Source organism: Citrus sinensis, chromosome 6, assembly GCF_022201045.2.
Source record: "Citrus sinensis cultivar Valencia sweet orange chromosome 6, DVS_A1.0, whole genome shotgun sequence".
NCBI lineage: Eukaryota > Viridiplantae > Streptophyta > Magnoliopsida > Sapindales > Rutaceae > Citrus > Citrus sinensis.
The window spans coordinates 14,775,355-14,918,040 of NC_068561.1; the positions used below are offsets into that span (position 1 = coordinate 14,775,355).

Consider the following 142,686-nt stretch of genomic DNA (forward strand, 5'->3'; position numbering starts at 1 on the left):
CCACGACTGGTACAACAGACAACCAAACAATACCTGACATGTTCTTTGGTTGACATGTTGACGCCTTGCCGACACTTTTCTGAATAAAGTTGTAACGCATTTTGAAAGGTGGCTGTGTTTGTGTGGGTTGCATTCTACTTTTTAACTCATATCTGATGCTGTTGTCTCAGAAATTTGAAAATTGGCAAAGGTGAAGATGGGAGAAGCAGAGATCAATAACGAAGGAAATAGATGGTCTCTCAATGGAATGACTGCCTTAGCGACTGGTGGAACTCGAGGCATAGGGTTGGTAACCTCCAAATTTTCTCAAGTTCTCATCTCCTTTTATCTAATTCCATCTTTTCGCAGAATAAGTTTACACTGGTTGTTGATCTACTTGTCTAAATCCTAGTTTTTGTGTTTGGGTGTTAGGCAAGCAATAGTAGAAGAACCGGCGGGACTTGGTGTTACACCCCAAATTCACTCATGAAAACATAAGAGAAATTTGTAATAAATCTCACATCATCATACTTATCACTACACATTCTTTAAATAATAAGCATAACAATTAGCCCTCTAAAAAAAATCTTTAAATAAAAAATGAACTAGATTAATCCCCAAGGTTCTAAACAAAACTTCTATCTTCTAAGACCAAAAGCTACATCCCTAATCAGTTTGCAAAATATTAGAGATGAGGGGTGAACTGTTAACTCGGTAAGTAATATATTCACAATATTAAAAACTATTAATCATAAACAATTAAACATTATAATAATCATTTTATCATTTGGCATAACTGACAGATTCATTATAAGCATTTAAATAATCAAATCTTTCTAAAAACATGTAAACATAAAACATAGTTAACTCATGTCGTGAAGTTCTTGTCATCATTTAGGGTACCGCACCCCACATTGTTCACAACATAACATCATATGTGCACAACTTTATCATCATCCAGCTAGCTGGCCATAATATAACACAACGTCATATACGTTTCTACGGACAATGAGCCAAAATATTTAAATCCATCTCACATATTTTTTTATAAATAACATTTGAAAGTCTTTAAATAATTTTTAATCTTTCTTTAATACTTTAAATCTTTTGATAGAATCCTTTAGAAAACATTTTTTTAAAAAAGAAATTTCTTAGCAATATTCATTAAAAGCACATGTAAAACATAGTTTTGATTTAAGTGAATATTTTATATTAAATATTTCCAAAAGGTGATTTTACATTCCAATTACATAATCCTTACATCCTAAACATCTTTTATTACATAGTATGTAATATGCCAATTCTCTTAAGGGTATTTAAGTTTTTAAAAAAATTTAGTGATCTTTTTACCCTAGTATAAAAAGAATAAGATGTCTTTCCCATTATGAGAGAGAGAGAGAGAAAGAGAGATCGGCTAAGATGAAAAAAAACCGACAGAGAGGAAAAAAAAAGAGATAGAGAGAAAAGAGAGAAAAAAAAAAGAAGAAAAAAAGGGAAGAAGAAAAATAAAGTCTTCTTCTTGGTTCTACCATGAGCAACACATGAGATCAAGTTGCGTCGTTTGAATTGGATATTGTTGAGACAAGATTGGAGGTAAGTTTTAATTCTTGGTTTTCATTAATTTGTTATGGAGAAGAATGATTATATGTTTGCACAGAAGTAGAAACCTAAGATTTTTCCGAAAATATGCTGACAGTGTGTTATTTCAAAAATCATAGTAATTTGTAAAAATTGATTTTGATTCTTGATTTTGGACATGTTAAACTAGACATCTTCTAGAATGTTTTGAAAGTTTTTCCAAGCTAATCGGATAAGATTTCAATTAATTACGATTTTTTTGAAGTCAAGTCTGAAAACCTGAAAATTTCTGATTTTAGTGAAGAACCTTGATTATAAAATTATTTTTACCATACCTAGACTTATGATTTTATGGTAAAACAATAATTTGTTTTGTATTTTTAAAGTAAGCATGTCCAGAACAAAAAACTATTTAACAGAATCAATTATGTCTGAAATGTAAATTATTTTCAATAGTTTTTAAGGGAATTAAGCTATGAAATTTTTACCGATGAATTCCCAATATGTTAGCATATTGTTGCGGACTGCCAAAGTCACTAGTCCAATTGCCCACAATTTCGGGCTAGGGAGCCCAAGACAAGGCCAAGAATGCTAGCTTGGCCCGATTCCGGAAACTTCTAGGCAACTCTAGCACATTTGAGGTTGTAAATAATCTAGAATACTCCACACATTTCTAGCTCATGTAAATATCTAGAATTCTAGGCATGTGGTAGAATTCTCTAGATCTCTAGAGCTTGGCAAGCCTCCCCTATAAATAGGGTATGGCATTTAGCATTTGAGCAACAAGCTTAGAGCAAGCAACTCAAACACTTGTAAGCTCTCTTGCAATCTTTCATTCGAGTAATACAATTCTCTTCATTCGGCTCCATTGCTCTCTTCTCTCTAGCTCTTTGAAAACCGCTAGGCTTAGCTAGGCGAAAGCTCAAGGCTTACTTAGCAACATTCAGCAAAGGTTGTCTAAGTGCCGCGCGGGTTTGCTGCGCAAAACACTCATCCCGTGATAAGTGGTATTAGAGCTAAGGTTTGCACCCATGCAAGTTAGCCCACGAGCAATGGCCAACCCTCTAAATCCAGTGCAAGAGGGCGTTGTTGGTGTGGATGTTCCGCCGGAACCAAGCCACGGCCGTGAGGGAGAGCACGCCCAAGGCAAGACTCGCGGCAAGTCCAAGGCCCCATCCGTCGATGCGTTGGAGCCTCGTGTAACCACTCTCGAAATCGTATTGTCTCAAGATAGCCTCGAGGGATTGGAGGAAATAGTCGACGGTTTCGAGGGAGAATACGCCGAGTTCACGGTGGCAACAAAAGCCCTCATCCAAGAGCAACCGAATACTTTTCGAGGTGAGTTTCAATTTTTCCATGATGAGTTGCTAAAACTTCATAGCTTTGTTCAGGATGAACTACTCGCTGTCCGTGCGAAAGTGGACAAAGTCTGCTCGGATTGGGCATGGCACAAGCGCACACTCTTCGCTAGTCCAGTTTCCACAAGCACGAGTGATGCGCGACGCATTGACGTACCAAAGCCCGACACCTACGATGGCACACGCAACGCCACAATCGTGGACAACTTCCTATTTGGGCTTGATCAATACTTCGATGCCATGGGTGTTTGAGACGAGGCATCGAAGGTGGGCACATCACCCACCTATCTTCGAGGTGCTGTACAACTATGGTGGCGTCGCAAGCATGGCGAGATGGGCAAAGGCATTTGTACCACCGACACTTAGGCTAACTTCAAGCAAGAACTCTGAAAACAGTTCACCCCAAGCAACGCGGAGAAGGAAGCGCGAGTGCGCCTATGTCGCCTTAAGCAATCATGTAGTATTCGGGACTACATCAACGAATTCATCACTCTCATGTTGGAGATAAGCTACATGTTCGATAAGGACTCACTCTTCTACTTCCAAGATGGCCTTAAGGATTAGGCCAAGACCGAGCTTAATAGGCGGGGTGTTCAAACACTTGACGATGCCATCGCCATTGCGGAGTCACTCACCGAATACTCTACCCAATCCAAAGAAAAAAAGGCCAACTAAGGTAAAGGTGGGGGAGAGAGTCGCAAGGACAAGGGCAATAACCGCAAAGATTAGGGGTAGAAAAAGCCACTTAGGAACAAGAGCAGGCAAGGAAAATCGGAGGGCAAAAGGAGGCACCGAAGCCACGAAGCCCATTGCACTAAAGCAACGGGCCTCATTGGGTACGCGATTGTCCGGAGAGGAAGTCACTCAACGCTCTTGCTACCCAACTCAAGAGCAACCCCATAATGTCCACGGAGGAACCCCAGCTCAGCATAAGTTCTCTCCAACGCCTCGGTGCACTCAATCGCCAACAGCCCATACTCACCAAGAAAGGGATCATGTATGTGGGCGCGAAGATAAATGGACAGTATGTTCGCGCGCTACTAGACACGGGAGCGACACACAACTTCGTGTTTGTAGATGAGGCCAAGCGCTTAGGCCTAAAGGCCACCAAGGAAGGAGGCACGATAAAGGCAGTAAACTCACATGCCAAGCCAATTGCGGGAACTGCATAAGGCGTACAAATAACACTCGGTACGTGGAGCAGAAAGCTTGACTTCTCCATCGTGCCCATGGACGACTTCAAGATGGTCCTCGGCATGAAATTCTTCAATCAAGTCCATACCTTCCCACTGCCCGCTACCAACTCCCTAAGCATCCTCGATGAGAGCAAAGCATGCATGGTTCCCACAGAACGAGGCAAGTCTGAGGAGAAGACGCTCTTGGCCATGCAATTCACAAGAGCTTTCAAGAAGGACCCAAGTTTCTTGGTCTCCATTCGAGAACTTAACAAGGAAGGAGATTGCAAAAAATCACCAAGCCAAGTCCCTCCGCGAATACAAGCTGTCCTTAATGAGTTCAAGGACGTGACACCCCCGAACTTCCGAAGAAGCTCCCACCTCGACGAGAGGTAGATCCTGCGATCAAGCTGGAACAAGGCGCGAAACCAACATCTTTGGCGCCCTACCGCATGGCGCCACCCGAACTTGAAGAGTTACGGAGACAACTCAAAGACTTGCTGGATGCAAGCTATATTCGCCCCTCAAAGGCCTCATTCGGTGCACCGGTCCTCTTGCAAAAGAAAAATGATGGATCGCTGTAGATGTGCATCGATTATAGAGCGCTCAACAAGATCACCCTCAAGAACAAGTATCTGATTCCCCTAATCGCGGATTTGTTAGACCAGCTTGGCAAAGCGCGGTACTTCACTAAACTCGACTTGTGCTCTAGATACTATCAAGTGCGCATCGCCAAGGGGAGACGAACCGAAGACAGCGTGCATGACAAGGTACTGGTCTTTCGAATTCCTTGTCATGTCATTTGGCCTCACTAATGCACCCGCCACATTTTGCACACTCATGAACAATGTTCCAACCATTCCTCGACTGCTTTGTGGTTGTGTACTTGAACGACATCGTGGTGTATAGCACAATGCTTGAGGAACATGCCCAATATTTCCAACAAGTCCTCCAAGTACTTCGAGACAACGACCTCTTCCTCAAAATGGAGAAGTGCTCGTTCGCTCAACAAGAAGTGGAGTTCCTTAGCCACAAGATTGCGGGCGTACAACTTATGATGGAAAATGCCAAGGTGAAGACCATCCTCGAATGAGAGCCTCCCATGAAAGTGCTCAAGCTTCGCTCATTCCTTGGATTGGTGAATTACTACCATCGCTTCATCAAGGGCTACTCAGTCAAGGCTGCACCCTTGACGGATTTGCTTAAGAAAAACAGAGCGTGGCATTGGTCCGAAGAGTGTCAACATGCATTCGAAGAGCTAAAGAAGGTGATTTCGGAGGAACCAGTCCTCACACTTTCGGACCACACAAAACCCTTCGAAGTTCAAACAAATGCCTCTAATTTCGCCATAGGTAGAGTCCTCATGCAAGAAGGCCACCCTATAACATTTGAGAGTCGAAAGCTAAATGATACAGAATGCCGCTATACGGTGCAAGAGAAGGAAATGACCGCAATCGTACATTGCTTGCGAGTGTGGTGACATTACTTGCTTAGTTCACACTTCACAATCATAACGGATAACGTAGCGACGAGCTACTTTCAAACACAAAAGAAGTTGAGCCCGAAGCAAGCAAGGTGACAAGATTTTCTTGCGGAATTCGACTATCGGCTCAAGTACAAACCGGACAAAGCCAATGTCGTTACGGACGCTCTAAGCCGCAAGGCCGAATTGGCGACACTTACCATGAGCCAACCGAAGTCCGACCTTGTCTCACGCATCAAGGAAGGCCTTCAACAAGATCTGGTATCAAAAGACTTGCTGAAGAAGGTGCTCGAAGGAAAGACAATGCGATTTTGGCAATAGGAAGACATCCTCCTCACCAAGGGAGATCGGCTGTTCGTGCCAAGGTGGGGAAATTTGTGGAAAGAAGTCATCAAGGAATGCCACGACTCCAAGTAGGCTGGTCACCCAGGAATTGAGCGCACCACCGCACTAGTTCAAGCCTCGTATTTTTTGCCGCACATGATGGATGACAATGACATCGAGGCATATGTGCGCACTTGTCTTGTGTGCGAACAAGACAAGGTGGATCATCAACTTCCAGTGGGATTATTGGAGCCGTTACCACTCGTAACAAGGCCATGGGAAAGTGTCTCCATGGACTTCATCACATCGCTGCCCAAATCCGAAGAGTGCGGCAGCATCATAGTCGTTGTCGACCGTTACAGTAAGTACGCCACATTCATTACCGCACTAGCCGATTGCAAAGTGGACGAGGTAGCCCGCCTATTCGTCAAGCACATTGTGAAGCTTTGGGGAGTTCCGAAGAGCATTGTGAGCGACCAAGACCCTTGGTTCACTAGATGTTTTTGGACGAAGCTTTTTAATATGTTAGGGACCAATCTTAAGTTCTCAATAAGCTTCCACCCATAAACGGATGGGCAGACCGAGCGCATCAATGGCCTCTTCGAGATGTACTTGAGGCACTATGTGAGAGCTCATCAGCGAGATTGGGTAAAGCTACTCGACATCGCCCAATTTTCTTATAACTTGCAGTGAAGTGAGGCTACAGGCAAGAGTCCGTTCGAAATCGTCATGGGGTTCCAGCCCATGACCCCTAACGCCATAGCCTCAACTTACGGAGAAAAAAGCCCTACGGTACACAAGCTCGCCTGCGAATGGCGCGAGGAAGCGGACATCACGCGAGCCTACCTCGACAAAGCCGCGAGGAAGATGAAAAAGTAGGCGGATACAAGGAGACGGTATGTCGAGTACAAGGAAGGCGATCAAGTCATGATCAAGCTCTTACCCCAACAATTCAAGACGTTGCAGAAAGTCCACAAGGGGTTAGTGAGATGCTACCAGGGACCCTTCCGAGTTGTACGACGTGTGGGCAACGTCTCGTATTAACTTTAACTTTCGCCAAGACTCAAGATCCATCCGGTCTTCCATGTGAGCCTTCTCAAGCGATATCACGAAGACGTGGGAGACCCAAGTCACGAAGAATCGAGGTGTGCGCCAACCGCCGTTGTCACCGCATTCGACAAAGATGTGGACTACATCATTGCGGACCGCGTGGTTCGGAGAAGAGGCGTACCACCATACAATGAGTACTTGGTGAAGTGGAAAAACCACCCTGAGAGCGAAGCCACTTGGGAATATGAAGATGATTTGTGGCAATTCGTTGAGCACATCTAAAGCTTCAAGCACAAAAGCGTGACGAGGACGCTAAGAGCTTAGGTGGGTGAGGATGTTACGGACCGCCAAAGTCACTAGCCCAATTGCCCACAATTTCGGGCTAGGGAGCCCAAGACAAGGCCAAGAGTGCTAGCTTGGCCCCGATTCTAGAAACTTCTTGGCAACTCTAGCACATTTGAACTTGTAAATAATCTAGAATACTCCACACATTTCTAACTCATGTAAATATCTAGAATTCTAGGCATGTGGTAGAATTCTCTAGAGTCTCTAGAGCTTGGCAAGCCTCCCCTATAAATAAGGCATGACATTTAACATTTGAGCAACAAGCTTAGAGTAAGCAACTCAAACACTTGTAAGCTCTCTTGTAATCTTTCATTCGAGTAATACAATTCTCTTCATTCGGCTCCATTGCTCTCTTCTCTCTAGCTTTTTGAAAACCGCTAGGCTTAGCTAGGCGAGAAGCTCAAGACTTACTTAGCAACATTCGGCAAAGGTTGTCTAAGTGCCGCACGGGTTTGTTGTGCAAAACACTCATCCCGTGATAATATGCTCTGTAAAATTTGAGATTTTTCTAATAAGGTAATAATTTATTAAAAATCCGAGAACATGGACTGTTTTGTTTTGAAGACCGAATACTGAAGGCATTTGAGGTTGAGTTTATGAGCTGTTTAAAATGAGATATTTGAGGACATTAGAGTTTATGATTGAGACTTGATTATATCTTATGAGAATTTTGTTATGATTTTTAGGTCAATGATATCAGTACGCATTTGTTACATGAGGGTGCCAAGAGGTAAGTAAACTAGATTTCTAAATGAATCACAATAAACAATATGTATATGTTTGACATGTTTGAAAAGTCTATTTTGATATATATACGGATTTGGATTTATATGTTCTGCCCATGTGTTTGTATGATGTGTTGATATAATGTGTTGTTATGTGTTGTGCGTTTATGGACATGGACATATGTATGTGTAAAATTTCATTGGCATAAACATGAAAATGCATTAAGGTTTCTACGAATGAGAAAGTGGAATTTAACAAATGAAATGTTTGCTTTATGAGATTTTGTATTGGGGGCTGTTGTAGGTGTTCTATTGTTATTGGTGTCAATGTGCAAGTATACACAATAAGTAATATAATGATAAGTATTCAAGATCGTCTCCCCAGGAATTGTTGTTATAAGAATTGCTACAATAATTTTATCAGTGTAATTTTTATTCTAAATTAGAATTAAAATAAATTATTAAACTAATGAACTAATTAAGATAAAAAAAATGTAATAAAGTAAATTATCGCAACAAATATAAGGATGTAACCAAGAGGAATAGAATAGTTGAGTGATTAAACTCACTTAATGGTTTCGACTTTTTTTTTAATATTTGGCTCGGTTACTACAGCACTGGGTAGAATCCTTATGTATCCTCAGTTGTCGCCTGTTGGATGTCTTATACCTAAATACAACTTAACAATGACTAATTGTTATGCTAATATCATATATAGCATTACACGTTTTGAAATATAAGTGTATAACCCAAAAGGGGGGTGAATTGGAAATTTAAAAATTATCCTAACAAATCCACACAACAAGCAATTTAATGTCTTAATAAAAATTGAAAGCAATAAGTTCAATAAAAGCACAATAACAAATTAGTAAGGGAGAAGAGAAACAAACACACAAATTTTTACGTGGTTCGGCAATCTCCGCCTACGTCCACGCCTCCAAGCGATCCAAGCTTGAAGATTTCATTATCCGAGCCTTTCCAATGCTTCAACTATTTACAATTGATTTCAAGGTGTCAATGAACCTTTACAACAAAGAGATTATCTCTCAATCTCTTCACTCAAGTGTCTCACACACTCAAACTCTTACAATTAAGATGAAGAAATGAATGTTACAATAAAACTCACTCAAAGTGTAGATATTCAAAAATGAAGAACAAGAAATGATTCAATGTTTTGTGATTTGTTGAAAGCTCAAGATATTTTGTGTGCTTTTTGTTTATGCTTGGTGCAGAGCTTGAAAATGAGTTGGATTTGAGTTTATATAGTTTAAGCTAAAAAACTAGCCGTTATGCACATTTTGGTCGTAACCGGTTTGCCGTTTAGGAATCCGGTAAGCCGTTTTTATGTTACCGTTAAGGCAAAAATTTGAATTTCAGAATATCCGGCTAGCCGCTTTTCATATCTGGTAAGCCGCTTTTGAAATATGGATTGCGGCTTGCAAAATTCGGTAAGCCGTTTATGCTCCAGAAGCTTATTGCCCAAAATCCGGCTTGTCGTTTACCATATCCGGTAAGCCTCTTGCTACAGTGACTGCTACAGTGAAATATTTTTTAAATTTATAGTTTGACCTCAAAACTTTATAAAATTGTAGTATGATCCAAAATGTTATGAAAACTTTCAAATGGTCCAATTTCAAAATTTCTAAATAATGCTTTGTCAATCCCAAAACTTTCTGAAATTATGATTTCACCTAAATTATGTGAAATTATAGAATGACCCAAAATATTTAAATAGTTTCAAATAGGTCCAAATCCGTAATTTTAAAACAATATCAAAGGTTTTAAAATACTTTCATGTTAGTCCAAAATACTTTAATTCCATAACATCATTTTCTTAAAAAGCACAATTCATAAATCTTTGTTTAATCAATATCTATAGCCATATAGGCTAACATGCACTACTAGAAAAATGGGCTACCATGACAGAGAATATATGTCATCCGACCCCCCTTATGACAGAGTTTTCATCTGTCATTGTAGCCCCTCTCACAAATCTGTGACAACGTTTTATCTATCATGTTCCTATGACAGTGTTTATCCATCACACATATGTCATGAACCAAGTGATGTTCGATTTGCAAAGCTTTCAGGAATTAATTGAAAATTTTAGCGGGTAATTTAAATTATTTTGAATTTGGCGGGTTTCTTCAAAACTGCATATATTAATGATTCACATTCTCTGTCAAGAGATTTAAGGTTTAAAAAAATAAAATTATTATTTTCAATTTTGAAATTATATTAATACTAATTAGCATTATTTAAATTACAGAATTTTGAAATAGAAATAGAAAAAGTCACATTTTAAAACTTGAATGAACAAAAATAAAATTACATTCAAATTCATAAAACTATCTAATATCAAATAGCACTATACACTAAAAATTCCAATCACTTGAAACTTCCAATAAATAGCATCATCAAAATACATCGTCTATCATATCTCATAAATCCTTTACAATATCCAATCATCAACCTATCACTAGAAAAACAATTAATCCATAAAAAAAACATTGATATTAAATTCCGGAAAGCCACCAACATCACCTGAAAAATAGATTAACCAAAAAAATACAGATTAACATGTTAACCACATACAATTAATCAAATTCACAATAAAGTTCACCAGTGTGTAATTGATTTAATCAGCTTTGATACCAAAGGGAAAATGAGGATAAATAGCCCCAGAGGAAAAAAAAATCACATTTGACAATGGACATAATGAAGCAGTAAACCTCATGAGTTGTAAAAGAGAAATAGGAAAGGGAAAATAAGGGACATCTTCAATGCATGTAGTTTATATTAACTTTTTTTTTTGTTCCTAAAGATATATTTAGTCTAGCCTTCTATAGATTTCAATTCTGAATTTCTTTATGCACCAAACTGAGTATATTTCAAAGACTACAAATTAATTAATGCAAAACATCTAAAAACATAACAACTTTCCATACATAATTAAACAAAATTCACCAAAATCAAGCTAATAAAAAGAAAGGTAAAAGTTCTAAAAATCCAAAAGAGGATATCAGAAAATTCTGGAATCACCAGAATCTCCCCATTCTATCAACCTTAATGCCATGCTTGTAGGCTTGTAAACACTGACCCTATCCAACTCAAAGAAAGAAAACGCGGGCTAGTATTCTCATCTGGATTACATCACATTAGCATTTGAGATATTTTTACTTTAATGTTTCAAAGAGAAGAATTTTTGTTAAAGCAAGATTTTGAACAAATATGTTTAAAGGAATGCTCATTGTCCAAGGATTTAAAAGGATACCGAGTATAAGTTTGTTTACAATATATTTTTTATTTTTCTTTTTTCTTGTTAAACTACGATAAACTGAAAAATACAAGTATATCTTGATTTTAAAAATCAACCAAGACAAGAAAATAGAATGAACAACTATTCTTATAGGAAACCAATGGAAAACCTCTAAATGTAGTCATTGGTTTATTAAGGATAGTTGGAACCATAAACAGTGGATAAGTTTCTAATGAAAATAATAAAATCCATCATCTATATAAATTGAGAAAAAATAAATTTCATGTCAAAGATCTAAAAAATTTGAAGGAAACCTAATAGTAAGCAAATATTCAATTCATAATAGTATGAATAATAAAAACATTATTGTCAACTTGAAACGTAAAGTTGCTTTGTGTTTTTGTCAGCCAGTCCTATTGTTTTTAGCAAAACAACAAACCTTAGCATTTTAATTGGTAACAAATCAGAACCAACATAAAAATAAAATTAGAAAAGATATAGAGATGTATTCTACCATTGTGCAATGCTGGTATCGTCACCGTCTATTCAATAAAGATCAATGGCCCCCTTAGACAGGACATAACTCGAGTGATAGGAAAAAGAAAATTAAATAGTTGTCATGAGCTATCTTAAACTTATGCAATTAAATATTTCAAAGATGATGCTAAAACAAACCAATGTAAAAACATTATTACCTTGAACCATTATCACCAAAGTAGTGAAGTCAAACCACAGTGGCTTGCTGTCTACCTTTGCCTGACTACATAGGTCCTTCCGAACTGATCTAGTGTTTTTCTAACAGTTTTAACCCCTGAAAAAAAGTCATCACAAAATTCAATAATCAAGATTAATGATGAAGAATTTTACATACGTAACAAAAACCCATAATTACTAACAAAAGAATTTCATAATGAAAGTTTTTTTAATAAACCTCAACAAAGCTTTGTCAAGAGAAAACATAAATTACAAAAATGATAGAGTATAAAATAAATAGGGGAGAATAGAACAGCTAAGCCCCTTTACAGCAAGTATTGAAATGAACTAAATAACAATGGCACATGTTAGCTAAAACGGTAATAGAGGTTCTTTAATTTTTTTTTTTTTGAAGAAAGCCATGAGTCTCTAGAGGGTTAGTAGTTCTTAGAGAAGAGCCCAAGTTTTCCAAAGTTACTGTACTAAATACACAACAGGCTGAATCAAATTTTATTGGAAGAATTATTGTACAAAACCATTGCAATTAACCCCAAATTACAACCAACCAAGCCCTAGTAATTTAATTGAGAGATAATATATGAAAAATGCAAAATTCAACACTATCACCTCGGCCAATACCTAACCTGCAGGGAGGGAAATAGAAGACCATTTATACCAAAAAGATCGCTTCGCTTTGAACAGTGACAATGAGGTTGGGGAATCAAATTCAAGGTCACGTGGCTGTAGCCCTCCTGACTTGCTGCAAAATGTGCAATTTGAGTTTCGACTCTAGTCCCGACCCCATTGCAATGTCCGCTAACTCAACCTTTCCTCTGAAATGTTTATTTTTAGGGTATTATTACTCAATATATGAAAAATCCAATTGAGGAACAAAAGAATAGAGAAGAACGAAATTTATTTACCTTCATCAACCGTAGCGATAGTAAGGGTTTCTTAAAAATGATCGGTGAGTTTGAAGGATTACTCAATAGCAAAGGATTTAGGGTTTGGAGGAGAACAACAACTTCTACATGGCAAATAACAACAATTTCGAAGGATTAAGGGTGTATTTTCGTCTTCTTTATTAGTGAGGGAAGAGCCTCAAATTTTGACTTAGGGTTTTAATTTTGGATTTCTCACTTGCAGCGAGGAATCTGATCTCTTAAAGTTGTACAACACTTGGAAATTATTTTAGTTAAGTGTCTAGCTCATAAACGACGTAGTTTCCTCTTTGTAAATTCTATTTTGATTTTAGTTTAATTAAAAGCTTTCAATTGTTGCAATAAATTAATGAATTGACGTCATTCTTTTTTTTTGAAACGACGTCACTTTTGTGAACTACTTAATAATAAATTAAAAATAAATCGAAAATGAATAAAATATATTATTTTTTTATTATAGCTTGTGATAGAAATTTAGTTTGTCACATAAGTATCATGTAGTTGTGATACATAAAAACTTTGTCAAATGTCTATCATACATTCTTGATAAATAACTAATTTTCTATTATCTATCACAAAAAATCTGTCATAGTAAGTCATTTTTCTAGTAGTGACGTTTTAGATTCTAATTACTCTACAAGGTGAATCCCTATATCTAGTTTATTACTAATTTTATATTAAACATGACTCTTTTCAAATCAAGTTAAACACAACTCAGGAAATCCAATCTAAAACCAAGTACTGTTCTGATATGTTCCACTAAGACATGCATTTTTTAGGCTCTTTCTTACCTAATTTCACTAAATAAGTGGTCAGTCGAAATAGTGAATCGAAATAAGTATTATCCAAACGACATGCTATAGTTTGTCAATTAACCATCAAGTTGTTCATCACTCAATCGCGAGTAAATTTAGTTCATAATCTGCCATAAAACAAGAATCAAAATAGTTTTAGCTATTAAACAATCCATCATAATGAGATAAAAACAAGAGAACAAGAAATAAGAGTTAATATCCGCTTGATGTTCTTCTAGAATCTTTTGTTGCCATCCTCAATTCTCTCTCTTGATCTTTGTTTTCTCTTGTTTTGTTTCTCTATTCTTTTTCTCTAATGACGGCCTCTTTTTTTTTTTTTGCCTGTATGCTCCTTTTATAACTTAGAATTGGGACAACCAAAAGCCTAAGTCGCACATCTTCTAATTTAGGAAACTCCAAATCACAATCTTTTAAGTATCTCGTGTGAAATCTTCTCTGTCGTTGCTCCAAGATTATTACAACAACAGTGCTACAACATTGGCTTCAACATCTGCACTGTTTCAAACTTGTTTCAATTCTTCTATAATCATGTTCTTTCCTTATCCTTACAAGCCTACTGCAGCAACATTCCTTAAATCTTGAGCTTTCGGTCACCTTCAATTATGCATATGAACTAAGCACACAAATTATTCAAAATCAAACGAAATTTATTGAGAGTAAATTGAAATGGATGCTCATGAAATATATAACTATAAAGTTGCTAATAACGATAAGCAAACTAGAAGCAAGTTGCTCAATTCGGTAAGCAAACTCACGCATAAAGTTGCTAATAACGATAAAATACATAATCATTATGAATTACCATAAATTAGAAACAAGTAATCATTTCATAATCTAATATATATTAATGGTAAAACTCATAATCTGGTCACTTATAACGTAATAATCATTTTTAATAAATAGTTGTTTAAGAAATCATTTATCAATAACGCCTTTCTTTCGCTCAATTTGCTCATGCCACATAGTGTCACCTATAATCTTGGTGACTCGGCCAGTAGTTTAGTATGTCACTTGCAATTTGGGTGACCTATCTAGTAGTTCAATCAGGGCACTTTATCCTGCAATAATCGTTGATAGGTGCGCACAATATAGCTAGTTGTTCAGTTATATTAATATCAATAGTTATGGACAATGAGCCAAAACCATAAATACAATTTTAAATCTTTCAATATCAATCATTCGATACTCTATCAATAAAACGCTCTTGTCAGACAATTAAATTGGGAAAGCTTCAAAAATATTTTTTAAGGAAAACAATTTATGGAAAGACAAGTATTTTAAAGTGATTTTGAAAACAAATTTTAAGAAAACATTTTAAACAAGTTTTTAACCAAAATAGAACTTATTATCATAAACTATAATGGTAAAATTACTTCAAAAGCATAAAATGCCAATCTATATCAAATCGTTTCACATATCTTTACATATATACATGTAGTAAACATTATGCATGAATTCACCTACTTTTATCCAAATCAATCAACAATAACCCCAATCATTCGAGCACACTCTTGGCCTACAATTATTAAGACATATTTTTATCAATATCTTATTCAATTTTGACCTTGAAAAGAAACCTAGAAATCTTAAACTATTAGCTCTTACTTAAGTACATCAATTCACTAAATTACACTCGACCATCTTACAGGATTTGATTTCTAACAAGCTATAAATATGTCAAAAAAAAAATAAAAAATATCACAAAAAACTAACGTGAACATGTTAGCAGTCAATATAAAAATTTAAAAAATTAATTAATTAGAGTTCTCTGAACATCTCCAAAAATTGATTTTCCATAAAAATATCAAAATTGTCCAGTAACGATATAAACAGAGGACTGCTAATTTAAAAATTCATAAATTTAGTTATATATGCTCAAAAATAGTGATTCAAGCTTTGTCAAATAGAAGAGACAATAAGGAATCAGAATTAAAATTTATAAGGCATTTTACTAATGAAAAAGTAACCCAAGTTGACTTCCATTTCAACCCTCGCAATTCTAGAAATAGTTTCTAGGACGACTGTGCCGAATCTATGATTTTTAATGATTTTTATATAAAATTAAAAATTAATAATTTTAATATACAGAAACTAGACACTATGTGTACAATAATGAAAATTCTCAGAATTTTCAGAAGTCGTTTGGGCTATGAAATAAATTATAGAAATGAGAATTACTGCTGAAAATCAAAATTTTCTTGCACTAGTGTTCCAAATTCGAAAAATCATTACAATTAATATACAATGAGTTTTTGAACGATAAACATATGAATAGAAAGCTAAAGATGTCTAGTTTAAAAATCTACAAAGTTTCTATGTATGAGACTTAAGGAAAATAGCAGTTGTATGACATTCACTCTATATTGTTCATAGTTTTTTGATAACACAATAACATCATTTCCAATCAATTACAAAATAAACCAATACATGATCATGCTTTCACAAATTTTATCAATATAAAACACATAAAGTCATTTAATCAATCACATAAAATCACAAATAAAACTAGAATTTTAAAGGATTATAAATTCGTACCCACTTTAAAAAAAAATTAAAACTCAAGAACTTCTTTAATGGAAAACAGAAACACAATCAAAATCTTCCCCTCTTCTTATTCAAAAACGTGATTTTACTCTTATGTTTGCTATTTTATTCCTTTCTTTATTAGCCTCTAGGGTTGTGAGAAACGAAATAACATAAGAGCAGTCTTTTATAAGTCTTTTAATACCCTTACCCATTAAGGAATTTATTTCCTTTTTTAATATGGTATTTAATAAACATAAAACAACAAAAACAATTAAGTAATTTTAAAATTTAAAACACTCATCATTGACCTAAAATACTATATTCTATAAAATATATATATAACGATAATAATAAAAACAAAAACAACGTGTGTTATAGTTTCTCCCCTTCTAAAGAGAAATTTCGTCCTCAAAATTTAGAACGTCGCCTTATTCCTCAAAAACTGAGGGTACTTCTCCTTATTCTCTGCCTCTCATTCCCAAGATAGAATAATTTGCTAGCGCACTTTCACTAAAGGTACAACTCTTCTCCTTAAAACTTGTTCCTTTGTATCTAAGATGTCTATTGGTTGCTCCTTGTATGATATATCATTTGAGATATTGATAGGTTGGTAATTTAAGGTATGAGAAGAATCAGCCATGTACTTCCTCAATACCGATACATGAAATACATTGTGAAGCCTTGAAAGGCTCAGTGGTGAAGCCACTCGATACGCCGCCATGCCAATTCTCTCTAGAATCTTAAAAGACCTAATAAACCTAGGCCTAAGTTTACCTTTCTTCCTGAAACAGAAAAGTCCTTTTTAAGGTGAGACTTTCAAGAATACATAATCCCCAACTTACTCTAGATTACGTCTATTTCAATCAGCATAATTCTTCTACCTACTTTGAACTGTGGGGAGACGCTCTCTTATCAACTTAATTTTGTCAACAGTAATCTGAACTAATTTTGGCCCTAATAGTTTCCTCTTGTCAACTTCATCCTAACAAATAAGCTACTTGCACTTCCCCCCATATAAAGTTTCAAAAGGCGCCATGCCTATGTTAGAGTGAAAGCTGTTATTATAGGCAAACTCCACTAATGGAAAATATTCTTTCCAATTACCTTCTAAATTCAATTCACAAGCTCGTAACATGTCCTCAAGAGTTTGGATAGTCCTTTCTGATTGTCCATTGGTCTGAAAATGAAAGGCAGTGCTGAACCTCAACTTCATCCTAAATTCTTTTTGTGAACCACACGAAAATTTAGAGGTGAATCGTGGATCTCTATTTGAGACAATGGACTTGACATCTATGCAATCTCACTATCTCATCTATAAAATATTGCTTCAGCTTCCAAAACTTGTCAGTACTCTTTATTGATAAGAAATGTGCTGACTTGGTCAATTCATATATAACACGTGTCCCGTCCTAGCTCGGCCCATCAAAGGAAGGCTCATACGTGCTCGTGCTCGTGCTGTGCTGTGCTGTGCCAAAAGTTTTTTGCTTAGACCCAGCTTGGCACACGTGTCGTGCCTAAGAAAAAAATCTCGATACACCTTTTTTTTTAAAGAGTGCATGCCAAGTTGTTTGCATATTTTTTCAAGCTTTAGTACTTTTTTTGGTCCATGCATTTTTATTCAAATTTGATAAAATCAAAAATTCAAAATTCAAGTCTATATTTAATATTAATAAACTAATCATAGTAAGAGAATGTAATATTAATTATTAAGTTTAACCATATGGTATTGGAATTCGTTTTTAGTACTTAACAACAACAACAATAATAAATTTTTCTCAAGAGTTAACTTAATTGTTAATTCGGACTTACATAGAGTCATAAATTATAGTTCATAATAATATTAATACATATTTATAAATCATAATATTTATAATTTATTTATTAAAATCACGGTATCAATTATTTATTTAATAAATTATAAACATAAATCAATTATAGTATTTTTTTAATTAAAAATTAAACGAATTTAGAAAAATTGCACTAATAAAATATATTAAAACATTCAATTTCAATTTATTTGTAAAATCATAAAATTTTAAGTTTATTTTCATTAAAAAAATGAAACGTGCTTATTGCTGCGGGTTTTTTCCCGTGTCGTGTTTTAGTCCATATCTAATAGTGTCGTGCTTTTAAGACCCGCATGCCTAAAATTCTAAATCCGATCCAATCTACGTGCATGTCGTACCGTGCTGCATTCCCCACCAAAACATACTAATACCGTACTATATGGACACATACCGTACTAATACTAAACCACGTGATGTCCGGCCCATTGGCCATCTCTATTGGCCATCAACCAGTTACGTTTAGGATGCTGGGCACATGCGAAAGAGAATTTGGGAGTTAGGTTTTCAAAATATGGAGTCCAGCGAAATTAGTACGTTAAATGGCCATTTACTGTCACCTGGTTAGTAACAGATATGACAGTGGTCCACTGTCACGTGGTTAGTAACAGATGTGTCATAAATTGTCACAAAAGCCACACTGGCAGTTACGACAAATTTATGGTATATGTACAGCTGCTTTTATTGTTACATTAGGGGTCACGTATACCCTATTTTCTTGTAGTGAGTATCCGTGCAACCTTGATTGTGTGGCTGTTAATAACAGTGAACCAATATCCAAGATTGATCCATTTTGGGTACACTCAAAGAAACCACTACTATAAGTTTTCACACTACTCATCACTATTCTCTTCAAAGAGCACAACACCCACTCTATTTGCAAAAATATTAAGATTCTCCTATTAAATACAACAAATTGCTATTGTTCTCATAAGAGAAGATTAATTGCAGTTTCTGCTACCCGGAAAAACATGTCAGAATCCAGAGAACAAAGGTGGTCTCTAAAGGGTATGACCGCGCTTGTTACAGGTGGAACCAGAGGCATCGGGTTTGTGCTTCCACTACTTTGGCTTTCCTATCTATTGATATTTTTAATGATAATATCTTAGACTTTGCGTTTATAATTGATTTATCAGACATGCAATTGTAGAAGAACTAACGGCATTTGGAGCAATAGTGCATACATGTTCACGTAATGAAACAGAGCTCAATGAAAGAATTCAAGAATGGAAGAGTAAGGGGCTTAAAGTAAGCGGCTCGGCATGTGACCTGAAAATTAGAGCTGAGCGTCAAAAGTTGATGGAGGCTGTATGTTCTGAATTTGATGGCAAGCTCAACATCCTTGTAAGTTCTTCTGCCAAAGTACCATTTAAGCTTCTCATACCTGAGAAGCTCAAAATCCAACCAGAAAATAGTGTCCCTAGATAATAACTGAAGGCTAAATGACAGACTAGGTTGGTGGGGATATATCTGGTAGCAATATATGTGAGCTATGTATTGAGGTAACATGAGGTTCAATTCATTGCTGAAACATATTCATAGACAAAATTATCTGTCAGCGATCATGAATTGTCCAGAGTAATTAGGAGTACAGTAATTTAAATTGAGTACTTAAGCAAAAATGATCATATAATGGGAATATAAGGATATTATTGCAAAATAAAATGGCAGAAAGAAAACAAAAATTAGGATCAAAACCAGTTAGTTAGATAGTTTTGATAGAGAATCAAATAAAGTTGACTTCTGTAGTTGGGCAGGGGACTATCAGATAGTTTTGGAGGTAAAATCATTCTTAAAAACGGCAATGCAACAGATTGCTTCGTTTTCTAATTCTCTTGGCTTCTTTTCACAATAACAATGCAACTTTTTGGTCTCTTTTGCTACTCAAAACTCCAGAACATTTCAATGCATCATTTTATCAGGTAAACAATGCTGGAACCACCATTCCTAAGGAAGCCACAGAATTTACCATGGAGGATTTCTCAACTATAATGACCACCAATTTCGAGTCTGCTTACCATCTGTCCCAACTTGCATACCCCCTACTCAAAGCCTCAGGAAATGGAAACATCATTTTTATCTCCTCTGTCACGGGTGTTATAGCTGTACCTCTAAGTTCCATCTATGCATCGACTAAAGGTCCAGTTCAATATTTTCTTTTATTTTTTTTTCATTTCTGTTGGAAAGCAACAGAACTAAAATCTGGTTGCAAGACAATCTTTTAAAAGCTCAGTAACTTTTTGACTCCAGGAGCAATGAATCAACTGACAAAGAACTTGGCATGTGAGTGGGGAAAGGACAACATTCGCGTGAATGCAGTTGCTCCATGGATCATTAGAACCTCTCTCATTGATTCCATAGAAGTACAACTTATCCCTCCACACTTTTCCGTGAAGTGCTATATTTAGTCTTCCTCGTTCCATCTCAAAGACCTGCCTTGAATGTATTTACTGCAGATAGTCATAAGCCTTTAGCATACAATTAGTATAAGAAAATAGGTCACAAAAATTCCTAATCTTTAGTTCAGACAATAATTATATTGAAAGATAATTGCAGGATTGAAAATCCAAAACAAACCATTATGTCAAAATGGGTTTTGCAGCATTTTTCTCATCTACGTCAGTGCATTGCACTTGCTTACATCTTCTGAGAATTCATGTAAATCTATTTGCTATTGGAAGAAATGGTGCTGATATTAAATGTTAACTTCCTCTTCTTTCAGAAGGATCCAAGGGTCATGGAACACGCTAGTCGTTTGATACCCCGCACTCCTATACCTCGTCCAGGAGAACCTAATGAGGTTTCGTCAGTGGTAGCATTCCTATGTTTGCCAGCCGCTTCATACGTCACCGGACAGGTTTTTTGTATTGATGGAGGATACTCCGTGAATGGATTTTAGCCCTACGGACATGAAATGATCTTTTAAATTTTCGGGCTGTTCCTCCAAAGTCAGTTTAGGTCTTCATGTTATGGATGCCATTCTAATAAGCTCTCTGTTAACGAGAAAAGTTTGTGTGCTATACATTTTATTTGTCTATGTTGTCACCATTGTCCTGAATATTTTATATCTTTTCATCTATGTTGAATGATAAATTTCGAATTTAAAAGACCCCTCTGAGTCCTTTAGTTCAAAAAATGAACTCTAGAGATCAATTACCTATGTGGACTATTAGCTGCTAAATGTGGAATAAACACAAAAACTAAACAGGAAATATGACGTCTGATGCTCAGATAAAAAAAATTATTCTTTTTCCTTTTGCTAAAAAGATAATAATATCTTCGGTTATTTTGGCAAGGTATCCCCTATGCCAGAGAACTTGATAAGTATCCATGTAGCACAAGTTAGAGCAAATAAATAGTCTACAAGGGGGGTAAGATATATTTGATTATAATTCATTGGACAATTTCAAAATTAAATTTCAACATAAGTGAATATATACTTTACTTTTCCTTTATATTCCTTTCATATTAATTATTTGAAATTGATACCTTTTAAAATTTCTTCCCGTCTTCACTTGCTATTTTCTTCCAATTACAGAAAGTAAACATTTTTTTTTATTTCCTCACTCCCCTTGTTTCCTGCAACTGCTCCGTTAAAATGGAAACCACTATCTAAGATAAGCCATGCAATTAAAGCATAATTAATTTTGGCTTTGCTTCTTATCATCAACCATTTTATGGTAATAAAAACTCAAGTACTGAATCCTTCCTAAACTGGCACAACAGACAACCAAACAATACTTAACATGGTCTTAGGTTTGACATGTGGATGCCATGCTAACCCTCTTCCGAAAAAAATTGCAACGTATTTACAAATGTGGCTGTGTTTTTTGGGTTGGATTCTACTTTTTACCTCGTAACTTAGGCCATTTTCTCCGAAATTTGAAAATTGGCAAAGATAAACATGGGAGAAGCAGAGATCAATAGCAAAGGGAAAAGATGGTCTCTCAATGGAATGACTGCTTTAGTGACTGGTGGAACTCGAGGCATAGGGTTGGTAACCTCTAAATTTTCTTCAACTTTCATTTCCTTTTATCTAATTGCATGTTTTGGCTGAATAAGTTTACAACAGTTGTTGATCTACTTGTCTAATTCATAGTTTTTGTATTTGGATGTTAGGCAAGCAATAGTAGAAGAACTAGCGGGACTTGGTGCCGTCGTCCACACATGTTCTCGTGACCAAATAAACCTTGATTCATGTTTAAAGGTCTGGAAAAGCATGGGTTTTAAGGTGACAGGATCAGTATGTGACCTTTTACACCGTGAACAAAGGGAAAATTTGATAGAAACTGTCTCCTCTGTCTTTCATGGGAAGCTCAACATCCTAGTAAGTCTATTGGCCCCAGCACAAATCTGACTCACTACCAGAAACATAAGAATACAACTCTTAATCATATATTCCAAATAAAAAACTTCCTATTGAATTGAAGTACGATCACTCTCACCTAAAAGCTTAAGTTTTCTTTAAATATTCATATTTCGCTATTCTTCCCTCCAAAACAATTGCTTTGTATTCTACGCTTAATTTTCTGGTTTTATTTTCCTTTCAAACATAACAGTGTTCTTATAAACAAATTGATAAAATTTTCTCAGGTCAATAACGCCGGGATGGCTATCCATAAAGAAGCCATTGACTTCACTGCTGATGATATCTCAACTATGTTAGGAAATTGGTGGGTGGAGCAGACACGCAGCTAAAATAAAATTGGAAGAAAAATACAGAACGAGCACAATAGAGGACACCAGAAATTACGTGGTTCGGCTTTTAGCCTACATCCACGGGCGAAGACAGAAGGAAATATTTTACTAGTGAAAGGAGTTACAAGTATTGTAGTATTTTAGCTCACTTCCCAAAATCCCAATACACCCAAACTCTCAAAATACTAAAACAAGAGCTTATAATTTCAAGCTCTCTAAACTCTCTCTAAATACAAGAAAACTCTTCTCAAAATTGGATAAGCAAATGAGGGAATGAGTCCCTCTATTTATAGCCAAAATCTTGGCTACTATTCACGTATTTTTTTAATTATTTATTATTATTCAAAATTTCAAAATTCAAAGTTTGATATTCAAACTTTGAATATCTAGAATTTTGAATTTGATATTCAAAGTTTGAATATCTAGAAGTTTGATTTTGATATTCAAACTTTGAATATCAAGACACCCAATCTTGACATTCTCTCACTTGGAGATTTGATTAAGAACCAATCAATCTCCACACCATCCTTTCTGCTTCGCCATTATCAGGTTGCTTACGTTTCTGCTAGGCCACAAGAGAATCTATTCCAGATAAACTTGTCAGTATTTATCGGCTTGGTCAAAACATCTGCTAGGTTCTCCTTCGTACGGAATTTCTGTAAATCCACACTTCCGTCTTCCATTACTTCTCGAACGAAGTGATACTGAACTCCTATGTGCTTTGTCCTAGAATGAAAGATTGGATTCCTTGCAATGTGCAAGGCACTCTGACTGTCACAAAACACAGGAATTTTCTGTTGTTTGTGCCCGAGCTCCTCCAATAACCTTTGTATCCAAATAGCTTCCTTGCAAGCTTGTGTAGCTGCCATGTATTCTGCTTCTGTTGTAGATAAAGCCACAACAGTCTGTAGTTTCGAAACCCAACTTACAGCTGCTCCCGCAAGTATAAACACATAACCAGTAGTGGATTTCCTTTTATCAAGGTCTCCTGCAAAATCTGAATCCACATAGCCCCTGACAGTAAACTCTGATCGTCCATAACATAATGCAACATTTGAGGTTCCTCTAATGTATCTCAGAATCCTCTTCACAGCTATCCAATGCTCTCCACTAGGATTCGTCATGTATCGACTGACTGCTCCCACTGCTTGTGCAATGTCCGATCTAGTACATATCATAGCGAACATCAAACTTCCCACTGCTGATGCATACGGTACTCGAGACATATCCTTCCTCTCCACTTCATTGCTAGGACACATACTTAAGGATAATTTGAAATTAACAGGAAGTGGGGTAGAAATTGACTTACAATCTTGCATGTTGAAGCACCGCAAGATTTTCTTCAAGTAGTTCTTCTGTGAAAGCCAAATCTTCCTATTATTTCTGTCTCGGTGAATTTGCATCCCTATAATCGTGTCTGCTGGTCCCAAGTCCTTCATTTCAAACTCCCTAGCCAATTGTGCCTTTAATTCTTGGATTCGATCTTTGTTGGGACCTGCTACCAACATGTCATCCACATACAACAACAAAATGATGAAATCATTATCTTCAAACCTCTTGTAGTATGCACAATGGTCTGAACTGAGTCTGTTGTATCCAAGGCTCATGATGAAGGAATCAAATCTCTTATACTAACACCTCGGCGCCTGTTTGAGACCGTATAGAGATTTGTTCAACCTGTAAACCAAGTTCTCTTTTCCTATTTCTGCAAAACCTTCTGGTTGGAGCATATATATTTCTTCTTCAAGTTCTCCATGAAGAAATGCAGTTTTCACATCTAACTGCTCTAGATGTAGGTCAAATATGGCACACATTGCCAAGACTATTCTGACTGTTGTGAGTCAAAACCACCGGTGAAAATATCTCGTTGAAGTCAATACCTTCTTTCTGAGCATATCCTGTCACCACCAATCTTGCACAATACCGCTCCACTTGGTCATTGTCATCACGTTTGATCTTGTAGACCCATTTTTTTCCAATGGCTTTTCTTCTGTGTGGTAGTGGTACAAGTTCCTATGTCTTGTTCTTGTGTAGAACTTCAATTTCTTCCTGCATTACTGTCATCCACAAAGCAACATCTGAGCTGTTTAAAGCTTCATGGAAAGTTGAAAGCTCTTCATCCTATGTTAGAAGACTGTATGCAACGTTGATCTCTGTGCCACGCCGACGGTCGTCTCTCATGAGTTGACCGACGAACTTCTGGAGCCTCAGACTCGACTGGTTCTTGTTCCTCGTGCTCTAGTGTTGTTTCAGAAGAATCTGAATCTTCTAGATTATTTTCGACATATATCGGCACAGTCTCTGACTTTTCTTTTACAGTGCCATCATCTCCATCTTTCATTTACAATTGATCTTCTACAAAGATAACATCTATGCCGATGACGATCTTATGGGCAGTGGGGTCCCACAGACGATACCCCTTTACTCCATCAGCATACCCCAAGAAGATACATCTTCTAGATTTTGGATCCAGCTTTGTTCTTTCTTGGGTATTATACATCACGTATACAGGACATCCAAATGCATATAGGTAGGAATAATCAGCTGACTTTCCAGTCCACATCTCCATCGCTATCTTCAGCCCAATAGCTGCAGATGGTGATCGATTTACTATATAACAGGCAGTTTTGGCTGCTTCTGCCCAGAATGAATTGGGTAGACCTTGTTCTGATACGCAGCTAAAGTAAAATTGGAAGAAAAATAAAGAATGAGCACAATAGAGGACACCAGAAATTACGTGGTTCGGCTTTTAGCCTACATCCACGGGCGAAGACAGAAGGAAATATTTTACTAGTGAAAATGAGTTACAAGTATTGTAGTATTTTAGCTCACTTCCCAAAATCCCAATACACCCAAACTCTCAAAATACTAAAACAAGAGCTTGTAATTTCAAGCTCTCTAAACTCTCTCTAAATATAAGAAAACTCTTCTCAAAATTGGATAAGCAAATGAGGGAATGAGTCACTCTATTTATAGCCAAAATCTTGGCTACTATTCACGTATTTTTTTTAATTATTTATTATTATTCAAAATTTCAAAATTCAAAGTTTGATATTCAAAGTTTGAATATCTAGAAGTTTGATTTTGATATTCAAACTTTGAATATCAAGACACCCAATCTTGACAAACTATAATGGTCACAAATTTTGAGTCTGGCTACAATCTGTGTCAACTTGCATATCCGTTATTGAAAGCCTCAGGAAATGAAAGCATTGTATTTAATTCCTCCATCTTGAGTGTTGTGGCTATCTCTCTTTCTGCTATCTATTCAGCATCTAAAGGTAACTTTCAGTTAATATAGCCGCACGGTTTATGACTACAAGATAGCACGTATCTGCTGAATGTTATTTTGCTTTCAAGAGTGATTAACCAAGTTACAAGGAACATGGCATGTGAGTGGGCGAAGGATAAAATTCAAGTTAATGTTGTTGCACCAGGGCTCATCACAACTAATCATATAAATTCTCTGATGGTATAAACCTTTTCTGGCTTTTTCAATTTCTGCATAGTACTTGAAACTGCTTTACACAATCATTTTCTGTCACTTCTTACTTAAAAGTAAGTCAGTGCCAGTCTACCAGAAGTCTTTTAAATCGTAGTCAATATTAATTTAGTGCTTTCCACGTCATTGTAGACCTCTGTCTAGGGGTGGTAAAACGAATAATAAACAGTACTCGAATTGAATTGTAAATGAGTTGGATCAAAATTTTACTAATTTAGATTCAATTCGTTTATTAAATGAATTGACATCTCAAGATTGAATTCGATTAATTTATTAAATGAATATTCGGTTTGATTTGTCTAATTCGTTTAGTAGAATTAATAAACGAATCGCATAGAATCTGGATTCATTTACTATTCATTTATCCTATAACGAATCCATAATGAATCGAATTGAATATGAATTCATTTACAAAAATTAAGCAAAATAAAATATAAGAAGACCATAAATTTAATATCCTACAAAATACAAACTTATTATAATTTATAATAACTATTTTAGCCTTCAAACATTAAAATTTTATATATATATTTAAGGATAAATAAGTAGTTTAATTAAACGAGTAATAAATGATTATAAACGAATATATCATATTCGATTCGTTTATAACCCATGTATTAAACGAATCATAAACGAATAAACGAATCAATATCCTCAAACCTAGATTCGATTAATTTAATTAGCAAATTGAATCGAATTCACCCATTTATTAAATGAATCAATTTTTTCAAACTCAAACCCATTAAATTTTCATCGAATCGAATTCAATAAATGAATCATAACCCATATTGACACCTCTACTTCTATCTTTCTTTCGTAATTCTTTGTACCATGATGACAAGAATTAAAAAAGCAACCTCTCAGCAATTCTACTTGTCGACAACATGCTAAAATGTCCAAGGTGACGAAAATGAAATCTTAATACTGACCAGAACCATCAGGGATGAAACTCTCATTATTTTTCCTCTTTTGTTTTTTGCCGTAAATTTCAACTAAAGCAACTTCGTAAATATAGCCCCAACATGGGTGAACCACGTAAGTCTAGTAAATTTGAGAATTGGTAATATTTCTTTTTTCTAAAAAACAACAGCCTTCACAGATGAACCATCAGAGTTTACATTACTAATTCGTTAATACTGAAATTCTTCTCTCCACAGCAAGATCCCAAAATCAAGAAACGTTATGATGACTTAATCTCTCAAACTCCAATCTTGCAGCCAGGAGAGACTAATGAAGTGTCATCACTGGTAGCATTTCTTTGTTTTCTTGCTGCTTCATATATAACGGGGCAAGTCATCTTTGTTGATGGAGGATATACCGCATCCGGATTTAGCCGAACTACTAACTAGAAGAGATCAAGTCCTTCAACGAACTTTATGATGCTACAAATCAATCAAGAGCTATGTATAAAGTATTTTATACTTTTTTAATAAGGTTTCAGTTTGTGGTGAGACTAGAGTTTGTGTATTATATTGTTGTGATTTCTTAAAGAACTATGTATGCTGAGTATCATATAAATCATAAAATTTTCATGTCTTATAAAATTCTAGATGAAGTAAAAATAGAACCACAGAAAATCTGATAATCTAGTTGATAGTCTAATTAATCAGTGTGAAAGTTTATAGTAAAGTGTTTGGTTTCCAGGAATCAAAGAGAAAATATTAGACGAGAAAGAAATAAAATTTGTTTCATTTCACTTAACTAAATGAAGTAATACAGAGGCTAGTATTTATATTACATTTACATAACAACTTAACTAATGTATCACCAATAACAATTTGACAGCTGTACAATTTATAACAGTCTAACGCCATGCTGGCTTACACTCACACGTTAGTGTTAACTAACTCTCTTAGCATCAGCTGAGCTTCTCAACAACCTGAGCAGCCTTGAGCTTACTGGAGAAATTTGGAGCTTTCTAGAATATTCCTAACATCCCCCCCCCCACAAGCTCAACATTGGTAAGAATGTTGAGCTTGGAACAAATATAGTGAAAGGACTGTGAAGGAAGAGCTTTAGTAAAGATATCTGCAGTTTGATCATGGCTGGGAACATTTTGAATTTGAAGACTATGATTTGCCACCTTTTCTCTTAAGAAATGAACATATAATTTAATGTGCTTAGTTCGAGAGTGAAACTTAGGATTACTAGCAAGTGCAGTAGCACTTTGGTTATCACACCAAATGATAGGAGTTGGAATAGACACAACATTAATTTCAGCAAGTAACGACCTCATCCACAACACCTCTGATGCAGCCATAGCAAGTGCTCGATATTTGGACTCTGTACTTGACCTGGAAACAACAGCCTGTTTCTTAGAGCACTAGGACACCAAATTTGGACCTAAATAAACACAATAAATTGCAATAGATTTTCTGTCATCTCTATCTGCAGCCCAATCTGCATCAGAAAAGCATTCAAGATGAATAGAACTAGAGGAATAGAATTGAAGACCAAGATTTATAGTGCCTTTTAAGTATCTGAGGACCCTTTTACAGCCCTGCCAAGGAATATCAGTTGGTGCACAAAGAAATTGATTAAGCTTATTGACTGAAAATGCAATTTCTGGCATGGTGAGAGAAATGTATTGGAGAGCACCAACTATGCTTCTGTATAAGGTAACATCTGGAAAAGAAAGACTAGTATCTTTTGTGAGATAAACCCCTGAAGCCATGGGAGTAGAGCAAAGAGTACTATCCTACATATTAACCTTGGCTAGTAGATCAGCAATGTACTTGGACTGTGATAGAAGTAAACCAACTGGATTTTTAGTGACTTGAATACCCGAGAAGTAGTTGAGCCCACCAAGATTTTTTAAAGCAAAAGTGGACTGTAAATCTGAGATAACTTGAGCAACTAATAAAGGATTTGAGCCTGTAATCACAATATCATCAACATATACCATAAGCAAAAGAATCTGACCATCAACCATTTTAAAGAATAGAGAAGTGTCTAATCTTGAGTTGGAAAAACCCCATTGCTGTGTTAAAGCCATTTTTAGTCTATCAAACCAGGCTCTAGGTGTCTGTTTAAGACCATACAATGCTTTATGAAGCTTACAAACATGGTTGGGCTTAGTTGAATCAACAAAGCCTTCAGGTTGCTGCATATAGACTACTTCTGTTCAAGATCTATTTAGAAAATCATTGTTTATATCAATTTGCCTTAAAATCCACTTATTCATCACAACTAAGCTCAATATGACTCTGATAGTGGAAGACTTCTCAACTAGACTAAAGGTTTTAGTATAATCAATACCTTGAACTTGATGAAATCCTTTAGCTACAAGTCTTGCCTTGTACCTATTCACACTGCCATCAGGATTACATTTAGTTTTGAAAACCCACTTGCAACCAATGATCTTGACTGGAAAAGAAAGCTTAAAGAATTCCTAAGTTTGGTTGTGTAACAATACTTGATACCTTCACTCATAGCTTTGTACCATTTTGGATCAGCAAGAGCTGGTGACACAGAAGTAGGTTCTGTATCTAGAGTCTGACATTTAAGAATATAGGCTTTTGGTTTAAAAATTCCATTTTTGGATCTGGTAACCATTGGATGACCAGTATGTAAGAGTGGTGGTGGAGATAAATGATGAAGTTCTGATGTAGGTGAGGATAGATGTTGCTGGTAATCATTTTGGATGTTTGCTGGTATAGGTGATTGGTGAGGAACAGAGGGACCTTGGGACAAAGAGCAGGAGTCATCTGTTGTTGCCAATTGAGATTGCGAGAGTGGAATATCAAGTTGTAAAACAGTCTGAGGAGGTAACTGAGAAGAAAAAGAATTTGAACTAGACATAGTGGGAATACATGTTTGTGAGATTGAAGAAAAATCAACTCCAGATTTAAATGGAAAGGATAACTCATAAAAAATAACATGATTGTTGATGTAAAATCTTCCAGAAGAATGTAGACACTGATAGCCCTTATGCAATGAACTGTATCCCAAAAAATATGCATATGTTGGTTCTATAATAGAGCTTATGATGATTATAAGGTCGCAAACATGGATAACAGGCACAACTAAAGATTCGAAGATGTGAATAATCAGGTTTTCTATCAAACAACAGCTCAAAAGGTGATATGTTATTAAGGGTAGTAGTTGGAAGTCTGTTAATGAGGTATATGGCGGTGTGAAAGGCTTTCCACCAGAATTTTAGAGGTAGATTTGCTTAAGCAAGAAGAGTGAGACCTGTCTCTACAATATGTTTATGTTTTCTTTCAATTTTTCCATTTTGATGGTGGATATATGGGCAAGGGTGTCTAAATTGAATGTCTTGTTCAGCTAACTGGGTAGTAAAGGACCTAAACTCTCCGCCCAATCAGTTTGTAAACACTTTATCTTTTTTTATAGATTGTTTTCAATCATCGTCTTGAATTCTTTGAATGTTTGCTAGGCTTTAGATTTGGCAAAAAGAGGAAAAATCCAAGTAAATCTAGTAAAATCATCTAGAATGGATAGGTAATATTGGTAACCCTGTGAAGACAAAATAGGAGATGGTCCCCAAAGGTCTACATGGATAATTTCTAAAGGTTTTGTTGTGGTTGTGTCTACAAAAGGAAAATACTGCATATGGCTTTTGCTAAATTGACATGCACTACAAAAATCAATACTGACATGTTTATTTAGATTGAATGTTTGATCAAAGATTTTCATTACTTGTGTCAAGGCATGAGTTGTTGGATGCCCCAACCGTTTGTGCATAATATTGCAGTCAAATGATTTTGAAGAATGAGAAAACAATGCCATTTTGGCATATTTATTGATTTGAAATGAGTTTATATCAAAGGAAGGGGTTGAATTTACTGGAATACATTGTGAAAACATATACAAATGATTGAACTTGGAGTTGACTACAGACACAGATTTAGAAGACAACAAAGCATGAGCCTGAATTGAATGACAGACTGTGTTTAGACTTTCAACTTGATAGAGTCCATCTCTAGCAATCCCCTTGAGCAATGTGATCCTTGTATTCTTGTCCTTGACAAAACAAATAGATTTATAAAATTCAATTATTGTATTATTGTCAGCTAATAGTCTAGAAATACTAAGTAAATTTATGGTTATATTAGGCACATGCAAAATATTTGTGAGATAGAGATTTTGAGTTGTAAGAGTATTCAAGATTGCTGAGCCAACATGGTGAATTTGTAAGCCTAAGCCATTTCCCATATGCAACCTCTCAACACCAACATAATTTGAACAAGATAAGAGAATACCTGCATTCCGTGTTACATGATTTAGAGCTCCAAAGTCTATATACCAAGCCTGATCAGCAACAATATTGTAATCAGCAAGAGGAACTCCAGCATTATAACCAGAAGTATTGCATATAGTGCCAGAAGACATATTTCTAGAATTTAAACCATCATTCCCTGCATACATTGCAGCAGGTGTGTATCCATTGTAGAAGCCAAGAGCACCTTGAGGATTCACAAAACTTGGTGTCATTTGTGGCTGATAGCCTTGTGGTGGTGGTTGACATGCAACATATCCTTGGAAATTTCCATTTCTAGGAAAATTTGCAGGAAAGTTTCCAAGAAAATTTATAGGAAATTTTCCACTAAATCCTCTTTTTATTCCTCCTCTACCAAAGTTTCCTCCAAAAAATTGTCCACCCAGGGTCTCAAGCCTCCTGCAGCACCTCTGCCTTGTTTTGGAACAAAAGTATGATTAAACCTATTTCTGCATTTATAAGCCCCATGACTAGGAATGAAGCAGATCTGGCATATGACATTCTTGTCTCCTCCAAAGAATTAGCATATCCTCCATTACCAACCATATTATTTTCAATATTAGCCTTATTATAGTTTTTTTCCTTTCTGAGCAAAGTTTGCACACATATCATGCATTACTTCAAATTGAGGCTTTCCTTTACTCACCTCAAGTCTTATTTCATGACTTAGTAACATGGAGAATAAGTCATTAATAGAGGTCTTTTCTTTCTCTGGTCTAGTTAACAAATTTGTTACTAGTGAATCATAAGAATCATCCAATCCAGCCAGAACATGCATGATAAATTCATTTGATGAGAGTGCATTACCTTCAATTGCTAAGCTGTCAGAGATCTTCTTCATTTTGTTGAAGTAATCACTAATGGATAGTGATCATTTCTTAGTATTTTGTATCTGCATCAATAATAGCATGTAGTGTGCCTTAGGTTGAGATATGAAGATCTTAGCAAGCCTTTCCCACAGTTCCTGTGAGGTCTCACAACTTATCACCATTATTAGTACATTATCCACCATTAAAGAAAACATCTAGCTCTGAAGCATCTTATCAGTCTTCTTCCATGCAACATACTATGGATTTTCAATTTGCCTTGCATGAATGATTTTAGATCTGTTTGATTCTTCATCTGATTCAATCAAAAATTGAGCAGGACAAGGTTTATCTCCATTAATAAAACCTTCAAGACAATTTCCAATTATTGAAGCTTCAACTTGTGTTTTCCACATAAGGTAATTAGCTCGATCTAACTTCACAGGTTGAATGAAGGTAAAGGATGTGAAGATGGCGCTGAAGTATTTGTATTTGCAATGATTGCAAGGCTCTGATACCATGTGAAAGTTTGTAGTAAAGTGTTTGGTTTCCAGGAATCAAAGAGAAAATATTAAACGAGAAAGAAAGAAAATTTGTTTCATTTCACTTAACTAAATGAAGTAATACAGAGGCTAGTATTTATATTACATTTACATAATAAACTCAACTAATGTATCACCAATAACAATTTGACAGTTGTACAATTTATAACAGCCTAACGCCATGCTGGCTTACACACACACGTTAGTGTTAACTAACTCTCTTAGCATCAGCTGAGCTTTTCAACAACCTAAGCAGCCTTGAGCTTGCTGGAGAAATCTGGAGCTTTCTACAATATTCCTAACAATCAATAAAGCATATACGAAAATAGAAATTAAAAAAAAAGTTATTGAACCTTAATTCATACTTATTTATAAAGGAAGGCTAGCTTTTATTGACCTGTCAATACAATTGCTTCTCTGATCATACCTCAATCAAACTAAAGACTTGCATTGATGAAGTTCGGTGATTAAATATCGATCGAAGGTTTTATCATTTAAGTTCCTGAGTGTAGGTTAAAATTCAATCATAATCAAAGTATTGAGAAAACCTAACAAAAAAAATGAAATGATATCAACACATGCTAGAACCCACTTTTAAAAGGATCACAAGGGAAGAGTATCATATATACTTACATTATATATAGCCCATACGTGATTACCACACTTCGCAACCGATGTCCAGGGTGGCTCATCGTAGCTACGTGACTTTGTGGATTCACACTGCAAATGCTATGTGTTGGGTATGAACTCAAACTTAAATGACCAATATATTGTTCTAAGTAGAAATTCTAAAATACATCTGTTGTACCATGTCAGTCATACAAGAAGTAAATAATGTCATGATATGTGTGCATTTATTTTGTAAACTATCATGTAAGTGGTGGTTGTATTAAACTCAATTACATGTGTCATGTATGCATTAATTAGTTGTAATATAACAAATGTATTCTAGAATTTCTCCATTCCGAGGAATCAAGTTTACCACGTCATCAATAAAGCTTTACAAGTTCAACCAACGTATTGAATGAAGTCACGTGTCGATTCACATGAAATCAAAAACAAACTTAGAGCAAAACGACAAGCTTGAAGTTGTTTGAGCAGCTCACTTAAGTGACCACATGAGCAGCACGTTAGAGACAGTTTAGTTTGCTGATTTTGAAGGGAAACCAGCTGGACAAGCAACAAACCCGAAACAGCCTTTCAAAAGGCAACATAGAGACAGAGAGTTCATTGAGGAAAGAGAAAGCAACGTAGAGAGAGGGCGAATTTCTTCTTTGTATTCTCTAGAATCATCTCTTTAGACTTGTAACGATCCGTCTTAATACAGTGAATGCATTGAGCTTTGTTTCTCAGTGGATGTAGGCATTAGGCACCAGAATCAGGTGCTGCACCTCTTAAATCTACTGTGTTTTGAATCGTTTCTTGTTCAATTTATTTTTCAATTCTAGGTTTGATAATTTTGTTTGATTCTTGAAAGATTACTGAAGTATTGTGATGAGTCAAATCTAATTCAATTAAGGGCTTCACTCGCAACATATGCTTATAAGTTACAGAGTAGGAGTTATCATAAATCACGTGTAACTTATCAAATTGATAATCAATAATGCTACACATCTCAAATCGTAATCCCAAAGCACATCCCAAATATCATGGCTGCTTATGGGACGTCCTACTTATAATATTCTTTTAAATTAAAATATATAGACGCTTCTAGAATAATTTATTTTGGATCTTATCCTTTCACTATCAAATGTTCAATTGAGGGTTTTGCAACAAAGAAACGAAAGAGCCATTATCGTGATAATTTTTTACTCATACACTTTGTAGAACTCAAACAAATCCTGAGCCGTACAAAAAACTATGCCAATTTCTTACTCAATAATTTCTTCTACATTTGGTTCATTCCTTGTATCATTCTCATTGTCAACCTGATTCAATTAAGCAAAAAGTCCAACTAGCTAATTAAATTCATCATCAATCAATACAAGCTAAACATCTTAATATAAGTTATATAAAAATATAAATAAAATAAAAATTTATCTCAGCAGTAATGTTTTTGGGAAAATCCTATAATTAATTCTTTGGACCCCAGATTCGCCATCTCAATCACAAGAAAAAAATAATGTGGATGAAATACCTGATATAAAAACTAGTAATTTAAAAATATAATTTTACAACAACTTGCTGCAGGTTTTTGTTTTTCCCTTGAGAAATGCCTATTGTCGATTATTAAGTGACAGTAAAATAGTATGGTAGAAATTACATAGCTGATGTCGTGATTGAGAAGAAAACTTTTTTGATTTAGAAAAAGTTTATAACTAAGATGCCAAATAAGCAACATATCATTTGGGATGAGTTTTGGGACTAAAACTTAGGATGTGCAACATTGTTGATCAACAATTGTTATGTGTTTGGTAATAATTGAATTTTATGTTATTATTGATGAGCTAATTTTGAGACATCAGTTCATTAATGAAATGTTATGTCCAACATCATTTCGAGTACAAATTTTGTATTTATACTTTATAAACATATCATCATTGCTATATGATGTTTTACCTATATATAATTTTCATTTTAATTAAAAAAATAGAACAAGTCCTATCAAACAAATCAAATAAATAATAAATAATTAATGTTTTAAAACACTGTTACCCAACCAACCCAATCAATGCTTGTTTGGTATGACTTCTCAACTAACCAAAAATATTTTTTAATGTCAAAAATTTTTTAGACTCCGTTTAGTATTGAGATCTTGTACTATAGCCATAGCAGCCGTAAAAAAAGGAAAGTTAGGATGTTTGGTAAATCACTAGTTGTAGAAAATTATGACACCGGTATGGCTTCTCAACTAACCAAAAATATTTTTAATGTCAAAAATATTTTAGACTCCATTTAGTATTGAGATCTTGTACTGTAACCACATCAACTATAAAAAAAGATAGTTAGGATGTTTAGTAAATCACTAGTTGTAAAAAATATATGACATTTGTAAACATAATAATTAATAGTCAATATATAGACATTAAAATCAAAACAAAGAGAGAATATGTCCTAGTTAGGCTTTTTTCACTGCAACTAATCCTTATAATGCTTCTATAAAGGCTCAAACATTTACTCTTATACACTGTGAATGTAAGAACTCTCCCACTAGGACAAAGGACATTGGTGTATCCTAGTTGGGCTTAAAAGAGACAAAAAAATATAAAGAGGAAAACAAAAGAGTGATGGTATTAGCACCCTTCTAATATCCTAGTGAAATCCTTTCTTCGGACTTACAATTTTATCCAACATGTAAAATTACATGAAACTCCTAGAACAATTTCATCTTGTCTTGTGTAAACGTACCACAAATTACCGACTTCATATCAACCCCACACAATCCTTTTAATTTCAATAACAACTTTAACTTCTTCTTGAATAAACTCCTTTAATAGTATTCCCTTCTCTTCTCATACTTTCATCCCTTTTTAGATTTTTTTTCCCATCTTCTTCTCTTTCATTCTCTCCATAGATGCTTGCTTAGCCAAATCCCTAATTCCCCAGATAGGTGACAAAACCTACAATGATTTATTAAAATAGAAACAATAGACATCGATGCTTGGATTTTCAAGAAAAAAGAGAAAAAAAACAAAAGTTATACCTTTGAAATCATATATATTAAACTTACTCATTTCATTAATTATTATCAATTTTTAAGAATGTGTGGTGGCGTCATAGTGAGATCTCCAGTGATGGTTGGATTGTAATAATTCTATGAGCAGAGGTTTCATTGCATGAACAAATGCATGATGATTTTCTAAACCAAACATGTTTGCTCATATATGTTTTATTAGGAAATATATCTTATTTTTCAATAAGGATTTCCTAGGATATTTGCTTAGTTGGTAGGATTTCTATTTAAGGAATAAGTAATTTCTCTTTTGAGATTTGACTTATTCAAGGAGGAGTACAACTAGAATTAAAAAAAAAATACTTCTCTTACAAGAAATAATCACTATATATAGGGAGGTAGGGTTCACTTGTTGGTATAACACATCAATAAGTTCTGAGCAAGTAGACGGTTTCTAATGTGAGATAAACAGTAGGTCTATTGAGAGATTGTGTGTTATTGAGGTTTTGCGTGTAAGAAAAAAATACTAGAGTGATTATAATAATTTTTTACATAGTGGATTTTTCTCTTGTCGTCCTTAGTGTCGTAGATTTTCTTCAGTATAGGAGTTTTCCACGTAATTCTTGTGTTGTGTGATTAGTTTTATTCTCTGCCTATTTTTCTATTTACTATTTGTTTGATATTTTTACTTGTAAGATCTTGGGTGGGATTAAAATTTCCTAACAAGTGGTATTAGAGTTAAAGGTTGTTCTGCAAAGAAATTATAGATGCAAACAAATTTTTAAATCTTGTAAGGATTGAGGTTGAAAAGTTTAATGGAAGAATCAATTTTGGCTTGTGGCAAATTCAAGTCAAGGATATATTGATTCAATATGGGCTACACAAGGCTTTGAAGGGCAAATCTTCTCCTGCTTCTAGCAATGACTCTGGGGAATCTATTATGAGCGATGAAGATTGGGAATAATTAGATGAAATAGCTGCAAGTGCTATACAATCATGTCTAGTAAAGAATGTTTTTGCAAATGTAGGAAAAATTCCTTCGACAAAACAACTTTATGAGAGATTACAAAATTTATATCAGACAAAGAGCATCTCTAATCATTTGTACCTTAAGAAGTGATTTCACAAGCTAAGAATGATTGAAGGTACAAATTTTTTTGATCATCTTAGTGTTCTCAAAGGCATCATGATAGAACTAGAAGCAATTTGAGTTAAAATTGAAGACAATGGCAAGATGCTTAGGCTATTATGGTCTCTTCCAACTTCCTACAATCATTTGTTGCCTACTTTAATATATGAAAAGGAGACTATGAATCTTGAAGAAGTTATTAGTACTCTACTTTCAGAAGAAAGAAAGCTAAGTGGTGAAAGTAATGAAACTTCTAATGATTCGACATTGACAATTGGTAATTGGAAGAAACATAACTCCAAGAAGAAAGGAGTCTATTGGGTGTGTGGACAATTATGAGATCTTAAAAAGGATTGTCAAAAAGTAAACGAAGCAAGATACTGATAGTATCACTAACGAAAGTCTCTTATCATTGTGGGAGATGATGGTCCCCTTTAATAGATGATAAAGACATCCTTATGGCAAGTCACTAGTGCCATGAAAAAGGATGTGTTATTGCTAGCGGGCCCACAAGATTTACACACGAGGCATGATTTAACATTTATACAATATGCGTGGTTGAATATTTTTGTTAATGGTTGAGAACTCTCAAGGGAGACAAACATGAGAGTAGGTTTTTCAACAAGATGATAGACGTGTGCTATATATGTGTACTCTGAATAAGGTGGAGTATGATAATTCTTGGAATAGAAAATTACAGATGTTGGATAGAGGACAAGATTTTACCTATAGTGGAGTTGATTCTCATAAACCTTATATGAGTGTGGTTTTAGATAGGTAAAGAAGGTGAAGATGACATGGTTGTGTGGATAAACGATGGATCATGTTTTGTCATCTAATTAAAAAATTTGCAAAGGTAGAGATTATTAGGAAATATGTCTTATTTTTCAATAAGGATTTCCTAAGATATTTTCTCATTTAATAGGATTCCTATTTTAGGAATAAGTAATTTCCCTTTAGGATTTGACTTATTCAAGGAGTACAACTAGTAAAAGAAAAGAATATTTCTCCTACAATAAATAATCACCATATATAGGGAGGTTGGATTCACTTGTTCGTATAACACAACAATTAGTTCTCTGCAAGTAGATAGTTTCTAGTGTGAGAGAAACAGTAGGTTTATTGAGAGATTAGGTATTATTGAGATTTTAGGTGTGAGGAAAAATACTAGAGTGGTTGTAATTTTTCACGTAGTGGATTTTTCTCTCATCGTCCTTAGCAGTCGTGGTTTTCTCTAGTATAGGAGTTGTCCACGTAAATTTTGGTATTGTGTGATTGGTTTTATTCTCCATATATTTTTCTATTTATTATTTGTTTGATGTTTTTGCTTGTAAGATATTGGGTGGGCTTAAAATTCCCTAATATGTTTAAGGGAGTAAGGAGCTTTAAGTAAAAGAAAATTTTTCGTGTTCAATTTGTAGGTTTAATTAGATATAATCTTGTCCTTTCATACTTTATTACAGGTTAAAATTGTAAACTAACTAAAAGGGGTTTGAGAGAGTAGAGATATTTGACTCCTTTAATTTATGGTATTATCTCCCACTTTTCAAGTAGTCTCACTTGTTTTCATATTTACCCGAGGAAAAATAAAAATATTTTTTATTTTATTTTTCTCTCTCTTTATAAAACATCACCACCAAATTCATCATCACCATCAATTAGAATTATAATCTTAAATTTTTGATAAAGTTGCCAACTTATACATTGTTTTCTAAAAAATGGATGGGTAAAACTCTTTTAGTTATAATTTGTTTGTTTGGTCATTATATTTTAAAAAATACCTTACAACACCTTTACTATTATCTCCATTAGAATTAAAAGTTTTTTTTACGTTACTATTACTTTTTTACCCTTTAAATATTGACTAATGTAATAAATAGGTCCACTAGCGACAAATAAGAAAAGAACAAAATCATCTTAGTTATGCAATAATTTTCAATATATATACACATAAACAAAAATAATAATAATAATAGTAAAATCAATTTCATTGATATTTTCTGGAGATAAACAAATTGAAATTCAAAATATGATTTTCGAGAAAGAAATTTCAACCCCACCAACAAAATTTAATAAAATGAAGAATTTGTTTCAATTACATGTGCTCTCAATCACCCCACGCATAATTTCTTTCAATTTTTCATGATTATTTTCTTTGCTTCAACTTCATCTTAATCACCATAATGTGGATTGGGAGCGCAGCATAATGAAGCCATGAGATAGTGATGGCATGAATAAGAGCAACATGGAAGCTCTGGGTGTTTTCCTTGTCCTTTCTGAAGATGCTTTTTTCGGGTCATTCTTGTTAGATCTTTAATCCAACTTTAGGCCATATGTGAATGATTATGTGTTACGGACTATCATATAATTTTAATTTTAATTAAAAGTGATCTATTGATATTTTTGGTAATTTGGACTTTAATATATTTGATAGAGTATGGGCTTTTAATGTGTAGAGACTTACAGGTAATTTCTATTTTTACAATGGGTTGAAATAGAAATACCAAAAGTTAATAAGAAAAGTTATTTATATAAGTGGTTATAGTCCTTAAGTCACAAGTAATATTCTATTTTAATATCCCATCATTGGAGATAGTGCAATGAGAAAGTTAAGGAATATCTAGGATAATATACTAATTTAGAAGGTTAACCACAAGACTTTAGAGAGTAAATGTAATTAAGCATTATGTATTCAGGTATGCTTCCGCATATTTAACAATTGATTCTTGGTGAAACAATATGAATGTTTCTGAATCATAAGTAATGGCTTTCACCTAAGGATTATTATTCTAGCAATTCTTAATAAAATTACCTTATTTCCCTTTTTTTTGTTTAAACTTAACAAAAAGATACTTTTAAAGGTTCTCTCGATGTCTCAAGAACAACTTTAGAAGGTTTCAATGGTGATTTATAAATTTGAAATTACGAACTAGTTTGATGATAAGTTATTGAGTTTGATTTAGGATGTGGTGGGCAGTTGGAGAAGAGAAATGGTAGATTTAAGGTTGCATTTTCTTTCTTTCTTTTTTTTTTTTTAATTTACCTTGAATTTATTGTTTTTAATTGGTAATGTTATTTTTGGGTAAAAGTTCGTTTAGTCCTTATATTTTGAAGTTAGTGTCCGTTTAGTCCCTATATTTTTAAAAATACCTCAAATCATCCCTACCATTAAATTATTGACACTTTTGCCATTATCTTTTGTTCCTTTTAACTTATTTTTATAATATTGTCCTATTATAATAATTTTTTAGACATTATTAAAAAGAAAAAAATAACCCTATTATAATAATTTTTTTAGACATTATTAAAAAGAAAAAAATAAATTACCAGTTTAACACCAAAAAATAAAATAAAATAAAAATATATATATTAATTTTTGTGGAACACACTCTTGAGTTAAAATATTAATTTTTCTAAAAAAATTGATAATGTAATTTTTTACGATATTAATTTTTTAGACATATGTGAGCTTCCACAAAAATTAATATTTACCTTTTTTGTTTTTATTTTATTTTTGAGTTTAATTTGATAATTTAATTTTTTTTATTAATATCCAAAAAAGAAACATTATTGTAAAAATGTAATATTGTAAAAGCAAGTTAAAAATAATAAAAAATAATGGCATAAGTGTCAATATTTAGTAGCAGGGACGTTTTGAGGTGTTTTTAAAAATACAGGGACTAAATGGACACTAACCTCATAATATAGGGACTAAACAAGCTTTTACCCGTTATTTTTTACAATGTAGTAAATTTTTTTAATCTTAAATGATTTTAGTTCAAAAGATTATTTTACCCTCAAATAGTAATTTTTAACTCTAATGGAAATAATGACAAGAGTGTTTTGAAATATTTTTCAAAATATAAGGATTTAATGGAAACTTTGATCAAACTATAAGTAATAAAATGACTTCTATCCAAAATTGATTCATTTGTTCCTGGAAATAATTTACTTTGCATTGAGATTATTTAAAATTCAATTTGATGATTATAGTCATTTTCATTATCCATAAGCACAAGTCGAAAAGAAATTCAATGCAGCACAATCTAAAAGCAAGACAACTTAAAACGTAGAACAATGGAGATGGCTAGAGGGTTTTGCATTTGGAATCTTAACTTGCTGACCTTGGATCATGGATTATGGCTTTGGAATATCTGGGTTTTAGGTTTATAATCATTATCAAATTGATTTCATAGATTTAATTATTTTGGAATCTTAATTTGATTATTGATTTTAAGTACAATTAAAAAACATTGTGTTTGGTAATTATATTTCTTGGGGGCGATGGTGAATTAGTGATGAAGAATGACGGAAGGGATGATGGTGATATTTGACATAGAAAAAAAGAAAATATAATAAAATTAATAATATTTTTTTAAGGATAATTTAAAAAATAAATTAGACAAACTTGAAAGTGGAGGTTGCTGAGATAATCTAAGAAGGCAAAATATCACCACTATTTAAAAAGTATTAAAAAGGGCACCAATTGTCCGATATGAGAAAAAAATTCCCAAGCTTCTAACTGAGTCAGCCTAGCAACTTGGCAGCCGTTGTAAACAAGGCCTTATCTGTATTTTTTTTAAGAGTGATGATATTTGAATTTCTTTCATTCTCTCAAAACACTTGTTTCTTAATTAACATATCTTTAACTTTAGAATGTGTTTTCTTTGCCAATACAATCCTCATAATTCCAAGTTTGCCTTCTTATCAGTTTTATTATTTTTCATGCACCCCACATTTTAAACTCCGGGCTTATCAGTTTTATTATTTTTCATGCACCCCACATTTTAAACTCCGGGCTCAAAATCTAGATGAGCATCAATCGAGCATGCGGACTTCGACCAGTTGTTTGAAAAGACTGGAGTTGTTGGAAAGGAATTAATCCAAGCAAAAGCCATTACCCAAGCAAGAAAATGCAGAATCAAGTATTCTAAAATGGCGTTAACAAGTTATTGGGTTTGTTGTTTGTGGTTCTTGAACCTAGACATGTGATCACAGAGATTTAGCTTTTGTAACTAAATCTTGATACGAGTTTTTGTAGAAAAAGCTAACTGTCAAAGTTACTGAAAGAGCGGTCAAGAGACAATATCCAATTATTCAGTTATTGCTTAATTATGAAATTCTTTCAAGTACTTCAATTCCAATATTCTTTTCACTGATGCAACAATCTTAACTTCAGAAGAAATGATAGTTGGGTTAGCCGTGGTTGTCAAAAATTACAAAGGGAGGATCATAGTTGTTCTGATTGGAGAAATAGAGCTGACAGAAGCTGAGGTAGTGTGTGTAAAAGGATTAAATTGATTTTTTTTTTTTTAGTTTTTGACCACGAGGTATTCTGGGGAGGACCTCAACTGTAGGAGGCACCTTTAAACCCGTACTATAATCCAGATTAGAAGTCTTCGCTCGAACCGAGAGGTACAAGTTCTCCCAATAAAGACGACTTTCTTGCGACTCGAATAAAGTATTGGCTCCACTAACAATGAAGTCCCCTTAAAAGATTAAATTAATGATAAGAATATATTAAGATTATCGAGTTATGTCGAGAAATAAAAAATTATTTTAAAATTTATAATAGGGATACTTGAGTAACAGAGGTTGTTGAGAGATATAAATGAGGTGGTTATTGAGAGATATAAATGAGGCGGTTGTTGAGAACCACCACTCTTTTTTAAACCTGACAGCAGTCCCAAATGGAGTTATATTGAGAGAGAAAAAATTATTTTAAATTTTATAATGGAATTAATGGAGCGATAGGAGTTGGTAAAAAAATAAAGGCGTCAAATATCAACTTTTTTTTTTCTTCCTTAACTTGTCACCGATCCTAAACGGGCCTTTAAAGTCATTGGATTTGAAGACTTTGGTCAAACAGATCAAGTAGCAAAGAAGACAGGTGGTGGGCAAAGTGCTAATAAACAGTATCAAACTGAAAACGCGCACCTATTTTGATCTTACTAGTAAATGTGTTACAATTACGTTTATTAAATATAATTTTGGATTACATTTTATTTACAACTTATTAGAAGTAATTAGGTACAAACTAGAGTTAGTAATTAGGTTCCTCGCTTGATCTTTATTTTTAATCACATGCAGCGCGCTTATATAAATCGGTTGTCATTCCATTGCTGTTAGTTGCAGAAAAAGTGTCCAAGTATTTTAGATAAGATAGGAATAGTTGCTTTTCCTCCTATTAATCAATAGGAAAAAAACATGTCAGATTTTAGAGAGCAAAGATGGTCTCTGAAGGGTATGACCGCCCTTGTCACAGGCGGAACCAAAGGCATCGGGTTTGTGCTTTCTCTTATTTGCCTCGAGTTTCCTGTATTAATCCAATTCTATTCTATGTTTTTTGTTACTACACAAGTTGTTAATGAATTGATTGATCAGATATGCAGTAGTAGAAGAACTAGCAGCATTTGGAGCAATAGTTCATACATGTTCCCGTAACGAAACAGAGCTTAATCAAAGAATTCAAGAATGGAAGAGTAAGGGGCTTCAAGTGAGTGGCTCTGTATGTGACCTGAAAATTAGAGCTCAGCGAGAGAAGCTGATGGAGACTGTCTCGTCTCAGTTTGATGGCAAGCTCAACATCCTTGTAAGTTCTGCACAGCTGCCATATTCACAAAGAAAATTATTTGTTAAAAGCCGGGGACCATATGGGAGTATACATTAGATAGTTTAGGAAGTAAAATTATTTTTCCAAAAACTGCTTCAATTTCAAAGTTTCTCTCTGCTTATGTGAGTAATAAGGTTGCAACTCTAATGTGTCTTTTGCTTCTTCAAAGTCAAGAATGCTTTATTACTGAAGATCATTTTCTCAGATTAACAATGCTGGAACCTTCATACCTAAGGAAACCACAGAATTTACCGAGGAGGATTTCTCAACTGTAATGACTACCAATTTTGAGTCTGCTTATCATCTGTCTCAACTTGCACACCCCCTCTTAAAATCAGCAGGAAATGGAAACATCATATTTATATCCTCTGTTGCAGGCGTTATTGCTATACCTATGTGTTCCATCTATGCATCGAGTAAAGGTACAGTTCAATATTTTCTCTTAAAATCTAGTTCCAAGAAAGTCTTTTAGATACTGACTGAATAGTCTTCTGTACTTCAGGGGCGATGAATCAACTCACAAAGAACTTGGCATGCGAGTGGGCAAAAGACAAAATTCGTGTGAATACAGTTGCACCATGGGTCATTAGAACCCCACTCCTTGATACCGTAGAAGTATATACTCATTCCCTCCACCCTTTTCCATGAATGGCTATATATTTATGTTCTATTTTCCTCATCACATCTATCTAGTTAAAACACCCATTAAAGTATTATGCTTCTAAGTTTTAGCATACAATCATTATGGGAATCATGTCACACATAATCCTTTATTTCCACCTAAGCATATGTATAAAGAAAAATTTCACATAGAAGTACAAATTACCGCATTGTGTCACTTGCTTACATCTTCTGCGTATGTAAACCTACAGCATTTAGAAGAAACGGTGCTTAACTGCTTATATTAACTGTTAATTTTTTTGTTCTCTCAGAAAGATTCTAATTTTCTGGAACATGCAAATCGCATGGTACTCCGTACTCCTATGCTCCGTCCTGGAGAACCTAACGAGGTTTCATCCGTGGTAGCATTCCTATGCTTGTCAGCCACTTCATATGTCACTGGGCAGGTTATTTGTGTTGACGGAGGATACTCCGTCACTGGATTTTAGCGGCAATGAAAATGATCTTCGATGCTATTTAAAGTGTTCACTGTAATGTATGACGCTTAATAAGCACTCTCTCAAAGAGAGAAGATTCTGTGTTGTTTGGGAGGGATACTGTTTGGGACAAATGCGTCGAAGGGACCAGGAATGACGAGCAGACATCTGATGGCGGAGTTCTGCGCACCGGTGTTTTCCGTTAAAGCCTGGCGCGTGGAAGAACAGGAGCAGAAACATCCTGCTCGTCCATGAGGTTGTCGTCCGCGAGGCCAATTCCTATAAAAGGCATGAGGCCATTCCGGCTAGAGACCGAGAGGCGAGGAGACCCGGTCGACGGCAGTTGGCAAGACGCGCTCTCCAGCACGAGAACCTAGGCACAACAGCCACGCTTTCCCCAGAACCGCGACGTAACACGCAAGATCTCACGGAGCCATGACAGCCACACTTTCCCCAGAACCGTGGCGTAACACGCAAGGTCTCACAGAGCCGTGGCAGCCACGCTTTCCCCTGAACCGTGGCGTAACACGCTAGATCCCATGTTTTGCCCATAACGCAGCAGTTGGAGTCCCATACCGTCTCGAAAAGAGCGGAAGACTGAGATTCAGAGGAAGCCTATAAAAAGGTAGCCAACGAAGGTAAAAGGGTTAGCATTTTTAAGATAAAAGAGAAAACCACAAAAAAGCCATAAGACCTGTGGCAAGCGTTCCCCGAACCTTCATATCTGACTTGAGCGTCGGAGGGTTTGCGCCGGGAGAACAACCGGCGTACTCTGACTTGTCTGTGTGTGCAGGGACATCCGGAGAAGAAGCATTACTAGGAGACCTCCTGGTCGTGGTAGAGTTGATCGAGCAGGGATCCTGGTCGTAGAACGAGGAGAACCGGAATCTCGCATCAACATTTTGGCGCCGTCTGTGGGGATCCAGAGCAAAAAGCTTCTGTCGGTAGCAAGAAGAGGGGTGGAGTAAGCGAAAGTCAATGGAGATAGGAGGAAGTAGCGCACAAGGGGGTGACATAAGGCTTAACGATTCCGTGACGCTGAGGGAGGTGATCAGCGAAGCACGGGAAAAAGTCATGTTCGACCGGATGGAGCGAATGGAAAAGCAGATGGAAACCTTGACAACCATCCTGCATGAGCTGCGGAACGAGCGAAGGGTAACCCAAGAGGGAAGGGTGAGAGGCGGTGGAGCGGCACCAGGTACCGATAGTGCGGAGAGAAGTCGAACCGCTGGGAGATTTGGCGGTGAGAGAGGTAACGTACCTCTGCGGGGAGAATTTCATAGAGAAAGAGAGCAGTCCCCGGTAAGACAGACTTGTGACGGGGGCGACGGGGTGGTGAACGCAGAGGAAACAGAACTGAGGCAACACTTACATGATGCAGAGCGAGAGCGGGATCAAGCTGCAGCGCGCGACCCTGGTCGCGCAGGACAGCTGGAGGAGGAAGTGCGAAGGCTAGCGCAAATAATTGATGACATGCAAGGGAGGAACAGAGCCCCTGGTTGGAGGATAATGCTGGACGGGGAATCACCGCTCGCAGCAGAGATCATGAGGGCAGTTATTCCAAGAGATTTCCGCCTCCCCGACCTCAGATACTCGGGAAGAACTGACCCGCTGGTGCACATAGAGCGCTTCAACGACATAACGGGGGTCCAGGGATTATCTCCATCCCAAAGGTGCAGGGTGTTCCCACTATCCCTTGAGGGACGTGCACGAGAATGGTACAGGAAATTTCCTCGGGGCAGCATAAAAACCTTCGAGCAGATGTGCCAGGAATTCGCAGAGCAGTTTAGTGGGGCAATGTCGCCGGAAGATGACATGATGGAGCTGAAGAGCATGAAACAGGGGGAGCAAGAAACCCTTCGGGAATTCATCAAGAGGTTTCATCGGGCTGTCCTCGACTTGGGAGCCTTCAACCACCCTCAGGCGTTAAGGGGGCTGAAAGAAGGGGTGAAGATAGGAAGGCTGTGGTACAATTTGAGAAGCCCAGCTATTCAAACGTATGCAGCCGCATACGAACAGGCTAAAAGAGACATCGAGATTGAGGAGGAGAAGGCTGCACGGATCAAGACAGACCAGTTGGAAGGGTTAGGGAGGAAAGAGAAGAAAGCATTACCAACTAATGGACCGAACAGGAGGAGGGACCACCAGATCTCCGGTAGTGGAGCAGGAGGTAGGGTAATTGCTTACCAGCCTCATCAGAGGCCGCCACAGTATCAGCGCAGCAGGGCGCCACCTCCTCGCTCCCCAGCTAGGGAGCCTTGGAGAAGACATGATTCGGCATCCGGCGACCTTCATCAACATTCCCACGGTAGCAGGACGAGCAGACCAGAAGCACTCCCACCGCCCCCAACTCACAGTGGGGCAAACAGAGAAAGAGCAGTGCATCTGGTCGACCAGAACCAGGACTATGGGCGGTACACTCCCTTGAAGATGCCCCTGGATGAGGTGTACGAGGCCATAAAGGGTCGAGGGCTGCTGCACCTCCCCACACCAATAACAAAGCTACCCAACAGGAGGGATAGAGGACGTTATTGTAAGTTCCATGGCACCCATGGCCATACCACAGCAGAGTGTAGAGATCTCAAGACCCAGGTCGAAGATTTGGTGAGAAATCGGTACCTGGACGAGTTTATGGATGGGACTTTCCCGATGGTGGCCACCACGGATGAAGGGGAGCAGAGTGATGGAATCTTGAGACGCGAGCCGCCCGCAGCGAGGGTGATAGCTGGGGGCCCAACGTTGGCTGGAGATTCGAACAGATCGAGAAAAAATTATGCCAGATACGCCATGACCAGTAAAGAGATACTCTTCAACACCCCAACAGCCAAACGAGCAAGGGTCAGGCAAGTGCCAATCATGTGGACGGATGAGGATGAGGAAGGGATTCTATACCCCCACGAGGACGCTTTAGTCATCAAGGCCACGATCGCTAGCAAGAAGTTTGACCGGATACTGGTTGATACGGGGAGCTCAGTTGATGTGCTATTTAAATCAACTTTGGAAGAGATGGGAATAGCCGACCGGAAGTTGGAATACACCAACACCTCCTTGAAGGGGTTCGGAGGAGGGAAGCTGGTCCCTCTGGGCGTGGTCGAACTGCCTATCACAATCGGGAGCCCCCCGACAGAAAGAACAATGATACTGGACTTCGTCGTAGTGGACGAGGAAGGTCCTTACCAGATGATCCTAGGTCGGCCATTTTTAAGGATGAGCAAAGCGGTGCTGTCCAACCATTATCTGTCTCTAAAGTACCGGGTGAATGGGGTAGTCGGAGTGGTACGAGGAGACCAGAGGATCGCAAGAAGCTGCTACTCCTCGGCAGCAAGGGAGGCGATGCAGATAACATCCCTCGATACCCGAGTGGAAAACAAGACTGGCAGACAAGAACCCGTAGAGGATCTGGAAACAGTAAGCATGGGACCGGAGAACCCGGGAAAGACGATCAGAATCGGGTCGAGACTTGAGGGAGAGCAAAAGCAGGAGTTGGTGAAATGCTTACAGGCTCATGCCGACGTGTTTGCCTGGACACATGAGGACATGCCAGGGATTGACCCAGAGGTAGCATGTCATAGGCTGGCAATAAAGAAAGGTGCTCGGGCAGTAAGGCAGAAGAGGAGGTGCTTCAACCAGGAGAGGTATGAGGCTGTAAGTGATGAGGTGGAGAAGCTTCTGAGAGCAGGGTTCATTCGGGAAGTTAATTACCCAGAGTGGATATCGAACGTGGTGTTGGTAAAGAAGGCGAACGGCAAGTGGAGGATGTGTGTGGATTTCACAGACCTCAATAAGGCGTGCCCAAAAGACAGCTTCCCCTTACCAAAGATCGATCAGCTAGTAGATTCAACGGCTGGACATGGTCTGCTTAGCTTCATGGACGCATTCTCGGGATACAACCAGATCCCCATGTACGAGCCGGATGAGGAGAGCACGGCTTTCATCACTAACCAAGGTCTGTTCTGTTACAGGGTGATGCCATTCGGTCTCAAGAATGCTGGGGCCACCTATCAAAGGCTGGTGAATAAAGTCTTTAAGCCCTTGATCGGGAAAACCATGGAGGTGTACGTGGACGACATGATCACCAAGTCCAAAGTCCCGAAGGAACATGTCAGACATCTCGAGGAGACGTTCGAGCTTTTGAGGAAGTATAAGATGAAGCTCAACCCGGAGAAGTGTGCTTTCGGGGTCGAGTCCGGGAAATTCCTGGGATTCATGGTGAGCCATAGGGGGATTGAAGCAAATCCCGAGAAGATCCAGGCGATTGTGCAAATGACGTCTCCTCGAAACCTGAAGGAGATGCAGAGCCTCACGGGGAGGTTGGCGGCGTTGAGCAGATTCATATCCAAGGCTACAGATAAGTGTCAGCCATTCTTTCAAGTGATAAGGAGGGGAAAGAAAATGGAATGGACCCCAGAATGCGAGGAAGCCTTCCGGAACTTGAAGCATTACTTGCAGCAAGCTCCGCTACTGTCCACACCGAGGGATGGGGACAAGTTGAATCTGTATTTGGCGGTATCTGATCGGGCCGCCAGTTCCGTTCTGGTGAGAGAGGAAGAAGGAATTCAGTATCCGATATACTACACCAGCAAGGCCCTGCTCGACGCTGAGACCAGATACCCAACGATGGAGAAATGGGCACTGGCCCTTGTGGTTGCTGCTCGGAAGTTGAGGCCGTACTTTCAAGCATTCCCGGTCTCGGTAATCACCAACCAGCCATTGCGTCAAATTCTGCACAAGCCGGATGCCTCTGGTCGGCTCGTCAAATGGGCTGTAGAGCTGAGCGAATTCGACTTAGACTATAAACCCCGCGCGGCGATAAAGGCCCAGGCAATGGCCGATTTCGTAGCTGAGTTCGCGGAGCCTGAAGTATGCTTGGATCAGCAAGATGCAGATATAGGCAACGACGAAACTCAAGTATGGCAGATATCTGTGGATGGGTCATCAGGAGAGCGGGGTTCAGGAGCAGGGATTGTCCTGGAAGGCCCAGAGGGGGAGGAGATCTCTTATGCTGTAAAGTTGGAATTTGCAGCCACAAATAACCAGGCAGAATATGAAGCCTTGATAGCAGGGCTGGAATTGGCTAGGGCCGTGAAAGCGGACAGAGTTAAGATCAGAACCGATTCCCAGCTGGTTGCGAATCATGTCAGTGAAAGATTCCAACCAAGAGAGGAGAAGATGGAACAGTACCTAAGGATAGTCAGGCAGATGATGGGGAAGTTCGAAGCAGTGGAGGTGATACAAATCCCCAGGGAGCAGAATAGTCGAGCAGACATTTTGGCTAGGATGGCAGCCGTCGCCGACCCAAAAATGCCAAAGTCGGTCCCCCTAGAAGTAAAGTCTCGCCCGAGTATCGAGCAAAATTTGGGGGTGTTGCGGATAGAACAAAAAAGCTCGTGGAGGGACCCGATAGTTTCGTACCTTAGAGACGGGGTCTTACCACCAGATAAGCTACGGGCTCGGAAGATTAGAGCTCAGGCCTCGAGATACACGATGATCGATGGGGTACTGTATCGACGAGGATATACATTACCGTTCCTTCGGTGTTTGGACGATGACGACGCGGATTACGTGCTGAGGGAAGTGCATGAAGGAATTTGCGGAAATCATTCTGGCGGGAGGTCCCTGGCCCACAAGGTCTTAAGGCAGGGATATTTCTGGTCGACGATGCACCAGGATGCGCAAAGGAAGACCAGGAGCTGTGCAAGCTGCCAGAGTTTTGCAAATTTTTCTAACCAACCACCAGAGAAGCTCACCTCCATGGCCTCCCCTTGGCCATTCGCTCAATGGGGAATTGATCTGATCGGCCCATTGCCAAAGGGACGAGGAGCAGCAACACATGCGATAGTCGCTATAGATTACTTCACGAAGTGGATAGAGGTAGAAGCCCTTAGCAGGATCACAGAGAAGAAAACAACAGACTTCGTGTGGAGAAACCTGGTCTGTCGATACGGGATCCCATATGCCTTGGTAACGGATAATGGCAGGCAGTTCGATAATCACAGCTTCAGGGATTTCTGCCAGAACCTCGGGATAGAGCTGAAGTATTGCTCGCCTGCTCACCCCCAATCGAATGGACAAGTAGAAGCAGCCAACAAGACAGTCAAGAGGCTTCTGAAAACCAGGCTCGGAGCAAAAAAGGGTGCGTGGGTTGACGAGCTGTCAGGTGTGCTATGGGCATACAGAACAACCCACAAAACCGCAACGGGGGAGACACCGTTCGCTTTGGCTTTCGGACATGAAGCGGTCGTGCCGGCTGAGGTAGGAACGACCACACACCGGACAGATCATTTCAATGAGCAGGAGAACGACGAGCAGATATGTTTGAATCTTGATTTGCTAATGGAGAGGAGGGAACAAGCAGCTGAGCGATCAGTCACTTACCAACAGAGGGTTGCTCGGTATTATAACCAGAAGGTGAACATACGGCAATTCAGGGTCGGAGACTGGGTACTGAAAAGAGTGAATCAGAGCACCAAAGATTCGACTCAAGGAGTGCTGGGACCGAATTGGGAAGGGCCGTATAGAGTCAAGCAGATAGCGGGGCCCGGAGCTTACAAGCTGGTTCGCGCGGACGGCCACGAAGTGAAACGCCCATGGAACGCAGCACACCTCCGAAAATACTTCCAGTAAGACTTGCTCACATTTTAAAGCAATTTCTGCTCATGCTGTCTATCTTTTATTTTTATGTTTTATGTCCGAACAATTTCATGTAAGTCAAATCCTGCCATTAATGTAACGTCGACGAATTTATTTCGCTTGAAACCGAAAAAAAAAAAAAATCCTAAGGCATGCAAAGGCTCGCCAAGTCTCAGAGCCTGTCTTATGGCGAGACAGAAGCCAAGCATGCCAGGATCTGCTCGGCCACGAGAAGGCAGCAAAATCCAAATCGTTTGAAGAAAATCCTAAGGCATGCAAAGGCTCGCCAAGTCTCAGAGCCTGTCTTATGGCGAGACAGAAGCCAAGCATGCCAGGATCTGCTCGGCCACGAGAAGGCAGCAGAATCCAAATCGTTTGAAGAAAATCCTAAGGCATGCAAAGGCTCGCCAAGTCTCAGAGCCTGTCTTATGGCGAGACAGAAGCCAAGCATGCCAGGATCTGCTCGGCCACGAGAAGGCAGCAGAATCCAAATCGTTTGAAGAAAATCCTAAGGCATGCAAAGGCTCGCCAAGTCTCAGAGCCTGTCTTATGGCGAGACAGAAGCCAAGCATGCCAGGATCTGCTCGGCCACGAGAAGGCAGCAGAATCCAAATCGTTTGAAGAAAATCCTAAGGCATGCAAAGGCTCGCCAAGTCTCAGAGCCTGTCTTATGGCGAGACAGAAGCCAAGCATGCCAGGATCTGCTCGGCCACGAGAAGGCAGCAGAATCCAAATCGTTTGAAGAAAATCCTAAGGCATGCAAAGGCTCGCCAAGTCTCAGAGCCTGTCTTATGGCGAGACAGAAGCCAAGCATGCCAGGATCTGCTCGGCCACGAGAAGGCAGCAAAATCCAAATCGTTTGAAGAAAATCCTAAGGCAGGCAAAGGCTCGCCAAGTCTCAGAGCCTGTCTTATGGCGAGACAGAAGCCAAGCATGCCAGGATCTGCTCGGCCACGAGAAGGCAGCAGAATCCAAATCGTTTGAAGAAAATCCTAAGGCATGCAAAGGCTCGCCAAGTCTCAGAGCCTGTCTTATGGCGAGACAGAAGCCAAGCATGCCAGGATCTGCTCGGCCACGAGAAGGCAGCAGAATCCAAATCGTTTGAAGAAAATCCTAAGGCATGCAAAGGCTCGCCAAGTCTCAGAGCCTGTCTTATGGCGAGACAGAAGCCAAGCATGCCAGGATCTACTCGGCCACGAGAAGGCAGCAGAATCCAAATCGTTTGAAGAAAATCCTAAGGCATGCAAAGGCTCGCCAAGTCTCAGAGCCTGTCTTATGGCGAGACAGAAGCCAAGCATGCCAGGATCTGCTCGGCCACGAGAAGGCAGCAGAATCCAAATCGTTTGAAGAAAATCCTAAGGCATGCGAAGGCTCGACAAAGTCTCAAAGCCTGTCTTAGGGCCAGACAAAAGCCCAGCATGCAAGGATCTGCTCGTTCGCGAGAAGGCGAGCAGGCTCCAAAGCATTTGGAAAGTTTTCTACGGCACGCAAAGGCCTCACCAAGTCTCAAAGCCTGTCTTACGGCGAGACAGAAGCGATCAGCGTTTCAGACGAAAATTAATTCATGAGTACGACACGAGATAGTAATCAACAACATTTTTATTAATGGCTAACAGAGGGGATAAATTTCATAAACGTTGTTCATTACAATACAAGAAGAAATATATCAAAAAGATGGTGGGTCAGTGAGCCGAGCAGCATCGGTTGGCTGGACCTCCTCGGGTGCGGGAGGGGTATCACCAGTTGCGTCCGGGGGGGTGCTCGCCTCGCCAACATCAGCAGGGACTGCACGAGGAGGAGAGTTACCCTCCTCAATCACGATCGGCTCTAACCCCTCGGCATCTTCCTTGGCCGCCTCCTCGTCCATATGTTGAGCAACACCAGCTGCAAGGTCATCCATCTTCAGATCAGGGTGTTGCTTCCCGAGGACCGCCATGATACAACGATACGAATGCCGAAGTCCCTGGTCGTACTGGTTGTCGGCCTCCCTCTCCAAGTTCTCTACATGAGCTCGGTGGGAATCGCGGAGAGATTCGAGCTGAGCCTCATACATAGCCCTCTGCCCTTGGAGATCCTCCTTAACCTTGGTCAGCTCCTCCTCGAGTGTAATGGCTTTTGCTTGAGCAAGGGACTCTTGCTCTATCAGCTTGAGGTTCTCAACGTTTAGCTCCCCCGCCTTTTTCTCGGCAACGTCAGCTCTGGTCGTCGCCGATTGAATGTCCTCCTTCATCTTCCTGTCGTAACGGCCAACCTTGGCCTTATAGTAGGTGGCCATGCAGCTGAGATGGAAAGCACTGTACTGCATGGCTCCCACCAGCTCGCCCAGGGTACAACCGTCAAAGCCCTCCAGGTCCTTCTTGCTCACGAGTTTAGACAACTCATTGAGATAGGGAACCAAGTGTTCTGGTCGGCTGTCGGGTAAGCGGGACCGAGGCACAACAGGTGGAGAAGAGGAAGCAGGATCAGTGGCCGCTCTACTGGATTCCCCGACTCTAGCAGAGGCAGGAGGGAGAGCCTGCAAGGGAGGAACCTGCTGCACGATGTTCTTTCGCTTCGCAGCGGGAGCATCTTTGTCCTGGTCCCTATCGGTTGTTGGAGGCCGAGAGCGTTTCCTGGTCAGAGCTCCAATCACTGCGTCCTCCATCTTATGGCCAGGAAGTATCAACCGAGACTCGAGGAAGTTGTATGTAGATAGCAGTTCTCGGCTCGAGCAGGAATTGGTCAATACAGCCTCGACCCGTTTAAGCAGACCAGGTCGGAGCGGGAAGTGAACACCCCAGGAAACTACAGCACAAACAGACACTTGGTTAGAGACAAACCAATACAGCAGGAACAATTATGGATACAAGACATCTAAAGCGAGCAGGCAACCTGGGACCGTGAAACGGGGTGGGACGCGACAATCCTTCCCGTCTATTTGTGCAATTTGACCCCAGGGACCCCCAGCAAAAAAGAATTTCCTCTTCCAAGTCCCACCACCACCAGTTGGAAGATCAGTTATGGGTTTCCTGCTCTTGGTACCAGATTGGAAGTAGTACCAGCCGGCATCTTTAGGGCTGCTCTTCAGCTGGTACAGATGCTTCACCTCATCAACCGTGGGCTCGCTTTGGCAACATCTGTCCCACAATATGAACAGACCAGAGAGCACTCTCCACCCGTTGGGGTTCAGCTGACCAGGAGCCAGATTTAGCCCGTTAAGTATCCGGGCAAAGTAAGGCTGCAAGGGGCACCTCAGCCCATACTTAAAGCTCTCCAGATACAGGGTAACGTATCCCCTGGGAGGCCGGCTAGGTGTATCCTTTTTTCCTGGGATCCTAAGAGGTATCTCACCGGGAATACTATACCTAAGTCGGAGGTCATTGAGCTCGTCAAACGTGGTCGTACACGACATGTAGTCAATGGCATAATCACGCGACAAGGCTCTACCCCCTACTGTACCCCGTTCTTCTGGTCGTGATGCTCCTGATGGGGACGCCTCACTAGAATCATCCCCTTGACCCTCACTCAAAGTGTTCTCCGATCCAGAAGACCCTTCTTCATCGCTACTGTCGCTCGAGGAGGTTGTTTGGGGAGACATCCTCCTAGCGCTAGTACCAACACTAGACCTAATGGGCTCTAAGGGGATCCCGGGATCAAAAGCAAAATCAGCGGGCAGACTAGGCAAAAAACCTAGTTCGTCGTCACCAACCTCAACGACCTTCTCCTTACCCTTCGACATATCCTAAGTTCTAACCAAAACACCACCGCCAACTACAACCTCAAGCAAAGCAGAGAGAAAGGAGATTACCTACAACTAACCGATACCGAAAAAAAAAAAAAAAAATAGAAAAAATACCTGAAGCAGGGACTCGGTCAGAGAGAGACAGGGATGACAGCTTTGGCGCCGAGGTTCATTCGCCGGAGAGACAAGAATGGAGAAAATGACGAGTTCGTGTTTGAAGATTTTGGGTTTCCTTACTGAGAAGCAAACTCTTGGGCTGCCAGCATTTAATGACGCATATTCCGAGAATCCCGTAACCGTCGGTTTGAAATTCAAATGGAGGGGGGGATTTCTGCCACGTCACCTCGTCCGCAATTAAATGCGACATGACTCCTGGCAGCCTTTTCCAAACCCACGCGAGCGAGTACTATCGAGTTTCTACTGCTGGTCCACTACATTACCCAACACCAGAAACTGGGGGACCGGTGTTTGGGAGGGATACTGTTTGGGACAAATGCGTCGAAGGGACCAGGAATGACGAGCAGACATCTGATGGCGGAGTTCTGCGCACCGGTGTTTTCCGTTAAAGCCTGGCGCGTGGAAGAACAGGAGCAGAAACATCCTGCTCGTCCATGAGGTTGTCGTCCGCGAGGCCAATTCCTATAAAAGGCATGAGGCCATTCCGGCTAGAGACCGAGAGGCGAGGAGACCCGGTCGACGGCAGTTGGCAAGACGCGCTCTCCAGCACGAGAACCTAGGCACAACAGCCACGCTTTCCCCAGAACCGCGACGTAACACGCAAGATCTCACGGAGCCATGACAGCCACACTTTCCCCAGAACCGTGGCGTAACACGCAAGGTCTCACAGAGCCGTGGCAGCCACGCTTTCCCCTGAACCGTGGCGTAACACGCTAGATCCCATGTTTTGCCCATAACGCAGCAGTTGGAGTCCCATACCGTCTCGAAAAGAGCGGAAGACTGAGATTCAGAGGAAGCCTATAAAAAGGTAGCCAACGAAGGTAAAAGGGTTAGCATTTTTAAGATAAAAGAGAAAACCACAAAAAAGCCATAAGACCTGTGGCAAGCGTTCCCCGAACCTTCATATCTGACTTGAGCGTCGGAGGGTTTGCGCCGGGAGAACAACCGGCGTACTCTGACTTGTCTGTGTGTGCAGGGACATCCGGAGAAGAAGCATTACTAGGAGACCTCCTGGTCGTGGTAGAGTTGATCGAGCAGGGATCCTGGTCGTAGAACGAGGAGAACCGGAATCTCGCATCAACATGTGTTATCTTTTAGTTGTTTATGTCGTGATCATTATCCTGTATCTTACAACCTTCCATCTTTGATGACTAATAAATTTCAAACAAAAAGACTCCTATAATTCCTTTTAGTTCAACAAAATGTACTTTATAAATGACACGACCCGCCCCAACCTATATGTCGGATCCGAGGCGAATTATGTGGGTTAATAACTAAAACTCATAGCACAAATTTAATTCATGAAAATATATATATAAATGATTTCTAATATAAGCACATAACAACTTCTGTGTCTCGTACGAAAATACCCATTCAAAACTTGCTAAAATTATATATATATATATAAAATAATAATAATAAGCAACATAAACGTGCTCAAAATGCAAGACATTCAGTAATGCGTCTCGTGGCTCAATCTCGATTGTCTAGAACTGATATGCACGAAATCGTGTGAAATCCCGAGAGAAAAGGGATAAATAAGAAAATAATGAGCTTGCAGCTCAGTGAGTGGATGTAATTATATATATTATAATAATAATAATAATAAAGTAGTGAACTAGTGCTTATATATAATCATGTGACATAACTCCACATTGAATATCACACATCAACAAACATGGAATTTATGTATACATACATGACAAAACTGCACCCAATAGTACCTAGGGGAAAATATCTCTCAATACTCGTCGGGATCATCATCACCCGAGTAAAACAGGGAAAAGCCTCTCAATACCCAGTGTAATTAAACTATCTCGTACGGGTGGAGTAACATAACTCTTAATACGCATGCGCAGAGTCTACGGGAAAGGGTACATATGTGGTGACTCATAATCACATCTCATAACTTAATCAAACATCTAATATGCATACATGTAATCATAACATGGTATTAAATCATAATATCAAACATAAATGTTGCACATAATATATAATAGTAATAATAGTATCCACTCACATATCCTGCTTCAATCCAGGGTTTGTTGGGGCTCTTATGGTTTTATGGATTCTTGAATTTCTCCTAAAATACAGTATTAAAAAATTAACAGTTAGAAGTGATATAAAAACTTATACGTAGGAGGTAAATTAAATTATAACTATTTAAATTTCATAAATCCATTACCCACTGATCCTGTGGATATAATTCTAACTATCCAATTTCAATTCCGATATTTTTATTATTTATTTTTCTTTTCCTTCACACTCTGTCTTTCTTTCCTTTCTTCTTATTTCTTTTCTTTTCTTTTTCTTCTTTTTTTTTCTTCTCTTTTCTCTCGGTTTCCTTTCTTTTTAGCTCTCGGTGCTCCTATTGATAAAATCAGGCAACTGTCAAAATTTATATATAAACATTAACACTGCCTCAAGCAAGCAAGTGGAACGTGCACGGCAAGCAAGAAGTGAAGCCGACATGTGGAGAAGCGGTGAAGCAGGCAGCTGAAATGATGAAGCATGCAGCTTGGTCGCGCAAAATTAATGACCCATGCTGGCTGTTTTTTTTTTTTTTTCCAAGCAATGCATGACAATAAATCACCAAGTATGAACGTATCCAAGAAACACAATAGCTAGTCAGTCAAACAAGAAACATGATATCTGATTGACGAAACGGAAACATTGAAAGTAGATTAATAGAAGAAACAAGGTTTTTAAATAATGAGTTTATTTAAATAATGAGTTTATTGAATGATTCTCAATAATACAAAAGAAGGGTTCTAGGTGTTGAAAATGTTAAATAAGGAGTGCTTCTTTTCAATTCGGTGGCACACAAAATTGACAAAGATGGATGGCTTGAGTTCTAAAAAAAAAAATCCTAGAAGAATAAGAAAAAATCCTAAAACTCAAAAACAGCCAAAAAAAAAAAGTAGAATTTTCAGCTTGACCTCAGGATAAAATGACACGAACTATTTTGTTTTAGATTCATCTGATCGCAAGTTTCAAAATGATATATTATACATTGGAAACAAACAACTATAGTCCAAATTATGACCTCCAGAGGATACTCCACTCGTAATACACACCCATCATACATCATTGATGCCTAGATTAAAAAGGAGATGAAGTCATTTGGGTTATTTTGGCTAGATTCACACCAGAGAGGCGCAGAGTGTTGAAACGTCATGCACGTGACATTCAAATTCAAAAATGCATGCAAAATTTCAAATGGCTACCAAACATTTGAAGAAAAAATGGAAAGTTGGCAAATTTGTCAAATTTGCCAAATTTGCCAAATGACTATTTGCTTAGGTTAGGTGGAATAATAAAGGGATTGGTGCAATAGTGTCATTGTTTTCCCTATAAATAGATGGCACTTCTTCCATTCTTTTGTATCCCAAAATTGTTAAGCTTATAAGTTTCTAAGCTTTTGAGAGAAGTGAGAGAAGTGTGTTTAGGAAATTTATCTTTCCTGCAGAGTGTGAGAGTACTAGGTATATTTGGGTTTCTGGGAAGTGAGATTCGTTACTCAAATATTTGTACTCTATTAATTGTTAAAAAAATAATTATTCTTTCTTGCCTCTGTGGATGTAGGTTTAATTACCGAACCACATAATTCTTGTGTCCTTTATTTTTTTATAATTATTTGGTGCGCTTGATTCCGCATTCTGCGCACAACAAGTGGTATCAGAGCCGACGGTTCGTACTTGGGGGGATACGGTACTGTTCACGTATACGGTACTGTTCACGTATACGGTACTATTCCCGTATACAGTACTGTTCACATACGGTACTGTTCACGAATACGGTGGAGACGGCCATTTGTACTTGGGCGACAGTCTATTGTAAGTAGTGTGTATTTTTGCATGTCTAGGAAAGTTCTGTCAACAAAGACGATAAGAGTCTAAGGATTCTGGTTTTTAATTGGGACCGAGTTCTTGTCCAGTTTCCTGGGAACTTTCCTGGTGCATTTATTCACGCGAAATTAAAATCATAGAGACTGTTTTTCAAGTGGAAATAGTTCGTTGAAAAAATAGTAGAAGGTGAAACTTCCAGAATTAGGAAGAGATTTACCGACACTATTTCAGGAGACACTTCAGGTGGGAGGCGAGATTTATCAAATCGCTATTCAGCACCTATTATAGGAGGCCAGAAGATCAATGTTGAAAAGTTTGATAGGAAAATCAACTTCGGCATGTGGAGGCGCGAAGTTATGGATGCCCTCATTCAAATTGATCTCGATGTTGTTCTGAAAAATAAAAGACACTTGTATGATGAAGAAATTTGGGATTGTTAGCGTGCAATTTATGCACTAGTTTTGCATTGTTTACTTCCCTTAATATCTATGTTTTGCACTTAATAATAGTGATTTACTTGTGTTTTACTTTTGTAGGTACAATTCTATTGATTGGTGATAAAATTGAGCTATAAGATGATGTTTAAGGATGATTGTTCTCTTGGAGAAATTATAAGTGTCAGAAGAACTTTGTTGATAAGGCGTGGGCGCGTGCTGTCAACTACGAACCTGCAGTTTTAATTTAACGTATTTTATATTTTTGGTTATTTTTGTAATTACGAATTTAATATTTTAGATATTAGTATTTTATTTTAAATAGAACTCTAAAAGAGAAGAGAGAGAGAGTATTTAAGGGAGGAATCTATTGTGAAAAATGGGGATTGGAGAAAAAGAAAGAAACCCTAAATCTAATTTTTCTCTTCTCTCTATGAAGAACTAAACTTATTTTTTCTGGTTGAAGGTTAATGAAGCTTTGATTTATCACTACTGTGAGATCTTTCTTATGCTTTAATTGTTTTATTACTTTTTGGGTATTTGTTTATTCTCTGAATTAGTTTCATGATTATGTTTGTTAATTAGGTAATTGGCCACTATTTAATTATCAACTTAATCTATTGTCAATTAAAGGATTCATCGTATGAAGATTTTAATGTTTGTGACAAATAACATAGCAGTGAGTTGTGTTATGAGAATAAACAATCTAATTTAAATGAATCATCGTATGTGTTGATTAGGATTTGGGTCTCTCTGGTTTTTCAGGCTATCAATTAATTAAATCATATGATCGTATCTAGGGTTGTGTATTGATTAGGGAAATAACCAACGGTCGTACCTTGGTTATCGACTAGTTAAGGAGAGATTGGCTATTAGAGGGTCTCAGTAGCTATAATCGGTCTATTCATAAGTAATAATAATTTATATTTGAATCAATGATCAGTAGTCAAATCAAGCTGAGTTAATTCCTTCAACCAGAGCTTTCTTCAATTTGAATTACAACTTTAATTTGCATTCTTGTTATTTTAATTTGATTCTTATTATTGTCAACAATTCCCCTATTTTAAGTTTTACGTTTCAAAAGGATTTAAATAATTACCGATCTCTGTGGACACGACCCTGCTCAATCATTACACATAATTTATTTAGAGTAGGAATTTATTTTTGTTGGCTTCGACAACCATCAGGGATCGTATGAATGAAAAAGCATGTGGTCAGATCAGATCTTGTTTGACCAAGGAGGTGAAATACTTGGTGAAAGATGAGGAGTGTGCGGTGACTTTGTGGCGTACATTGGAGGAGAAGTACCTGGTGAAAAGTCCTGAAAATCACCTTCATGTAATGAGCCAAGTATATGGTTTTCGAATGAAGCCTGGGGTGTCAATGCACAATCATGTTTCAAGATTTGAAAAGTTACTTGCTGATTTGAAGAATCTTGATGAAGATATTAAGGATGAAATTAAGGCTATGATTTTGTTACACTCACTACCAGATGAATATAGCCATTTTGTGATTACTTTGATATATGGGAATGGTGTGATCGTCTTTAAAGATGTTTGCACAACATTGACTAGCTTAGAGATTTGGAATAATGATAAAAATTCTGAACGAGTATCATCTGAAGGTTTGGTGAGCAGAGATTGGGCGATGGAGAAACAGAAGAAGCGTGGTGGAAAGAATTCTCGATCCAAATCGAGAAGCAGAAATATAGCTCGAGACGAGTGTGCCTTTTGTCATGAAAAGGGTCATTCGAGGAAAGATTGTCCAAAGGCTCAAAAAAGAGATGAGAAGAAACCTACAGCAGCAAACATGGCACGGAAAGATGAGGGCTCTGATTATTCACTAAGTATTACTCCTGCAGCATACGTGGCTAGTTCGAGCGAGTGGATACTTGATACTGGAGCAACTTATCATTTGTGTCCTATTAAGGAATGGTTTACGGATTTTCGTAATCTGGAATCTGGTGCAGTTGTGATGGGAAATAATCAACCTTGTCACACAATGGGGATAGGAACAATTCGGCTCAAAATGTTTGATGGAATGGTCAGAGAACTCAAAGAGGTTAGATTTGTTCCAGCTTTAAAGAAAAATCTAATTTCCGTGGGTGCTTTGGAAGCTAAAGGCTACAAGGTTACCATTGAAGATGGCACAATGAAGTTTACACATGGGGCTATGGTGATTCTGTAAGGGGTTCGGCGTCACAATCTGTACTATTTGAAGGGAGGTACAACTGATGAAGCAAATGTTGTTGAGGCACACAGTGACACCACCAAGCTATGGCATGTACGACTGAGACATGCTAGAGAGAAGTCTTTGTAAACTCTGATGAGGCATGGACTCTTAAAAGGTACCAAAACCTGTAAATTAAATTTCTGTGAGCATTGTGTAGTAGACAAGAAAACAAGGGTCAAGTTTGGTACAGCTAATCACGATACTCGTGAGATCCTTGAATATGTTCATAGTGATGTATGGGGACCAACCAAGACTGCATCAATTGGTGGAAGCCATTATTTTGTTACATTTGTTGATGATTTCTCTAGACGTGTGTGGGTGTACACCATGCGAGCAAAGGATGAGGTTCTAGAGATTTTCGTGAAATGGAAAAAATTAGTGGAGACTCAAACTAGCAGAAAGATCAAAGTATTACGATCTGATAATGAGGGTGATTATACTTCTAATCCATTCTTGCAAGTATGTCAGAACGAGTGTATTAAAAGACATTTTACGGTGAGACATACTCCGTAACAGAACGGTGTGGCTGAGCGTATGAATCGTACTTTACTGGAGAAAGTACGGTGTATGTTATCTAATGCTGGTTTAAATAAAAAGTTTTGGGCTAAAACTGTGAGCTACGCAAGTCACTTGGTAAACCAGTTGCCTTCTGCTGCAATTAGAGGTAAAACTCCTATGGAAATGTGGTCTAGAAAGTATGCACAAGACTAGATTCCTTTCGTGTATTCGGGTGTCCAGCTTATTATCATGTCAAAGATGGTAAACTGGATCCTCGTGCTAGAAAAACTATTTTTGTAGGATTCAAAGGTGAAGTAAAGGGCTTCAAGCTTTGGGATCTCAAAGACAAAAAATTTGTGTGTAGTAGAGATGTCACATTTAATGAAGCTTCAATGATGAAAGCTTCAAGTTCTCAACAGGTGGAGAACAAGACCAAAGAGGTATTGCAGCGGGTGGAGTTTGATGCAACTCCATATGTATCAGTTAGTTCTACATCAAAGAAAGGTTCAACTATGGAGGTGACACCTAGAGTTGAAGAAGAGGTTGTTTCTTCTGATGTCCCACAAAATGAAGAAACAACTGATGATGTAGATAATGATAATTTTATAGCAACAAAGAGGCCAAAAAGAGAGATAAAGAAACCCAGATGACTTACTAAAGATATGGTGGTAGCCTATGCACTTCTAGTTATTGATGATGGCATCCCCAACACTTTCGGTGAAGTATTACGCAGCAGTGAAATTGATCAGTGGAAGTTAGCCATGGAGGAAGAGATGAAATCTCTCCATCAAAACTAGACTTGGGAACTTGTAAAGTCACCAAAGGGGAAAAGGGCTATTGGCAATAAATGGGTCTACACCAAAAAGCAAGGATCTCCGAATCAAACAACTCCTCGATACAAGGCAAGGCTCGTGGCAAAAGATTTTGCTCAAAAGGAAGGTATTGACTACAATGAAGTTTTCTCTTCAGTTGTAAAACATACTTGCATTCGTATCCTACTTGCCTTAGTTGCAGAATATGAGTTAGAGTTGGCTCAATTAGATGTTAAGACAGCGTTCTTACATGGAGATTTGGAAGAGGAAATCTATATGATTCAGCCTTGTGGTTTCAGAGTTGCTGGAAAGGAGAATCATGTGTGTAAGTTGATTAAATCTTTGTACGGACTGAAGCAATCGCCAAGGCAATGGTACAAAAGATTTGATCAATTTATACAATGGCAGAAATTCACCAGAAGTGAACACGATCATTGTGTTTACTTTAAAAGACTACCAGATTGAGCTTTCATCTATTTGTTACTCTATGTCGATGATATGCTTATAGCTTCGAAGAATAGAGATGAGATCGAAATATTAAAGAAGCAGTTGGCTTCTGAGTTCGAGATGAAAGACTTGGGTGATGCACAGAGAATACTTGGGATAGAGATTCGTAGAGACAAGAAGAATGGGAGCGTATGGTTGACTCAAGAGTCTTATTTAAAGAAAGTGCTAGAAAGATTCTGCATGGATGACAAAACTAAACCGGTATGTACACCTCTAACTCCTTATTTCAAATTAAGCTCTTCTTCATGTCCTAAATCTCAAAAGGAGTGCGATTACATGGCTCGTGTTCCAGATGCTAGTGCTGTGGGTAGTCTTATGTATGCTATGGTATGCACAAGGCCCGATATATCTCAAGCAGTAAGCATGGTTAGTAGATACATGCACAATCCGGGTAAAAATCAATAGCTTGCGGTAAAGTGGCTTCTCCGATATCTGTATGGGACAGTTGATGTTGGGTTATTGTTCAAGAAGGATTGTGTTCAACAATGTGTTAGGTATTGTGATTCTGATTTCGCTGGAGACCTTGACAAGCGAAGATCAACAACGGGCTACGTATTCATATTGGGTGGAGGTTTGGTTAGCTGGAGGTTGATTCTACAATCGACAATTGCTCTGTCCACTACGGAAGCAGAGTATATGGCAGCAACGAAAGCTGTAAAAGAAGTTATCTGGTTGAAAGGCTTGTTAGGTGATTTGGGGGTAATCTAGGAGAACATTGCGGTCTTCTGTGATAATCAAAGTGCGATATTCCTTGCGAAGAATCAAACATATCACGCTCGGATGAAGCACATAGATGTGAAATATCATTATGTGAGAGAGATTATCGAGAGCGGTGTTGTGTTGTTGAGTAAGATCGATACCAAAGATAATTCATCAGATATGTTGACGAAAGTAGTTTCTGGAGTTAAGTTTCAACATTGCTTGAAATTAATTCAAATCCTTCGATTGTGTTAAGATACGTCCTTCGGGAATTATGAACTACGGTTGGCTTGATCCCAAATTTTGGGTACGTAGGCAGTCGAATCGACACAGCCATTCTGGATCCTTATTGAAGGATCACTTTGGGGATGAGGGTTCGTTGGTAGTCGGCTCAGATTTGGACAAATTTTCGCTGAGGTGGAGAATTGTTGAAAAGTCATGCACGTGACATTCAAATTCAAAAATGCATGCAAAATTTCAAATGGCTACCAAACATTTGAAGAAAAAATGGAAAGTTGGCAAATTTGTCAAATTTGCCAAATTTGCCAAATGGACACCATTGACTATTTGCTTAGGTTAGGTGGAATAGTAAAGGGGTTGGTGCAATAGTGCCATTGTTTTTCCTATAAATAGATGGCACTTCTTCCATTCTTTTGTATCCCAAAATTGTTAAGCTTATAAGTTTCTAAGCTTTTGAGAGAAGTGAGAGAAGTGTGTCCGGGGAATTTATCTTTCCTGCAGAGTGTGAGAGTACTGGGTATATTTGGGTTTCTGAGAAGTGAGATTCGTTACTCAAATATTTGTACTCTATTAATTGTTAAATAAACAATTATTCTTTCTTGCCTCCGTGGATGTAGGTTTAATTACCGAACCACGTAATTCTTGTGTCATTTATTTTTCCATAATTATTTGGTATTCTTGATTCCGCATTCCGCGCACAACACATAGTTAATTGGTATCGTTTTCCTTCTTGTTCTTCCCCATCAATCGCTTACTGTGAGGAATTGGAACACGGCACGGCAGTCCATAAAGAACGTATCTTTTTGAAAAGCTGTTGGCCATAGAACATGTGGAACAAAATTGTTCCATTATTATCAGGGTAAAAGCTTGTTTAGTCCCTATATTATGAGGTTAATGTCCATTTAGTCCCTGTATTTTTAAAAACACCTCAAAACATCCCTGCTACTAAATATTGACCCTTATGCCATTATTTTTTATTATTTTTAACTTGCTTTTACAATATTACATTTTTACAATAATGTTTCTTTTTTGGATATTAATAAAAAATTAAATTATCAAATTAAACTCAAAAATAAAATAAAAACAAAAAAGGTATATATTAATTTTTGTGGAAGCTCACGTATGTCTAAAAAATTAATATCTTAAAAAATTACATTATCAATTTTTTTAGAAAAATTAATATTTTATCTCAAGAGTGTGTTCCACAAAAATTAATATATATTATTTTATTTTATTTTATTTTATTTTTTGGTGTTAAACTGGTAATTTATTTTTTTCTTTTTAATAATGTCTAAAAAAATTATTATAATAGGGTTATTTTTTTCTTTTTAATAATATCTAAAAAATTATTATAATAGGGCAATATTATAAAAATAAGTTAAAAGGAACAAAAGATAATGGCAAAAGTGTCAATAATTTAATGGTAGGGATGATTTGAGGTATTTTTAAAAATATAGGGACTAAACGGGTACTAACTTCAAAATATAGGGACTAAACGAGCTTTTACCCTTATTATCAAGTAATTGAAACCGATCACCATCCAGGTGGACTCGTTAAAAATGGAAATTTCATTGAATCAAAAGTTCAAAGAAAATCATGCTCCTGTTGATATCAAAGATCTACCAAGAATAAATGGGAAATATTTGAAGTATATGGTCACCAGTTAAGGGGGTCTGACCGGCACCCCAGTAGGAGAGGAAATAAATGGCAGGGCCCTAGGCACCTAGCTGTTATTTATTTATTTTTTATTTTTTATTATTATTCATCGCTAATTATATTAAATTAAGGATGAGATAAAAAAAAAAACATAGATTCTAATTTAATATATTTTGTCATGTGGTATATTTTGTAACCGTACGTAACATTCACGGTGATGAAGCTGGCTCCAAGGCACTGTTGTTGGATCTGTGAATTAATTCATTGCTTTTCTTGTTTGATTCTTCAAAATATTTTTTGGGTTCTTTTTTATGTAAGAGGGTTTTCACACGTTGGTACTGAATGTTATTGAAATGTTTAAATCGATTTCTAAAAATAGGAATCAAAACATTTGTATTTTTAAAGAGAAAATAGAAATAAAATCTTTATAGCTTCACAGTTGTTCAAAAATATTTTTTAATATCAAAAATTTTTTAGATCTTCTTTGATATTGAGGTGCAATACTATAACTACAATTGCTATAACAAATTAAAGTGAGGATATTTAGTAAATCACTAGTTGTAAAAGATTAAGATATTTTTAAAAATAATAATTAAAATTCAATAAATTTACATTGAAAACAAAATAGAGAGAATATCGGAGCTGGGCTTTTAAGAGACAGAGATGATGACAAAAGAATAAAAAGATTGATGCTATCAGCACTCCTCCAATATGCTGAGGAAACCCCTTCTTTGGAATTATAATTTTATCCATGTGCAAAATTACATGATACGCCCACAATTTCATCATGTCTTGTGCAAACTTTCACACCCACGAGTTGCCGACTTCATATTACGAACTTTTGGCACCCACATGTAGAATACTGCCCTTTTTTTTTCTTTTTAACAATTCAAAATAGTGGAAGAAGTGGGAGGAACTTGTTATTGCATGTGTTCAAGAATTCAATTTTTATTTATATTTTATTCATGTTTTGTTGTCACATTTGTGAAGAACAAATTACCCATCATTGTCTTGCTACTTCAACTACGACTGTCATAGTTTTCAAAATTCATTAGATTATTATTGGTGCATAATTTGTGCCGTTGTTGATTACTGCATTCAGTTTTTTTTTTTTCCTCCTTCGAGAATTCATCTTATTTTGAATTTTATCAACTTTCTCCATTATTTTTCTTTGATCTGCAATTGAAATTGTCTTGGTTTGGCAACAATGCAGAGTTTCCTTTCCTTTTCGTATTGCTAACCTTCTTGCTCGTGAATCACATCCCCCCCCCCCCCCTTTTTTTGGCGAATTCAAGAAAACAATTGTAAAATTCAGCTTCTTTTCTTTAATTAATCACCGTCATCTTGTACTTCTAAAGTTACAGGGTATTTATGGAATAAGATAGGTATGATTAGAGAGAAGGAAATGAATATAAAATGATTTAGGAATGATGAAATTTTATGGGGTTAAAAATTAAAAAAAAAAGTATTTAATGTTTTTGCATTTAAAAGATCGTGTGCATAGTAAAATTTACTTTTTTTTTATAAATTAAATGAGTGAATTCATTTTAATATTGTAATGGGTATAAAAAAAAAGGGATGTTGAGCGGACTTCACTGGTTCCACTAAAAAAAGAGTTTAACTATTAGCTCTCTTTCAAATACCTCTTAAAACCCCCTTTGTTTTTATTACCCATTAAATTGCATAAAGATTATAAAGCTCCTCATCAAATCCCTTCAATTCCAATAATAACCACGATTTCTTATTGAGTAAACCCCTTAAATGTTATCCCCCTCTCCCATCTTGTCGTTTGTTTCTGTCTCTTCAGATTTTCCTTGTATCTTCTTCTCTCTCATTCTCTCCATCGGCCACTACCTTATGATGATAAACAAATTAAACCTAATAAATTGATTAATTTTCTGCATTGATATTTTAGAATTGCGGGAAATAAAACTTTATAAATTCTAAAAAACGCTTAAGATCTGGTGAGGATGGTGAAGCAGCTTGGTGTCATAAACCGAGAACAAAGATGCTTGCTTAGCCAAAGCCATAATGCCACAGACAGGTGATAAGACCAGCATCGATTTATCAAAATAGGAACACTAGCATCGATGCTTGGATTATCAAGGGAAAAAAAAAAGGAAAAAGGCAAAAACTATGCCCTTAAAATCATATATATTAAACTAACTTGTTTCATTAGTTATTACCTATGTTCATCAGTAGTATAAGGGGGGAATTGAATAGAACTGGTAGGGCATATTCATTTTTAATAAATAATGCCTCGTAAGCTGCATATTGGAGACAAAAGGAGGGAGTTTACTGGTCTAATTTGTGTGATTACTAATAATACTCCCACATTTGGATTGCTAATTGGTTTTTACTAGTCCAATTAAAAAAAAATCCCAAATTCATAAGATAAGTTGTCTCATGTGGGCATACGCAAAAATCAGCACAACGTGCATAATATGAGTTGGGTTAATAAGTGCTTCCAACTCAGGTAAATTAATTTTTACCAACCCACAATAATTACGCGTTGAGTTGGGTTGAAAAATTTTAATTCAATCCATCAATCCACACAATTAGTAATAATAACATTTTTAATATTTCATTACTAATTACTTATTCAAATAATAATGAATTATTATATAGGATTTGATCAAAATTAAAAGTTTAATGTTTAGTTTTTAACGAGGCTTTGAACTTCTAGATTTATTTTTTAACATTATGTTAGTGTAATGGATTATGATGTATGATAGATGTTATTTTACACGTGTTTTATTTTTAGTTATTTCTATTAATCAATTAATTTTTTTGATTTTGAGATTGAACAAAACAGAGAACTAAAAAGAGTCTTTCGGGTAAGCCCAACTTGACTTGACTAAACGTGCACTTACGCGATTTAAGTAAATTTCTCTTCCCTCTTCCAAATTCTAAGAATAAAAAACCAAGAAACGTTAATTTATTATAAATTATAATTTAATAAATTGAATAAAGTGCCTTTGCAAATCTTTGTTGATGTCGTTTTCGTCCTCCTTTTTCTTCCCATTCACAACTCCATTCCCCTGCAAAAATATGCCTTTAGTAATCTCGCTTTGATGCTCCTTCCGCTTCCCATTCACAAATCCATTTTCCTGCAAAACATTGCCACAAGCTTAATTAGAAATATCAGAACATCTGATTTGAAAAGCTTCTCAACTTCCCTGCAAACTCCTCCATTATTTTCTCTCTATCCCTCAATTTATTTTGCCATTCATCAGGTTATTGTTAACTTATTTTTTGTTTTCCCTTAATACAAAATTAATTAGACTATGCATGGTTCTCTAATCTTTTTTTTCAAATTAATTACGTTATTCGTAATAATAATATGGGTGTATTAGTTTCTAATGACCAGGTCAATAATATCATTGGATCATTCAAGTGATAAAGAGCAGGAAGAACTCATTAAAGTGGGGATGAAAGTTAATTCTGACGAAGAAGCATATAATTTATACAATAATTATGCTTTGAGAAAAGACTTTAGTATCCGCAGATGGAACATTCAAAGAGATACATCAAATAAAATTCAGCAATGTGAATTTATTAATTTGTTCGAAACAAGGATTTCAATTAGATGAAAACTCATATAAGGCGAAGAAGGTTAATCACTTGGAAACAAGAATAGATTGTAAAGCTATGATTCGATCTACTGTCAATGATGAAGAGTGGATAATTCCTCATATATTCTCATATCATAACCATGAACTTGCAAACCTGAAGAAAGGCAATTTCTAAAATCTAGCTGAAAAATACCTAGTGCTCATGGGGCTGTAATAAGGTCTATTCTATGGGTAATGTGGGATAAGAGCGTCGAAGTCATGCTCCAATTTAGCAAATGAAGTTGGTGGGGCTAAGAATCTCAACTTCTTAAAGAACAAAAAAACAAGGATAAGATGATTGAAACAAATCAAGCTTTGCTCAATTATTTAAACGAAGACAATGTGAGGATCCTTGCTTTGTTTATTCAATACAAGTTGATCAATATAATTGCATGACGAATTTTTTTGAGAGACAATAGATCAAAGTTAGATTATGATTGATTTGTTGATGCTATTTGTTTTTATACTACATTTTCCACTAACAAATATAATTTAATATGTGCTCCATTTGCGGGTGTTAATCACCATTCAAAGAATGTATTGTTTTGTTATGCCTTTTTGTATGATGAGACCACAGAGTCATTTATTGGGTTGTTTGAGACATTTCTGGAGGCAATGGAAAACAAACAACCAAAATGCATTTTTACAGATAAGGATAAAGCAATGTCAAATGCAAATGAAATAGCATGTCAGCGATTGTGTATTTGGCATTTTGCTAAAAATGCCACACAACAGCTTGCTACTTATTATACAAGACCTTAGTTCAAGCAATATTACAAGAAGTGCTTTTATGGGTGTAGCAATGCAACAGAATTTAAAGCTTCTTGGGTTGAGATGATTAAAAAGTTCAAATTAGAAGCGCATTCATGGCTCAAAAAGTTGTATTCTCTTAAAGAGAAGTGGTGTCCAGCTTTTAGTTTGTGTACATTTTCTACAAATATGAAGTCGTGAGAGTACAAATAATGTTTTTCATCAAATTTCAACAAAAACAATGGAGCTCATTATAGTTGCTGAGCATTATGACAATAAAGCAAACGAGATATGATTAGAGGAGTTGCAAGATGAATATAGTTACATGAATATAGTTACAAGCATGGCATTTTTCATCTCATAATAAAAAGTGAAATTTTAAGCCAACAGTACAAACTTACACAAATAAGATGTTTGATATATTTGAAAAAGAGTCTATGGGTTGCATGGCTGTGAGGATGGAAGAAATTTGTAAAAACGATGAGGTTTATGTATATAAAGCAAATGAAGAAGGGCAACAAAGAGTATTTATTATTGATTATAATTCAACCACTATGGATATTTCATGCTTATTTAAGTTATTTCACTCGATGAGGATATTGTGTTGTCATGCTCTAAAAGTTTTTTATTTACATAATTTCACGAACCTACTAGAGTGTTACTTATTAAAGAGGTGGACTAAAGAAGCAAAGAAAGGACTTATAATGGGAAATGGTACTGCTAACTTATCACGTAACAATACCAAGTATGGGCAATTATTACGCTTTAGTGAACTAATGCATGCAGGAACTGTAATTTATAGTATAGTGTCATTGAGTGTTTTCTTGAACAATGATTGTTAAAAAAACCGTTAGCCCATACAATGAAGCTTTTGGAGGGTGATATGAAAATAATGAGTATATTTGAGAATTCAAAGAAAACAGATGATCGTTCCAATCATGATGTTGTTCATTCATGAGAAATTGGCTTTGAGTCCAGCAAAAGTAAAGACTAAAGGATTGGCAGATGCTAGAATAAAAACTAATTTGGAGAAGCAAAAAAGGAAAACTACAAAAGGTAGAAATTTACTTTCTTTATTTCTTTTTCTTTTTTTTTTTTTTGCATAAAGAGGTCTATGACTAATTGCTCTTTATATAAACTTCATTTGTTTGAATAAGTATCATCTCTTATGCAGGACAATAGAAAAATGTATCTACTAGTGGTTCATCACATCCAACAACCAAGCAACAATTTTCAGCATTAAATCCATCGATTCATAACTTTAAGTTTTACTAGCCTCCTTCAAGGAATTGATCGAGCGCCTCATTTAAACTAGGCAATACTTGAAAATCATTATACACACTTAATCTCTAAAATAGAGCATATTTATCTATATAGCGTGGTCCATCTTCATATTTGCCAACAGTTGTATATGGACAGTGGCCTCACTTAAGTCATTTTTTTTTTCGCCTTTTGAATTGATTATTTAAATAACTATCTATATGTTGTCTAATATACAAACATACAATGTAGGATTAAAACAACTATGGTGTGGATCAATTTGAACACCAAGAAAATTGAATGTTATATAACATCATTTTTTTTTAAACACAATGGTATGTGGTCTATGTCTTCAGTTAGCATATTACTATTGTTTATATTCATTGGTTAATATTTTTACTTTTTTAACATTGCACTGATTCTTTTCCCTCTTTTTGCATGTGTAGGTTGCCAAGGCATTTACCGAATATAGCAATATGTGGATTTACACATTGGAGTGGTTAAATTTATAATGTTGCTCTTGGTACAAGAATCTTTGTTCACTTAAGAATTATGTTTGTTCTTAGACACTTTTTTTTTCAGCTTCTCAAATTTATTCAAAAAATATTGTTGTTTAAATTCTATGTAACCAAGAAGATTGTGAGTTTTTAATTTTTAGTTTATTTTTAGCACTAGTGCTTGCCTTCTGCATTTTGTTATTTAATGAATAAAATGAAATTTTGATACATGTGGATTAATTTTGAGCAGCAATGAAAAACTATTTTATGATCTTTTCAAATATTGAACCTTTGTTTATTTTTTCAATAAACTTGATTATAAACGAGGGTCCAGCTATGGTGCCCCTATGACACCATACCCTTACTTTTTGTTATTTTTTCGAATGCCTTCCTTACAATATTATTAATTGAAATTTCAAAATAGAGTTCCACTCATGAGAGCATGTTTACCAAAAGATAAAACATACATATTTTACTTACAATAATTTCAGAATTCACAAGTAGTTTAGATAATCGTGACACATGTTTTCCCATTAAAAATAGTGAATCAAACAATTACCAAAAAAAAAATTCAACATCAATGTCCTAACTATTGAATTAGCTGATGAAGCTGAACTTCATGCAATACACGTTGGAGTGCCAGCTAGAATCAAACCAGCTATAAATCCAGTAGCTAGCCTATGAGTGAGATTGAAAGGTGCACGTGAGAAGCTATAGAATTCCAGGTGGCAAAACTATTATGAAAAGATTCCCATGCAGTTGGATGTGGCTGGAATTAGTTAGAAAATCAGTTATTGTTAATTGTGTATTTGTTATTTTGTTAGTTAGATTGCTTAGCTATAATTGGCGTGATTAGCAAGCATTAGATTCTACTATAAATACTGAGCTAAGCTCATTATTGTAAATTGAGTTTTGTGATAATAAAATTGAAACAGATCTTCAAATTCTAACTTGGTATCAGAGCTTTGTTGTTTCAATGGCTAGCAATGATTTTCAAGCCACAAGCACTCGAGCTTCGAGCTCAAATGCAAATCCGATCACAAACTCAATTAACAATCCATCGATTAACTTTTTTATCTTCAACACTCCGATCAAACTCACAAACAACAATTATCTGCTATGGCGATCTCAAGTAATTGCCACAATCAATGCAAATGAGCTGGAAGATCTAATTGACAACACTAAGAATCCTCCAAGTCGAATGATTGTCAATGTTGGTAATGATCAAACTGTGATCACCGTGGTAAATCCACAATTCCAGATCTGGAGAAAAGTTGATCAACAACTCATGAGCTGGCTGCTTTCAACTCTAAGTGAAGAAGTGTTAAGCGCTGTTGTTGGAGCAAGCTCATCTTTAGAGGTATGACAAACACTTGCTGGACAGTTTGGTGCTAGGTCTAGATCAAGAGTTCTTCACTTAAGAACTCAACTCCAGACAACTAGAAAAGGATCCTTGAATGTTCATAAGTATTATACTGAGATAAAGATGAATTTAGATGCTCTTAGAGCTGCTGGTAATCATATGAGCAATGATGACTTTGTATTGTGTCTACTTGCTGGTCTTGGACCTGAGTATGACTCAATTGTTGCTACAATCAATGCTAAGTCAGAAAGCATAACTCCATCAGAGGTGTATGGTATGTTGTTGAGCCAAGAAAATAGAATTGAACATCAGAACTCTGTTAGTGGTTTAGATTATCAAGCAAACATTACTTACTACAGAGGAAACCAGAGGAGGAATTGGCAATCAAGTTTCAACAATTCTGGAAATCCTACTAATCAGAGTGGAAGGCAATATGGAATTAATTCTGGTGGTGGAAACTTTAATCCAACTCAAGAGAAGATGAAAGGGAAAGCTCCAGCTGATGAAGAAATACCTAAAGGACCATGTCAAATCTGCTCCAAGAAGAATCACACTGCTGTAACCTGCTGGTATAGGTTTAAGAAAAACTATGTGCCTAATTTTGCAGGAAACAAAAGAAGTGCTTATGTGGCTGAAGGTGCAGAAGCTAAAAGTAGAGGCTGGTATCTTGCCAATGGTGCAACAAATCATGTTACTAATGATCTCAACAACTTAAGCATAAGTTCTGAATACAAAGGTAATCATCAGCTTGCAGTAGGTAATGGTTCTAAGCTTGAAATTATTTCTGTTGGTTATACATTGCTTGGCACACTTGAACCTGATATTCAGAAACACATTAAACTAAACCACATTCTCTATGTACCTCAAATAACCAAAAATCTTATCAGCATATCAAAACTTTTGAATGACAACAATATATGCATTGAGTTTAACAAAACATTTTGTGTTGTTAAGGACAAGAGAATGGGGATTGTTCTCATGAAAGGTGTGGCTAAAGATGGACTGTACAAGCTGCTGAACTTACCTCTAAATCACTCTCAAGTCAAGTATATTCTGTTGTCTTCTGTTTCATATTCTAGTTTGTTTTCAGTTTGTAAAATAAATAAACCAGAGTCTATGATATCAGTTGTTTCTAAAGAACTCTGTACAAGCTGTAAAGACAAAAGAATTAACAAAACTCTTGATCTTTGGCACATGAGATTAGGTCTTCCAAATTCTTCTGATCTTAGAAAAACCATGTCAGCTTGTAATATCTCATTTGGAAATAAAATGTCTAAGTTGTCCTTTTACAAAGCTTGTCAATATGGAAAAATGCATAGATTATCTTTTAAAGGTAATGAGTCAAAATCTTCTACTGCCCTTGAGATCATACACAGTGATCTTTGGGGTCCAGCACCAACCATCTCAAACTAGGGGTTCAAATATTACATTGCTTTCATTGATGACAAAACAAACTACACCTGGATTTATGGGTTAACCAACAAGTCTCAAGCACTGTCAGCCTTCATTGTTTTTAAAAATCAAATTGAGAAAAGCTTAGAGCTGAAAATCAAAACAATTCAGTGTGATATGGGGGGAGAATACAAAGACTTTGAACCTTATCTCAGAAGTGAATGGATAGATATAAGATATTCATGCCCTTATACACATCACCAAAATGGGAAAACTGAGAGGAAACACAGACATCTTGTTGAAACTGGACTCACACTTCTTGCTTAAGCTGATATACCTCTTAAGTTTTGGTGGGAACCATTCTACAATGCTACCTATCTTATCAACCGAATCAGTACACCTACATTGAATCACAAAACACCTTTTGAAGCCCTTTATTCCAAGAAACCAAGTTACTCACAAATCAAAATCTTTGGTTGTGAATGTTACCCTTTCTTAAGACCATACAACAGTCATAAGCTTGATTTTCATACCTCAAAATGTGTTAACTTAGGTGTCAGTAAACAGCACAAGGGTTATCTGTGTATGAATTCAAATGACAGAATTTATATTGCTGCTCATGTTAATTTCAATGAGAATTCTTTTCCCTTAAAAAATGATTCAAAGTTCATGGTCCCTAAGTCCACTCATGCATTAGAATCTGTAAACCCACTTAGTAAGTTTCTTTCAATATCATTTCCTTCAGAAACTCAAAATCATGAGGCAACAGCAGCAAGTACAAATTCATTGGATGACACAACTAGCTCAGATAATCCTTATAATGAACAAAATCCTGACAACATTTTTTATCAAACAAATTCAATGCATGATAATGAAAACAGTACACATGAATCTCCTCAAACATCTTTTCCTTCTGAACCAAACAACAAAATTCCAGAAACATCTCAGCCTACATATCAACCTAGACCTTCACATCCTATGACAACTAGAGCTAAAAATGGCATTTTTAAACCCAAAACTTTAACACTGAAAAATCTCTGTCCCTTGACACACCTTCAAGTGTAGATGATGCTTTGAATAACCACAAGTGGAAACAAGCAATGCAGGAAGAGTTCAATGCCTTAATGAGAAATCAGACTTGGTGTTTAATTCCTCCAGAAAAGAATATGAAACTGGTTGGGAACAAATGGATTTATCGAGTCAAACAGAACTCAGATGGATCAAGCAACAAATACAAAGCTCGTTTGGTAGCTAAGGGGTTTTTACAAACAGAAGGGATTGATTATCAAGAAACTTTCAGTCCAGTGGTTAAAGTAGCAATTATAAGGATTGTACTAAGCCTTGCTGTTATAAACAACTGGAAGCTGAGACAAGTAGATATCAATAATGCACTTCTCAATGGAGAACTCAGTGAAACTGTGTACATGCCTCAGCCATAAGGGTTTGAGAATTCAGAACATCCAAACTATGTGTGTAAGCTAAAAAAGGCCCTCTATGGATTGAAGCAAGCACCAAGTGCTTGGTTTGATAAACTTATATCAGTTTTGGAGTCTTGGCAGTTTACCAGAACCAGGTCAGACACATCCTTATTCTTTAAGAGAAGTGGAAATGATATGATCTTGTTGTTGATTTATGTAGATGATATAATAGTGATTGGAAATAACAATGCTGAAATAGAACAACTCATCAGTAATCTCAACAGTACTTTTGCTTTTAAAGATTTGGGAAATCTTAATTTCTTTCTTGGTATTGAAGTTATTAAAAATGATGAAACTTTGGTATTATCCCAGTCAAAGTATGTAAAAGATCTACTTGCCAAGTTTGATTTGAGAGACTTCAAGGGAACTGATACTCCTCTGGCCACAACAGAGAAATTGAGCAAAAACATGGGTGAAATCATTACTGATGCAACTCAATACAGGAAAGCTATTGGAGGATTACAATATGCAGTCTTAACAAGGCCTGAAATAGCATACGCTATAAATAAGTTAAGCCACTTCATGTCTAATCCTTTACAGCCTCACTGGATTGCTTGCAAACGAGTACTGAGATATCTCAAGGAAACAATAGATTATAGTTTGACTTTCAGGAGATCTGATTTTGTAGACCTTGTGATATATACTGATGCAGACTGGGGAAGTGATATTGATGATAGAAGATCAACTAGTGGCTATTGTGTATACTTAGGTGAAAACTTAATCAGCTGGAGTTCAAAGAAGCAGAGTATAATTTCAAAATCATCAGCAGAATCAGAATACAGAGCTATGGCATTGGCTTGTTCAGAACTAACTTGGATCTGCTCTATTCTTATAGAATTGGATGTCAGGCTTCAGAACACTCCATTACTGCTAAGTGATAGCACAAGTGATGCTGCTATAGCTACAAATCCAGTAATGCATTCTAAGACAAAACACATAGAAATAGACATTCACTTTGTGAGAGACAAAGTTAAAAGAAAAGAAGTTGAAATTGCATTTGTATCTACAAATGATCAAGTTGCTGACATATTAACTAAATCTCTTACTTATCCCAAGTTCAGCTTCTTCAGAAGCAAACTTAAAGTCTTCCCAAAAGACTTAAGTTTGAGAAGGGGTGTTGAACTAGCTGATGAAGCTGAACTTCATGCAACACACGTTGGAGTGCCAGCTGGAATCAAGCCAGCTGTAAATCCAGTAGCTAGCCTAGGAGTGAGAGTGAAAGGTGCACGTGAAAAGCTAGAGAATTCCAGGTGGCAAAACTGTTATGAAGAGATTCCCATGCAGTTGGATGTGGCTGGAATTAGTTAGAAAATCAGCTATTGTTAATTGTGTATTTGTTATTTTGTTAGTTAGATTGCTTAGCTATAATTGGCGTGATTAACAAGCATTAGATTCTACTATAAATACTGAGCTAAGCTCATTATTGTAAGTTGAGTTTTGTGATAATAAAATTGAAACAGATCTTCAAATTCTAACTCTAATTAGTTACACAGTACATTACGAACCTAAAATAGCCATATTGAGAAGCAAACGCTTTTATAAAATAACAACATGCTTAAGAATATTTTTCTCTATATTAAAAGTCCCGAATACTTCTCTGGCATTCACGAAATGAATGTTCTCAATTGCGATACTGAGCTCTGAAGAGAGCCCTCCTTGCACAGCCAAAAAATGGCTTCATAAATCAACAATTTCGACTTCAACATTCAGCGAAAGGGGCGCCAAAACAAAAGACACAAGCCAGCAAATTTCAAGGCAATAAATGCTTTGTCCCACTCTGTCAAAAGAAAGAAACACGGCCCACTCTTGAATTTGCTTTGAGTGTGGTTCCTACTTTCTTGTCGCCACGCTGTGGATTCTGACTCTGTGGACTCTGACAGGTGCAAAAAATATGCTTACAAAATTAGAGTATTAAATTTATATTTTAAATAATTTTTAACTAACCAGTAATTATTATGTGTTAATTATTTTAATTTTAAATAGCATCATTAATGAGATAATTTAAAACATAAATTAATGAACGATACTACCATGAACAATACTATTGTTTTACTCGTAACTTTCATTACAGTTAGAAAAATAAAAGTAAATAATGCTTTAAAACACCACTATTCACTTCATTCTTATTTGGTATAACTTTTTAAACTGACCAAAAATATTTTTTAATATCAAAAACCTTTTTTTATTAATTTTTAACTATTATTTTTATCTTTTAACTTGAAAAGAGTTTTTGAAGATTGAAAAAAAAAACTTTACTAGAAAGCTCAAATTTTAAACACTTGTGAAAAGAGGTTATTGATCATTTCTAAAGAATTTCTAATGTAAACCACCACATTAATCCAATAGTTCATGTAAATCACCAATGTCAAATTTTAGCCATTACATTAATCCAATGGTTCAACGAACAGTCGGTAAAGAAAAATAATAAATTAATGATAGTCAAGTTAGTGGAGTGTACAATTATCTTCCACTTTCACTATCATTACTTGATCTAGCATTTACATTTATCAAGTATTTTTTATAAGAGAGGAATAGATGCATTTGCATATAATAGATCGGAAAAAAACATGTCCGATTGTAGAGACCAAAGGTGGTCTCTCAATGACAGCCCTTGTCACAGGTGGTACCAAAGGGGCATCGGGTTTGTGCTTTCTCTTCTTTGCTTCAATTTTCCTCTCCTAATTCAATATTATTCTATGTTTTTTTGTTACTATTTATGTTGTTAATGAATTGATTGATCAGCTATGCTCTAGTAAAAGAACTGGCAGCATTTGGAGCAATGGTTCATACATGTTCCCGTAACGAAGCCGAACTCAATCAAAGAGTTCAAGAATGGAAGAGTATGGGGCTTAAAGTAAGTGGCCCTGTATGTGTCCTTAAAGTTAGAGCTCAGCAGGAGAAGCTGATGGAGACTGTCTCTTCTCTGTTTGATGGCAAGCTCAACATCCTAGTAAGTTCTACAGCTGCCATGTTCGCAAAGAACTTTATTTGTCAAGAATCATGACATCGATTGATGAAAAATGATATTTTATCCAGAATATATGATGCTACCATTTTTTTTTTAACTGTAAGATCACATGGTGTGAAGGTGTATCCTGTTCCCATAGTAAATTTTTTTTTTCTAGATAAATACTAGTACTAAATTGATACTAAAGCAACAGCAATCATAATTGGAATTACATATATTTTGGACCTTGTCCCACATAAAATGGCAGAAAAAATGACAAGAATCAGGATCAAAACCAGTGAATTAGATAGTTAAGATAGACAAAGGAATAAGAAGCTGACTTCATATGAGAATATCATATGAGATGGTTTAGGAAATAAAATAATTTTTGTAAGGACTGCTTCACTTTCTAAGTCAACAAGGTTGCAACTCTGTAGTCTATTTAGCTTCTCCACACTGAAGAACTGCTCTATTACTGATGATCATTGTATCAGGTTAACAATGCTGGAACCAGCATTCCTAAGGAAGCCACAGAATTTACCATGGAGGATTTCTCAACTATAATGACCACCAATTTCGAGTCTGCTTATCATCTGTCTCAACTTGCACACCCACTCTTAAAAGCGTCAGGAAATGGAAACATCATATTTATATCCTCTGTTGCAGGCGTTATTGCTTTACCTATGTGTTCCATCTATGCATCGAGTAAAGGTACAGTTCAATATATATATTTTTCTAAAATCTAGTTTCAAGAAAGTCTTTTAGATACTGACTGAATAGTCTTCTGTACTTCAGGGGCGATGAATGAACTCACAAAGAACTTGGCATGCGAGTGGGCAAAGGACAAAATTCGTGTGAATTCAGTTGCACCATGGATCATTAGAACTCCACTCATTGATAACTTAGTAGTATATACTCATTCCCTTCACCCTTTTCTGTGATTGCTATATCTTTTTGTTCTATTTTCCCCATTCCATCTATCTAATTAAAAACACCCATTAAAGTATGATGCTCCTAAGTTTTAGCATACAATTACTATGGAAATCATGTTACATATAATCCTTTATTTCCAACTAATAGAGCATACATATATAGAAAAAATTCACAGGATTGAGAGTCCAAGACACCCCATTATGTCAAAATAGGTAGTGCCAATTGCTTATATCTTCTGAGTAAGCAAATCTTTTGCATTTGGAAGAAATGGTGCTTAATAGCTTATGTTAACTATTAATTTTCTGTTCTTTTAGAATGATTCTATGTTTATGGAATAAGCAAATCGCTTGATACTCCATACTCCTATCCCCTATCCTGGAGAACCTAATGGGGTTTCGTCGGTGGTAAACTAAAATTAAAGGATAAGACTATTTGAACGCATAAATGTATTCATTATATGAGGATAGTTTAGGAATAAAAAATTTTAAATGAAAATGTATTTGAACTTTGAAGAGTAATTTTAAGGGTTAGAGTAACGAGCTAACTATAACTTTTCATTATATTGGAGTGAAATTGTAAATCAAAAAAAGAGTAAGGAGCTAACTGTAATTTGCCATTAACAAAAGACAAAAAGTGGAGGTATGGTGTCTCAAGGGCACCACAGCCGCACCTTATAAATGATTCTCTTTCAGATGCCTTTCCTACAATATTATTAATTGATAATTCAAAATAGAGCTCCACTCATAAGAGCATGTTTACCAAAGGATAAAACATACATATTTTACTTACAATAATTTCAGAATTCACAAGTAATTTAGATAATCGTGACCCATGTTTTCCCATTAAGAAATAATGAATCAAACAATTACAAAAAAAAAAAAATTCAACATCCATATCCTAATTGGTTCCGCAGTACATAAAACAAATAGGTGGTGGGCAAAAAATTTAAAAAAAAAATTGTGAATGGTCTAAATTCATGTTGATAGCCCATTTTACCTAAATTAAATTGGTAGTGGTGGCATATTGACCCTAAAATTAAGGAGTTGACGGTTCTATTACCACATAAAAAGGAGCAGATGGCCAACTATTTGGGAGAGAGATAAGGTGAAAGTAAGAGGAGGAAGGGGGGATTCTAGACCTTTTTTTTTTTTTTTTGACCACGAGATATCTTAGGGAGAGCCCCAACTGTGAGAGGCACCTTTAAGTCCGTACCACAACCTAGACTAGAAGTCCCCGCTCGAACCGAGAGGCACAGGTTCTCCTAATAAAAGCGACTTCCCTGCGACTCGAACTAGGGAGCAAACCCAGTCAAGCCACTTAAGGGGACTCCATTGCCAGTGGAGCCAACACTTTGTTGGTGGATTCTAGACCTTTTCTATGATAGCTGGATAGCACTATGATTTACATTGGGATGTATGATTTCTTTATCTAAATCTTACTTTAGCAATAGAGGGTTCTCACCGGAACCCCACTGGCGAGTCCTGCTGTTTTCTATGAGTGACAGGTTGAGAAATTCGTATTCAACTCGCTACATAGGTTCAATTCGTACTATTTTTGCACCAAAATAAATTTTTCTGTTGAGGTCATTTTTCGGCATCAACAATTCACTTTACAAATGTTTGGAGTACAATATCCCATGGTTTTAGTTCACTTTCCAAATCTAAAATTGATCTTTCTTTGATGCTTCGTTTGCTTCCCAGGTCAAAAATTATTACCAAAGATTTGCAAGGACACTTTATTCAATTTATTATTTTTGTAATTACTAATAAATTAATGTTTCTTGGTTTTTTTCTTGTTCGTGGAATTTGGAAGAGGGAAGAGGAATTTTTGAAATCAGAGCAAAGAGAAAGAAAATGAGGGAATTGTTTGACTTTTAATAAATTAATTTTTAAATTTAAAAATTAGGATCAGGCTACGGTGCAACTGTGTTACCGTGCCACAGTTACATCCAGCCGTTGGATGCATTGGATTAGTGGGGTTCACTGGCATCTAACGGCTGGATGCAACTGTAGCACGGTACTACAGTTGCACCACAGGTTTCTCCTAAAAATTATTGACACATATTAAAAAATTATTAGTTCGTGATTTTACATCATGAGATAACATGGAATATCAAATATATTTTAAAATTAATTTCTCTGTAGTCCGACACATGCCTACCTAGTCTCAAGATTACCGATGAGATTACGGCATCAAAAAACTATTTATTTGACAAAATATATTTCTGTTACTCGTTTATAAAAAAAAGTTGCATAAAGTGTGTTGGAAATTACAAGTTCTCATCTCATTACTGATCCTTCCTTATCACACGTGGCGCGCTTATATAAATTAAGTTGTCATTTCATTGCGGTTGTTAGTTGCAGAAAACAGTAACACAGCAAGACCCTCCGCCATTATAACTTGCAATCCAAAACTATCCAGGTATTTTAGATAAGATAGGAATGGTTGCTTTTTGGCCTTCTAACCAATAGGGGGAAAAAAATGTCAGATTTTAGAGAGAAAAGATGGTCTCTCAAGGGTATGACGGCCCTTGTCACAGGTGGAACCAAAGGGATCGGGTTTGTGCTTTCTCTTCTTCGCCTTAATTTTCCTGAATCAATCCAATTCTATTCTTTTTTTTTTTTTTTTTTGTTACAATATAAGTTGTTAATGAACTGATTGATCAGATATGCCGTAGTAGAAGAACTAGCAGCATTTGGAGCAATAGTTCATACATGTTCCCGTAACGAAACAGAGCTCAATCAAAGAATTCAAGAATGGAAGAGTAAGGGGCTTCAAGTGAGTGGCAATGCATGTGACGTGAAAATTAGAGCTCAGCGAGAGAAGCTGATGGAGACTGTCTCGTCTCAATTTGATGGCAAGCTCAACATCCTTGTAAGTTCTGCACAGCTGCCATATTCACGAAGAAATTTTTTTGTTAAAAGCCGGGGACCATACGGGAGTATACATTAGATAGATTAGGAAGTAAAATTATTTTTCCAAAAACTGCTTCAATTTCAAAGTTTCTCTCTGCTTATGTGAGTAATAAGGTTGCAACTCTAATGAGTCTTTTGCTTCTTCAAACTCAAGAACGCTTTATTACTGAAGATCATTTTCTCAGATTAACAATGCTGGAACCTTCATACCTAAGGAAACCACAGAATTTACCGAGGAGGATTTCTCAACTGTAATGACTACCAATTTTGAGTCTGCTTATCATGTGTCTCAACTTGCACACCCCCTCTTAAAATCATCAGGAAATGGAAACATCATATTTATATCCTCTGTTGCAGGCGTTATTGCTATACCAATGTGTTCCATAGCAGCATCGAGTAAAGGTACAGTCCAATATTTTCTTTTAATATCTAGTTCCAAGGAAGTCTTTTAAATGCTAAATAGTCTTCTGTACTCCAGGGGCGATGAATCAACTCACAAAGAACTTGGCATGCGAGTGGGCAAAAGACAAAATTCGTGTGAATTCAGTTGCACCATGGATCATTAGAACCCCACTCATTGATAAAGTATTGGTATATACCCATTCCCTTCACCCTTTTCTAAGATTTGCTATATATCTATGTTATATTTTCCTCATTCCATATATCTAATTAAAAAGATCCATTAAAGTATTATGCTCCTAAGTTTTAGCATACAATTACTATGGAAATCATGTCAAATATAATCCTTTATTTCCAACCAATAAAGCATAAATATATAAAGAAAAAATTCACAGGACTAGAATTCCAAAGCACCCCATTATGTCAAAGTCGGCAGTGCCGCTTGCTTGTATCTTCTGAGTATGCAAATCTCTTGCATTTGGAAGAAATAGTGCTTAACAGCTTGTATTAACTATTAATTTTCTATTCTTTCAGAAAGATTCTACGTTTCTGGAACAAGCAAATCGCATGATACTCCGTACTCCTATCCCCCGACCTGGAGAACCTACTGAGGTTTCATCGGTGGTGGCATTCCTATGCTTCCCAGCTGCTTCATATGTCACCGGGCAGGTTATTTGTGTTGACGGTGGATACTCTATCACTGGGTTTTAGCGCCACAGGCAGCGAAAATTATCTTTGGAACGTCTTCACTGTCTTGTGTGCCATTCTAATAAGCTCTTTTTAAATAAAGAAGATTCTGTGTTACTTTTGAGTTGTTTACATTGTCAATTGTCCTGAATTTTGCAACCTTCCATCTTTGATAAATAATAAATTTCCAATTTAAAAGACTCCTCTGAATCCTTTTAGATCAAGAAATGTACTCCATGAATCGACAAGAAATACGAACCTATCAGCTACTAAAATCCAACAGTATGATATCTGATGCTCAGATTAAAATGAGATGAATTTATTTGGGTTGTTTTGGCTAGATTCACCCCAAAGTTAATACCTGCTTACATCACTTTGATCATCAACAGTTATAACATTTATGCATTTCATCACAAGTTAGCTATTCCTATACATCATTTTGTTTCTCCTTCTTCCCCATCAATCACTTATTGTGAAGTGTTGAAAACACGTGTTGGGGGGACTTAGTATAAGATTTTTATGTATCCAACCCAAAAAACTAGCATTTTAGGTGGAGTGACCTACCATCTTATAAACCCAAGCATCTCCCCTTTACTAGCCAATGTGGGACACAACTCAACAATCCCCCCCCTCGGACGAAACCACCGCCGAACTCCGGTCCTTTCGTCCGACATACCTGAGTTGTTCCACCACCACATTCCGGATACTAGGATCTAGCTCTGATACTACTTGTTGGAGGGACTTAGCATAAGATTTATAGGTATCCAACCCAAAAGACTAGCCAATGTGGAACACAACTCAACAATCCCCCACTCGGACAAAACCACCGTCGGACTTTGGTCCTTTCGTCCGACACACCTGAGTTGTTCCACTACCATATTCCGGCTACTAAGGTCTAACTCTGATACCACTTGTTGGAGGGATTTAGCATAAGATTTCTATGTATCCAACCCAAAAAACTAGTCTTTTAGGTGGAGTGACCTACCATCTTATAAACCCAAGCATCTCTCTTTTACTAGCCAATGTGGGACACAACTCAACAATCCCCCCCCTTGGACGAAACCACTGCCGAACTCCGGTCCTTTCGTCCAACATATATGAGTTGTTCCACCACCACATTTCGGATACTTGGGTCTAACTCTGATACCAAATATGTTAGAACTCAAGTTAGAATGGAAGAAGATTCTTATCTCAGCAACAAGAATTAATAAATCTGATAATTCTTCTGTTATTTCAGAGTTCTCCAATTCGGGTTTGGAGTAAACCACAATGACAAATCTTATTTTTCCACCCCCAACTACTTGTTTTACAACTTATTAAATAATGAAGCAAAACAACGGCTAACTCCTATTTTAACTCAACTATTGAAGCTACTAACAAGATATAGAGATTTTCCAGCACAAGACTCGGTCCTTTATGCATCCAACACTTAACCAAGCCTTTTAGCCCCTACGTCATTAGTATTGCTCACATCCAGAAGTGCCAGATACTTTGGATTAGGCTTCCTAGCCCCGGTGGTTTTGCGAGGTTCAACAACACGGCATGGCAATCTATAAAGAATTTATCTTATTGGTTAAGCTGTCGGTGATAGAACAAGTACAAAAAAATTGTTCCCTAATGAATTATAATCAAGTAATTGAAGCTGATAACCATGTGGAATCGACTTGTTAAAAATAGAAATTTCATAAAGTCATGAGTTTGGATAAAATCATGCTCCTGCCAATATCAAAGGTCTACGAATAATAAATGGCCAAAATTTGAAGTCTATGGTCACCAGTTAAGAGGGTCTATCCGCCGCTCTGCGGCAAGAGAGAGAAATGATAATAATATAAATGGTGGGGCACTGTTAAGTTAACATATAATCTTCAACCTCAAATTTTTGACAAACCAACCAGACCTCATACCAGTTACTGAGAGATAAAAATTTGTCAGTCAATATGGGTAATGACAGTGTCTAGGTCTTTTCTTGCTGTGCACGCTGTCTCTGTATTCTGCTTTTGCTTACTGGTGGCTGTTCCTGAAGTCCTTGGTGTAAGGGCTTCTACAGCTGCCAGGAATGAGACAGACCGCCTAGCCCGCTTCTGCTTCTTTTCAAGTCAATGATTATTGATGACTTGGGGTTTTAGGCTCATGGAATAAATCCCTCCACTTTTGCCGTTGGCAAGGTCTTGCATGTAGTGGTAGGCACCACCAGAGTCTTGGACTTTCGGTCTTTTAAACTCATAGGTTCTGCATCACCTTACATTGGAAATTTGAGCTTTCTAAAAGAACTACATCCCCAAAACAAGAGCTTCATCCATGAAATGCCTTCAGAAATTGGTTGTTTACGGAGATTGGATGAACTAAATCTTAACAACAACTCAAACATGATGGGAAATCCTGCTAATATATCCGGTTGCTCAAACCTTGTCTGGATGGAGCTAGTGTTGGAAAAATCACTGTTCCTTCCAAAGATCTTCAAAGACTTATGTCAACCAAATAATAAAAAAAAAATTGAATGATAAATAATATCAATCACACAATACAAGATTACATAAAAAACTCTAAATTTAGAGAAAAAACTAGGACCGTTTTTAAAAGAACTATTTGAAAAAATTTTATTAAGGGAAAAAATAATTACAATCACGTTTTCAATAATTTTTCCATCAGCCAAGCCCCACATTCTTAGTGATTTGGATTATTTAATTTGAACTGTATAGCCAAATAATGGCTTCATAAATCAACAATATCGACTTCAACATTCAGCGAAAGCGGCACCAAAACAAAAGACGCAAGCCCGCAAATTTCAAGGCAATAAATGCTTCGTCCGACTCTCTCAGTTTTGTCAAAAGAAAGAAACACGGCCCACTCTCTTGAATTTGCTTTGCGTGTGGCTCCCGCTTTCTTATCACCACGCTTTGTGGATTCTGACTTTGTGGACTCTGACAGGTGCAAAAAATATGCTTACAAAATTAGAGTATTAAATTTATATTTTAAATAATTTGTAACTAACCAGTAATTATTGTGTTAATTATTTTCATTTAAAATATCATCATTAATGAGATAATTTAAATATAAATTAATGAACGATACTGCCATGAACGACACTATTATGTGATGTTTTTACTCGTAATTTTCATTATAATAAAATAAATAAAATGAAATAATGTTTAAAAACAGTCATTCACTTCATTCTTATTTGGTATAATTTTTTAATTGGCCAAAAATATTTTTTTTAATTTCAAAAACTTTTTTATTTTTTATTTTTATTTTTTAACTTAAAAAGAGTTTTTGAAGATTGAAAAAAAAAAAAAACTTTAGCTCAAATTTTAAGCACATGGAAGAAGAGGATGTTGATATTTTTAAAGAATTTCTAATGTAAACCACTACATTAATCCAATGGTTCATGTAAATTACCAATGTCAAATTTTAGCCATTAAATTAATCCAATGGTTCAACGAACAGTTGGTAAAGAAAAATCATAATATTAATAATTGTCAAGTCAGTGGCGTGTACAATTATCTTCCACTTCCGCTATCGTTACTTGCTCTAAGCATTTACATTTATCAAGTATTTTTTATAAGAGAGGAATAGTTGCATTTGCATACAATTGATCGAAAAAAATCATGTCTGATTGTAGAGGCCAAAGGTGGTCTCTCAAGGATATGACAGCCCTTGTCACAGGTGGTACTAAAGGCATCGGAAAATTTACATCAATAACCATAAACATTTTGACTTTTTCCATCTTAACCCGCCAAACAAACTTCTATCAACATTAGCCATAAAAAGACCTTTGAGACTAAAATATCCCTCTCTTATCTCTCCCCCAACAATCTCTCTTTCTCCCATCTCTCCCAAACCGAAGAACCTCCCATCATTGGCAGCCATCGCTGGGCAACAGTGGGTGTGCGCGCGCCCGTGCAGTCGCACCAGTTCTGCAGTGATCTTCCTGACAAGGCTAGGCCTCATTTCTACAGTGATCTTCCTGTCGATGCCAAAAACATTGTTGTTCATATTACCATCATTTGTTCTATTTAGGAAGCCGAGATATTGAGATGCAGCAGCGCCTTGGATGCCTGCGGAAGGCATGAAGATGAAGACCAGACCATGGCCTGCAATTCTAAGTTGGCTAGCAGTCTGGCAATATATAGTTGCTGCAGCAACAATAAATCGAAATTTTCTTCAAACATTAAATCCCAAACTAGAGAGTTAAGGCCCCATTTGCCGAGTGGAAACAAAAATACAAGTGATGAATTGCAAATAGATTTTTCAAGTTTTGGTGCGACAGGCGCCTGTCGCACCAAGCTTTGTGCGACAGGCAGCCTGTCGCCAAATTCACCCACGATTCGCAGTTCACTGAAACTCTCGAGCAAGTTCAGAAAATAATTCATACCACTATGTGATGCCGATTAGTGTTGGATTCGGATAAATTATGATCGGATTTCATTTTTATCGTTACCTTTTGCCGTCGTCGTTGGTTGATGATTCAAGAGTGGAAAGCTGGCTTTGGTTTGACGAAAGAGGAGAAAGAAAGTTGCTTTTGGTTTGTAAAGAAGGGTAATTTGGGGAGAAAAGCGTGTGTTTGGCTAATATTGATAGAAAAAAATTGAGAGGGTTAGTTGTGAAAATAGCAAAAGTTTTATGGTTATTTTCGTAAATTTCCCAAAGGCATCGGGTTTGTGCTTTCTTTTCTTTGCTTCAATTTTCCTCTCCTAATTCAATATTATTCTATGTCCTTTTGTTACTATTTATGTTGTTAATGAATTGATTGATCAGATATGCTATAGTAAAAGAACTAGCAGCATTTGGAGCAATAGTTCATACATGTTCCCGTAACGAAGCCGAACTCAATCAAAGAGTTCAAGAATGGAAGAGTATGGGGCTTAAAGTAAGTGGCTCTGTATGTGACCTTAAAGTTAGAGCTCAGCAGGAGAAGCTGATGGAGACTGTCTCTTCTCTGTTTGATGGCAAGCTCAACATCCTCGTAAGTTCTACAGCTGCCATGTTCACAAAGAACTTTATTTGTCAAGAATCATGACATCAATTGATGAAAAATGATATTTTATCCAGAATATATGATGCTACCATTTTTTTTTTTAACTGTAAGATCATATGGTGTGAAGGTGTATCCTGTTCCCATAGTAAATATTTTTTTTTCTAGATAAATACCAGTACTAAATTGATACTAAAGCAAAAGCGATCATAATTGGAATTACATATATTTTGGACCTTGTCCCACATAAAATGGCAGAAAAAATGATAAGAATCAGGATCAAAACCAGTGAATTAGATAGTTAAGATAGACAAAGGAATAAGAAGCTGACTTCATATGAGAATATAATATGAGATGGTTTAGGAAATAAAATAATTTTTGTAAGGACTGCTTCACTTTCTAAGTCAACAAGGTTGCAACTCTGTAGTCTATTTAGCTTCTCCACACTGAAGAACTGCTCTATTACTGATGATCATTGTATCAGGTTAACAATGCTGGAATCAGCATTCCTAAGGAAGCCACAGAATTTACCATGGAGGATTTCTCAACTATAATTACCACCAATTTCGAGTCTGCTTATCATCTGTCTCAAATTGCACACCCACTCTTAAAAGCGTCAGGAAATGGAAACATCATATTTATATCCTCTGTTGCAGGCGTTATTGCTTTACCTATGTGTTCCATCTATGCATCGAGTAAAGGTACAGTTCAATATATATATATATATATATTTCGAAAATCTAGTTTCAAGAAAGTCTTTTCGATACTAACTGAATAGTCTTCTGTACTTCAGGGGCGATGAATGAACTCACAAAGAACTTGGCATGCGAGTGGGCAAAGGACAAAATTCGTGTGAATTCAGTTGCACCATGGATGATTAGAACTCCACTCCTTGATAACTTTGAAGTATGAACTCATTCCCTTCACCCTTTTCTGTGATTGCTATATCTTTTTGTTCTATTTTCCTCATTCCATCCATCTAATTAAAAACACCCATTAAAGTATTATGCTCCTAAGTTTTAGCATACAATTACTATGGAAATCATGTTACACATAATCCTTTATTTCCAGCTAATAGAGCATACATATATAGAAAAAATTCACAGGATTGAAAGTCCAAGGCACCCCATTATGTCAAATTAGGTAGTGCCAATTGCTTATATCTTTTGAGTAAGCAAATCTCTTGCATTTGGAAGAAATGGTGCTTAATAGCTTATGTTAACTATTAATTTTCTTTTCTTTTAGAAAGATTCTACGTTCCTGGAACAAGCAAATCGCTTGATACTCCGTACTCCTATCCCCCGTCCTAGAGAACCTAACGAGGTTTCGTCAGTGGTAGCATTCTTATGCTTCCCAGCTGCTTCATATGTCACCGGGCAGGTTATTTGTGTTGATGGAGGATATTCTATCACTGGATTTTAGTGCAATTTAAGGTCTTCACTGTTATGTATACCATTCTAATAAGCACTCTTTCAAAAAGAGAAGATTCTGTATTACTATTGTGTTGTTTAGATTGTCATCATTGTCCTGAATTTTGCACCTTTCCATCTTTGATAAATAATAAATTTCCAAATTAAGAGATTCCGCTAAGTCCTTTTAGTTCAACAAATGTACTCCATAAATCAACAAGTATGAACGTATCAAAGAAACACAATAGCTGGCTAGCAAACCAAGAAATATGATGCCTAACGCCTAGATAAAAAAGGAGGCGAATTTATTTGGGGTTATTTTTGCTAGATTCGCCTCAGAGAGGCAGAGAGTTAACAGGTGTCATTTTCTTGCATGTTCCTCCCCATCAATCACTTTTTGTGAAGAGTTGAATCACGGCACGGCAATCTACAAAGAACATATCTTTTTGGCTAAGCTATCGGCCAGAGAACAAGTGGAACAAAATTGTTCCCTTTACCTTCAAGTAATTGAAACTGATTACCATGTGCACTTGATAAAAATGGTAATTTCATGAAGTCACAAGTTTGAAGAAAGTCATGCTTCTGGCCAAAATTTTGAAGTCTATGAGTACCAGTTAAGAGGTTCTGACCTGCACTTCGCGATAGGAGAGAATATAAATGGCAGAACGCTAGTAATTTTGACACACACACACACACACATAAAATCTTGAACCTCAAATTTTTGACAAACCTACTCTATCCTATTCCAGCTACCCAGAGATGAAAACTATTCCATTCAATACGGCATAAGAGGGACTTGGACTTTTCTTGCTGTGCTCGTTGTCCTTGTATTGTGCCTTAGCCTACTGTTCGTTCCTGAATCTCTAGTTCCCAGGAATGAGACCGATCGACAACTAGCCCTGCTTCAATTCAAGTCCATGATCATCGATGACCCTCTTGGGGCTTAAGGCTCATGGAATGAATCCATCCACTTTTGCCAGTGGCATGGTGTTACATTTAGTCATAGGTTGCACCAGAGAGTCACCGCCTTGGTTGTTTACGGAGATTGGAAGAGCTGAATCTTAACCACTCAATTGGTGGGAAAATTCCTGCTAATATATTTGGTTGCTCGAACCTTGTCAGGATGGAGCTATTCCGTAACCAATTGGTTGGCAAAATTCCTTCACAAATTGGCTCCTTGTCAAAAATTGAAATTCTCTCTTTATATGTCAACAGATTGCCAGGAAGCATACCATCTTCTTAGGGAACATCTCATCCATTAATGGACTTTTGCTGACCCGTAATAATTTGGATGGGACCTGATTCTTTACGCCGTCTGAGGAATCTTATGTTTCTGGGGCTGAGTGGAAACATGTGCTGTCTGGTACTATTTCTGACTCAATCTTCGATATCTCTTCCCTTACAACTCTTGATTTCGGAAGCAACTAAATACACCGGACCCTTCCCATGGATTTGGCAGTCGTCCTCCTCAATATCCATTCGTTCAGCTTTGCCGTTAACCAAATTACTGGTCTTATTCCACCTTCAATATTCCAATACCTCCAAGTTGGAAATATTTCAAGCTTTGTAAACAAACTAACAGGGGATGTGCCTTATTCGGAAAAGCTGCAAAAGCTTAATTACATCCAACAAATCTTGGGAGTAGGAGAGGGGATGATTTAGGCTTCCTTTGCTCTCTCACTAATTCAACTAGCCTAGAGCGATTACTGCTACTTGGACGCATAAGCAACTTCTTGTTTGGCTTTCACTTGACAACAAATAAAATATTTGGAAGCCTCCTAGCTGGGATTGGAAGTTCGTTAACTTGCTGGTACTATTAACAAGCAAAGACGTAAATTTCACATTTTGTTTTCCGTAAAAAAAGGCTGATTATTTTATTTGTATGTTTCTTTCTTAATTCTTTCGTTATACGAATTCGTAGGGAGAAATAAATACGTGGGTCATACGCATACAAGCCGAAATGTCCATTGGGTAATTGTTTAAGAGACGACGAATTAAATCTAACGGCCTTTATTCAGCCACGCACCGAGCACCGGCACATTGAGAAACGATAAACAAAAAATTACTTAGGCTCCGTTTAATACAGCTTATTAAAGAGAGTTTATAACAGTAGAGCTTATAGTAATAGAGCTTATATCAATAGAGCTTTTGGATAAAAAGTCATTAGGTGTTTGGTTGTCATTAAAAAAAGTACTTTTAAACTATTAAAATATGTGATATTTTTTATATTATATATTTTTTATAAAAGCTCTCTAACCTCTATTTCCAAAAGTTTAAATTTTAGGTTTTTGCTAATAAAGGTAAATTAGCTTATTTAAGCTAAAAAAAACTCTATTAAAAAAATAATCAAACACCATAAAAATTTTTAAAAAGTACTTATGCAATTAAATAAGTACTTATGACTCTTAAATAAGCCATAACAAACAGGCACTTAACGAAATCAAATCATAAGATTAAAATATTAAATAAAGAAATTCTGCTGTTGGCCCTCCACGTGTCAACAACTAGACAAAGAAGCATTGAGAACGAGGAAGGTCCAAGTCTAACCTTGATCTTCCAGAAAGTTCCAGCGGACTCGTGGAGTAGAAGGAATAATCCAGAAACGCGGTCGTGATCCCGCCACGTGTCCGGATAAATATGTGGCGTCCGACGTGGCATACGCCATATCCTTGTAATTGATACGCCCCGTATATTTGTTTAATCTTAATCTTAATCTTAATTTTTTTTTTTTTAAGGCATCAAGATTCTCATTTACCGTTTATTTTAGTTCTCTTGTAAACGCAAATCTCAGCCAAAGAAACCAACAAGACTCGATATTGAAGCCTTGAGATTTTGTTTTATTTGCTGGTGATTTTCCCGAAATTCTATCGTTTTAATGGAAATGAATGGAAGTAAAAGAGAAGAGAATGAGAAAATGGAGGAATGTAAAGAGACTGTCGTGTATATGTGGGGATACCTCCCCGGAACCTCGCCGGAGAAATCGCCGATCCTCTCTCCGATTCCGGCCCGCCTATGTGGCGGTGACTCGTGGAAGGACGTTTGTGGAGGTGGCTGTGGATTCGCTCTGGCCACTTCAGGTCCCAAATTTTAACTTCAACTTCTGTCTTCCTTTTTTTTTTCTTTTTTTTTTGGGATTTATGTTTGCGAATATTGACCGGTGTTGATTTTGAATTTTAGAATCGGGGAAGCTGATAACGTGGGGTTCGGCGGATGATGAAGGTCAAAGCTATTTGACTTCAGGGAAGCATGGGGTAATGCAGTGATCTTCTAATATGTTAAAGATTGAATTTTGTAATTTCATTTAAATTGATTAAGCGTCCTCCTTTTGCGGCACATTATTAAGGAAACTCCAGAACCTTTTCCTCTTCCTACTGAGGCTTCAGCAGTGAAGGCAGCTGCTGGTTGGGCTCATTGTGTCTCAGTTACAGGTACTTTCTTTAACGAGATTCCTGAACTAGAAGAAAGAATGCAGATTAGAGAAAACATACACTTTCTTTGCCTTTGACAAGTTGATTTAGTTTTGTACTATTCAACATCATCTATAAACATATTTGAGAATTGCCAGTTTTGTTCTTTCAGCAGTATATATAGGAATTTAGCAATAATTTGATGACAGCATGCATTTTTAAGCTAGTTAAGTAATGGCTTTATTCTAATCTTGATGGGATTTTTTAGTAGATTTAGTGCACAAATTCTGTTTCCGGATCTGTTTCTTGTTTGAACAGGGTTCAAGTAATGCTATGTCATTTTTCAATATGCAGAAGCAGGGGAAGTATACACATGGGGCTGGAGAGAATGTGTTCCCTCGGCAAAAGTCACCCGTGATTTTGGTAGCGCAGGAAGCTTCCAAAAGGACTCTACTGGGAAGCAAAGTGCATTGCCAACTGAGCAAGGTAAATTTTCTTTTTTTGTTTTAACTTTTGTTTTAACCCCTGGGATCTCAAGGAAAATTGAGAAGTTGGCCTTTCCAGTTATTTCAAACTAATGTTATGAACTTACGACGGTTAAAATATTCATGGTTGGCCCAAAGTCTCATGCCTTGAATGTAACTGTTGGGACAGCACCTCCGTCTGACAAGAGGGCCGGAGAGGAAGTTGTAAAGCGAAGAAAAACGTCATCAGCAAGAGAAGAGTCTGAGAACCCAGCATCTGGTGATGAATTTTTCACATTGTCCCCTTGTCTTGTAACTCTAAACCCTGGAGTAAAGATCACCAAGGTTGCTGCTGGTGGACGCCATACTTTAATACTTTCAGGTAAAAGCCTTGAGTCTGCAGAGCCCAAACGCTTAATATTTTCCGGTATTTCTTCGTGGTCACACTACATAGTTTTGTAGGTTATAGGAAGTACGAAGCTATTGGAAGATTTTTGATGTAAAGCAAGATTCCTGATGCATCATGTTTTTACCAAAGTTTCAGATATGGGACAGGTGTGGGGTTGGGGCTATGGAGGCGAAGGGCAGCTAGGTTTGGGTTCCCGAATAAAAATGGTGCCAACTCCTCATCTCATACCTTGCCTCGAGCATGCTGCTTCTGGAAAGGATAGGCCTTTGCTGGTTCGTCAAGGGAGTGTGAACTCATCTGGAAAAGCTGGCAGAAGTTATGTGAAAGAAATTGCCTGTGGCGGTCGGCATAGTGCTGTAGTAACAGGTCAGCATTTGATGGCTGATTTTTTAGTCACCAAAATGCTGGAAATCATTTTAAACCTGAAGAACAATTTTACTGGATTGGTCTGTTATGGTCATGAGCTATGCTATTCCACGTAACGATGTTAATATGATTTATTTCAGATATGTCTTATCCCATAGCTCGCTAGATGGATCACTACCATTGGTTAGCAAATTGTTGCTTTCTAGAATGGGTTTGATAATAGTGGTGAAGTTGTTAACTAGTTGTTGATTTTAATATAGTCTGATTGGTCCCTTAATTTTCTTATTTTGTAGATGCAGGAGCACTTATTACTTTTGGCTGGGGACTTTATGGGCAGGTGAGCTAGTATTGGCTTTTGTTGAATGATTGATAGCACTCATTTTTGCATACAGTTTCACTGAGCCTTTTTTTTTTTTTTTGATATAACTGCTTAGGTTGAGTAATTCTTAAGAGAGCCCAACATCTGGATATGACTCTATATAAAAATGTAGGTACTAGCACCCAGAAACTGCACTGTTCATATTTATTGTGGCCCTTATATTCCATGCTTCACTAGAGCTGATACTTAGGGTTGATTGGATTCTCAGAAAAAGATGTCCACATACAATTTGTATGGAAGAGAACTTTCTTCTTTCTTTTGTGCAATTGGGATAATGCATCTGCATTTTAATCAAGATAGTTTGTACTGCTTGTTTTATAGATTTTCAGTTGTCCTGACTAAAGTTGTCTCTTCTGACATTTATGTGAGTAGTGTGGACATGGAAGTACGAATGATCAGCTGAGACCATCTTATGCGTCCTCTTTAATGGGTATTCAAGTAGAACAAATTGCCGCTGGACTGTGGCATACCGTGTGTATCTCAGTGGAGGGTCGTGTGTATGTCTTCGGTGGAAATCAGTTTGGACAGCTGGGAACTGGTGTTGATCAAGCTGAGGTATATGCCACAAGCTATGGTCTCTCGATTCTAGCCGGCCAATTGCATCTATAATCTGCATAAAATTAACCCCCCCCCCCCCCCCCCCCCCCCCCCCGGTAAGCTAGCTAGCATTAGTGGAATGTACATGTCAGCAGATCAGTGTTAGTTGCCAAAACCAGTAGATTCCTTCAGATCATTGTTAATCAGTAGAGATTCACCAGTCTAATTGGCATTATAATTTCACAAAGAGACACTATATGTCGACACTTATGATATTAACTAAGGGTTATGCATATCTGCCTCAGACTGTACCTAAGCTTTTGGAAACTCCTATTTTGGAAAGTAAGCGTGCAAAAGTAGTATCTTGTGGGGCTCGACATAGTGCCGTGCTAACAGGTATGAATCTATCACAGTATTATTGATAGCCAGACAGTGCACAAGGTCTAGATAGTTTTCAGGTTGAGGATGAAATAGACCTTAGCATATGCCTACAAAATTTGAAGAATTAAGCTGATGACTTTGTTTTCCTTTTTCCCTCCTCTGCCTCAACTCTGTTTTGGGTGTTAGACACTGGGATATTTTAATTCCACATATTTTATGAATGCTTGTATTTCAGATGCATCTTTTTGACTACAACACAATGAATGCTCTTTTTTCTATTATACTACATCTTTTTGTGATTGTCTCACCTTGGCACTGAAATTTTGGGTGAAAACATAGCGCTTGTTACAAGATTAGGGCAGTAGAAGTTTGCATGGACTCAATTACTTGTGTCAGTGAAATTTGATTAGTTTCGTTGAATAGATTTTACAAGAAAGTGAAATAAACACCATTCAGAAAAATTAACATGTGGTCATGCTCTCAAACACTTATTTCTGACACTGCTATTTGTTTGTGGTTATTGAAGAGGATGGCCGAGTGCTTAGCTGGGGGTGGAATAAATATGGGCAGGTATGCTTACTGGATTTCCTGATCGCAAATTCATAATTCATGCTTTCTTTTGCTGCATATATACAGAATAAAAGTTGACTTTTTATCTCGCCAGCAAATTGATCTGTCCTTTACCTTGTGATGCAGCTGGGTCTGGGTGACTCCATAGACCGCAACATTCCTTCTCTAGTACCCATTCATGGTTTCCTGCCCAGAAACATCGCATGTGGTTGGTGGCACACACTACTTCTGGCCGAAACAACACAAATCTGAGTGTCTGAACAAAGAGTCCAATTTTGTTAGGATAGCGGCCCCCTTCTTTTGATTTGCCTATGTTCTTTTATGTACGTTACTTTGTCATGTACAATGTAGACATTGGCTACTTTGTCATGTACAATGTAGACATTGGCTATGCAGTGTAAGGAAGCGAGCCTGTCTCTATTTGCTTAGAAATAGTTCTTAATCAACAGTACAGCACACCAATCAAAACTTCACCAGTCTGTACACAAAACAAATCGTTGTACTGATACAAAAGATGATAGGTTTCTCATTCCACTGTTCACTAATGATAAGTTGTCTTAACATATTGGAATTGTTCTTGAATTGTCTCTGGATGGCCTTCTATGAATGTTGGCATTTTCAAATCTTGCTTGAAATGGGTTTTCTTTTGCGCTGCAACAGGTGCATAAGAGGCCAGAAAATCTCCGTTCTGTGAAAGCCTTTGGAAGTCTGCATATGTTTCAATGTCTCAAATTAGACTCTGATCATGATTGGTTCCCACGAAAAATCTCTGAATGAAAATGATACCTCAACGATGAAATGAGCCCATGTATTATTACAGCGGTTTTCCATGACACCTTTCAGGATGGTTAACTCTAAGCTCCTTATGACCTGTGCAATCTCAAGGAATAGACTCTGCTCGTTGCATAACATCTGTATTGAATGTGGCTGGGCAATTAGCACTAGAAATTTACAATCAATATGGTTGCGGAAAATCGAGATCAAAGGACCAACCTCGATGAGCATGTGTCCCGGGTATGAAAGATCTTCAACAACTATGGGACAGGCAAGGAGCTCATTTCCAACTTCAAAAGCCCAAGTGGTGCCGTTTTGTTTACCGTCGTTGGTTTCAGATGATCTTAAATCCTTACGGGCAGCTACCTGTAAACAATGCATTCTAGTTCAGCACTACCACATACAAAATTGGTAATTATATCCCAAGTTGAAGAAGAAACAACTCCCTATCACGGGGCAAACCCAATAATAACAAAGGGTAGTCCTTGTGACTGAAGGTACACTATGCAACTCCAGCTGGATCATAGTGATCTAACAAAATAAGCAAGGAATTTTAAAATATGCCATCCGGTTCATTAGGGCACAATGAATATGATATTTTTCAACCGGTGCCCAACTAACTTGGAAGAGGTTTCTGATTTTTTTTCGTGCTTATTGTTTTCTGTTTTTGTAGTTGTGTGGTGTCAAATAAGTTGTAGATAAACACAATACTAATCATGTTTATCCCAGAAATCCTTTCGTCCAAATTAAGATTGCGAGATACACTTCCACACCCAGATCCATATCCCACTCTGGGTAGGCCACAAGAATCCTATCTTTTTCATTGAATGGAAGTAGAAATGCAGTGGCTCGTGCCACAATTAGGAAGATCTTAAGAATCTGATTCTTATTTGCTTCATGAATACTGTCTATGGTGTAAACAAAGAGTTTTTAAGAGATCTGTCTCCATGGCTGACAACCACCGTGTTAAGCCTATAGCTCAGTAAATACTTAACATGTTAGCCTTGCAAATAAGTTGCCAGAGAAGTGATTGAGAAAAAACAAGAAATATGGACTAGTTTTTGAGGTCATACCTCACGGTGCACCCACTGGTTCAACTTCTCAGCCTGATCGGTTACACTTCTTAAGTACAGCATGTGCTCAATGGTTCGACCTAAGAGGCAATCTATGCTGCACTGAATTTGTCACAAACAGCAGAAAATAGATTTAGTGAATACATAACCACTGAAAAATTATAACCTGAAAAAATTGCAAAAAGGAAATAACACATAACATAAAGTAAGCACCGACCTTCACACCATTTGGAACAAGTTCACGCAATTCCTTAATCCGGTCCTGGATCAATTGCCTATCCCTCGGTCTTGGTTTTTGGTTATCACCAGGTTTAGTTCTCCTTTTGTTTGCATTAGACAGCTTCATTCCCTTCCTAGGCTGCAGGCTGTTGTGCTCTTTTCCAAACAGCTCTGTGTCAATAAATGTTCCCATTGCATTCTTGAAAGAAGAAGAAGTTGGTGAAAATTCATTTTTGTTCCCGGAAAGAGATGTAGATATTACTTTGCTCTGTGGAATTGAATCAACCCCTGCCGAGGCACTATCCTCAGAGTGGCTTTGTGGTGGAGACAGAGTTACAAATTTTTCTAACGAAATTAAAGATGAGTTGACACCATTGTATAAATCAGGGGAACCATATGTACCCCTACGTACACTGGTAACAACAGCTTCCAACAAATCTGCGTCACTGCCTTTGACAGAACTTGTAGGCTCAATTCCATCGGTGAAATCTCTTTTGTGAATCAAACTTGAGCTGTTACATATGTTATCAACCAAGTGATATGAGTCCCCCAAGTAATCACTGGTATGTCTCTGAAATGCTGGTCCAAGTGCTTTGTGTAACTCACAATCTTTGGGAAAGTTAAGGAAAATGGCTGAGCTATGATCTATATTGTTACAGATCTCATGCTGAAATGGTTGTTCCATTGATGCAGGGTAACAAGACATAGCTCCACCACTGAATTCTCCTAATAATTCCAAATTGTATTTGTCACATTGTGAATATGCCTGTAATTCTTCTTCCAGACAAGACAAACCAAAAAACTTACTCTCCATCATCTCCCACTGGCCAGCAAATAAGGAATGACCTTGTGACTTTGATGCTTCACTGAGACCAAGTGATGGAACAGCAATCTTATTTTCACTCTCACTTCGGAAAGTTCCTGACAGGTCCTTCACAGATCCCCTTAGTGCATCTTGAAGAGTTTCCACTGGCAAAATGGGGTCGAAAGTTGAAACCAAAACTTTATTTGGCTTGACACTGTCAACAGCATCTGAATCTTCTGATTTCAATTGGCTAATGGTAGAAGCTGATGGTTCATCTAAGCTATCCATGAGCCCAGATGTTAGTGTTGATGATGATTTTGTTCGGATATCCCTGTTTAAGATAGACAGTACAGTGTTTCTCCAGGCATTGTGAATGAATCTATCTTTGATACCTGCTACTACTGCCACGTCTTCTGCAATCTGTTGGCAGGAAGAAGAAAATGATAGATACTAACAGAAGCACGCTCATGGAGGCACACGTGCACACAAAAGGAGAGAATATCCTTAAATGGATAAAAATATATTAACTAAATGCACCATCGATACACCTAGTCATGAGAAATTATTATGAAACAGTTTTGGCATATGACTAAAGCATACAATAATTCTCAAAGACTACTATTGTAGAATACTGACAAGATAAATAAAGCATAAGCTCCAATTCCACAACAGTGAGTAATAGAATGCCCATCTAGAAAGCAAAAATGACCATTACAGCTAATACATAAAGTCCAAAAAAATACGCACCACTTGCAATGAGCCAAGCTGCACAACTCCATGTGGAAGTACAGGAACCAACAAGATAGTCTGCATAGCATTACAAACAGTCAACAAACTTTTGACGTGCATGAGTTTATATATATAAAGTTCGGCGAGGCAATTTGCCAAATGTGCCTAATGCATGCCCGCACAGCATAGACACGAGCAAACAAACGTGTGCTTATACACAAAGCTTGGTGGAGGAGTAGATATATGAAATACGGCCTGTAAGCCATATTCAGGTTCAAGTTACCTTGATACCTGAAGCCAACTGAAGTAACCATTCATCTGGACACTGTCAATAGAAAGAATTGCATATGAGCATGTATTCTCCTCAGTAGTTGCAGAACTTTAGTCAACTTTCTGCTAAATTGAAGCAATAATGATTAGAAAATCACCTTCGGAACTAACTTAGAATTTACTTTGGTGGTGGAAACATCATCATACGACACCCAGAAATGAGTACCCGAATTTGCCACCTCGCCAACAACCCTGATGCATTATGGAAACCCAAATTTACAGATAAGGATATTATGTCCCTGACGCTTTTTCATGATTAAATAACAGATTCAAGTTACTAATATTGAAGCAGCAGTAACTGTTTGAAATATTATCGATAATAATTTTAGCAGTGTGGAAGGATGTACAAGGATATCACCTTCAGAGGCCCAAGCTTAACAGGAATAACTAAACTAGGATAAGAATTATAAAGGTCAAGAACAAGAATATACCCCTCTCCCAAGGCATACTGAAGATGTGACATGTTAGCCAACACCAGTCCAATTGAATATCCCTCAAAACCACCATCACCTGCGCTTGTTTCACTGCGTGTAGAAAATAATTCATTGGCACCATTATGGTAAATGTCTTCTGACATTATTCCCAGTGGTTGTCTAGGTTTTAGATGATCACAGTACCCATCTTCCCAGCTCAGGATCCTATAATAAGGAAACCAATTCATAAATTCCCAAAAGCACCGAATTTATAGATAATTAGAAAAGCCCATATCAGAATATTGATATAAGTGTACATATAGAAACCCAACAGTTAAATTGACAAGGTTAATAATATAGAAAACAGTGTTTAATCCTGCATTTTCAACCATGAAATTTCATCACTTAACTTTTGATGCATCAGAAACATGCTTGCAATTGATGATTTAATCCAATAGTAAGAACATTCAAATTACCAAAGTTGACAAAGAATCTTATTTCCTATTTAAATTCACTAGCTGTAACAGCATACCCAATCTAGAATAAACAAAAAAGTTAAAATGTATGTATTAACAGCACTTTGCCCTCAAAATCAACACCATTTTGATAAAGGCCATCAAAAATTGTATATCTTAAAAGCGAACGGCCTCAAAATATCATGTCAAGGAGAAAAAAATGGATCAGTTTATGCATAAAATTCAAACATGCTTTTGGATATGCACTACAAAATTAATTGAAAACAGCCAACTTACATTTGACCCTCGAGCTTCAGCTTCCAAAGCACAGCATAATTCCAAGGCAAATTGTAGCAAAAGCTCTTCAACAACTGCCTCAAAGCAGTAGTTCCCATCGAATGAAACTCCACAAAAATTACACAAAAGTGGCCTACTAACACCCAAAACAAACTGATACTCACCCAAAAATTAACACTACAACTTTTCTCTAGCTACCACGATATGAACCTCTCCCCGCCTGTTTTATCCTCAATCCAGCTCGTCGTTTTATTGGTGGCCCCGTCGAACATACAAGCAACAAACCCATTTCCAGCAACTTCACTTTCAAAAGATTCTACTATCACTAGCCAAAATGTAGTTGCTTGTACTAGATTGCACTAGAATAAAAGATAGCAACCTTCCATGGACACCTCCATTACTATCGAATTGTAAGCAAAAAGATTATTTTTTTAACCAAGAGAGAGGATTAGAAGCTTGAGAAAAGCAAACCCAGTAGCAAAAATTGCTTTAAGTGGCTAAAACAGCACAATAAACAACTTTAAACGCAGTAATTGCACGTGGAGTTGAAACACATTACCATGAGAAGATGCTTTTAAAGATCAGACTGTGTAACGATGTTCAAATTCGCCAGATTCCATGTTTGTTTGTCTGTCTCAGTAGATATTTGATGTATGGATAATGGAGGAAAAGCTAAACTGCTATGCTTTACAGACTAGTTTCACAACTGGAACCGACCCGTCGTATTTATAGTACTTTGGTACAAAATATTATAAATATTGATCCCCAATTTTTAAAATATTACAATTAAAGATATAATTTGTAATATGTTTCAGAAAAGTCCTGAACGTGATGATACGCCGGTAAGAATTAAGACGTAGCATTAAAATTTTCATACTAGGAGTTTTTTTTTGGGAAAAAAAAGTCATCAAAATTACTTTATCAAATATTTAACTTATAAACATTTATATACATTATTTTAGTTCATTTTTGGCTTCTCCTAAGATAATTAAGAAATAAATAAACTGTTTTGAGATGATAAGACTATTTAAATTGACTACATAAATCTAACATTAAATAGAAATAAATTTTCTGAACTTCTTAGGATAGTCCATGAGATAGTAAACTTGAAGAAAAGAGAAAGAGTTGAGATGATAAAAGGTGGAGAGGACCTCACTAGCAAGTCCTAAAACTCAAAGAAAATGATGAATAGTTGAGAGAATGGAAATGTCTTATTATTATCCTAAACTGAAAATCTTTTTTTTACTAAGAGTGTTTTTGGTCTATTCAGACACGTGGCATTAGCTTATCGGCCCTCCTTCCTCAAGTAGTGGCATTTTGATATATTTTCATCTTCTTCAAACGCTTGGAACCATATTTTCTATTGCTTGCTAACATGCAGTGCGTCCTCATTCGAGGATCCTTTTGAATCGAACACCGTGATGGCCTTCATGTGGCATGTTTCTAGCAGCTGTCTAAGATTTCCAGGGGAATTAGGTGCAGCCTAATCCTTCCTAATGGTGGCATGCCCTTTTGTCCCTTTGGAACCGCGGCATGCAACAACATCCTATTTAGATGCAAGGTAATTTTTGGAAGATTATGTAGAAATGGTTCAATCATGTCTTTGCTTCCTTTGAGCTGGGTGTCTTTGTTGGAAGCCTTATCTCATCCTTTTATGATTCCCATTAGATGACAAAACTACCTCATAAAAGGGATAAGGAGACAACCCTAAAACTTAAGTCAGTTCTAACAATTCTTATTATATTCTTTTAAGTAATATTGAAGTGTAATAATTTTTAAACTAAAATTGGTATGATAAAAAAACTGTAACTATACAATAAAAATTAATAATATGCAGTAAATATAATTTTTAAATAATAACTTTGACAAAAATAATAAATATATTACATATTTTTTATCATACAAGTATAAAATAAAATCAACTTATCTTTTAAATTACAATAGTTAATATTTACCAAACACTTTAATTAGAGCTGGCAAAATTTGACACGCGACACATTTACCCAACACAAACACGATACGAATAAATAGGGATGGGTCGTCAAGTTTGACATGATTATTAAATAGACCGAGTCTAGGCCGACATGATTTTTTTTCATGTTGAGTTAATATTAAAGTTCTTAACCCATTTACTCAACCAATGACACGATTATATATATTTTTTAAATTAATTTCTAGGTTCTTGTCATTAAAACTTGAATATTGCACATGATTCTCTCTCTTTTTCTTTTTTTTTGGGAATGGTAGATATATATATAGTGATTTATTTATAAAATTTTATACAAATTTAGAACTTTAATAGTGTAAGTGCGTACAATATTGGTACACATGTATATTTTATGATAGTAATATATATTATTATTTACATAAATATAATTAAAAACTTTAATAATGTAAATGTATAATATTTTGGGTGTACGTATATGTGGGTGTGGGTGTGTGTCTATAAAACATTTGTTAAATATATAGATATTAAACGAGTTATTTGGTAACCTATTTATTTTCTTTGTCGGGTTTAATTCTCAATATTTTGACACGATTATTAAATAAGTCGTGTTTGGGTCAACCTAAATTTAACATGACACGAATACGACCCAACGACCCATTTTGCCAACTCTAACTTTAATGTTGTAACTTAAAACTAATGCGGACCAACCTTAATGTTAAATAGGACTGGAATTATAAATTATACAATAATTCGTGATTTTAGAAGAAGTCAGGAATCTGAGTGTTACCAGTTCATATACATTTTTTTTTTCTTTGTGAATGGTATTGTCCATATACAATTATTGTGTGTATGCTCAATGAACTCCAAAAGAGTCCAAAGTCGGATTTTAGAAAAACCCCAAAGGTTGCAGACTTGCATTGTTATTGCGGGTCCACGTGGTACTCAGAACTCTTTCTTCTATTTTTTTTTTGCTCTGGGGATAAAAACATATGAGGGTCACATTTAGAATTGAGGTGCTGTAATTTTTAAATTATAATTGTTGTAGAAAAAAAATTATAACTATTAAACAAAAGTTAATAATATATAGTAAATATAAATTTTAAATAATAATTATGATAATTATTAAAAATATAATAGATTTTTCATTATATAAGTAAAAAATTATATCAATATAGCTTATAAGTTACAGTAGCTAGTGTTTACCAAATGTTTTAGTACTGTAGTTTTTAAGCTACAGCTACCTAACCTCAATCTCACACCCGAAGTCATGTTAATAAGAAATTTTTGAACTAATAAAATTAAAAAGTTGACATTTAAAATTGAACGTGTCATGTTTTCCTTAATGTTAAACGAAAAATTGTATTGACAAAATCACAAAATTATTATTTACAAAATTCTTGATTATAATTTATAAGGTTACATTTGTCAACGAAGCGACCCAGTAGATTGGATAAATTGAATAAGTATTTAATAGTTTCATTTTTTTTAATGAATATACACCAATCTTTTCCATGAGTTGTGCCGTGTGTTATATAAAAGTATGTAAAAAAATTAAGAAAATATTTATAGTTGACCATGATGAGTAAAATATTATTTTAAGCTTTTGGCTTTCATCAAATATAACCAAATCAATCATTACCAAAATAAATAAAATTTTATTAATAATCATACACAAGTGGGTACCTCGCCTTAATAAGCAAGCATATGACTTCATGATACCATAAAAATATGATATTATTGAGTAAACTATCGAATCTAATTACAATAAACATGGCTAGGTGCAATGATTTATATTTTATATTTGGTTTGAAGTGAACTAGTTTACTTCTAATTAATTTATGTGGCAACAATTTGCACTTGATTTCGTCTTCTTAACAACTTTGGTTGTTGAACTATTTTCCAAAAGTAAATATTTCAGAAAATATTATGTTTGATTTTAGGGTTAGACCTAATCTAGCTCCCCCTATTGGGAAGACATTATTATTTTTAATTGTTTTTACTCTATTTTTTTTCCTACACATAAACAAGCAAATTTTTTTTTCACACATTTATAAACAGATGTCATTTCCTTGGGCCAATCTTAATAATTTGTCGCAATATTAACTTGGTGCATAATATCCACCAAATCCTTTTCAAACGTTGTGCTTTGACAAGGGGATCAATTCCTCATTTTGAAAGTGGATTGATTAAAAACAAGACCAAGATTAAATGTTTGGCTTATGGGGTAATTTGGAATTTGGGACAGCTTAGTATAGAATGTGATTTCGGAATAATCTAAAACGTGACATTTGTTTTAGTCTTTTAACCAAAAAAGGGGAAAATGGCAGACAGCACATGAACTAAGTCATGAGTGAAAAACTGAAAATGTTAATTTCAATTAAAGCCTTATTGAAATTAAGACTCTATTTTTGGTTCAGGATTCTATTTTGGATACCCTTTTATGCATACATAATTTGATCGTGGCCATGTAACCATTATCTGTGAAATTGACGTCATTGCATAACTATGGCACTTCTAAAAATTTAATACAGTTTTGGAGTTAAACTTCCATTTAGTCCTTATGCTGCTAAGCTAGACATCAATCCTTAATTGCTTCTTATTTATGTATTTGTGTTTCTAGGAATTCTCAAATCATTTTTGTTGTTAAATTTATTAGAGATTTGGCGTTAAATATTAGGTTTTTAAGTGAAAATTTATTTTTTAATTTTTCCTCATGAGTAAAGAAATAACAATATCCACCCTTTACAGTAGTCATTAGCCAATTGAAAAACTATTTTAATAATAAAAAGGAAGAATCCCCTTTGCGTTTTAATAACACATTTCATATATGTGGTATTCAAACAGTAAAAAGAAAAAAAAAAGCACACACAACAAATAAACACATTATTGGAGAATAAATGTGAATTTTTCACATACAAATAAATTATCTGAGGCATCTATAAATTAAAATTAGTTTTTTTAATTAAAACATTACATACACTATTCAATAATATAAAATATTTACAGTCTTATATTTTCAATGTATATCTACATACATAAATTAACGTTTTAAACCAAAATGTTTTTGTACGTAATAAATATATCAAAAACAAGATTTACTCATAAATTAATATTTCTGGTCCACTCACCCATTTGGATTAAATTAACTACACGTCCAATTGAATTATTAAATTGTTATTTGCAAGACGCACAATTTCACATTAGTTATCAACAAGTGTCGAATATTGATGATCACATAATTTGAGCTGTAATTAGAAAAAAAAAAATAGTGATTAGTTTCATCGATTGATGTCGCTGATCAAAACATAACTGGACCGACCATTCCATGCTGAAATTAATGTTAATTAATATAGTTATTACACTCATTCAATAATCAAAATGCCCAATTTGTCATCTCTAGTGGGTGATTAAAGACCAGTAAAATTGGTCCCAGATTCTGCTCCACTTGATATACAAAAAATAATTAAGATGGTGGCTAAAGACGGCTCAAAATAACTATATATTAAATCAGTTTACGTATTCTTATCAAATAGAATATGACAGCTATGTATTATATTATTCATATAGTCGTTTGTTATTTGTTACAGAAAAGATAAGAGTATATCTGTTTATTTGTCAATCTATCATTTAGTGTAGGCACTGGAGCTGACATAAAAAGGATTAAACAAGGGTTTCTTCTTCTTCGACTTCTATTCGTTCTTTTTATTTTTTTTCTTAGGGGTCCAGTCATAATCATTCTTTTGGGATAAACGAAAGAGCACTAGCGAGCTTAGCAACCATGACATCATATCTGTTAAAGGTCAATTTAAAAGAAAAATTCAATCGAACAAAACCCACCTCAATTGAAAGTGATTGCAATGAGTTGGATACATTGCATACATCGCTCAATTCTATTAAAAGATGACCAAAATATATAATAATCTTTCATTTTATAACTCTCTCTCTCTCTCTCTCTCTCTATATATATATATATAAATTTTGAAACCCATAATGTTTTTTGACCTACCATTATTTTTAAAATTTGATTCTAGTTAAGATGACGCTTGATTTCATATAATTCCACTGCACCGAAATGATAGAAGAAAATTAAACGAGTTAAGAATTCATCACGTACGGCATATGGCATTGCGTGAGATTCATTTCATGGATGAATTATGAAGCCAGTGGTGACTGAGCAAAATCAATCATGGAGCCAGTTAAATTGAATTTACGATGATGATAATTCGACCACGTGGCCAGAGTTTAGTGGGATCTAAAGAATAAAATAACGCCGACGTACTTAATTAAGTTGCATTTCTTTAATATTAGCAAGAAAAGTTAAAAGACATAAAAGTGGACAATGATTTCATACAATATTGACCCTTTTTTTTTTAACCCCTGGGGCTATTGATACTTCCAGATTTTATGATATTACTTTCTATGTGTCTTTTATAATGATTACAATGATTTTTATGAAATATTTCTCTTGTGTTACATATGAAGCAAAGGTTTGTTTAGTATCCTTATTTATGTATAATGTATTTTATAGGAATGAACCTCACAACGCCATGCATTCATATTTATTGGTAAAAGAGGGAAACAAAAAGTTATTTTCAGTCATGACCACCCTCAATCATATATGCATCGAGAACTCCCATATAAATATATATCTATAAGATGAAGAATTCAGCTAATTAGTTTCACATACTCTCTTTATTATTCACTGCATCTTCTTCTCATTTTATGTTTATAATTTATAAAACCAAAAATAATGTTAAAAGCAAAAAGAAATGTTCCACATGTAAAAGTTTACTACAAATTAATACGTGAAATTTTAACGTCAAAGCCCTCATTTCTTTTGTCTTTTTATTTTATTTTGACCATGAGGTATCTTGGGAAGGACCCCAACTGTGAGAGGCACCTTTAAGTCTGTACCACAACTCAGATTAAAAGTCCCCGCTCAAACTGAGAAGCACAAATTTTTCTAACAAAAATGACTTTTCTGCGACTCGAACTGATGAATAAACTCAATCAAACTACTTAAAAAAGGCTAATGCTAAGTTACATGTATGTAACTTACAATCCTCTCACATGAATAGTGAGTGGTGGGCTCATTTACTATTTATGTAAAAAGATTATAAGTTATATGCATGTAACTCAGAAAAATCTCTTAAAAAAACTCCATTATCAATGGGACCAATATTTTATTGGTTTGTCTTTCTATTTTCTCTCAGTTCTTGTTTCCTCTTAGACTTATTCTTTTTTTTTTTTTATAGGATCTTAGACTTATTCTTAGTATTTGGTTAGTGCTCGTCGGCTTTAAGCAATACGAACTAACTAAGCAAAGACCACTTTTCATTTAGAGTTATTAACTATCAAAGTAATCAACAGTAAAAAAATATTTTTATTGTAGTCGGACCAATAAAAAATAGTTTTATGTCAGAGAAGAGATTAAAAAAAAAAGGGTGACGGCCGACAAAAGAAACAGGTGAGAAGATAATTGTTGTTCATTGGGCACCGGGCAGGCGGCAATAGAAAAGTCAAGTGAGAGTGGTGGGGGCTTAGATCTTATGAGCCACACACGTTTCACTTTCCTATTCATAAATCATAACGTTCACCTTTTTTCTTTTCTTCTTTAATTCTGCAGAGTACAATTTTTGGAATCACGAGGTGAAGTGAAACTGTGGAACAAACACCACGCCCCCTATCATTTCGTTAATTTGGGTCGGAAAAAAATTTTGATTAATCACGACGCATAATCACATAATTAGGTCTGTTCCTTATCAGCAGCATTCATGCATGCAAGCAACCATGAAGGTAGAGCCGGTAAAATTTGACACGATTCGATTATTCGATACGAACATGACATAAATAAATGAATATGGGTAGTCAAATTTAATACGATTATTAAATGAGTCGGGTCTGGATCAACACGATTTTTTTTCGTGTCGGGTTTGTGTTAAAATTCTTGACCCATTTACCCGATCAATGACCCGATTATATTTTCTATTTTAAAATAATTTACATATTCTTATAATTAAAACTCAAATATTAGAGATGATTTTCTTTTTTTTTTCTTTAAAAGGGTGAATATAAACACAGTGTTTTATTTATAAAATTTTACATACATTTAGAGCTTCAATAGTGTAAATGTGTAAAAATTGATAGACATATATATTTTATTATATTGATATATAATATTATATATATATATATATATATATATATATATATATATATATATATACATATATAATTAAAACTTCAATAGTGTAAATGTGTAATATATTGGTAGATATGTATATTTAATAATATCGATAAATTATGTATGTATGTATGTATGTAGTTATGTACATACGTATGTATGATAGTGTGTAAATATTTGATGTAACTTTTGTTCAATATATATATATATATTAAACGGGTTATTGGGTAACCCGATTATTTTTCCGTGTCGGGTTTGGGTCTCAATATTTTGATACGATTATTAAATGGGTCGGGTTTGGGTCGACCTAAATTTGACACGACACGAACACGACCCGATGACCCATTTTGCCAGCTCTACATGAAGGCGTTGTAGGGAGGAGATAAGTATCATTTGTTGCATGGAAAAGTTTTAAAATTAATTGGATATGTACATATAAGAAATTTGTAAGTTCTTATTTTAACAATATTTAGATTTTTTAAAATTTTTTTCTCAAATATATCAAATGACTACTCGCTAGAAAAATTATGAGAAACAAATTTGGTATTGGTACCACAAATAAACTAATTGGCATTTCTTGAAAATTTGCGCGAGTCTAGATGATTTTTATTTACACAAAAATAAAATCAGAATTCTCTCTTGATATAATTATATATTGAGTAAATAACTCAATTACTGATCGATAATTAATAAATAATTAGATAAAAAATTAAATTTAATCCATATACTATTAAAAAAATATACTAGTAAAATCGATAGAGGACCCTATTCCACAAAAATGAAGTAACATGTACCGTTCTATCTTGGGAAAAAGCAAAAGCTTATACCAATTGCGAAAAAAAAAAGAAAAAAAGAAAAGGGGAAGGGTTCACCATCACAAAAACAATTTGGGGCCTATCTTACAGTAAAGGGGAAACCAACAATTGGGGTAGGGTAGGGTAGGGCTCAGAAGGTGGAGTGTAAATTAAGGCTTCTGACGTCAGCAACTGAGACAAATTTTGAAGCTTTATTTTGATAAAAGGTTTCTTTTTCTTTTCGCTTTCATTCAATGGTCACGGCTCACGCGCTGCTGACTCGCATTATTAGGCCCATAATGAGGTCCATGGACCATTCTCATGAGTCCATTTTTAAGAACTAGATTGTATTTGAATTTATTTATTTATTTTTGTCCACAACATATTAGAGAAAAAAAACTGAAAAAAAAAATAATTTATTGCAATTCTTTGCTATTGGTGGAGAAAAAATATATTAAATAATAAAAGAAGCCAAAATTTGTCTGCAAATAGAGAAAAAAAAATGGAAATTTGATTCTTAAAGTTGGTAGAAAGGGCACATTGATGTCTAGCTAATACTAGTCACCATTCCAATTAATCTTTGAGAATCAAACTGAAGAAAACAAGCGACTGAAGGAATTATCAACAGATCATATTCACTTTCGATAGTATCAAACTACAATAATTCATTTAGTTGAGGTTTTAAAGAATAGACAAGAAAGATTTGCCTACATTGCAATATATATTGATAAGAAGCATCTAACACACTCTTCTTTTTTTTTTTTAAATTGTTGACAATTTTTTTTTTATACAAATTACTTGGTTGAATGAAAGTATAAAATAATAAGAATAAATCATGTGTAAAAAAAAAAAAAAATTAACAGCTATATCATTGCCCTAATTACAAATGTTGCAACACGCACCCAAATAAAAGTTCTAAAGTTACTCCAGCCAATAATATTTAAGCTTTTAACATTCAAAGTTTCGTCTAAGGCGTGTGCTATGTAAATACAAACGTATCAAACACACAAATAACTGACGTTTGTTAATCAATAAATAAGATTTGAGAAGATTCAAAAACAAGTTTCGTTTAAGTTACCACTCTTAAGCAAGAGGCCAAACAATGAAACCGAAAGCTTTAACAATGATATCAGTTAATCGCTCTCCGGGAACAAATTATCAATATATAGCGTATACTTGTTTTCAGTGTTGCCTATATTTGTTTTCAGTTCATGGACCAATATACAATACAACGAGACAGCTTCTGCTTATTCTTTATATACAGGGCTCTGATAGCTAGGTATTGCATGCATTTTCTTTTGGGACCATAAATAAAGATGAGAAGTGGAAGAAGCCTCTAGCACCTGGCAATGCAATACTACTTGATTGAGATAATTAAGCAAAGGAATACGAGTATCTTATAAGTTATAGCATTCAAGCAATGCCCGGCCGCACGAGACAAATGGACAAATATTCTGTTTCAATGGAGTTGGAGCATGTGCACGCGTGCGTTTCTCGATAAGAAAAGGTCACAAATCTTATGTGTCGATCGAAATTTTAGCTGTTTTGAAAGAAACGAGAAAAAGTTTGTCGATCCATTAATAATAATTATAAGTTACTTGTATATCAGCAAGACCCTCGAGATGTCAAGCTTGAGACATTCATGCAATGCCGTGTATCAAGTGCAAAATGCAAGGCATAATAATAGTGTGTCTTTGGATTGAGAGAGGTGTCCAACGCCCACCGAACATTGGCATCACATCATCAACGTTTATTACCCAATAAGGGTTGGACCCAAGATCTTTGAGCTGGTGGGATTAATTTATAATTTTAATGGATATATTTGTGTGATTATCGGTAGTTCGGTACATATAAAAAATGGAGATTATTAATTGTTTGGGGAATAAATAGAATATTAGAAATGAAGCGCCACTTGTCGACGAGAAAGTTTTGGTGACTAAAAGTTACCTTCATAGGGTACTCGACTTATATCAGGTATACTCTCTAAATAAACTGATACACGGTACAGTCAAGGAATTAAAGAAAATATCCAAAAATGACCATCACACGTGATATTCCAACAGAATATTTGATTTGATGAAATCAAATCCAGAATATTTTATCAAAAAAAAAAGAGAGACAACTTGTTGTAATATCAGCAAAAAATCATAAGAAACCCACAAAGGACAATGGTCCTTAATTGTCACGCTTGCCACAATACATACAACCTCTGCAAAAGAAACCTTGGACCACCTGTAGTGTATGCCATGTACTCTAAACGACAGTGCTTGCCAAAAAACCGCCTCCTTACTCTTTAAGCATACTTCTAACGACTCAAAAACCGTCATAATAAAAAAAGGTCGTGAGAATTTCAAAGAGGACAATAAAAATCTCCAATAAAAACGTGCCACGTGGCAAGATACCTAGGCTGTACTATGTAAAGGCCAAAAAATGTTCTATCTCTCTCATACTCCAAGACTCATCACAAAAACACACATAAAACTAGTGGGCTGAGATCTTCTTCAACGTCAAGCCACCATTTTAAGAGAGATTGCAAGCTCTCATCTTTATAAAAAGTTCAAGTAACTGACTTGAGCGTCGAAGTGTGGTTGTCAGCCGTCGCCGGCCCCACCTCTTACCTATTTTCCTTGTTTTGCAGGCTTAAAAACACCCTTTCAAAGTTCCCACATTCTATATCTAACTTTTCTCCATTATCAGCCTTCTTCCACTCTTTTTCATCTCTTTTGAAATCTAAAACAAAGCCTACACTACGGTTAGGTTTTGTCCCATTTCCTTACAACCCAAAATCCACTTAAAACATTAATTTTTCCTTTACTGAAATCAATATCTACTATTTATCCTCTTTCTATTTTCATAATAGCCAATAATCTCATAGCATAAAAAATTTAAAGGAAAACAGAAGTAAATGGGTCATTTATATTTTATCTTGAGATTATAAAATATATATTTATTATAAGAAAAAAGCTTTAAAATAACAAAAGTACAAGAAAAATATATTATTATTAATTTTTTATTCACACCGAAACTTATACTTCTTATTTCTAGTATTTATATTTTTCATTTTAATTTTTGTTTATATAATTTATTTACTTAATAATAAATACAAATAAAAGTGTATTTAAAAATAAAGATAATATTGTAAAATTATGGTGCTAAGAGAGTTCTTGCCTATTATGAAAATACTAGAAGGATAAATGATACATATTAATTTCAGTAAAAAGGCAACTACAATATTTCTATATAAAAGTTAAAAAAAAAAAAGCATATGCATCAAGAAATGCGTCATCAAGAGTTTCACTTATACGCGCGTGCGCGCGCGCGTGTGCGTGTATGTCTGTATGTGTATATGTATAATAAAGTAAGTCTCTAACTTCAATTAAAGTGATAAATTACTCTTCTAATATTAAATTTTAAAACTGAATCCTAATTAAAGAGTAGCTTAACTAAGGATATTTTAGTTATTTAATAGAGATTGATTTAGGAATATACTTGAGAAAATAGTGGAAGCGGGATTCTTGGTTCTACATTAAAAACTTAAATAAGGATTTTAAAGATTTTTTATTTGGGCTAGGTCAGGCCATAGCTGTGTCTAGCCTCCATGTGCCTTCGGCCCAATCGTTCAAATAAAATATGAGTCATCTTTGCATCAAATCCAAGGGTTGATGTGGGTGCTCTAGCTTTGGAGTCGAGAGGCCCAAGACAAGGGCTGTTCAAGATCCAATCCAAATAAATCAAACTAATCAATACAATTTAAATCAATTAATTAAACTAATTGATACCAATCCAACTTTTTTCGGATTAACCTTTTGATCAAATTGAATTAGATTGCAAAATAGAAATTGTAATGTTATTGAATTGGGTTATGAATCTATGTGTTAAAATCCAATCTAACCAATTAATTTTTATTTTTTTGAAAAAACTACACATCCCTTTTATATTTAACTTGCTAAAAAAATAATTTTCCTTAAAAAATAAAACCTAATTTTATATAACTATAAACGTACAATAATAATAAAGAGTACAAGTTGCAAGTTGTAACCAATGTTTGCTTTCGCTATTCAAGTTTAAATCGTATTTTTTTTCAACCATATGATAATAAAACACATGAATCGTGAAATATTAAAGGGTTGATTTTTTTTTTTTTCAATTGTCAATAATTAGAATTCTGGAGAGTAATTGGTGAGTTTTATTTGTAAATTTAAAATTTAATTGGATTGATCATGTTGATCAGATCTAATTAAATTGGATTTAACTTTTTATTAATTTGGATTATATTAAATTTCAATAAGTGATTAGATTGGATTAGATTTGAAATATAAGATTCAATATATGACGGCTTGGATTGTATACAGGAGAAGTCTCAACATCAAGACACGGACAAGCAGGAGGCCTTGCTTCCCTGGCTCCATAAGTTATTGTTCTACTTGAAATTAAGCTTTAACCAGTAAATCTTGAAGTTATTTATAAAATTAAGTCATTGCTATTTCTTAATGATTAAGACGAAGGGTCTATAGTTGGTTCTCCAAAGTAGATAGGTTGCTTAAATGGTATAAAAGATTATTGACGTACAAATGAAATGAACTTCCTGTTTACGCTGGGCTGAAAAGAATAGAGATTGTTGAAGTAATAGAAATTGATGGAGATATGTCAATACTATATTATTGGAGTTTAAGAAATATGATACCTTGTGATGAAAATAAAATCCAAGTTTGATGGTTACTAATTAAACATTTAGAATTTTCGTCTGATTAATTAATCAGATGGCATTCGGACACATCAAATGTCTTTTTGTAGGCTATGGTACAAGCAAATTCCTGTTTGTTGAAAACAACAACAAATCAATCTGCATACATACAAGTTCTATAGTTTTATATAGTAGCTACTGATGCAATGCAACACGTATCGGCATAGTTAAAGAAAAAAAAAAAAAAAAGACAGATTTATCAACTAAATTTATTCATGGTTTTAGTTGCTTAACATTAAATTGAAGTTATACAACGTTGATTACTATGACTAATGATAAAAAGAATGAATTTTATAAAAAAAATAATAATAACAAGGATCTAATGTGTTGAGCTAAATTTTTGTTAAGTACTGAATCAACCACTGAGATATACTTTTTAAGAGTAATTTTATAATAAGGGAATATGGATAAATTAAAAAGACAAAGAAAACACAAACTCTAATTCAATATATTTTATTTTTTAGTGTAGTAAAATATGTGCTTTCTTATATACCATTTGGCTTATCCCTTACTTTAAATTCTCTTATTGTAAAAGTACCCAATTTTCATAGTTATTGTTGTTATAGGATATTCAACTATCTGAAGGAACAAGAAAATATTCGACCCGAAACCGACTTTAGAAGTGCAACTGCAGTCGCAGCTGAGCGCAGGGCCATGACAAGAACAAGTTTCTGAGCACCACTTTTTTATTTATTTGATCGGATTACTGATGTTGATTTATGTGGTCTGCATACTTTTTTTCCTTTTTAGGTTTCACCATTTACGTATTGATGTCCTCTTAATTTTAATCTGAATGTGTTTTTATATGTTTAGTGTAATTTTCATTTATTGTATGCACTGTGATTCAGCTGAATTGCTGAAATGGTTATATTTATTGGTATTTTTGTATATGTATAATCAATTTTCTAATGACATTTCGAGCTAAAATAAAACACCAAGTCTCAACAATTTTTAATACTTCAGCATTGAATTGTTAACAGCTGTATATTCAAAACTGTATAATGTAATTTTGAAGAAGGAGAATATTGAGGCCAAAGTGGGACAATCATGATGATTAAAGAACCTAAAATTGACAATAGAATTTGAAAGTTTTATAATGAATATTATTGTCTGACCATTGTCAGTCGGTCAAAGAATGATTTAACCCGGGATTTGAATAGAACCACAACAAACATTTAAATTAATACAAGACAAATGAAAATTATAGTAAACGAAAATGCCTTTTGAGGATAGGGTCTATAGTTGTCGCAAAGAACATTATCAGTCTTCATATGTTTGATTGTTTAGAACACTCATAAGGGGGTGATTATGAAACCCATCGATCGAGTTGAAAAAAATAGTCAGACGATCGATCATAGGGTTATGAGTAGCGAGAACTGATCAAATCCCAATGATGTAGGACAATATCTTCATCTTTATCGGCCCATAATTTGAGATTAAATTATTTGTTTTGGTTCCATAATATATCGTTTGAAGGTTTTCACAAAATGAATGTAGATAATAGTTGCTTTTATTATTACAGGATACTAGACTGTCCCTAAATTTCTTCATTTTAGACCTTAATTCTTTAGTTGAAAATCTCTTTCTAATTTTTTCGGTTACTTATTGTATTTTTACACTAGTTTTTCTATATCTTTCATTAATAAAATCATATTATTCGGAATTTGTTCTTCATCTTTTTTTTTTTTAATCACTCACCCAAGAAAATGAAATGGGTTCATCTGCGAACGTTTGTAATTTTTCTTTTCTTTTTGAATTTGCCAAGGTTCGTAAATTAATTGATAAAAAGGAGTTGCCGAGTGCGACACACGAGCCTTGATGGTGCCAAGATCCATATTGTATTCGCATAACTTGATTAATTCTTTTAATTTTGTTGCCTCCCCAAACTAAGTTCAAGGCCAAAATTAATACAACTTTCGACCATCGCCATTCACCACTTGCTTCACCTAACCCTGCATACACAATAATAAAACACAATGGCTCGCGCACGCAGGTTATTGCTTTTGCTTAGGACTTGGACTTATTATCATCGATCTCTTCTTTGAAGCTAAAATTTTAATTGGACTAAGAAAAGGACATTAATGTTAATTGGACGATTTTGATGATGCCAACAATGACTTCATCTACGATTGAGACATTTAATTAAATTTGGAGCAGTTATTTTTGATGAAACAAGCAAGGCAGTATATAACCAGCAATTAATAGCATGCATTTCAACGGCTTAATTCTTTAATTTGTGGATAATGCTGTGCATCTCATTTATCAATTTTGTGATTATCTATAATCTCCATCAATTACAGCTAAGTTTCATCCTTGACTACTAGATTTAGGAATTAGATATGGAAGAATTAATATATGTTATTACAATGGACGGTCTTTGAAATTCCAACTTGAGAACATTTCCAAATTTGGCTCTTAATCTTATCTTTTTTCTTCTTTTTTTTTCCCTCTTCTTTATTTCCCTTTGGGTTTTGCTTTTAGACCAATCAATTTAAGATTTGGATATAGTAATATATATATATATATATATATATATATCAAGCTCTTGAGTTACGTCAAAAGATTCATTCAGGTATAAATAGAAACTTTTAAGCTTTATTCCTTTTTAAAATACAATATTTAGAAAATAGTCAAACTACAAATACTTCCTTAATCTTTCTAGAGAATAAATTTCTTTTGGAAAAAAAAATTAAAAAAAATTGTTCGTAGTTTCTCATAAATATAAAATGCGGCGTACGGCATAAGTCTAAAACCGGTCATCTGGATTTCAAGAATATGATCGACAAATATTAATGGAATCCAGCTACATATGAGCATGATCTTGACGAAAAGCAATAATAATTAAGATAATGTGACCAAAGATTTGGAATTTCCAGCAAACGGTTTTCTAATGTTAATATTTTCAGGAAGATTCTCTATATAATTTTAAAGAAAAAAAGATCGAAATTTTAAAAATTTAATTCGGCTAGCTAATTAGCTAATTAGGTCAATCACATCCTGATCCTGATAGTGTTGTTAATTAGGATTAGATCTTGTAGTGATACATGTGGCGCACCCAGAATGCACCACCAACTGATCATACTGCAATAGTAGAAATCTTACTCTAAAACCACATCTAAACAGAACACAACAAAATTTTAATTATTTTAATAATCCATGATGAAGCTAGCAAGAAAAATATGCACAGAAAAAAGTTTAAAAAAGGGACAATAAATAATTAACAAACCGACCAATCGTATTAAAAAAGTTCCCTAAGATTGAACTAACCCTAAAAAAAATCAATTAAAAAATAAGAAAAATGTGAATCAACATAAGATTACAGTGAGATTAGGTGGATTGTATTGCAGTTTAGCTATAGCTTTCAAGGGTCTTCGTGTGGGTTTTGCTTTTGCATATATATTTGAATTTTGAAGTACTCTCTTCATCGGGAAGCTTACGTGGGTTAGCGTGAAGAGGTGGACTCCTACCCATTACGCCACGTCACCACGCTCACCCTCTTATAAACCAAATTCCCACCATCCTTGGGTCATTCAAGCACAAGTCACAAGCTTTCAAAAAAACAAATGGAGGGCCTTATTCCTTTTGTTTATAGAGCAATAATGCAATACAAAAATGGAAACCAGGTGGGTTTCGGCTCATGGTATGGTGAGTCACCTTCAGCTTCTTACATGAGACTCCCTGGAGATTCTGGTCGGTTTCAGACATCTGATTTGTTTCAACATGATTATGGCTCCATGTCCGTGGCTCCAAATTCTGCAACTTCTACAAAGATTATTCTATCAACTGGGGTTCAATCTCCTGTTTGTCGTTTGACGACTCGTCGAGTTGCTACATGATCATCAATTCATCATGACGATCAAGATTGTATGTTAAAATATTGCAGTGACATGCCTGAAGAAAGCTGAAGGTGTGGAACTTGGAATTTGTCAAATATGGTGATGGATTTGTGGTAATTGTATTCAGAATGTTCTGATACATGGTTTCTATTATTATTGTTATTTTTTCTTATTTGTGGTGTTTAGTAATAAGCATGTGGAAACCAAAGGGGCCATATGCTTTGTGTTGTTATTACTTTGTTAGTGTGAAAGATCGATGAAGAAAAAAAATTAAGCGTGCGGAAAAACCAAAATGGACCGCATGTTTAATTTCTGATGGTATTGTAAAAATGTGAAGTTAATATATTGTGGTTAGATTGTGTATCGAATTTATGTTTTTTGTTGTCATGTCGTTTTGAGTTTTTGTTGTACCTTTGAGACAAATTTTTTTTTTTCAAAAAAGTAAAATAAGTGAGCCAAAATTTTTAACTCTGAAAGAAGCAAAATTTGGATCTTTGGAACAGAGAAAACAGAGCAAAAAATTTCTTAACATGGAAATATATCTATCAGTGCCAGTATCTCACTAGAGATACTAGCACTTGAATATGATTAAAAGAATTGATCTAATCTTGTACGCAATTGAATCTTAATAATTTAAGAATAACATATTGAAGGAGCAATATCAGTCCCATTTTTCGGAAAGAATTTGTTTTCATTATTCCCTCTCATGCCTGAGCTCCAATTGCTACCCACAAAGTCATAGTCTCATAGAGCTCAGTTACTCCTCACAAGGCTGTCATAAGAGATTTTGCAGTTTTTCGACCAAAGATACCCTCATGCTTTAAACAAAGGAGAGAATCTGTGGCCTCCAGAAATTTTACAAGCAGCTTTCTTAAGCTCGAATGTTGAAAGAAGTGGGGGGTTAAAATTCATTTGGCTCTGCCCACCCCTTACTTTTTTAAAACTAGAAAAACAAAATGGAGAGAAAATGAGAGAATTAGAAGGGTTAAATTTGGACAGTATAAATTTAACTTGTCTATTAATTATGTATATATTAAAACTTCAATTCGATTATGTTAACTTTGTATTGTATTCATTTTAAATTGACAGATCGTGTCACAAGTTACCACCCTTTGAGAAAAACCTAAGAAAGAGTCTTGGCGCACAAGATGTTTGTAGATTCAATACAATCATGCCACATATTCAAAAGAAAATATAAAGTTTGAACTTGGTTTAAGACTGACATTGGCTGAAAGAACTAGATAGCTTGTATTGGCTGATAAAATGAAGACCCTGTGGCCAAGGAGGCTATCTTATGTTGCAACTATAGCTATCTTCACAGCTGCCTAGAAATGAAAAAGACTTGCATGAATTTGGGGAGGAGCTGCCATCAATTAATGTTTTTGGTGCAAGACTTGGTTCAGCAATCACTATCTGGTCATATCTGGATAAGTTTTATAAGCATGCTCCTATCTCTTTCTTGTTTGGACACGTACAAAATCCCAAGCCCGAGAAGGACATATTAATCTAAAATCAATTACCTTTGCTGTAAAAATGATGTATCTATCAGTTGGAACTTAATTTTCTTTCCCAAATTTAGAATAAGACATTCCACTAAAAGGATAAATATATGGAAAGTTTGTATAACAAGGTTAGCTTTTGGATTACCTAATCAAACATTATTTAGAGACAACTAACTCATCATCCATTTGCTCACATGTTTTCTTCAATATGAAGGTACTGCAATGCTCAAGTGCATACGAAAATTATAGCAGGAATAAATAAATATTGTCTATTTTGGAAACACAACACATTAGAATTTTGTTTTAGGACTTTACAACTCCAAATGCGTCTAAATAGTTGACTACCCTTGGCCCTCACTAGCGATGTGGATGATACAATCGCTTTCTTTTGGAACCTCACTTTATTGTGAGTATGTAAGGAAACTGAATGGAAGAAATCAAAATGAAATCAAAATCCATCCACTTATCAAGTTAGGAACCTATTTCTGATACTAATTGTAATATACTAGACCCTAAAATTAAGTAGAAATTGTCCGCTTTTGGCATTTAGCCCATCACATCAAAATCTTTTCTAGGACTTTGTAATCCAGAATGCATCTATATAGTTCATTCCAATCTTATAAACCCTCACTCTAGCGATGTGGCATGTGATGCTACAAAAATATGACGTTCTGGATTCTGAAAACTATAGTTTCTATAATTTAAAACTTTCACCAGAATTAAGAATCTATATCAAATTATATTACCCATAAGCACACGCCAGCATTTATACACATTTCTGAACATAAGTATGTTCCAAAAATACGTTGTCTGGTTTTTAGGAAACCTTAACAAGCCTTCACAACATGAGCATATCGCTGTGTGTGCAAAAATTTGGCTCAGTCCCTATTTTATTCACAGGGGCACCTTCGTTAAGGCATTGGAACCAACAAACTTTTTCATGTGCTGTGCACAAGATTAAATGTGAGACAAGTTTTTCGATCTATTTAGTATAACAAGAACTAAAATATACTTTTTGCCGAACGAAATTAGAAAATTCTGCTAAAACAGAGAAATATAACCACTCAGATGGTCTAATCACAAGCCAAATGCCTATGTCAAATGCTCGATCTCATTATTTCGCTCAATAGAAATCAGAATGTCCCCACTTTTGATGTTCATTGTGGAAATATTTTCATCATACACAATATGCATCTTGGCCTTAAAGTCTTGTACAAACTGTGGCCATATTCCAGTACCATATCCACTCAGTACAGGACCAGGCTGTGGTGATCAATCATACAAAGTTAGGTGCAATGCAGGCACGTTATGGTTTGATGCTCTCAATGGTTCTTCTTATATGATCACATCAATCAATCCGCTGAGCCAGTCGCTAATCATCCGTCCACCTGGCCGCATAAAAAACAAGTGCATTGCAGCTGATTATCAAGGCCAAGGCCTACAACTTGACAACAACCTTCGCTTCAACATTAGTAGTAGCAACACTGTCATGGTAATGAACTGCAGCATTGAAATGTTGCAAAAACCATTCAATTGTTCATCAACAAGCATTTGTCACAGTTACATAAGGGACAATCCAGTAGCTAAAGCGGCTTGTGGAGCTTTGCCAGTATGCTGTTGGTTTAAGACTGGCGGGTCCATTAATGAATATAGGATCAGAGTTCGTGCAGAAAGGTGTGCAGCGTATCAGAGTTTTGTGGATTTGGACTTGAGCTTGCCAGTTAGTAAGTGGCCTGAACCTGGTGTGAAGACAGAATGGGCATTGCCGCGAGAGCCAACGTGCAAGCTGCCGGTGGACTGTCAAGATTTATTGTGATAAGAGCATACGCAAGTCCAAATGAGAAGCAAAACCCAACAGCAAATATGACGAATATGCATGGGCACATGCAAGCAACCATGCCAGCCAATAACGAAAATGCATGGGCACATGCAAGTAACCATGCAAGCCATGCATGAGGTGGGCATCACGTTCCTTCAAGGACTCTTCAAAAAATCAACGGAAAGCTTACTACGTCAAGCCGTATTGATGAAGAATTCAGATTTAATCATGTTTCCTTTAAGATTATTATTTACTTCGAAATTATAGCTAAGTGGTTTAATTGATTTTAACTACTTTATTTCATTAATTTTGTTCTATAAATAGACTGGAATATTTCAATAAAAAGATATCAGACTTTTATCTAATTCAATTAGCAATTGCGGTAGTTCTCACCCTAAGAAGAACAAATTATTTGCTTGTTGTTTCCGCTAATTCGGACTGGGACCTAACATATTGAATTCGATGTGTTTGCAGGATGCAGAAAGTGCTGGACAGAAAAGGTGCTTGTGCAAAGCCGGGTTTCAATGGGATCCCATCAGTGGAATTGGCAAGAGTGAGTAAATACACGAACTCTAGTTTTTATCATTTGTTTTAACTTGCTTAAGCTTTTTACTGAAATTGAAATGCCTTTCTTTGAGTTTTGTGTAGGCCTGAAGTGTTCCCATGGAAAAGGTTGCAAGCATAAAAAGCCTAAAACCGCAGTTATTGGAGGTAATGTTTAATTAAGTCTTGCTTTTCCTTTTCTGGGATAAATCACGCTTAAGATTAATCAGGCTTGCACATTTTGTTACTTAATTTCCCATAGGCTTGGCTGCGGGTGCATTTCTACTTGGAACAGTTCTCGCCACGATAAAATTCTACAAACACTTTCATCAAAGCAACAGAGAAGTGAGTTTAACAAAGGTGAAAAAGGACATCTCCAGGGCCAACAACAGTGGCAGATTGGCCAGGATTTTCAGCAGTAGAGAAATAACAGAAGCAACAAATTCTCCACTGGCAATCTCCTAGGCTCTGGAGGCTTCGGTGAAGTCTTCAAGGCCATTCTAGATGATGGAACAATCACAGCCGTCAAGCGTTCGAAGCTTGGAAAAACGAAGGGCATCGATCAAATTCTCAATGAAGTCCGAATTCTTTGCCAATTGAACCACCGCAGCCTAGTAAAACTCCTAGGCTGTTGTGTTGAGGTAGAGCAACCTTTGTTAGTTTATGAGTATGTCCCCTAATGGAACCCTCTTTGATCGCCTTCACAGAGTCCAATCTGGCAATTGGCCACCATTGAAATGGCATCACCGTCTTCATATTGCTCGCCAAACGGCTCAAGCTATTGCATATCTTCACTTACTGGCTACGCCGCCTATTTACCACCGTGACATAAAATCAAGCAACATTTTATTAGATGAAAAGCTTGACGCTAAAATTTCTGATTTTGGGCTATCTAGGCTTGCTTTGAATGATGCGAGTCATGTCACAACATTTGCACAAGGTACATTAGGTTACCTTGACCCTGAATATTACATTAACTTTCAGTTGACTGATAAGAGTGATGTATATAGCTTTGGAGTTGTGCTAGTGGAGCTGCTGACCTCAAAGAAGGCTGTTGATTTCAACAGAGAAGAAGAAGATGTTAACTTGGTGGTTTATTTTGGAAATATTTTAAAACAAGAGAGATTAGTGGATGCTATTGATCCTATGCTCAAAGAGGGAGCTAGTGAAATAGAATTGGATAGCATGAAGGCTTTTGGGTTACTAGGAGCAGCATGTTTGGACGAGAGGAGGCAGAATCGACCCTCAATTAAAGAAGTTGCTGATGAAATTGAGCGTATTATTGTTACCGTTTCATCTGGGGACTAATTAAACTAAAAATAATATCAATTGGCATGCTTAATGACGGTGCCATAATTTTTTATAGTATTATCAATGATAAATGTATACATTGCAAAATATACTTTGGGTGGTAGGGCTAAAAAATAAACTCTCTGCTGATCTGAGCAGATCAGTATTGGAGAGTGAACTGAAGGTTCAACCAGATTACAGATCACACACTCACAACCATGTGCATTTTGCTTATTTGTCATTATATGCAAATCCAACTCAAGCATTTACAAATAACAATTACTACATGATTTCCTATTGCTTCACAATTTCATGAGATATATAAAGCAAACTCCTAAATGGGATGGTCCCAAACCTGCAACTAAATCATGACACTTGAAGTTTATTCTCTCATTTTATAATTAGTTAATTTCAAAATGTATGTACATGTGCAAATATTTCATTGAACGAGCGCGTGAATAACGTGTTAGGCCTCACAAAGTTGAAGACAAGTGATAGCAAGTTCCATGAATATACAGTTGTGCAAATCTGGAAAGATGTGCTGCCTTAGCAAAAAGAAATCTACGTCAAGAATTGCGTTTTGGAAATTGTATGGCCAACTGCAACTATGATGTAGGATAGTTGTGTGGGACGAGTAAGCTAAATTCTAGAGATTATAACGTGGATTATAAGTGTTCGTTTTAAGTGTATAATATATCATTTTGAAGCTTATGATGAAATGAACCAAATTTAGTATAGTTCTCCATGGTCAAATTGAAAATTTTATTTTTTATTTTTTGGTTATTTTTCAGTTTTAAGCTAGTTTTTTTTTGTTTCTTTTTGGATTTTTATCTTTCTTTTAGGAATCATTTGTTTTAGATTTCTTATTTACATTAGGAGAATTTTATTACAATATAAAATAATATTTCATATTTACCTATTTTGATAAATTCACGATATTTAGTATTATTATATAAAAGGGCCCAAAACTCTAGGTTTGATAATTTCAACTTTTCTAATAAAAATTTTATTATTTAGAAATCTAGTTTCTTCTATTAGCTAATCTCTCTGTTTTTTTTTTTAGATATCAAACTGAGAATTTTATTATATTATGTTTTCTTAAGCTTAATCAAGCCATAATACATCTCCTATATATGTGGCTCATCATCTCTGATTAAAAGTTACTCATTGCAATGTAAAGAAATCATCAATGCAAGAAATATTATTTCTTCTATTGCATTATCTGTACTGTCAAATTATTAATTTCCTTAATTATATACATGTACTTGCAAACGAAGCATCTGCTAGATAGATTAAAAGCTATGGTACTACTGCCAGAATATATGGACTAATTAATTAGATTGTTATCCTGGGCATGCTTAAAATTAATTCATCATTGTAATTTTTATTTTTTGGTTTCGTACTAACGACATAGTGTTCATAAAATTGCCCCCGCTCAAAGATAATTGATCAAAATTAAAGTAAATTTACTTTCAAGTGGGGTCAGTTACCCCAAAACCCTTAAACGTAGATCCGCCCCGTTGGTGATCATCTGTAATCCACAAGAGACAGAGATGTTCTTATCATATCAAATTAGATAGTTGTGCGTGCAGTTACCCTTAATATCAGGGCTCTGGAACTCAATTAATTATATATTTCTTTTGCCTAAGCACCTAATGTGCGTGTGATCATTGTGCATACTTTAATTTTCCGATTTTGTGTGAAGCTTCTTCGTGCTGTCGACGCAACACGCGATACGGATCCTTTTGGAATGCATAAACTTTGAGTTATATTCCAATGTTGGATGATAATTAATTAAACAAATGGCTTGTAGTTAGTTTTGGATCCTGCTATCCTGTCGGCCGCGTGGTGCATTTTTCCAAAAAATAAAGGGTACGTAAAGACGTATTGAGATAATTTCAAGATTACTGCCCTTCTAGATTACAAACATAATGGTTCAAGTTGACATTCCAATACAAATAACTAATTAGAAGTTATCAATAATGTAAGTATCTATATTATAGTACACTCCCTCGTATAAAAGCTACATATTAACTTATCAGAAGAAGATCTATGTATGTGAAATATAAATAATAATGTTGATTATTTTTTGTGATCTTAATTAATATATTGAGAAATGATAAAAGCCCCCTTATTTTTTTGTCAAAATACATCATTTCCACCTTTATTAATTAATAAATCACCTAAAAAGTAAAATAATAAAATATAGTATAATAACATTAAAAGCTAGTATGCACTTTTTTAGGGAAAATTTTTTTTTCATCCCTAGAGTTTGATATAATAACTCATTTCATTCTCACTTTCTAAACAATAGCTCGTTTCATCCTCATTTTTCAAACAATAGCCTAAAATACCCTTCCGTGAATTTATAATCAGTTTACTCTATAATTCATTGAGGGAGAAATAGGACTTTCAATTAAATAAATGCAAAGCTTTTTAAAATAAAAATCTTAAGAATAATTGAATAACATTTGAATTTTTGAATAAATTTAAAATTTAAGGATAACTTAATAAAATAAAATTGATACTAAAGAATATGCAACATGTGTGTGTGTTCATTAATTTTTTTTAATGAAATCAACTAAATAATAATAATTCTTTTCAATTAGGAATCATTGTCTATGGTAAGGTCAAGAATAACTAAAAGATTAAAAAAAAAATCTGATATAGTGTATTTTATTCTGTAGTATTTTTAAATATATGTTGTTATGTATTTAGTAAATATATTTTTAAATATATGTTGTAATTATTTTTGATAGAATAACAATACTAATTAATTAATTATTTATTTATCTCGACCATATTAAAGTTAATGATAAGCTGAAGGATAAAAAAAATTACTCTAGCGCCTATGAAATCTATTTTTTTTGGTCCTAAATATATATTTTACATATTATTTAATGTTATTATTGTTTATTTATTAAGTTATCCTTAAAACTAGATTATTTTTTTTAATGTTTGAAAGTTCATTTTAAAATAATTTATCATTATTTAGAAAACCTATTTTACCCTCAATGAATTATACAATACAATAACAGTAAATTAATGAAAGGGTGTTTTGGGCTATTGCTTAAAAAATAAGGATGAAATAAGCTATTGTTTAAACAGTAAGAATGAAATGAAATATTGTATCAAACCTCAGGGGTGAAAATGCCATTTTCCCCACTTTTTTATGGCAAGGGCTATTTGATAAGTTTTGAAATGCGAAAGAGAGAAAATGATTACTTTATTGAAACAATAGAGGAATTTTGATAATTTTTAGTAATTTTAAAATTTTAAATCAAGAGGTAATCAACCATGTAATTAAAGGGATAAGGATTCAATGCTGAGTTGAGTTTTTACTTAGTATTGTATCAAATGTTGATAGACAAGATAAATAAATAAAATATAAATTTTAAAATAAATATAACAATTAATTCAGTATTCAGTAAAAACTTTACTCAGTATTGAATCTTAATCTAATATAAGTCTGAACTAATTAACACCTCATTCAGTTAAACAAATGAAATTATAGTTTATATGTAGACAAATCTTGGGAGGTTAGCCTTCCACGTAAGCTTAACCCTTTTATGTCAAATGAAAAAAAGAGCTTGTACAATTTCCACAATTAATTCACTTATCATTACCTTTCACTCAACATTACATATCTTCCTAAGAAATTGTTATTATCAGTTTTGAGAAAACCTAGGCCAGCTTTGTACAATGTAACCAGTCATAGAAGTACGTTCCCTTGTTTGCACACTCCATAAAATATTATCAAAGCACTTTAGCCCCTAATTATATGTCATAGCTAGCAATAGGCTTAATTCAAAGACACCCGCCAAAATGTTGCATTAATTATTACATCCTACATTCATAGTTTTAAAAATTTTACCCTGGGAGTGCCTAATTAATGAAGAGAAGTGTGCTCACAGTTTTCATTTTCACTGCTACACTGTTATCGTGCACAACATGCGCCTTGGCCGTGTTACGTTGCGGCAATTGTGGACCCACTCCAGTGCCATATCCGCTAAGCACCGGTCCAAATTGCGGTCATCAATCCTACAAAATCCGTTGCGCCGCAGGCATATTATGGTTCGATGCTCGAAACGGATCATCCTACATGATCGCATCAATCAACCCTTTATCCCAGAGGATAATTATCCGGCCGCCTGGTCCCGCCGGCAGTACTTGCACTGCTACTGACATGCGTACTCAAGGCATCCAACTTGATGACAATCTCCCATTTAACATCACTAGTAGTAACACTATTATGTTACTCAACTGTACGGACGCTATGTTAAACTTGCAAGTACCAATAAATTGTTCGTCAAATTGTATATGTCACAGCTACATCAAAGACAAAGCACCTCCCTGTATGACAGCATCATCACTGTGTTGTGTGTTCAAGACTGGAGGATCGCAAACAGCTTATACGATCAGAGTGCACAATGGAGGCTGTACGGCTTACCAGAGCTTTGTGAACTTGGATGCAAATTGGGTGCCAGGGAAGACGTGGCCGGAGCCAGGGATGGAGTTGGAGTGGGAGCTCCCGCCGGAGCCAATTTGCAAGACTCCTGAAGATTGCAAGGATTTGTTGCATTCAAATTGCTTGGCTGATCCGATGTATCCTGGCTTAAAAAGGTGCTTATGCAATCCTGGGTTTATTTGGGATCCCGTCAACGGATTGTGCCAGAGTGAGTTATCATTTCTTGCCAAGCATTTTGTTCGTTATTTTATAAAATATTGAATTAAAAGTAAATATGATAAGTTGTGGGTACCAAAATAAAGAAGGAAGATGTAGAAACAAGCAATTCTGAGTTCAGTTTTCAAGCAGAAAATAGCGCCTCTATAATTTTAATAATTAAACTAATCTAAGGAACTTTAATCTTCTCTTTTGTTTAGGTTCGAAGTACCGGCATGGGAAGGGTTGCAAACGTAAAAAGAAAAAGACAATGCTCATTGCTGGTACGTTCTTATCTTATCCAACCGTATCTTTCTATTTTAATTAATTTTTTTCTCTCCATTACGTATCAAATTATTTATATATGGCTGAAATCTCCCTTTATCAATTATTACGGCAAAGTCTTTGAAATTTGGCAATCAATAATATTAGGATAGAAAAGCTAATACAAACTAATGTGACAGTATTAGATTATTGTTACTATGCGGGAGAATATTTTATAGACAAATTACGCCAAAATGAATATAAGTGTAAGCCAACCCAATTAAGGCCTAAAAATTGCTTTAAATGTTAAATTGTATGTCCTTTATGGGTTTTGAAATTTTAAAGTTGTGAAATCAAATAAATTTTTTTTCTTTCTCAAAATGAACCAAAAAAAATTACTCAACGTTTTTTTTTTATGTTAATGATGAATATGCTGTACTTAAAATTTTTTGAACTTGAACCGGATACGAACCCCCAAGATTCTATCCGAGTTAACTGATCGCCAAATTGAAACCAAAGAAACCTAATATTGATGATCAAGATTAGTAATAAACACAAAAAAAAAATGGATCAAACACACAGATCAGCAATCAAACAAAAGAGGACACTAGAATATTTATAGTGGTTGGGCTTCAGTGTAGCCTACATCCGCTACTAAACGTGAGATAATAAAAAATGATACCCAACTTTGTCACATTAATTTGTATGAATAGAGATTATATCACTAGGGTCACTATTTTAGCAATTAATCTGAAATGTGATTGTTATTTCTTTTTTTTTTTTTAAAAAAAAAGAACTCAATAATATTTTGAATCTAGGCATGGTTGCAGCACTGGGTGGAAGTTTACTCGTAGTCTTGATAGGAATTCTAGTATACAACAAACTAAACGAGCACATGAAGAAAGAAACTAAAAAACTTTTAATCAAGCAACGTGAAGAAATGTTAAATGCCAAAGCCGCTGGCAAATCCGCAAGAATTTTCACTGGCAAAGAGATAAGAAGAGCCACCAACAACTTCTCCAAAGACAATCTCATTGGAACCGGCGGCTTTGGTGAAGTTTTCAAGGGCATTCTTGATGACGGAACCGTCACAGCCATCAAGCGAGCCAAGCTTGGAAACACCAAAGGCACCGATCTAGTACTGAACGAGGTTCGCATTCTTTGCCAGGTGAACCACAGGAGCCTTGTGAGACTTCTTGGCTGTTGCGTTGAGCTAGATCAGACTCTTATGATTTATGAATACATTCCTAATGGAACCCTCTTTGATCACCTACATTGTGACTTTACTGGTAAATGGCCTCCCCTGCCTTGGCATCTCCGGCTTGTTATTGCGCACCAGATTGCTGAAGGGCTCACTTATCTTCACTCAGCCGCGGTGCCTCCCATTTATCACCGTGATGTGAAATCAAGTAACATTTTACTTGATGAGAAACTTAATGCCAAGGTTTCTGACTTTGGGCTCTCCAGGCTTGTAGAAAGAACAGAAACTAATGACAGTCATATTTTCACAACTGCTCAAGGTACAATGGGCTATCTTGATCCAGAGTATTATCGTAACTTTCAGCTGACAGATAAGAGCGATGTTTATAGCTTCGGAGTGGTGCTGCTTGAGCTATTGACGTCAAAGAAGGCTATTGATTTTAACAGAGAAGAAGAAAACGTGAACTTGGTGGTTTATATGAAAAAGATTATGGATGAAGAAAGGTTGATGGAAGTTGTGGATCCTGTGCTGAAGGAAAGAGCTACTCATTTAGATTTGGAGACAATGAAGGCACTTGGGTTACTAGCTGCTTCATGTTTGGATGAGCGGAGGCAGAATAGGCCTTCAATGAAAGAAGTTGCTGATGAGATTGAGTACATTATTAGTATAGCTAAAGGAAGAATTTCTGAATCCTAGTTTGGTTACTTTTGTATGAACTGCCACAGCTATAAAATAATTGCATGCCATGATTTAATTGCCTAAGGCCTTCTTGATTGTTGAAAGAAATCGGAAACCAAATCTTTGATAAATTAAATCAATCATCACACAAGTCCTTATTTTAATATTCAGCTGTCACTGAGGCCCTTGATAACTTTGAATAAAAATTACCTAAATCTCAAAACAATAATAAAATATATAAACTTCTTTGGACATGAATTAACTAATTAACGTCTCCCAATAGACTGACTGAAAAGGGATTAAAAAAAAAAAAAAAACTATTTTGATCTTGCTGGAGCCCATTCAACTGCAAGGATGAGGTTATCATAACCATAACCATTAAGCTTGTTAATAGCTCTCTCAGCATCTTCCCTGTGAGCAAAATTGACAAAACCAAACCCTCTTTTGAAACCACTTGGGCGATCCACGGCCACATGGACTCGAGTTAGCGGTCCAAATGCACCAAACAGTTCGCGCAAGTCTTCTTCTTCAGCGTTCTCTGAAAGGTTACTGACTTTGACTGCATTTTCATCATTCCTGTTAGTATGTCTCATAGCTGATGAGGATCCACCAACACTGCTATTTCTATCAGCACCAAATCTTTTGCTGGGTGGGATATAACTACCACTCTTGCTGATCCCAGAACTAGAAGCAGAATTAGCATTATCCATCACTGTCTTGTCGTTGAAATTCAAGTCTTCAGCTCGGGTCGTAAGGTCCTTGTAAGGACACTTAGCTGTCCAATGGTCACCTTTTTTACCGCAGGTCCTACACAGCATGAGAATGGCCCCCTTGTTTCCAATTTGCCCTAAGGATTCTTCTGCAGTTCTGCTTTCCTTTGCTGTGCTTCCTGTTAATTTGCAATTTCAACAACATTAGAGAACTAGTACGTGCACAGAAATTTGGGTTTCATAGATAATTCAATATGCAAAATACTTTATCCAATCTAGGACAGCCTCACGGAATTATTGGATTTCTTCAATACATGTCACCCAATTAGAAAGCATAACCATAGTCGGTGACTCGGTGTGTCTTTGGTAAATAAAATCTAGGATAAATTAGTCAGAATAGAACATAAAGCAAACAAGTATCAATTAAATCTTTTCCGTATAAACTAATAATACAATCACAAATAATTTTATAAACGCTAGAAGTCATTGAAAAAAAAAAGCTAAACAAAGTCATGAAAAAATTAAAAGTAAAATATAAAATATAAAATACCTAGAGGCTTAGGTCTCTCAAGAAAAATCTGTTCGGTAGAAACCGCAGTGAGGCTTGCACCAACTTCGTCATCCACCGCTTCGCCAAACTTAGCCCATGACCTCCGCCGCTCAAGAACTTGCTTCTTCTCACGCGTTACAATCTTACGGACTCTTGAAGTTGTAGTAACCTTAACCATCTTTCCTTGGTCATTGAAATTGTACTCAATAACTTTCTTGATGCCCTTCTTGTCCGGCCCTATTACTTGGGTCGGAGGTAGAAGAAATTTGAGCTCCTCACCACCGTTATCTTCTTCTTCAGTTTCAGCAAGATCCGACCACCGCGGCTTGTTTGGCCTCGAAGGTAAATATTGGTTTCCAATTGCCATTAAGCTGATTAAGTAAAGGGTTATTGTAGTAATTGTCGAAGGGTTTAGTTCGTTCGTTTGTTTCTGCCCTACTAGTTGTGGCTTGTGAGACTAATGTAAGAGTAATGATATGTTTACGAGAGGAATATGATATTTAAATATTCCTTTTCCAGTTTCCTAATAAATATAGGATAAGCATTTTATAATTATTTTTATAAAAATTATACTTCAACGACCTTTTAATGTAAGGAGAGTCCCCATAATAATTGGTATTCTTTTCAATTGGATTGCATTAACAATTATAACATGTACAAGCACTTAATTAGATTAATAAGGTTTTATATATATGTGTGTAAATTTTAGATTAACGTGTTGGAACTCAACTTTTCTAGAGACGTAGTTCACATACATGTATCAATATTTAGTTTTAATTAAGAGATAAACTAATTAGGTTCACATACATGTATCAATATTTAGTTTTACTTAAGAGATAAATTAATTAGAATGCTCACGTATTTTTAAAGAATTTAATAATGATATAATTAGTATTTAGGCGGGAATTTCACTAGGCCACATATCATTTTTGGATTGGCTAAAGGTCGCCCTCGATAAGATGAGCCCAAATATACCCTTGTTGCAACTTTAATTATGGCATTGACTTGCCGGGACTGGGACTCTTTTTGGAATAGAAAGGGTTCTGTTGAGAGTATTGGTGTGAGAGCTGATAGTATAAAGTGAATAATGAAGAACTTGTGTTCCACTTGGGGTTGATATGGCTGTAGATTGATAAAAACCTTAATTGCGAACTTGACTATCAAGATGGTGTTTCGGGGTTTTGGTAACTAGAAAGTTGTGATTGTAGGATTATGGCTATGATTTTCGTACTGGAAGTGATTCTCCAAGGTTTTGTGACTTACTTAACCTAATAAGGTTGTAATTATACTTATTAGTAAAGAATGTGCGGTTTGAAGGCTTTAATATTCTTAACCGGGGAAGCTGTTATGGTGATAAATGAACGATTGTAGATGCTATTTTAGAATCATGTGTCATTTAATGTATGGCTTCAATGGTGATTGTAATCGCAAGAGGTAGATCAGGATTTTCTCTCGATCTGAGCATTCCTAATTTTTTACGGATTTTGTGCCACGTCTTTCAATGTTAGTGAATGATTATGATTTAATTATTTTTTCTTTTTAATTTATTAATTATCAATCATATTAACAGAATTTGTTTAGATGAAAATCAAATCATGAGAGGATCTTAATCCCCGTTATTAATGTTGATTGCAGGTTGCCGGGTTACTGTTTATGGTTGAGAATGATAAGGAATTGCAGGCTGGGCTGCTAGCATGAATCGTTCATGCATGAAATAATAAATATAATTGTTATCTTATTCCTTTCCCATGATAAAGAGATTCGATTTCTTCTTTGGATAAGATTATGGCTATCTCAACGATTGGGTTGTCCAACTTACTCGTCAAATAAAGTGGCATTAAGGTTAGGTTGAGTTTAGGGCGAAACTAGAGTTTCTAGAAGGCTTAACGGGCCAAAGATTGCAGCTGGATCGAAAACACTAATCCTGCTCAAACTCTAATGTGGATCTTCACACCATTGGGCAGTCTTGGGTTTCCCATGCACTTTCTATAGTTATAGGTTCTTCATTAGCCTTCATATAAGGCATTTCCTTATGGGCCAATGACATCCAGATGGGCTTAGCTAAGGATTCAATGCATGTTTGGCTTCATTTATACATATGTGCCTTCCAAATCACAACTCATGGTTGATGTCTTAGACTCTTAGTATAGTAGCTTGCGTTCACCATAAATACATACCTTATGATTTTGCTTAATGGAAGGAAATGATCGAGTCTATTATAAATACTAAGAGGTTGTTAGCCAAGCTGGCCTTAATTAATTAACAATTTACATGTACACCTATCAAATAAGGTTATCAAGAGCGAACAAGCTAACATATCTACTACATTAATCTGAGTGTTATTCGATTCAACAATGAAAGTTACAAAATTTACTTAGGTTTGTAAATCCAATAAATGTCTTTGTATCAAAATTTTTCTAACAGAAAAAAAGATAGAGTATTCATGTAATAACCTAACATAGACCTAGTAAGATAGTCTACTTTAGTCATAGGTGCACACAAATATGTTCTCAAGGTGGTTGTACAGTCTAAAATATGTCTGGCCAATTAAGATGTGGATCATTCCCTAAAAGATATTGTCTACTTATAGCTTAAAATACGTCTTGCCAATTAAGGTGTGGATAATCTTTTATAAGCATTAGGCTTCTTCCATATCATCAAGGGTTCTTGCTTGAATGGGCTAAGATCTCTAGGATGTTTTATAATAGGCTTAGAACCCTAGCTCTGATACTTCCGGTTAGAGTTAGCTCTAATATCATTTGTTATAACTTAATTTCGACTTGGCAAGATATTGTCTACTTTGGGCTTAGGCCCTCAAGAATTTGTTCTTAGGATGCCCATATACCCTAAAATGCTTTTGCCAATTAAAGTGTAGACCGCCCCTTAAAAGCATTAAGTTCCTTCGATGTATGAGCGATGTGGGATATTCCAATCCAATGAACAAAAATTGGGATAATATAGCTCACATTGATAATATGAACACAAGAGTACCAATATTAGCCATGTAATCATAAAATTTAAGAGAAATTTCCTCACTCATCGTAATATCCTTTTTTCTTTAAAGCAAACATAATTATTGAAGTTAATGCTTATTTTGTTCTATTTTTTTTTTTTGTAAAAGAATTGTATTCATCCTTAAAATTACCTTTTATAAAACATCATTTAATTTTTTTTATATAAAACATTTTGAAATGTTGGAGAAAATTAATAAATAGTAATAGATTTGCAAAAGTTAAAGTTAGTATAGTTATATTCATTAGATTCATGAGCACGCTAAATCATATAAAGGCCAAGATTATATCTAATTGCCTTGAATCGTACTACCGATTTCATTAATGAGATTGGGAGTACAATGCTCATTCAGAGACCGAGAATATGATTAAAGAGGACAAAAGAAAAAAAAAAGAAAAAAGAAAATGATGAAGTTTGAGAACCATGTAGTTGGGTTACTCCAAACATGTCACTAGTTGCAAGCCAATAACTTATGGTGGAGTCGTCAAATCCTTTTAAATTGACTTTAATTTACTCTACTTCTAGGAACAAACTTTTATTTATTCCCTAAAATAATAAAAAAGTTAAAAACTTTTAATTTACTTATTTACCTCCTAAAACTTATTATTTGTCGGTTAATTTTTGGTAAAATTGTATTTATATATTCAATTAAAAAATTGAATTATTAAATTACAGTTTTTTAAAATTAAAATGATATCACTTCTTTATTTTTAATATTTTAATAAAAAAATTTAACTAGAAATATTTTTCTTTAATGCTTGATCTCATTCAACAGCCCAAACAACAAAATAATTATCAACCACTTTAATTTGTTCGTGCAAATCCAATCACAAGTCAAAAACTCATTTTAAAGAACTAATGATTTCTCTAAAATTCTAACGAAGATCTAATCCGCTGAACAATTAGTTCTCAAATATAACTCAAATCAATCTAACAAATATCTAATCCGTTGTCACAATTAGTTCTAAAAAAACAACTCAAATCAATAATAGTCATACTACCTTAGCTCTCAAATTAAATCATTAAATGAAAATAACAAATAAATAAAAATAAAGAAAAGAAAAGCAAACGAATAACTTTTGCCGTTTACCTTGGAAAGAAACTAATTTTTTTTTTAAAAAAACCCTAGCCACCTAAAAACTACGACTGTCGCCTCCCACCATCGCAATTCCACTGTTAGACAAGTTGCCAGCTATTGCTGGCCAGAACCCAACTTTCTTTTGCCCTTGATTTGCCACGGCAATGTCGTGCAAAACCTCCAAATCAGGAACTCCACCACCCATTCGCCGCCACTGCCGAGCCAACCATGGCAACCAACGACAGTCCATTACATTGTGTAGTAAGAGGATTTTAGGTGGCTTTTGGTTGGGATTAATGGAGAAATATTTGTTTAATGAACTTTTTTATATTTTTTTATGAATTAAAGTAGAAGTAAGAATTTTCTTCTAAAAAATAGAAAAATAGAAAAATAGAAGATTTAATAACCTAATAAATGTCAACGCCTTAACAACCTAATAAATGACAAATATGAAATTCCTTATGGTGTTTTACTACTAAAATCATCTTAACCATCTAACTAAAAATATGTCAAATCTCAAGGAGAAATTAAAGTTATCCTTCTTAATTGTTAGTTAAAATATTCTATTAGGATAGAGGTGTTTTCGTACTTTATTGAGTTAACATAAATCAATTATTAAGAATATCAGTTTTTATGAGATAAATTGAAGTTTTTATGCTTTTTGGGTTAAATTAAATTTTTTCATTCTAACTGAGGATGAATTGAAATCTACTTTAATCCAAAAGTTACGAAAAAGAACATGATCTAACGTCTTACAATCATATTTTCATTAGATTTTTGCTATGATCCGATTCAAACCATTTAGTGGTTATTCTCACCGGATTCAAATCAAATCTGATTTAAACAAGTAAATTTATATTTAAGGGAAGATTGGGCTAGTACAGGTTGAGGTGTGTTTTTCTACTGTTGGGAGCATGTGATATAGTTAAGGTAATCTGGCAAATGAGCTGAGGTAATTTAGGAAGTGAAGATTTGCTTTATCCGGTATTAAACACAAGCTATGAACTAAGATATTTCTGAGTTTAGAATAATACAGAGAACTCTGTCGAGCTTGTGGGAGTTAATTTAGAAAGTTGACATGAGGAGCTTAAGAAAGCTCAGGGGATAGCTCTGATAAACGTAAGGATATTACTAGAAAGTTTATATGAGGAACTCAGAAGAGCTCTTAAGATAACTTAGGTGAGCTCATATATGCGATCTAGGAATCAAAACTATAATAAAAAGAAGAAAATAATCATAAATAATGAAAGCACGCACAAGATCTTACGTGTTTGGCCTAGATTTACAGGAGTAACTCATCTTCAGTCCACTATATAAAATGAAGTATTACATTATTTATTTACAATATCAGCAAAACCATATTAAAGATTCTTTATGGTGAATAAAAACATTAAGAGACTAGAGAGTTCTCTAAAAGAAAAAAAAAAAAAGCCTTGAGGTCACCAAGATCTTTCATAGAGGTATAAAAAGAGAAAAAAAAAAAAGATAAGCAGTCTATTCAGAAATCAGATTTAAAACAAAAAAAAAAGTAATTTTCTTGTGTCTTAAGCTGAATTTATAGGATGGACACCTTAGGGGCATTTTTATCTTTTCCTCAGGTGGGATTATTTTCATCTTTTTCTGTTATTTCACTTGATAGTGACCAAATAAGTTTAGCGAACAAGTAATTACTCTAACCCTCATGTGTTCTTTGTTCTTCACCACGTAGTGCAATGGTCCTACTACTTTTTAGAGGACAAATGAGGAGTGCTGACGTGTCTTTTCTTTATTGCTATGCTTAACTAATTATTCTTCTATTATGGTGTGTTTACTTGAGGGTTTAGAGAATGAAAATGAAGGAATGAGATTGGAACCCATGTTTACTTGGCAAAATGTAATTTGAGAATGAGAATAAAATGTATAGGTCCCACACAGTTTGGAAACAAGGAATGAGAATCTCATTCCCATGGGGGGGGTTGGGAATGAGGATTTTCATTCCCTGATTTGACTTTTGCATCCTTTTAATTTTTTTTATATTTTCTGAATTACCCTCGTTCACATCACACGCTTGAATGAAGTCACTTGCACGAGTTCTATTATCAAATTGCAAAGCTCTTGAAACCTGACCATCAATGGACTTCATAAAACAAGCTGTCATGAATTAGCCATTTGCGATCATTTTGTTCGTATCTCCTGAAATACAAGTATGCAACCCAAGAGGGGGGGTGAATTGAGATTCTAAAAAATTATTCAATTTATAAAGAAAAAACTTGATGCAAATATAATCCAAATTCAAAGCAATAACAATTAAGTTGATCACAATATAAAAAGATAAGGTAAGAGAGATTCAAACACAGAGATTTTTTACGTGGTTCGGCCAACCTCGCCTACGTCCATGTCTCCAAGCTTTCCGGGCTTGAGGATTCCACTAAGCAAGCCTCTAAGGCTTCAAATGCTTACACTTGACTTCCAAGGTGTCAATAAACCTTTACAACAAGAGATTATCCCCAATCTCTTAACCCAAGTGTATTCCAACACTTACAATCACTCAAAGTAAAAGATTACAAACTGTTTTGCCTCTCACAATATATAAGATTACACAATAATGCTTAATATGTGAATAGATTAAGCGAGAATGTGTTCTAAGCTCTATGAAGATTGTATTCTCGAATATTAGCTCAAAATGGTCGTGTTGTGATCAACTTCCTTTTAATTTGAATGAGCTTATTTATATTTGGAGCTGAAAATCTAGCCGTTACAAACTGTCAGACAGAAAATGGTTCGCCGTTAACCATAAACGGTTAACCGTTTCGGTTGGTCAAAGTTACCGTTGGGCCAGATTTCAAATAAACGGTTTGCCGTTTGGGATTACCCTTTCGCCGTTAACTTCCAGAGACCTGCAAGATGAGCATTAGATATCCGTTTACACTAAACGGTTAAGGACTTGCGTGAAGTAACTTTTCTGGATATTATCGGTTAACCGTTGGTAATAAACGGTTAGTCGTTTGGCTCCAGTAACCTGCAAAACAATTTAGCCTTATCAGTTTTTTGTTTAATCAGTGCCAGGAGAGGACAACCTTCAATTCTGGATGTTATCGGTTAACCGTTTAAAATAAACGGTTCACCGTTAAGTTCCAGTAGCCTTTCCATCCTTGGTGTTTTCCGTTTTTCATAAACGGTTAGAGCTTAGGAGATATGTTACTTTCTGGCATTAATCAGTTAACCGTTTAAATAAACGGTTTACTGTTTATTTCCAGAATCACACTTTAAAACAGATTTTTTAGAGAATTATTTTTGAATTTGAAGGTCCATCTTTTATGAAAGAATGAAATGAATGATTATCAAGGCTTTCGTTTATTTAGGAATAGCTCCAATATTTTTATCAAAATACATTTAAAATTTGTTATCATCAAAATCAATATTATTAACATATTTATGTTAACATCTCCAGTGCCACCTGTCCTTGTCGCCTCCACGTCGTCGATCTGCTCTTGACACACTTCCGTCTCAGCCAATTGAAAGGTTTGTTTTGTTTTACTTAATTTTTGTTTCTACTGTCTTTGTGCTTCAAGTTCTCTATGTTTCATGTTGTTTTGCTTCTTAATTTCGTTTGTGTGATTATTCTTTATCCCAAAAAATTTATTATTATTCAATTACACAGTCGCTCTTTTGAGGTTCTATCCATTTTACGGTTGCATCAAATTAGACAGAGAAAGTGCTATTTAATTTAGTTTTATTTTATTTAATTTAGTTGATTATTTCGCATGTAACACCATTAATCGTCGTTTCGACAGTCCTTCGTTGGTCAACTTTCTCTGCAAAACTTTGCTCTTTAGCTTCTCTGGTGCTCTCTCTCTCTATAATTTACGTTATGGATTTGCATTTTTATAGTACTTTATTATTATTATTTTTGGATATGATATGGTTTTTATTCAATTTCATCTGGGTGTTAATAAATATTAGTGGACATGATTTATTAGTGAGGATTGGATTAGTAAATTGTAAAAATTAAAGTGGGTAATGAGAAATAAACTGCTTTGAGGTTGTTTATTATAGAGACAACCCATCCTAAAAGAAAAATACAATTTATTTTTAGCTAGAGAATTGCTCCAAATTTAAAATGCAGAAACAAATATTACTGTTAGGAAGGCAAAAGAATAGAGATAAGTTTAAGTGGATGTGAGTTGCAATGCTTTGATAGCATCGCAAAGCTTATGGATTCATTGTTTAAGTTAATGTACATCATTGCTTGATGATTGATGATTCTACTGAGAATTCAATATTGCAATCCTTTACCAGGTTCATAATAATATATCACGTTTTTTTTAGCTGTAGGAAATTCTTCATTTTTACATTGTTAATAGGGGTATTGAACATATTATGTTTATTGAATCTCTTGTGTGTCCTTGGTTGAAGAGTCTGGATTATTGATGACTAGCAAGCATGGTCATCTGAATTGAAAAACAAGAGAAAATCGAAATTCAGACGACCACACTTACTAGTTCCATACTTGCTAGTTCATTAAAACAAGATAAATGAATTTTTTGAGTCCTAACGAATATTTGGCGAATTTTTAAAGTTGTGGATCTCTGCTTTAGTTGCTGCTGGACAGTTTTTTGGTTTTGGTTAAAAGTTAGTTATCGAAAATGCTCATTTTTATGGATTTTTATGAGTAATGCCACACTTGTGCACAGTAACTCTGTAAATTTTCATGAATTTCTGACATATATAATTGATTTTATCATTATTACTCTATAATTTGCTTTTTGTTTTATGATTCTAGAAATATTATTTTATTGCAGACATTATCTATTTTGCTTTCTAAAGCTTTTTATTTTGAATTGTATATTTAATTTTTTTTTATGAGAACTATTGT

General features: G+C 35.7%; 8 protein-coding genes, 1 long non-coding RNA gene and 1 pseudogene across 27 annotated transcripts; 7 read left to right on the forward strand and 3 right to left on the reverse strand.

Annotated features, from left to right (window-relative positions):
* Positions 1-10,399: 10,399 nt before the first annotated feature.
* On the reverse strand, positions 10,400-13,145 carry LOC102612951 (uncharacterized). Of its 2 annotated transcripts, none has more exons than XR_008055615.1 (4): positions 12,893-13,145; positions 12,614-12,802; positions 11,791-12,087; positions 10,400-10,561 (listed from the first exon to the last, which is right to left on the reverse strand). It is a non-coding gene; the product is annotated as an uncharacterized LOC102612951 (long non-coding RNA). The 2 variants fall into 2 exon arrangements; XR_372463.4 differs by having other exon boundaries at positions 11,972-12,087; positions 12,893-13,141.
* A 5,673-nt stretch (positions 13,146-18,818) lies between these two features.
* Positions 18,819-21,204, forward strand: LOC102613350 (tropinone reductase homolog). Of its 2 annotated transcripts, none has more exons than XM_025093587.2 (5): positions 18,819-19,143; positions 19,232-19,439; positions 20,018-20,234; positions 20,346-20,538; positions 20,818-20,963. In XM_025093587.2, exons 1-4 carry the CDS (start codon positions 19,067-19,069, stop codon positions 20,501-20,503), a joined length of 660 nt encoding a protein of 219 aa, XP_024949355.1. In that variant the 5' UTR covers positions 18,819-19,066; the 3' UTR covers positions 20,504-20,538; positions 20,818-20,963. The 2 variants fall into 2 exon arrangements, with proteins under 2 accessions (XP_024949355.1, XP_006493561.1); XM_006493498.4 differs by having other exon boundaries at positions 18,834-19,143; positions 20,346-20,458; positions 20,818-21,204.
* Positions 21,205-21,355: 151 nt separating this feature from the next.
* LOC102623136 (tropinone reductase homolog) lies at positions 21,356-26,137 on the forward strand. Its single transcript, XM_052443065.1, has 4 exons — positions 21,356-22,088; positions 22,215-22,422; positions 22,689-22,750; positions 25,920-26,137. Exons 1-4 carry the CDS (start codon positions 22,000-22,002, stop codon positions 26,092-26,094), a joined length of 534 nt encoding a protein of 177 aa, XP_052299025.1. The 5' UTR covers positions 21,356-21,999; the 3' UTR covers positions 26,095-26,137.
* Positions 26,138-43,366: 17,229 nt separating this feature from the next.
* On the forward strand, positions 43,367-91,579 carry LOC102612070 (tropinone reductase homolog). Of its 11 annotated transcripts, none has more exons than XM_052443356.1 (5): positions 43,367-43,911; positions 44,012-44,219; positions 44,446-44,662; positions 44,743-44,855; positions 45,173-45,941. In XM_052443356.1, the coding sequence occupies exons 1-5, from the start codon at positions 43,835-43,837 to the stop codon at positions 45,347-45,349; spliced, it is 792 nt and encodes a 263-aa protein (XP_052299316.1). In that variant the 5' UTR covers positions 43,367-43,834; the 3' UTR covers positions 45,350-45,941. The 11 variants fall into 11 exon arrangements, with proteins under 11 accessions (XP_052299316.1, XP_052299320.1, XP_052299319.1 ...); XM_052443360.1 differs by lacking the exon at positions 45,173-45,941 and adding an exon at positions 60,250-60,647 and having other exon boundaries at positions 43,381-43,911; XM_052443355.1 differs by lacking the exons at positions 44,743-44,855; positions 45,173-45,941 and adding exons at positions 80,888-81,000; positions 91,244-91,579 and having other exon boundaries at positions 43,534-43,911.
* Positions 91,580-94,109: 2,530 nt separating this feature from the next.
* On the forward strand, positions 94,110-98,485 carry LOC102614234 (ultraviolet-B receptor UVR8-like). 5 transcript variants are annotated; one of them, XR_008055712.1, is made up of 12 exons: positions 94,114-94,484; positions 94,585-94,658; positions 94,751-94,835; positions 95,169-95,300; positions 95,469-95,660; positions 95,817-96,053; positions 96,347-96,390; positions 96,805-96,987; positions 97,275-97,365; positions 97,877-97,920; positions 98,047-98,249; positions 98,280-98,485. XR_008055712.1 is itself a non-coding variant. In XM_006493501.4 (11 exons), the coding sequence occupies exons 1-11, from the start codon at positions 94,283-94,285 to the stop codon at positions 98,170-98,172; spliced, it is 1,410 nt and encodes a 469-aa protein (XP_006493564.1). In that variant the 5' UTR covers positions 94,114-94,282; the 3' UTR covers positions 98,173-98,485. The 5 variants fall into 5 exon arrangements, 4 of the variants coding, with proteins under 4 accessions (XP_006493566.1, XP_006493564.1, XP_006493565.1 ...); XM_006493501.4 differs by having other exon boundaries at positions 98,047-98,485; XM_006493502.4 differs by having other exon boundaries at positions 94,115-94,484; positions 95,823-96,053; positions 98,047-98,485.
* On the reverse strand, positions 98,319-103,724 carry LOC102613934 (transcription factor EMB1444-like). Of its 3 annotated transcripts, none has more exons than XM_025093583.2 (11): positions 103,575-103,724; positions 103,016-103,415; positions 102,282-102,488; positions 101,949-102,042; positions 101,804-101,845; positions 101,539-101,598; positions 99,985-101,211; positions 99,768-99,869; positions 98,914-99,060; positions 98,707-98,832; positions 98,319-98,628 (listed from the first exon to the last, which is right to left on the reverse strand). In XM_025093583.2, the coding sequence occupies exons 2-11, from the start codon at positions 103,111-103,113 to the stop codon at positions 98,539-98,541; spliced, it is 2,193 nt and encodes a 730-aa protein (XP_024949351.1). In that variant the 5' UTR covers positions 103,114-103,415; positions 103,575-103,724; the 3' UTR covers positions 98,319-98,538. The 3 variants fall into 3 exon arrangements, with proteins under 3 accessions (XP_024949351.1, XP_006493563.2, XP_052299321.1); XM_006493500.4 differs by having other exon boundaries at positions 103,016-103,089; positions 103,180-103,719; XM_052443361.1 differs by having other exon boundaries at positions 103,016-103,719.
* Positions 103,725-120,106: 16,382 nt separating this feature from the next.
* On the forward strand, positions 120,107-120,889 carry LOC102615992 (hypothetical protein). Its single transcript, XM_006493508.4, has one exon. It carries the CDS (start codon positions 120,249-120,251, stop codon positions 120,519-120,521), a length of 273 nt encoding a protein of 90 aa, XP_006493571.1. The 5' UTR covers positions 120,107-120,248; the 3' UTR covers positions 120,522-120,889.
* A 2,272-nt stretch (positions 120,890-123,161) lies between these two features.
* On the forward strand, positions 123,162-125,693 carry LOC102623711 (wall-associated receptor kinase-like 20; annotated as a pseudogene).
* Positions 125,694-129,470: 3,777 nt separating this feature from the next.
* LOC102616269 (wall-associated receptor kinase-like 20) lies at positions 129,471-132,516 on the forward strand. The gene is made up of 3 exons (XM_052443590.1): positions 129,471-130,345; positions 130,560-130,622; positions 131,421-132,516. Exons 1-3 carry the CDS (start codon positions 129,568-129,570, stop codon positions 132,497-132,499), a joined length of 1,920 nt encoding a protein of 639 aa, XP_052299550.1. The 5' UTR covers positions 129,471-129,567; the 3' UTR covers positions 132,500-132,516.
* Positions 132,517-132,752: 236 nt separating this feature from the next.
* LOC102624005 (uncharacterized) lies at positions 132,753-134,108 on the reverse strand. The gene is made up of 2 exons (XM_006493536.3): positions 133,742-134,108; positions 132,753-133,370 (listed from the first exon to the last, which is right to left on the reverse strand). Exons 1-2 carry the CDS (start codon positions 134,106-134,108, stop codon positions 132,799-132,801), a joined length of 939 nt encoding a protein of 312 aa, XP_006493599.1. The 3' UTR covers positions 132,753-132,798.
* Between the last annotated feature and the right edge of the window lie 8,578 nt (positions 134,109-142,686).

Excerpts from the sequence above, each read along its gene's own strand:
- LOC102624005 (XM_006493536.3), bottom strand. The coding sequence starts at position 134,108 with ATGGCAATTGGAAACCAATATTTACCTTCGAGGCCAAACAAGCCGCGG. Across the intron at positions 133,371-133,741 it reads TGAGAGACCTAAGCCTCTAG|GAAGCACAGCAAAGGAAAGC; the intron begins GTATTTTATATT and ends GCAAATTAACAG.
- LOC102615992 (XM_006493508.4), top strand. The coding sequence starts at position 120,249 with ATGGAGGGCCTTATTCCTTTTGTTTATAGAGCAATAATGCAATACAAA.
- LOC102614234 (XM_006493501.4), top strand. The coding sequence starts at position 94,283 with ATGGAAATGAATGGAAGTAAAAGAGAAGAGAATGAGAAAATGGAGGAA. Across the intron at positions 95,301-95,468 it reads TGCATTGCCAACTGAGCAAG|CACCTCCGTCTGACAAGAGG; the intron begins GTAAATTTTCTT and ends CTGTTGGGACAG. Across the intron at positions 95,661-95,816 it reads CCATACTTTAATACTTTCAG|TTTCAGATATGGGACAGGTG; the intron begins GTAAAAGCCTTG and ends TTTTTACCAAAG.
- LOC102612070 (XM_052443352.1), top strand. The coding sequence starts at position 46,316 with ATGGAGATAGGAGGAAGTAGCGCACAAGGGGGTGACATAAGGCTTAAC. Across the intron at positions 51,958-60,249 it reads CACCTCCGAAAATACTTCCA|GTACAATTCTATTGATTGGT; the intron begins GTAAGACTTGCT and ends TTACTTTTGTAG.
- LOC102613350 (XM_006493498.4), top strand. The coding sequence starts at position 19,067 with ATGTCAGAATCCAGAGAACAAAGGTGGTCTCTAAAGGGTATGACCGCG. Across the intron at positions 19,440-20,017 it reads ATGGCAAGCTCAACATCCTT|GTAAACAATGCTGGAACCAC; the intron begins GTAAGTTCTTCT and ends TCATTTTATCAG. Across the intron at positions 20,235-20,345 it reads CATCTATGCATCGACTAAAG|GAGCAATGAATCAACTGACA; the intron begins GTCCAGTTCAAT and ends TTTTGACTCCAG.
- LOC102623136 (XM_052443065.1), top strand. The coding sequence starts at position 22,000 with ATGGGAGAAGCAGAGATCAATAGCAAAGGGAAAAGATGGTCTCTCAAT. Across the intron at positions 22,423-22,688 it reads ATGGGAAGCTCAACATCCTA|GTCAATAACGCCGGGATGGC; the intron begins GTAAGTCTATTG and ends AAATTTTCTCAG. Across the intron at positions 22,751-25,919 it reads TTCACTGCTGATGATATCTC|AACTATAATGGTCACAAATT; the intron begins AACTATGTTAGG and ends CCAATCTTGACA.
- LOC102616269 (XM_052443590.1), top strand. The coding sequence starts at position 129,568 with ATGAAGAGAAGTGTGCTCACAGTTTTCATTTTCACTGCTACACTGTTA. Across the intron at positions 130,346-130,559 it reads GGATCCCGTCAACGGATTGT|GTTCGAAGTACCGGCATGGG; the intron begins GCCAGAGTGAGT and ends TCTTTTGTTTAG. Across the intron at positions 130,623-131,420 it reads AAAGACAATGCTCATTGCTG|GCATGGTTGCAGCACTGGGT; the intron begins GTACGTTCTTAT and ends TTTTGAATCTAG.
- LOC102613934 (XM_025093583.2), bottom strand. The coding sequence starts at position 103,113 with ATGGGAACTACTGCTTTGAGGCAGTTGTTGAAGAGCTTTTGCTACAAT. Across the intron at positions 102,043-102,281 it reads CAGTATGCCTTGGGAGAGGG|GGTTGTTGGCGAGGTGGCAA; the intron begins GTATATTCTTGT and ends ATAATGCATCAG. Across the intron at positions 99,870-99,984 it reads TTGTTCCAAATGGTGTGAAG|TGCAGCATAGATTGCCTCTT; the intron begins GTCGGTGCTTAC and ends TGACAAATTCAG.